At 58.8% G+C, this 137,447-nt stretch overlaps 4 protein-coding genes across 21 annotated transcripts; 3 read left to right on the top strand and 1 right to left on the bottom strand.

The window, feature by feature from the left end:
• Window positions 1–376: 376 nt before the first annotated feature.
• On the bottom strand, window positions 377–1,735 carry LOC135362316 (uncharacterized). The gene is made up of 2 exons (XM_064576423.1): window positions 893–1,735; window positions 377–679 (listed from the first exon to the last, which is right to left on the bottom strand). Exons 1-2 carry the CDS (start codon window positions 1,733–1,735, stop codon window positions 377–379), a joined length of 1,146 nt encoding a protein of 381 aa, XP_064432493.1.
• A 12,077-nt stretch (window positions 1,736–13,812) lies between these two features.
• Window positions 13,813–31,711, top strand: DUSP8 (dual specificity phosphatase 8). 6 transcript variants are annotated; one of them, XM_064575997.1, is made up of 8 exons: window positions 13,813–13,972; window positions 15,419–15,644; window positions 19,914–20,340; window positions 21,893–22,031; window positions 26,716–26,882; window positions 27,403–27,562; window positions 27,757–27,880; window positions 28,157–31,711. In XM_064575997.1, exons 3-8 carry the CDS (start codon window positions 20,023–20,025, stop codon window positions 29,220–29,222), a joined length of 1,974 nt encoding a protein of 657 aa, XP_064432067.1. In that variant the 5' UTR covers window positions 13,813–13,972; window positions 15,419–15,644; window positions 19,914–20,022; the 3' UTR covers window positions 29,223–31,711. The 6 variants fall into 6 exon arrangements, with proteins under 6 accessions (XP_064432067.1, XP_064432066.1, XP_064432069.1 ...); XM_064575996.1 differs by lacking the exon at window positions 15,419–15,644 and having other exon boundaries at window positions 13,814–13,972; XM_064575999.1 differs by lacking the exon at window positions 15,419–15,644 and having other exon boundaries at window positions 13,816–13,972; window positions 19,914–20,211.
• Window positions 31,712–52,159: 20,448 nt separating this feature from the next.
• Window positions 52,160–129,673, top strand: MOB2 (MOB kinase activator 2). 10 transcript variants are annotated; one of them, XM_054511769.2, is made up of 7 exons: window positions 52,178–52,267; window positions 83,250–83,454; window positions 86,512–86,690; window positions 119,269–119,429; window positions 119,982–120,075; window positions 127,841–127,965; window positions 128,632–129,673. In XM_054511769.2, exons 2-7 carry the CDS (start codon window positions 83,449–83,451, stop codon window positions 128,940–128,942), a joined length of 876 nt encoding a protein of 291 aa, XP_054367744.1. In that variant the 5' UTR covers window positions 52,178–52,267; window positions 83,250–83,448; the 3' UTR covers window positions 128,943–129,673. The 10 variants fall into 10 exon arrangements, with proteins under 10 accessions (XP_045748947.1, XP_054367744.1, XP_064432060.1 ...); XM_064575990.1 differs by lacking the exons at window positions 83,250–83,454; window positions 86,512–86,690 and adding an exon at window positions 59,334–59,507; XM_064575988.1 differs by lacking the exons at window positions 83,250–83,454; window positions 86,512–86,690 and adding an exon at window positions 53,205–53,442 and having other exon boundaries at window positions 52,181–52,267.
• On the top strand, window positions 94,437–105,498 carry LOC135362272 (uncharacterized). 4 transcript variants are annotated; one of them, XM_064575994.1, is made up of 3 exons: window positions 94,437–100,852; window positions 101,621–103,776; window positions 104,829–105,498. In XM_064575994.1, the coding sequence occupies exon 1, from the start codon at window positions 97,552–97,554 to the stop codon at window positions 98,617–98,619; it is 1,068 nt and encodes a 355-aa protein (XP_064432064.1). In that variant the 5' UTR covers window positions 94,437–97,551; the 3' UTR covers window positions 98,620–100,852; window positions 101,621–103,776; window positions 104,829–105,498. The 4 variants fall into 4 exon arrangements, with proteins under 4 accessions (XP_064432064.1, XP_064432063.1, XP_064432065.1 ...); XM_064575993.1 differs by having other exon boundaries at window positions 94,437–101,885; window positions 102,234–103,776; XM_064575995.1 differs by having other exon boundaries at window positions 94,437–102,502; window positions 103,496–103,776.
• Window positions 129,674–137,447: the final 7,774 nt, after the last annotated feature.

Below are 137,447 nucleotides of genomic sequence, written 5' to 3'. Positions count from 1 at the left end.
AGGTCAGCACAGTACAGGTAAGGGCACCCGGGCAGGAGCATCAATGGGTCACTTGAGGCCAGCAGAGAGGGCAGGTGACCAATGCCTGGGGCTCCTGGGGAAACACAGATATCCTGGAGCTGAGGTTCTAATTATAGGGCCCAAAACAAAGGTAGAAAAGACAAATTTAGGAAACAGAAAGTGGATGCTCACCTGAGCCAGGAGGAAGGCACTGGCGAAGAGGGAAAATAGGGCTTGGAAAAACAGTATAAACAGTCACAAGGAAGTCACCTTGTGCCCTGTGAGGCCACTAGACACATATAAAAAGGGCCCAGCCCAGGAGGCTCCACACCTGAACACCTGTCCTTTGCACCTGCTCCTCTGACCTGCTCCACCCTCAACCCACCAGAACCATGAGCTGCTGTGGCTGTTCCGGAGGCTGCGGCTCCGGCTGTGGGGGCTGTGGCTCCGGCTGCTGTGTGCCCGTCTGCTGCTGTGTGCCAGCCTGCACCTGCTCCAGCTGTGGCTCCTGTGGGGTCTCCAAGGGGGGCTGTGGCTCCTGTGGAGGCTCCAAGGGGGGCTGCGGCTCCGGCTGTGGGGGCCGTGGCTCCGGCTGCTGTGTGCCCGTCTGCTGCTGTGTGCCAGCCTGCACCTGCTCCAGCTGTGGCTCCTGTGGGGTCTCCAAGGGGGGCTGTGGCTCCTGTGGGGTCTCCAAGGGGGGCTGTGGCTCCTGTGGGGTCTCCAAGGGGGGCTGTGGCTCCTTTGGGGTCTCCAAGGGGGGCTGTGGCTCCTGTGGGGTCTCCAAGGGGGGCTGTGGCTCCTGTGGGGTCTCCAAGGGGGGCTGCGGCTCTGGCTGTGGGGGCCATGGCTCTGGCTGCTGTGTGCCCGTCTGCTGCTGTGTGCCAGCCTGCACCTGCTCCAGCTGTGGCTCCTGTGGGGTCTCCAAGGGGGGCTGTGGCTCCTGTGGGGTCTCCAAGGGGGGCTGTGGCTCCTGTGGGGGCTCCAAGGGGGGCTGTGGCTCCTGTGGAGGCTCCAAGGGGGGCTGCGGCTCCGGCTGTGGGGGCCGTGGCTCCGGCTGCTGTGTGCCCGTCTGCTGCTGTGTGCCAGCCTGCACCTGCTCCAGCTGTGGCTCCTGTGGGGTCTCCAAGGGGGGCTGTGGCTCCTGTGGGGTCTCCAAGGGGGGCTGTGGCTCCTGTGGGGGCTCCAAGGGGGGCTGTGGCTCCTGTGGAGGCTCCAAGGGGGGCTGCGGCTCCGGCTGTGGGGGCCGTGGCTCCGGCTGCTGTGTGCCCGTCTGCTGCTGTGTGCCAGCCTGCACCTGCTCCAGCTGTGGCTCCTGTGGGGTCTCCAAGGGGGGCTGTGGCTCCTGTGGGGTCTCCAAGGGGGGCTGTGGCTCCTGTGGGGGCTCCAAGGGGGGCTGTGGCTCCTGTGGAGGCTCCAAGGGGGGCTGCGGCTCCGGCTGTGGGGGCCGTGGCTCCGGCTGCTGTGTGCCCGTCTGCTGCTGTGTGCCCGCCTGCACCTGCTCCAGCTGTGGCTCCTGTGGGGTCTCCAAGGGGGGCTGCGGCTCTTGTGGGGTCTCCAAGGGGGGCTGTGGCTCCTGTGGGGGCTCCAAGGGGGGCTGTGGCTCATGTGGCTCCTGTGGCTGCTCCCAGTCCAGCTGCTGCAAACCCTGCTGCTGTTCTTCAGGCTGTGGGTCATCCTGCTCCCAGTCCAGCTGCTGCGTCCCAGTTTGCTGCCAGCACAAGATCTGATTTTCCATTGTCACAGGGACTCTTACCAAAGCCAGGGCCATCCCTGATCAGGAGTCATGGGTTCCAGCACAGCCATCATCTGCCTTTTCCCTGAACCCCTGATCCAGACTCTCCTCCAGCCCAGCACCCTGTGGTGCACCCTCCTCCCTTTCCCACCATGACCATTGCTCTTTGATCTCCTGCCAAGGAATATAGTGGGCACTTGTATCCAAGAATGACTTCCAAGATCCCCACCCCCCAGCACCTGGAGACTGTCCCCAGCCACCTGCAAAAATGGCCCATCCCAAGCCCTGCCTGCCTGGTACCTTCTGCGGTGAGAACATCTGAGCAGGGCAACACAGGGCTTCCTCAGCTCTGCTCACTCTGCAGTCACTAATTTCTCAGATATCTGTCCTTGAAGCATCTAATAAAGCCATTGCCCCAGAACCCCATTGCTGTGTTGATGTATTTATCTGTTTCCATCTCTCCGGTGGGAGGGAGGGGATGTGAACTGGAATAACACCTGCATCCATGCTCAGTTCCTGGACCTGCTCACAGGCCACCTGTCCTAGGCTCCCAGAGTGCCTTTGGCAAACGCTGATCTGCTTCCCATCTGCAAATACTCGGTGTGTTTCCTACAGCCAGCTAACTGAGGAACCTTGAGCAAATCATTATTCCTCCCAGAACCTATGTCCACACCTGTAAAATGGGTTGCTGATATAGCACCTTCCTCATAGGAAATGCATGCTAAAGCAGCCATATGAGATGGACTCATTATGATGGCCCTCTGGGTAAGTTCTGGCACATACCTCCCCACAGCTCCGTGCTCAGCCAAGGTGGGCATGGCTCTATTGTCTTTCCTGAAGCAATCTGACCAAAATGAAATCGCCTCTAATTGTTTCCTGTGTGGATCTGGTGCTGTGCTAAGTACTTTGCATGTGCCACTGCAGCAAATGCTCACAGAGCCCTGGCCTATGGATGTAAAATGAAGCACAGAGAGAGTACATGGAATAAAGAGCCCAACACCGTCTTTGACGTTGGACCACTGACAGTTTTCAGGGGTTCCCCACCTTCTTTTTACCCCAGCCAGGCAGCCAAGGAGAAAGCCCATTACCATCGGCAGGGAAGTTCAAAGCATTTAAACTCCAGCGTATGCAGGAACCCTAGGCCTAGCCCCACCCCTAAACATGATAAAAACCAAAGCACATTCCCTCTCCTCACTCAAGTCATTCCAAACCAGCTTGGGTGCCTGCCCTGCTCACCCAGAGTCTCATTACGTGAGTGATAAACCCTTTCCTACGCTCTTGGTGTATGTGTGGTGTCATCAGTCTGATATCTGCACCAGTTCGGGGCAGAGAACTGATCCTTCCCCCCATGGGGAAACCACAAGATAGTAACACCTTGTCCACAGTCCCAACGTAGAGAGCTACAGAGCCAGGATTGAAAACCATGCAGTCTGGTTCCAAGCCCACCCTCCTAACCCCTCAACTATGAAGGTTGCTGATGATGTGTAAAAGCCAAGAGAGCAAAGTTTCTACTTCCAAAGGGGATGTAATATTCATGGAAGGTCGATGATCCTGCTACAGCAACTAGAAAAGGCCAAATTAGTTTCAAAACCCATAGAGTAAAAGACGCTAATAAATTGTATGTTGTGTGTATTTTACCACAATTTGTAAAAAGTGGAATACATATATAATATGAGGGCACTGTAGAATCAATGAGGACCAGAGAAAAACAAGTCTCAAGAGGGAAAGCTCTCTAAGATGAACTGAGTATCAACCACCATGTTTTCTTCCTTTGGGGAATTAGCTACTTCTGGGTGTGGGCTGATCATCAGGTGTGACCCAGAAGGAGGGACTCTACTGGGAGAAAGAAAACCCACAAAACTGTTGCCATTGCCACCAAGGCTGGTGTAGAAAATTGGGACATTTGCTAACTTCCAAGGCTATGAAAGGCATGAAACTAGACCTGAGGCTTCTACAGGCGAAGTGAAATCTCCAGTAACCTCATGGTACTTAGCACACGAAGTCCTTCTAGACAAAAAGGTTTCTGCCTCAGGCACAAGACAAATGTCCTGTAAGACATTTTCCAAGTTTTGAAGCTGACTGAGCAGAAAACTAAAGAGCTAAGCTTAAAATATTTGAGGAAAAGAACAGAGTTCCACACAACCTTGAAGCACTGAGGCGATAGAGAGGAGCCAGGCTCTTAACCAAATACCAGAAGAGCCACACTTAGAAGACTCACAAAAGCGCAATGAGCCCAAACCCAGCCCAGTCTCTACTGGATTGGAGTGTTCAGCTTCTTGCCTTACTGCGATAAGAGAGGAAAGGCCAAGTGCCCCATTAAAACATATCAACTAGACCCTCCATAGCCCTTTTATACAAATATCTGGCATACTCTCAAAAAGTCCTAGATGCAGGAAGTGGCAGGAAAATGTGATCAGTAATCAAGAGGAAAACTAACAACAGAAGCATCTCCACAGATAAACCATATATTGGAATAAGCAAACATAGATTTAAAGTAACTATGATAAATGTGTTAAATGAAATAAAGAAAAAGATAAGCAAAATGGATGAAAAGATAAGCTTTTTCAGCAAAGAATCAGAATACATTTTAAAACGTTAAATGGAAGAACATTCTTATATTGAAAAATGCAGTATCTGAAATACCTAAAATTAATGACTCATTGGATGGGTTTAACAACAGAAAACACGTTTAGAGAACGAACACAAAGATATATAAATGGAAAATATCCTAATTGAAGCACAGAAAGAATAAACACAGAAAATAAAAAGAGTACAGAACATGAGACTTAGGAAACATGGTTTAAAACCTATTTCTGGACTCTCAGAAAGAGAAGCAAGAAATAATGGAGTGAAGGCTATATGAAGAGAAAATGCTATAATATTTTTCCAGAATTGTTGAAAACCATGAATCTACAGATTCAAGAAGCTCGGCAAACTCACAGCAGAATGAATAAATAGAAAACCATGCAGAGGCGTACCATAGGGAAATTTCCAAACACCAAAGATCAAGAGAAAAATTTAAAAGCAACAGGAGAAAAATAACACATTATCTTTAAAGGACAACCATAAGAGTGACAGCTGATTTTTAAATAGAAGTGACAGAAGCCCGAAGACATGGAATGGCATCTTACAGTGCAGAAAGAAAGAAAAAAAAAAAAAAAACAAAAACTGCCAACCTAGAATTTTACATCTAACGAAGATAACCTTCAAAATGCAACTGAAATAGAGTTGTTTTCAGATGAGAGACATTATCTCCAAAAGACCTATACCACAAGAAATAGGAAAGAAAGTTCTTCAGGCTGAAGGAAAAGAACCCCATACAGAAGCATGGGACTTCAGGAATGAGTAAAGAGCATTGGAAATTGTAAATATGTGAGAAAGTATTAAAGAAAATAAACTGCTTAAAACACTATATTAATGTCCTGTAAGATTTTTAACATTTTTGGAAGTAAAATACAGGGGGACAAATGGAATTAAACAGCTATAAGTTTCTTGCCTTGTTCAGGAAGTCATGAGACTACTAATTGATATTACTAATTGATTATATTATAATAGTCAAGGATATAAAATGTAATCTCTAGGATAACCACTAAAGAATAATACATGAATACAGAACTCAACAGCTAATAGAAAAGAGAAATTGAATAAAAATTAATTGAATCCAAAAGAAAACAAGAAAGAAGGAAAAAAGGAACAAAGAAGAGGTGGAAGAAATAGAAACTAAAACATCTGTTAATAAACATGAGTGGAGTCCATGGTTAGAGGCTGAGTGACATCTAAGTGGTGCCATGATGATCACTGGCTTCCCTATGGGCTAGGGGTCCAGGAGAGCTCCAGGTCCACACAGAGAGAGCATAACTGCACCCTTTCCTGACAGCCGCAACCAGGACCATCCCTGAGGGCAATGACCCCCCACAAAGTCCTGAGACACAGACCAACAGAGAGAGAGAGAGGAGAGGAATCAGCCCTTTGGGTCAACAGACTGGGCAACAGTGGTGGTCTGGGTGCCCAGGACTGACAAAGGTCATGCTCTCCCAGGTGTTGGCCACAGCAGGCATCTCCCACAATCCACTCCACAGACTTGCTATTTGGATTTCTGTTTAATGACCACGGTATGGCAAACCCAGAGAGACATCCCCAAGGCTGATAAAATCCCACAGACACCACAGGAAGAGCTGTCCCAAGCCTAGGGCTAAGGCTGCTCTTGACTGGCCATATCAGGGACAGATGGGCAGCCCGAGGGCAAGCGCCTCACCTGACAACAACCAGTGAGCCATTAAGGAGCATTCCACATTTTCAGCACCCAGAGGTCTTATGCTCCTGGGAGGCTGTGAAGCGTTAGGGCCTAAAATGTCCTGGATGAAGATAGATGCCCCCCCAAACCAGGCAGTTTTCTTAGTGTTACATAAACCATGGACAGGATTACAAATGTTCCCCAAAGTGACCTAGCCACATTACATGGTAGAGGTGATGATTAAAAACAGCAGGTCCACAAATATAAAATAAATGAGGCAAGCACCCAGAAATTTGGGCCACATATGGAACTATGGGAGGCCCCAAAGGGTCATCAGTCACCTTTCACACCAAAAAGGCTGCCACAAAGCAAGATCCTCACAGAGGTCAAGTGCCCTCTGCCAGAGAAACTTAGAGCCAGTGTTTGCCTGAGAACAAACACCTCTTTGGGCACCCCTACTACCTGACCCATACCCCTGTATCTTGACTTGATGGTCTTCAGGGGAAGGGGAATTAGCATGGGGCTGAGGTTTCTCTGTCACAGGGAGGAGCAAGGTGTCATGGCCCAGCAAGTGTACAGTGGGGCCAGGGGCTGCAAATCTTTATGGCTGTTTCGAATATGATGCTCAGATGAGCCACCCAATGGTGGTGCAGGGAGATCCCAGGCTTTGTGAACAGCTGATTCAGATTGGAAAACTATAGAATATTCTCCTTAAAGTTGGTTAACAGAATGGATGTCCACTGTACAGGACCCAGCTTGTTACCCTCCCGTTATCCATTGGCCCTTCTCCAGCCCTGGTCCCTGGCCTTGCTTCCAGAGCTCCTTGCTCCTTGACCTTCATTATGCCTGCAGCAACAAGAGCCCCAGGAGGTTCTGCACACGGGTCCAACTTTACTGGACCCACAGAAGCTTTGGCTCCTCCAGTGGTTTCCTAAAAGAGCTGATTAAACACACAACACAAAAGTTCAGGGAAGTAAGTAAGTTCCTCATGAAGTGAACTTTGATCTATGGAAAACAGGAGGATAAAGTGTTCTCCTTTCTTCCTCCGTGAAGACTGTCCTGAGATGCAGTGTCTCCATGAGGCCTCCCTGGAGATGGCCTGTATAGACAAGCAACCAGCTGCAACTTCTTTCCCCCCTCAGTCTGGCTTCCTTTGGATCAACCCTTCAGCAGCACACTTGCATTAAGCTTTGCCTCTGGCTACTTTGTAGGCAACTCAGGCTGAGACTCTTACCATCACCATGTACATTTGACATTATGATGGAGGATCCTAGCCAATGCAATATGACAAGGAAAAGAAATGGGTGATGTCAGGTTTGGAAAGAAACAAATGTGGGGATCCACAGATATATGACGGTCTACCTGGAAAGTCCATGTGAGTTGATAGGTAATCTGGTGGAACTAATGAAGGAATTCAGAAAGGCTAAATCAAAGCATGCCTACAGACAAGTGACAACAAATCAGAAACTATGATTTCTACAAAGACCCCTTCCCAACAGCAATAGAAATTATGAGGTAAGTATGAATACATCTAACAGGCATGGCTAAGACCTCTGGAGAAAATTATAAAGCATTATGGAAGAACACTTAAAAGCTAAACATGTGCATGGATGAGAAGAGCTGATAGTGCTCCCCAAATTAACCCAGCAATTCAGTGCAGCTGCAATCAAAACACCAAATGTTGACAAAGATCATAAAAAATGGAGCTTTTACAACCCGCTGGTGGGTGACTATTATATCCCCACTTTGAGAGCAATTTAGCAACATCCAGAAAGCTAAAGGTAGGCATATCCTGTAACCTGATGTCCACACTTCTGGGCACACACCTCAGAGAAATCTGGCCCAAGAGCACTGGGATGGTATCTCTCAAAGGTTGATATACAAATGGCAGTTTCTTGTAAGTCAAACCTACACCTACCATGTGATCCAGTGGCCACACTCCTGGGTATTTACTCTGGAAACATGAAAACTTATATTAACACAAAAACCTGCATGGGAATGTTTATAACAGCTTTATTCATAATCCCCCAAAACTGAAAACAACCCCAATGTCCTTCAGCAAGTGACTGGGTACACGGTGTTTTAAATTCGCCATCAAATACTTTCCAGCAATAAAAAGGAATGAGCTATTGATACACCCAACAACCTGGATGAACCTCAAAGGCAATAGGAGTCTCAGAAGTTTATATACTGTGTGATTCTATTCCTCTGATGTTTCTCAAAAAGACGAAACTATACTGATGGGGACAGACCAGTGGCTGCCAAGGGGTAGGAGTGGGAGGAGGATGTCCCCATAAAGGAATAGCACAAGGGATATTCTTGGGGTGACAGAGCCATTCTGTATCCTGATTATGATGATGGTGCTTGAATCTACATAGGTGTCAAAACCCAAAAGAGTCAATTTTGTTGAGATGTTGAGAAATTGGAACCCTTGCGCATTTTTGGAGGAAATATAAAACAGTACAGCTGCTGTGGGAAACAGTTTGATGGTTTCTCAGAAGCTACACATGTATGTCATAGGATCTGGTCATTCCACGTCTGGGTATATCCCCAAAAGAGTGGAAAGCAGGGCCTGATACAGATACTTGTACACTGGGGCACCTGGGTGGCTCCGTCGGTTAATCGTCTGCCTTCAGCTCAGGTCATGATTCCAGGGCCCTGGGATTGAGTCCCACGAGCAGGGAGATTGCTTCTCACTCTCCCTCTGCCCCTCCCCCACACACTCGGCCTCTTGCTCACGTGCTCTCGATCTATCTCAAATAAATAAATAAAATCTTTAACAAAAATACTCGTACACAAATGTTCATGGCAGCATTATTCACAGTAGACAAAGGATGGAAACAACCCAAGTGTCATCGACAGATGAATGGATACGCAAAATGTGATCTGGCCACACAATGGAATATTATTCAGCCTTAAATAGCAGGGAGATTCTGACACCTGCTACAATACGGATGAACCTCGAGGACATGATGCTCAGTGAAAGAAGCCAGACATGAAGGACAAATACTGCAAGATTCCACTCATGAATCCCGGGGGAGTCAAGTTCACAGAGACAAAAAGTAAAATGCCAGGTCTAGGGAAAGGACAAAGAGGTTTAGCGTTTAATGGGGACAGAGTTTCAGTTTGGAAAGATGAATGAGTTCTGGAAATGGATGCTGGTGATGGTTGCACAATGTGTAAGTACATCATGTCACTGAACTGTACATTTAAAAATGGTTAAAATAGCAACTTGTATATTATGCATATCTTACCACAATAAAAAAGTCAATGAGTCAATGTTACTACATGATAATTTGAAAAATTAAATAAAATGATGCAAAAAAGAAAAACCAAAAACTGAATGTGCATACAAATCTCCTGAACTTGTTAAAACACAGATTCTGGCTTAGCAGGCTTGGGTGGGGGCTGGGAGTCTGCATTTCTAACACAGTCCCAGGTGGTGCTGACACAGCGGGTGGGGATGACCATGAGTTACACGGTGCAAGGAGACATTTACCAGAATGTTCCTCGCAGCATTACTGCATGTAGAAAAACTTGCAAGCAAGCTAAATGTCCATCAGTAGAGGAATGGCTAAGTAACGGGTCTGTTCATTCAATACTAACCCATCCAGCAGCCACAATGGATGGGGTAGGCTCACCCGCATCAACAAGGATAAACAGGCTGGAATGTGGAAAAAAGCAAACTGAAGAACTAATGTTGTGCTTATACTTATACACGAATATTTAAAGGCACACAAGATAAGAACATGTGCTGTATGCAAGACCTATACACACCGTTAAATGATAAAGACAGAGCCGGCAAGACGTCCGCCACTCTGAACATCAGCTGCCTCCAGACAGGGCAGGAGAGACCTAGGGAGCCACCAGGATCTGGACTGCTGTTTTTCCAGTCTGAAACAAAACTAGAAAACTGCTGACATGTTGGGTCTAGGAGCTAGATGTTTGTTATATCATTCTCTGTGTTTGCCAGTTTTTTTTTTTAATATCATGATTAAAAACCGGGAAAGAAAATAATCTTTAATGTGTTATGAAAAACATATAGAAGGATGCTGCCCACTGTATTGGTTGTAAGAGCCAAAATATGGAGATAATCTGCCATATAACTAAGAAAATTCGTTCAAATATCACCGTACATGCATAAAATGCAACACCACACAGACATTTATCACCTGGTTGTGGGAAAGCAGGTCCCTGGATGAATCTCAAAAGCACTTCCTGGAGCTGAAGAACGCGGACCCAAAAGAATACACACGGCAGGCTTCCCTTTCCGTGAAGTTTAGGGACAGACAGCACCCGCTGAGGGCTAGGTCAGAAGGTGAGGGGACAACTGGCTGGAAGGGGATGAGGGAGCTTCCTGGGGTGAAGGGGATGCTCTAGGCCTTATGTGGGTGGTGATAACCCTGGTGCATACAGTTGTCCAAGCCCACCTCCTTGGACAACGGAGATGGGCATTTTATTGTTAACAATGACGACTTAAAAAAAAAAAAAAGTCAGGTTGTGGGAAAAGTAATGCCATGGATACACGTTTACTATGAGTCATCGGTTGAAACCCTGAGTTGCAAATCAGCACGACAAAGCGGACCCCGCTTTTCTTTTTGCGCGGAGAGGATGCTTTAAGGAAAGTCCACCCTGGGCGTCCTCCCCGCGGCTAGTCGGGTGCAGGCGGGCGGCAGAGGGCGCGCACGGACCGTCCGGCTGCGCCCGCACCTGCCGGACCCCTGCGCCGTCCCCGGGGGCGGACCGGACCCCGACGCTGCCCTGGCGCCTCACCCGCCCTGCGCGGGGTCCTGCTCCACAGCTGGGGGCACGGGCCCACGGGGCTGCGATCACCGGCGGGCAGTCAGGGCCCAGCGGGCTGCCGGGCTCGGACCTGGCTCCGCCTGACACGGGCGGCCACTGGCTGGGGAGCTGGAAACCCCGCGAGGTGTTCCGTTCTACGCACGGCCCAGGGCTCCAACCGCAGGCCCTCCCCAAGCCGCCCCCGCCCTTCCACGTCCGGTTCCTTAGAGCCGGGGTCTCCGCGCCGGGGTGGTGAGCTAGAGGATAGAATTTAGTCCCCGGGCTGCAAAGAACCTAGGGCAGAGCTAGTGGCCTTGGGAAAATCACAGTACCTCCCTAACCCTCTGCCCCACTGTTGCAGAACTCCAGGTTTTAAGTGCTCATTTGCAGGAGAAATGACAGGATTATAAAATAATCATGGCCCAAGCATACTTCCCTAGCCAGGCAGAGCCACCGAAAGCTGCATGCCACCCCCACCCACTCATCTCCTGTAGCTTCCAGAAGAAAGAGAGGACACCATCGCCTGCCCCTCAATTTACTGCCATCTGCTCAGGCCTCGAGAGGAGGTGCCCAGGGCACAGCCAGAGTTCTTTGGGGCCATGGGCACTCCCAGGCCACATGTGGGTCCTGACCACATCTGGGCTGGGCAGAAGAGGAGCCCACCTACACACCTTCCACCTTCCTCCCCTCCTGGGCTCATCCTGGGCCTGGACAGGGAGCAAGCCCAGCTCCTCAATCTAAAGACTGACAACCTCCCAACTCCCGCCAGTCCCAGGCCCTTCTGGATCTGTCTCTGCTCCCCCAGGGGCCTCCTGCAGCTCAGCCTGTATCCTCCTGTCCCCTCCCAGGGCCCAGCACTTTTCGGACTTGGAGTGAGCCCAAACATAGCGAGGCCCCACTGCATCCCCCACCCAGCACTGACCTGGCCATGCATCTGGGTTGGGCATTCCCTGGAGCTCAGGGGCTGCCCCTGGGCAGGACCTCTCTTCTCAGCAGGGCCCTCTTCCTTTGGGTTCCAGCTACAGGCAGAGAAAGAGGAAGGACCTGAACCCAGCTCCAGCCCCAAATCGCCCCTGGGTCACCAGCGCTTCCTTCCAGGACAGCCCCAGAGGATTGTGTGTCTGCAGTGTTGGCTCTGTGCCAGGAACACACTCTCCACCCCCACCCCACGCACCCCATATACACAGCTACCCTGACATTCCTCAGGCCAGCAAGGAAGGAGGCCCCAGGCACTTCCTAAACACCTCCTCTGCAAAACTCTGAGGCTGCAGGTGACACTGCCTGCTCTCTGGAACTGAGGATCAGAAAAGGGGCCCCCAGAGCCCCGGCCCCGGGCCCACCTGCGGCCCAGTGCCCTCCTGCACTCACTCCCACACAGCCCTGGGGTCCGGAGTGCTCATTTCCCCTTACCCTTCATTCAACCGGGGATGGCTAAGAGTTGCGTCCCAGCTCCCTCCCTCCATGGGAAGGGGCTGCACTCCCCTGGGGGCTAAAGCCCCTCACAGAGCCCCAAGGAGGCCCTGGGAGACCTGCCAATGCCAGGGGGCTCCAGGCTGGAGGAAAGATGGCCCTCACTCTCCACCAGGCAGCCTTGGAGGAGGGGTTTTAGAAACATCGGAGCTGTCTAGTCACACACACCCCCAGATAATTACCTTCAAAGGCTCCCATCCACCCATGGACAAGGGTCTTTGTCCTCTTTCTCAGAGCTAACTCCCCGTGCCCAGCGCAGGGCCTGGCTCAAGAAGGTGCTCAGTAGGTACCTGATGAATCGGTAATGCATGAGTGCATCTCCGGGCTCTCCTGGCTCCAGCCCCGTGACCTCCTCCAGGTCGTTCCTGCCTGGGGTGGGGGGTGGGGGGTGGGGGGTCCCTCCTGCACCACGGGTGCCTCCACAGCCTCCAGTCACTGCTTGCATGTCACCCCCTGGGGTGGCCTCCAGACCGCCCACCGCCTTGTGTCTGGCCCCTGTTTGTTTCCGGCCCAACCCTGCTCAAGGTGTAATTACCTATGTTTGTTCCTCCTCTGGACTCCCCGCGCGCCGGCCCCCAGGGCTTGCCTCCCCACCGAGGTCGCCTGGCGCAGACCCTCAACAGCCTTCACCAGAGGTGGGGGAGAACACACACTGTCAGGGTGGACCCCGATGGGCGCTGTGTAGGGGCGGCTTTTCACTGCAAGCGTCAGGGGCTGGAGGTGATCCGGTGGGGTTCGGGGGACAGCGCTGCACTGGGGACCCCCTCACCGGAGGACAGATGTGTGACCCGACACAAACCATCTCACTTCTGAGCTTCCAATTTCCTGCCGAGGAATGTGGAAACCCAGCTTCCCACCCCGGGGGTCGTGGAAAGGGTCAGCGTAGGTGCTGCAGGTGAAGTGCTCGCCGGGCCTAGCTCACGGCGGGGTACCGAGGCTGGCGAGGGCTCCCCGGCCTGCAGGCCCCGCGCGAACAAAGGCTACGGGGCGGGGGAGGCGGCGCCATCTCCCGCCCGGCCGCGGCGGGGGGAAGACCCTCGCGCCAGGACCCGTTCAGCCGGCCCCTCTCGGGCGTGAGAGCCGCGAGGCCGGGCGTCCCGGGTGGTGGGGCCGGGCGCCAGAGCTGGGAGGGCTTCCCGGAGGTGGGGGTCCCTGGCGGCACGGGACGGACGCCGTACGGTCCCTTTAAGAGCCGGTGCCCGGGCGAGGGGCGGAGGGCAGAGGGCGGAGGGCGGCGGCCTGCCCGGCCCCCCGCCCCCCGCGGCCGCGCCTCCGATCTGCACTCGCGGCCCAGCTCCGACTGACGTCACCTGCCCTCGAGCCGCGCGCGCTGATTGGCTGCGGGTGACGTCAGGGCCTTTTTCGCTCGGCATGACCTCATCCCCGCCGGCGGCCCCGCCCTCCGCCCCGGGCCTGTCACTCGCGGCCGAGCGCGGCGGCCAAGCCGGCTCCGCGCCCCCCGCCCGGACGCCGGAGCCCGAGCCGCGCCGGAGCCGTACCGGCCGCGCCCGCCGAGCCCGGGGTGGGATGCGCGCCGCGAGCGCGCGTGCCCGCCCGCAGTGCGCGCGCCCCGGCCCGAGCGAGCGCTCCCCGCGGCGGCGGCGGCGACGGCGGCGACGGCGACGCGGCCCGCGCGCTCCCCCGGCCCCTGCCCCGGCTGCGCGGGCCCCCGCCGGGCCCATGGGCGGCGCGGCCGAGAGGGCGCGCTGAGCGGGCGCGGGTCCCCGTGCGCCCCGGACGCGAGCGACGGCGAGGTGAGCGGGGCCGCCGAGCGGGGACGCGGGGACGCGCGGGGCGCGGGCAGGGGGCTCGGCCCGGTGGGCGCCGCGACTGGAGCGCTGGGGCGGCTGCACCGGGCGGACGCCCGGGAGGAGGAGGCAGCGCCGAGGTGAGCGGCCCGGCTCAGGGGGACGCCGCGGACCGGCCCGGGAAGCCCTTCCCCCGCCTCCCACAGAGCCCAGTGGACCCCGGCCCGGTCCACGCTGGTTCCCCCCGCTTCGCCGCCTTTCTCCTCGAAATTCCTTCCTATTTTGGGGGGGGAGGGGCATGCAGTAAGGACCCAGCACCTTGGCCCCTTGCGATCCAGCGTGGACCTGTACGGACCTCTGCGAGAGCCCCAGACTCCCAAGGATGCCCCCCACCCCGCCATGGAGGCCCCAAATTGGAGAAGGTCGTCCCTGCCCCCGCGGGTTGGGGATGCAGGCCTTGACCAAAGAAGCGGAGGGTTTTAGCCTGTGGGAGGCTCAGGAAAGGGCCCATTCCGCATTCGGTGGAGAGGGGCTGCAGATCCATGGCCCCTGTCTGGCCAGGGCGCCACGGGTACCCCCACCTCAGGGTGCTCAGCTGGCCTCTGCAGAATAAAGACCATCCGCCAGCCTGCTGCAGAGGCAGCAGCGGGTGCTGGGGGAGGGGCTGGCACTGCCAGGCTGAGTGCAACCAGCCTCCCTCAGCCTATCTGCCCACCTTCGTGGGGAGGGGTACCTAATAGTCTGGATGGGAGGGGAGGGGGCAACAGTGGGCCCAGCCCCCATCAGGTCACCCCTACTGGGAGAATTTGCCTCCTGACTTCCTGCTGTAAAAATGTACTGGCTTCTGCAGGAGGCCAGTTGGGGGCCTGGGTGCCGCAGTGATTGCAGGGTGCAGGGGGACTCCATGGGGTGGGGGAGAGAGGTGGCAGGGTCTAATGTGGCACCCACAGTGTTGTGGTGCAGCCTGGGGCGGATGTGGGGGTGCTGCCGGGTAGGGAAGCAGTGATCTGCTGTGTCCCCTGCCCCCGGGGGTCTGAGTGGAGGTCTGAGGGTCTGTGTGCACTCCCTACTGCCTCCCTCAGACCTTGCTCCAAGGGCAGCTCAGGGAAGGAGCGTAGCATCCAATGCCCCCGCCCTGCTCAGGGAGGACAGATGTCCCAGGAATTCACTCCTCAGATGCTTAATAAGCACCTGCCCAGTAGGGCAGATCATGTGACCAGGAGCTGGGAGTTCATCCTGAAGTCTGACTGAATGCCTCCCCCTGCAGTCAGCCAAGGGCTCCAGGAGAGTTGCTGGGCAGGTTCTAGTCCCCTGCTGCCCTCAGCCCTCCGGAAGGCTCCTGTGCCCCAGAGGCTGCCCCCGGGAACAGTGGCTTCCATGCATGCAGATGCAGAAAGATGCTTGAAGTCATCCTCTGCTCCAGAACCCGACCCAGCATCCTCTCCTCTCCAGCTGAGGCTGACCTCGGGGCCCAGATGTTTCACCTGGACAGAGGGCCCAAGGAGGCGCGGAAGCCAGAGGGTATCCTGGCTGCATCTCCGGAGGCTGCAGCTCAGAGGGAAAGGAGAGGAAGGAGCCAAACCCACAGCAAGAGGGACATGAGTCAGATTCTGACCACCAGGACTGCATGGGCTGAGTCCACCAGGCAGTGACTGGTAGATGTCCCGGGATGGCCCAGGTATGTAGCATGGGGGGACGGTGACCAGAAGTCCTGCAGATCAGTAGGACTAGAACAAGCCAGGCAGGAACAGAAGAAACCTAGATGTGTAGGGTCCTGAGCGTGCCCTTCTAAGGACCCACATGCTGAGACCTCCTACTGCAGGCTTTGCCCAGACCCCTGTGAACAGAGGGGGCAGGGCCCCCACCCCACTGTCTCCCAGGCCCGTGGCCTCCCCAGACCAAGTTGGCTCTGCTTGGCCTTGCCATTGGCCCCTCCGGGACAGAGTAAAGGCCAGCTTGGGCCCTGTTCCATTCAGCCTAGGGAGATGAGGGGGGCAGGGGTGAGAGCATTTTGGGGTCCCTGATGAGAGCAGATGAGGGGAAAATGAGCTGCCAGTGTCTGTCCTGGCCTCGCTGCAGTAATTTCTGCCTCCTGAGGTGCCCCTGGGTCACAGCGAGCTGGACATCTCAGCATCGTGGGGGCCCCCACTGCCAGATCCTCCCGAGGGCCTGCCTGTGTGTGCCAGGCACCACTCGGGCTGGGGACACTGCTCTGAGTGAGAGCCACAGTCCACCCATGGCTGACAGTCCTGACAGTCGTCTCTGGAGGTAGTGAATTCCCCGTCACTAGGTGCTGAGCAGAAGGCCTTGGTGAAGACGCCGTCGGTTGGGAGTTGGGAATTTTCTGGCCATGCCCTGTCCCATGCTCAGGGACAAGAATGTGCCCCATGGAGGCCCGGAGAGACAACAGTGTAGAGATCTGGGAGCTGGCACCTGGGGCTTGGGGGCATTTGGTTTGCAGAGGGTGAGGATGGCTGCACCCAGTGACCACATGTATGTGCACACACGTGTGTGTGTGAGTAGTTGCATGAGGGGCTGGCGTGGATCGTGGGGAAGAGGTGAGCCGACGGTGTGCGGACAGTGTGCGAAGGGGCACATCCTGGCACGCGCAGCACGCGCTGCACAGAAGCCAGGCTGCACCGTGAACGTGGCCTTGCAGGGAAAGGGGGGCTGCCTGCCACCTCCTAGGCGGTGCCCAGCCAGGTGCGGAGGGGCCTCCGGCCTTTCAACTGGGAACTGCCCAGTCTCCTCAGCAACGAGCCCTTTGGGGGTGTACAGGGTTGTGTCTTTGTCCCACCGGTACCCAGGCTCTGGAATAGCAGGTGATAGGTACCGTTTCCCCTCAGTTCCCAAGAATCGGGTCTGGGCTGAGCCTGGAGTGGGTCCTTGAAATCAGACAGGCCCAAGACCCTACAATGTCTGTTTCCTCTGTGCCGCCTGGCCTGCTCTAGCCCCACTCGTCGGCCCAAGACTGTCCTAAGCTTCCCCCACCCCTGCCTGAGCTCTGGGCCCCGATCCCCGCCCCCCGCAGGTGAGGGTCTGTGCCTGGGAGCTTTAGATCAAGGAGGCCCTGGGGGTGAGGCTGCGCTCCCGGGAGGCCAGCTCAGTGCAAGAGGTCTCCTGCGGGAGGCGCGCTTGGGCCAGACCTTGGCCACTTGGAGAAGGCGTCCCGGAAGGTGGGAGCAGGGGAGCCTGTGCGCGTGGGTGCTCATGGCAAGCAAGGAGGGTTGGGGCCAGGTGGGGCAGGGGGGCAGGGGGGGTGCTGGAGGAATGTCACACCTGGGCTTTGGGTCATCCCAGGCCCCAGCTACTGGGCACCTGCAAGAAGCAAGGATTGGGCCCTGCCGTTCTGCAGAGCCAGCCTGCTGGCGGCGGCGGCCCTGCCGCAGGAGCTGCGGTTGCCTGGCACCTCTGTGGTTGCCATGGCAACGATGGAGGTGCTAACTTGCTAATGAGTCCCCCTCGGCTACAAATAACAATACTACAGCGGGTAATAGGGCCAAGCTGGAGAGTTCCTTGGGGGAGTGGGGCTGAGACCAGGTACTGGGCAGGGGAGTGTGGCGGCCCACCCTTCCAGCACCCCGCCCCCCGCGCCCCTGTCCTGCAGCCCTGCAGCCCAGCTGACCTCTTCCCCACCCTCATCCTGAGTCTGCCTCCCTGCCTGTCTTGCAGATGGAGCGGGCGCCCCTCCACACCCCAGCTCCTCTCACGGCCAGTTAAGGACCTGAGGGCAGTGTTTGTGCCCAGCGGCTGCAGGGAGGGCAAAGGACCTCTCCCCCAGCCCCTTCCCTTGTCCCTGCCCTGAAGTGCTGTTTGGCTTCTGTTGCTTTAGGTGGGAAAGTCTGCCCTCACCTGATAGGGACCATGAGCGCCCCTCTGCCCACCACTGCATCTGTCTCAGGGACTGGGCCTCTGAGCGGGGCTCCTGGCCACACATCCAGGGCAGGAGGCTTGTGGGAGGGGGCCGGTAGCTGCGGCCTGTCTGCCACAGTCTTGACAAGGTGCAGCTTAGAACTTGGAAGCTTCTCAAATACCTCATACAGGAGTCGAATTGGGGACCCCTCACCACACAGGCTGGGACCCCCCTCAGCAGGTGAGGACCCCCAGGCAGGTGGGGAAACCCCCTCCACAGACAGGACCCTCCCAGCAGGTTAAGACCCCCCCGCAGCATGTGGGGTACCCCTTTTGGCAGACGGGCCCTTCTGCTGTTGACCTTGTTTGGTATGGCCCTCAGGAAGGACAGCATCCCCAGCTGCGCCCCAGGCCTCACCCCCACTGTGGAGGAGCCTGGGTACCTGCGTGGGGAGCAGGGAGTCTGTGAATGGGATCCCAAGGCCCTGCCCACTGGCCAGGGCCATCCTGGGCACTTCTCCGTGGGTCAGCTCCAGTGGCTCAGCCTAAGGCTGCCCATAGCCAGCAGACACGGTCTACACCCTGCCTGACACCTAGTTCTCTGTGAATTCCGCCATCCCCACCCAGGGAGCTCGCCTCAAGTGTGACGAGCTCTGCAGCTGCAGGTTGGGGGCTTGATGAAGGGGCCCCTCCTCTGACATCTGTCCCCCAGCCTCTCCCGTGCCTGAGCTGGGTGGGGGTGTGGTGGAGGGAAGACCCCGATTGAATGGCAGTGGTAGAGGCCTTGGGTCCTGACTGTGATGTGACCTGAGGCTGGTCCCACCCCTTCCCCAAGCCTCCGTCTCCCCATCTTCAAAGTAAACTCATAATCCTCACGCTGTGCGCCTCCCTGTGGGCTGGGAGGCTAGTTGAGCCTAAGAAAGGCCAGTCCTGGCAGGCGGCAGGGCAGGTGGGGCCTGGCAGGTGGGGTGGGGTGGGGGTGGGAGGTGTGTGGCAGAGGCTTAGCACCAAACCCACAAGAGGGGTCTCCACCCCAGGATCTGGGGTCCCCCTGTCCCCATCTACTCCTACTTCCTCCGCCAAGATCCCTTACAGCCAGGCCAAGAGTCCCCGCACCCCCAAGAGTCCTACATCTGGGTCACCTACTTTGCCTTTCATCCTTGGGTGCCACCCATCCCACCCCATCCTGGGCCCTACCAGCCCTTAGAAAGGTCCCCCCGGACCTCAGGCCTGCACCGTGCCTGGCACACCCTGCCATGCTGCCCCCTCCACTCTGAGCGTGTGACGCGCTCCGCAGGGAGACAGACACCGGCCCCAGACCGTTTGTGCAGCCGGCACGTGGCAGGCACTGAAGCTCGGGCTGCAGGACTGGGACAATGGCAGCAACAGAGGACCCCCACCTCCACGCCCAAGACCCTGCAGCACCTTGGCCGGCGCCTGCCCCAGGACCCCAGCAACATGGGGAGGCAGCCCCACCCCCCTTCCTCTGGGTCCAGATGGTCGGCAGGGAGGGATTGTGCTGGGTGGGGCTGGAGAGGGCCATGTGCTGGGGCAGGGAGCAGGTTCTGGACCTTGCCTCGCCCAGAGTTCTGGAGAATAAGACGTGCAGGCCAGAGAGGGGGAACATCTGCATCCCAGCAATGGGATGACAGAAGCCTTGGGGGCCGAATGAAGGGTTCCGGATCCGAATGAGTGTCCATGAACCCAAGGGCCCAGGGGAGGGGTCCTCAGGCCTGTCCTGCCTGTCCAGTCCAGTGCTTCCCTCTGTAGTTCCCCCAGTTGTCTGACTTGTCCCACTGAGAGGATGTCGCCGTGGCCTGTGCAGTGCTGGATGGGACCATTCGTGACCGCTCTCCCAGTCCAGTGGTCCACCTCACTAACCTTAGATGTCTGGGGACTTGGCTTTCATAGAGCCAGAGGGGCTGCCGATTTGCCCCAAGGGAGGAAGGGCCCCCGTGGGTGCCTGCCAGGCTCAACCATTCGGGTGCTCTTGGGTCCCACCATGGGCCCTTTGGAGGCTGGCCCTGCCTGGGAAGCTGGCCGGGTGCCCCCCTGGGGGCCTGCAGCCCTGCTGACCCTCTGCCTCTCCCTGCAGGTCTGGCACCATGCCCAGTCCCTCCGAACTCTAGGCCACATCCCTGGCCTGCAGAGCAGCCCCTGTTCGCTTCGGGGCTCACCCCCTCCCCACTGCCCACTGCCCCACCATGGCCGGGGACCGGCTCCCTCGGAAGGTGGTGGATGCCAGGAAGCTGGCCAGCCTGCTGCGGGGTGGACCTGGGGGACCGCTGGTCATCGACAGCCGCTCTTTCGTGGAGTACAGCAGTGGGCACGTGCTCAGCTCCGTCAACATCTGCTGTTCCAAGCTGGTGAAGCGGCGGCTGCAGCAGGGCAAGGTGACCATCGCCGAGCTCGTCCAGCCAGCCGCGCGCGGCCAGGTACCTGGCCCTGCCACCCACGCCCTGTCCCCCGCCCCACCCAGGCACCCATCCCTTCCAGGGGCAAGGGCAGAGCTCCCCAGCCAGGTACACAGGGGCCCTCTGCTCGGGCGCCCCCCCGCAGCCTCAAACCCAAACTGAGCTCTTGGGGTCACAATGTTCTGAGCCGTTCCATACCTTGGGCCTTGTAGGCAGCTCCCACCCCCCCTCCCTGAGCTTCCTCTTAGGGTGCACAAATGTGTCTCCCCCGGAGGCCCTCTGCTGACCCTATCTCCCCAGATACAATTCATCACCCCTCCCGCCCAGAGCCTGCTGACCCTGTCTGGGTCCTCACTCAGCCCCCGAGGAGAGGTCTCCCCACGTAAGACTGGGCGGTGTCCCTGGGGCCCAGCCCAGGGCTCAGAGAGGGGCACAGGGGTGGGGTGGGGGCACAGAGGGGCAGTGGACCAGGATGGCAGCTGGTCAGGCGCACACCGAGTGCTGTGAGAACACAGAGGAAGACAGGAAGGGGGGCCAAGAGGCTTATGCTGAGCCGTCATGTGCCCAGCCTCCCAGTTCTTTCCCCTAGAGTTCTGAGTGACCCAGAATTCTTTCTGTGCCCCTCCCCCCCAAACGTCCCAGGTCACCTGCAGTGGACAATCCTGTCTCTGTTAGCCAGGAGCATCAAGTGCAGCACTGGGAAGGACCACTGGCCCTGTGGCCTGGGAAGGTGGGGGCACCCCCAGTGGGGGGAGTGACATGGCCAGCAGCCCGGAGCTGGGAGGGGTCTCGGTCACAGGCCCTGTGCCAGCAGCACTGGATGTGAGAGGACCCAGGTGGCACAGCCCCCGCCAAGGCCAGAACCAGCTCCCTGCAGCCTCAGTGAGGGGAATCCGGTGATTAATCACCCCCAGCGAGGACTCCCTGCCAGAGCGCAATCCCATTGGCTGCTGGTGACATCATGCAGCCCAGGGTTGGCGGCTCAGCTGGCTGAGGGGCTGAGTGTGCTTGGGGGGCAGGGCATTAGCCACTGGGAGCAAAAGCTGCTCAGCATCTGGTCCCAAGCCTGGGCATTCAGGATGGGAGGAGGGCAGTGGAACCCCAACTTCTGGCTGCCTCCTGAATTAAGGAGGGCTCTTGCAGCACTTTTCCCATCACTGGCTGGGGAATTGCCCAGACGCAAAGGCACCCCACCCTCAGAAGCCCCAAAATGTGCCTCCCAGTGGCCCAGGGGACAGGTTTCCCTTTGCCTCAGCCACCCTGACAGCACATCCCTGGGACCGTGGCCACCCGTGCGTGCGCCCAAGGACCCTGTTACATTCACCTGCGTCTCCTCCACGGGGGCCCGGCCCCTGGTGCGTGCCCATCACATCTGTTCCCTTAGCACAGGTCTGGGCGTGAGGCCGTGGCGTTAGGAGGAGCGTGCCCCTGTTTCTGCCCGCTCTGAGGGCTTGCCTGTGGGGCTGTGGCATCCAAACCCGTCCAGGTGTGGGCTCTGAGGCGGGTGGGCGGGTGAGAGCCCGCCCCTCCCCTCCATGCAGCCAGGGGGCCGAAGCCCCTCCCCTGCCGCAGCCTGACCAGTAGTAGTGGGTGGCAGCAGGGGATGGGGGATCTGGCAGGTGCCCAGCGGTGCCCTGACCTCTGCCCTCACGGCCTCCAGGTGGAGGCCACAGAGCCGCAGGACGTGGTGGTCTATGACCAGAGCACACGGGACGCCAGCGTGCTGGCTGCGGACAGCTTCCTCTCCATCCTGCTCAGCAAGCTGGACGGCTGCTTCGACAGCGTGGCCATCCTCACGGGTGAGCTCCAGATAGACCCGGGCCAGGGGGCTCTGGGGCGCCCTCTCCTTCCTTCCTCTCTCTCCTCACTGTGAGCTTAGCTATGGGGGGGTGGGGGCATCTGGGGAGTCAGCTTCTGGGTCCAACTCTGCTCTCTTCTCTGAGCCCAGAGACCAGCAGCTACTGGGGTGGTGTTGGGGGATGGGGTGCTCTCTCAGTAACTGGAGTTCCCCAAGGCTCCATTGTTCCCTCCCCCGGGCCCCCACACTCCAGAACCCCCTCCACCATGGGCCTACCCCACCACTAGCAGGTGAAGCAGTAGGCAGGAAGAAACCCCTAAATGCATTCGTGGCAGGGGAGGAGGGAAGGGATCTAGGCAAAGATGTGTCTCTGCCCCTCTAGCTGTCTGAGAGAGGAGACATAGCCCCCATCCTCTGCAAACTCCAATCCGAGCAGAACTGGTCGGACAGGGAGTCCCTCTGAATGCTGCAGTCAGCACAGGATGCCCGACCCCTGCCTGGGGGCCAGCAGAGATCCCTGTAGGGCTTCCTGTTCCCCAAAAGCAGCCCAGGCAGCCTGGAGGCTGGGAAGCCCCCCATACACACACCTGCACACACGCACACACACACACAGGCCCCACCCTGGTTCTTGATGATTCCTTCCTCCTGCTGGCAGGGGCTGAGGCACTTCTGTAGAACCCACCTCCCAGAGGTGGCCCAGGTCCCAGGGCTGGGTTGAGCTGGCCTGTCCCAGGGCTGTACACCCTCCCTGCCCAGGTCTGAGGCCTCTGTGGGTGCTCCTGCCAGGGGCCATGGCAGGTGGGCAGAGGATGGAGAGGGCTGAAGAGGGTGTCAGCCCCCCCACCCCACCGCCGATAGGACACTTCTGTACACTCACCATGTCTGCCCTGAGCAGCCCCTTATGTGCAGACACCCCATGCGGTGGTCCGTGGGCACCGGGATCCCACCATTGGGAGGATGGACCTTCCCCACCGCCCCTGGGATGCCTCCTGGTGGGTCCACATCGTGTGCAGGTGTGCGTGCTGCCATCTACACGCGTGCCTGGGTCTAGGCGGTCAGAGGGCATCTGTGCATCTATGCACAGCTCTGGGAAGCTGGTGATCCGTGCTTGCTTGTGTGGTGGGATGTGGGGTTTGTGTGCATGTGTGTGAACTCTGAGAACCCGAGGCCACAGAATTGCAGACTCTCTGATTCAGCCACTGCCCCCTGGGCTCAATTTGGGGGCTGAGCGGATAGGGAGAAGAGGGAGAGAGGACAGAGGCTCTGGGCTTCTTAACGGGTGTCCTGGGCAGAACAGGAGCCCAGCTGGGAACCCCAGTATGCGTGTGTTCACGCGTGCACGTGTCAGTGTGGGTGGTGTGTGTGTGCGTGCGCATAGTCTCTACTCAGGAGTGGGGGCCACCAGGCCTTCTGAGAGTCTGAGAAACAGGTCCCAGAGCAGCACCCTTCCTTACCCCAAGGCTGCCAGGAAAGCCCAGGACCTCTAATGTGTGTCTCCTCTGGAGGCTGGGGCTCCTCACCCAGCATGCAGTGGGGCAGGCCTAGGCTCGGATGTGCCAGGAGGGCTCACCTGGGACCTGGCCGTGCCCACTTGGTTCGCTAAACTCTTGGGGCTGCCGCGTGCCCTTTCTCCCCTGCCTGCCCCTCCCTGAGAGGTTAGAGTATTTGCCCCCGTTTCCCTGAGGGCCAAGCCAGGCAGAAGTCATGACCCACCACGGTATGAGAAGAGCTCCAAATCAGGACCAAATCAGGACCAAATCAGGACCCAGACTCGCGGCCTCCTGGGAGCCTGGCCCACAGCACCCACCCTGAGGCGAGCACGGCCCCTGAACCAGTGAGCATGGGAAGGCGAGGCTGAGTGGGACAGAGGGATGCTGCCCCGCCAGAAACGGGAGGTGACTTTCCAGGATCCCTAGCACAGGGGGAGGGGGCCCAGCGGAGGCCAGAAAGGGAGGACCCCACCCCTCGGTGGGTGGGGCTGAGGAGCGCCAGGACGATGTCGCGGCTGGAGGACAGGGAGATCTCTCTCGGTGACAGGGGAGGCTCGCGGAAGCAGGAGAGGGCAGAGTGGGGCAGGCGCGCTGGGGTCCGGAACCGGCTGCCGTGACCGCTGCTCCCCCCCTGCCCCCCCCCCCAGCTGCTTGGCGGTGACGTCCAGCGGGGCGGGGACGGAAAGGGAGCCTGGCCCTTTAAGCGGCGGGCGGCCCTAGCCCGGGTGCGCGTTGCTGCGGAATGCGGGCTGGTGATGTCGCGGCGCCGGGTCGGTGCGCCCCCGCGGCCCGACCCCGCACGCGCCGCCCTCGGACCCTGGCCAGAGACCGCGGCGGGAGCGGCCCCTACGCGGAGGGTGCGCGAAGGGTACGCGGAGGGAGGGTGGGCAGGTGCGGACCCTGCCCGGGGCGCGGGGACCGCGGCGGCGCAGGGGGGTTGCGGGGCGCGCCGCGCGCATGGGGGCCGGAGAGCGCCTGGTGGGAGCTGCGGGCGGGGGCAGTGGCCGGGCCCGGTGCCCGTGGAGTCGGTGCAGTCGGTGCGTCCTGGGCATGAGCTTTTGTGCGAATCCGGGATTCCATTGTGCGGCGCAGCGAGCTGGGAAACCGTGAGGCAGGGGGAGGTTGGTATCCCGCCTGAAGGAAGGTGCCCTTGGGGATGCCTGGGGGATGGGGGCGCCTCCCCTCTGCGAAGAGTGCCACTACCTGCAGAGGGTCCAGGCCTGCTGCCACTGATTCAACCCAGGGTGGTCCTCTCCTGTAACCCAGAGCCTGGTGGGGGGGGGGGGGGGTCCTGAAATCGCTGGAGGGGCGGGGCCTCCGGCTCTGCTGCACTTGGCATCCATAGGGGGCTTGTGGGGGTCCCCACAAGCTGCTTGGCTCTGCGGGGAGTGGGGGGGCAGCCCTGTGGGGCTTTACCTGAGGGATTGCAGTCAAAACTGGCAGGACCACTCCTGTCCAGAGACCCCCCTTTGTGGGGGAAGTTCCTGGTGGAATACAGCCCCCCACCCCTCAGCTTAGGCGACGCCCCCAGAGAGCATGGGAGGTATATGGTAAAGATGAGTCTTTGCAGAGATCCTGCAGATCTTATGTCTCCTGGGGTGGGGGGTGTTGTCCTCCATCAGGAACATCCAGGGGACCCCTGGCTCTGGCCAGTAAACAGGAGCCCAGCCCCAGCACCCAGGTCGCTTTCATCTGTGAGCTGTGTTGTCAGCGATGCTGATAGTCAGCCACTTCTCCCTGTCCAGCCGCAGGTTGCCAGGGTAGGGACAGCTTCTCCTCCAAGGCTGGTGCCTCCACTCCCTGAGCCTGGAGGTCCCCCATCACCATGCCCCCCGCCAAAGGCAAGCTGTCATTGGGGGCACAAGGAATGCACATGGCAGGCACTCTGGTTGGGGGTTTGTACAAACTGGCCATTGAGCTGGGCCAGGGGTGAAGGCTGAGGGTACCAGGCATCTGTGTCCTGGGAAATCAGCCAGGTCTCTGGCCCCAGCTGTTTCTGCAGACCAGGAAAGAGCACTGGGGGTCTCGTGGCCTGGGACCCCGCCTCACTCCCCTGCCTCCTCCGGTGCGCTAGGGTAGGCCTCCATCTAGTTGAACTCTGTAATAGATCAGTCCACTGAGGGCAGGGATTGTCCACAGGCCTCGTGCCCCCAAAAGTGTGGTTAGGCCCAGGGTGGCCACCAGGGAGTGTCACCTCACCCTAGCAGGGACTGGCTGTCACCCAGCCGCCTGGCTGTGGGCAGGTTAGCGCTCAGTGTGTCTTCATGGCCCCTGTCTCCTTTGAGACCACGCTGTGCTGTGTGGCAGGCAGGATGCTGAAACAGGCTAGGGGTGTAATGAGCTCTGCCCGTGGTCACTCACTGAGTCAGAGCTGGGCTAGGGATTCCCACTGGGGTCTTTGAGGCCAGCGGAGGGGCTCCTTCCACCGACCTGTGGCCCAGGACTTGGGTGTACAGGGAAGGCAGTGGGCACACACCACCACGTGTAGAACGTGTGCCCGCTGCATGCCCTGCTTGCTCACCATCCCCGGCGTTCCCAGCTCTTAGCCCATCCTCTGGTGCTGTCCTCTGGGCAGAAGGGAGCCCTAAGTAGAGCACAGGTGCCCCTGCAGGGCTGTGCCAATTCCAGTAGGTGATGTCATGCCCAGGGGCAGGAGGGCCCCTCAGAAGCCCTTGCCTCCTGGTCCTGGCACCCACGCTTGGCCAGGGGCTCCCAGCCAACTAGAGTCAGGGAGGGATTGCATCAGCCCAGGGGGAGAGGCAGGAAGGCCCAGGCTGGCCCCTGGCCACCGGCACAGAAGATCCACACCCTCAACAGGAGCCTTCCGTGGCGTCGGAACCCACCCCTGCCTGGGTCCTGCACGTGCAAGGCCGGCCCGCAGCCTCGACCCCACATTTATGGGCATCACAGCGGCGTCCTCAGCAGGACCAGCTCCTAATTAGCCTGGGGAGGAATGTGGGTGTAGGGGCAGGCCTTATATGAGCACAGCACGCGCCTCGACTTGGTGAGAGCAGCCCTCCGGCACCCAGCGCTGACTGCAGGTGCTCAGGCCAGAGGCTCACCCCCTGGCATCACGCTGGGCTGGGGGTCCAGGCTGTGGCCAGAGTGTAGGGGTGGTCGGGTGCCCTGGACTCTTTCTTGTGCCCCAGCCAGCCAACCGCCTGACTCACGTCTCCTCTGCTCCTCCTCCTGCAGGGGGCTTTGCCACCTTCTCCTCCTGCTTCCCTGGCCTCTGTGAGGGTAAGCCTGCTGCCCTGCTGCCCATGAGCCTCTCCCAGCCCTGCCTGCCTGTGCCCAGTGTGGGCCTGACCCGCATCCTGCCTCACCTCTACCTGGGCTCTCAGAAAGATGTCCTGAACAAGGTGTGTGCACAGCTGGGGCTTTGGCCGCTGGCAGGGGGAGGGGGGCGGAGGCAGGAGCTCAGATGCCGCTCCTGGGCTGGTTTGGGGGGGTGGGGAGAAGGGAGCTGGAAGCCAATGAGGGGATGGATAAACGTGTGGGAGAAGCCTGGGTTGGGGGCCCGAGGACGTGAGGGGACAGGGGCAGGACCGGAGCAGGGCTGGGTGGAGAAGCAGCTCCCAGCCCCTTAGGCGGCGGAGCCCACATGCCACACTGCTGATGTCACTGGGCCCCTGGCCAGCACTGAAAGAATCCCGTGTTTTAAAATTGTGATGAGGGAAGAGGGTAAAGCCACCGCCCAGGCAGCCATAACATTCCTGGGAGCCTACCTCAGGCTGTGGGTGGCGCTTGCCCGATACCAGCATCCCCATCCCCCACCCTCCCCCCCACCCCCCCGCTAGAGGCTCTGAGCTCCAGGGTGGAAGTGGGAGGGGCTTCCACCTCCAGGGCACCCCTGTGCAGCCTGTCCTCCCGTCCCTCCAGGACCTGATGACCCAGAACGGAATAAGCTATGTCCTCAACGCCAGCAACTCTTGCCCCAAGCCGGACTTCATCTGTGAGAGCCGCTTCATGCGCATTCCCATCAACGACAACTACTGCGAGAAGCTGCTGCCCTGGCTGGACAAGTCCATCGAGTTCATCGGTGAGGGGCGGGGCAGGGGTGGGGGTCTCCTGTAGGAGGGCGGGCAGGACGCTGGGGAGAAGCACTGCGACCCCGGTGCTTGGGCCTGAGATGGGACTGGGATCGTTGGCGGTAGGGCCGGTGAGGTCCCCTGCCTGGGTTAGGGAAGCGCCGGCACCCTGAGCCCTCACCGGCCCCGGTGGCCCTGCCTCCAGATAAAGCTAAGCTGTCCAGCTGCCAAGTCATCGTCCACTGTCTGGCTGGCATCTCCCGCTCGGCCACCATCGCCATCGCTTACATCATGAAGACCATGGGCATGTCCTCCGATGACGCCTACAGGTAGCCTCTCCTTTCTTCCTGGGCCCTGAAGTTTAAGGCTGGAACCGGCCCTTCCCCGCCCCCTGTCCACCCACGAGCAGCGGAATGGCCCTGGCCCGGGAGGGAGACGCCTGAGCCGGGCTCCAGCACTCCGGGGTGGGTCTGCACATCAGCTGTGTGCCCAAGCATGGGCAGGGGGGAGCAGGGGGAGCAGGGGGAGCAGGAGGAGCAGGGGGGGCCAGGCGGGCAGCCCCGCCTGGCAGGAAGCCCCGTCTCGAAGCAGCCCCCCGCCCCCAGGTTCGTGAAGGACCGGCGCCCATCCATTTCGCCCAACTTCAACTTCCTGGGCCAGCTGCTGGAGTATGAGCGCAGCCTGAAGCTGCTGGCTGCCCTGCAGGGTGACGGGGCGCCCCACCCGGGGACGCCCGAGCCCCTCCCGGGCCCTGCCGCCCCACTGCCGCCGCCGCCACCACCTACCTCAGAGAGCGCTGCCACCGGGAGCGCGGCGGCCAGTGCAGCCAGGGAGGGCGCGCCCGCCGCCGGCGGGGAGCTGCCCGCGCCCTCCGCGGCGCCCGCCACCAGCGCGCTGCAGCAGGGCCTGCGTGGCCTGCACCTCTCCTCCGACCGCCTCCAGGACACCAACCGCCTGAAGCGCTCCTTCTCACTGGACATCAAGTCGGCCTACGCCCCCAGCCGGCGGCCCGACGACCCGGGGCCCCCCGACCCCGGGGAGGCCCCCAAGCTCTGCAAACTGGACAGCCCGTCCGGGGGCGCGCTGGGCCTGCCCTCGCCGGGCGCCGACAGCCCGGACGCGGCGCCGGAGACGCGCCCGCGCCTCCGCCGGCGGCCCCGGCCTCCCGCCGGCTCCCCGGCACGCTCCCCGGCGCCCGGCCTCGGCCTCGGCCTGAACTTCGGCGATGCCTCCCGGCAGACTCCGCGGCTCGGCCTTTCGGCCCTGTCGGCACCTGGGCTGCCTGGCCCCGGCCAGCCGGTCGGCCCCGGGAGCTGGGCGCCGCCGCTCGACTCTCCGGGCACGCCGTCGCCCGACGGGCCCTGGTGCTTCAGCCCGGAGGGCGCGCAGGGCGCGGGCGGCGCGCGGTTTGCACCCTTCGGCCGGGCAGGCGCGCAGGGCGCAGGGGGCGGCGACCTGCGGCGGCGGGAGGCGGCCAGGGCCGAGGCCCGGGACGCGCGGACCGGCTGGCCGGACGAAACGGCGGCCCCGGAGACACAGTTCAAGCGCCGAAGCTGCCAGATGGAGTTCGAGGAGGGCATGGTGGAGGGGCGCGCGCGCGGCGAGGAGCTGGCTGCCCTGGGAAAGCAGGCCAGCTTCTCGGGCAGCGTGGAGGTCATCGAGGTGTCCTGACGGCGGCCGGGGACCCAGGGCCCGGCGCTCCGCCGCCCTCGGCTCCCTGGTCTGGGCCGCCAGCAGCCGGGCCCACTATAAATATATATTATATATAATGCAAAGAAAGGTAAATGGTTTTACTGCGATTTTTATCGAGAAGTAAATATTTCGATTTTTTATTTATTTAAGCTGTTCATTCTGGCAATGATTTGGCAACAGTGCGGGCGGTCCTCGGAGCTCTATTTTTACTGTCTGGTATTTAAACTGAAACACTCGTTTCTAAGCAATATGAGGCCACCTTCAGTCCCAAGCTGGGGTGCCAGGCCTGGGGTCCCCTCCCCGCCCCCCCCTCCCAGGAAACACTGCTGACCGTTGCAAAGAGGCTGCCGAGCTTTCGTGCACTTTTTACATAAGAAAAAGGGGAAAAAAGGAGAAAAAAAACTTTGCCACAAACTGAGCCGCAGAACCTCCCTGTCCCTCCCTGCCCCCTCTTCTGCACTCCTCCTCCTCTGCTCTTTTCTCGGGCTCTGCACCAAAGTCTAGGTGGGGGAAGTGTCCCAGGAGCTGGGGCGTGACTGAGGCAGCTCTGCCAGCCGGAGGCACCCCCACTACCTGCCCCCCTGCCGCCCCCCCAACCCCTCCCCGTTGCCTGGTCGGTGTTGACTGGCATTGGGCCTAGAGAGGCTAGGGTTTTTGGACAGGCTGGGGGTAGAACAGGATAGGGGCTTGGTGAACGGCGCTCTTGAGTGTCAGATGATGTGGGTCCCCAGGGCAGGGACAGAGGTAGGATGCCCCCCACTCCTGCCTGAGCCCATGTCCAGTTTCACGGGTTCAGCAAGGCTGTTCCATGGATGCTGCCCCCCTCAACTCCACTTTGCGGGTGCTGCCTAGCACCACCTGCCAGGTGGGGGGGGAACAACAGGAGAGGGGCTCAGCCCCTGGGGGTATCAGACGGGAGGAGCTGGCCTAGCCAGTTTTGGCTCCACTGGCCAGAGGGCAGATGGATTTAGAGTCTTGTTCTGGGCTCTTCCCCCAGCCAGCCCCCAGGCCCCAGGCCAGACTTGGAATTCAGGTATGTTCCTGCAGGTGGAGGGCCTCCATGAGGAGTTGGCTGCCTTGCATTGGGAGGGGGTGATTAGCACTTGTCAGACCCTTACGCTTCCAGGGGATGGGGGTCCTTAGCTTCGGGAGAGCCGTCTCCAGACAGATAAAGACCCCTGATGTGGGCAGATGCAGGTGTCCCCCATGCCTGCCCCCAGCCCCACGGGGTCCTTGGAGAAGAGCACTCCCACACTGCCCTTTTCTGGGGAGCTCTCGCTTCTGCAGCCTCCCTGGGATCTTCACGGTGATATGCCAGGTGGCTTTTGGGCCCAGGTGGGCCAGCCTGGCAGTAAAGGCAGGGAAAAAGCCCCAGCTGCCCCCCGTCCCACACCTTCTTGGGTCATTGGGACCCATGGCTTTTGGAGGCAGGCGTAGATGTCCCCCAACCTTCAGATGTCCTAGAGTCTAGTGTGTGGGGGGGTTGCTGGCCGCCTTGGGAAGAGGCCAGGGGCTTGGCAGGAGGGCGGCTGGGCGGGGCCGAGTCCTCGGGGCAGCTGCCCCTCTGGTTGTTTCTTCCGTTTGTTCTGTTGACCTGCCGCCCTGTGCACCTGTCATCCCTCCTTTAAGCAAAAGTCCTCTTCCTGTTCCCTCTGTCCCCACCCCGTTCCCCAAGAAAATAAGCTATCATCGTTGTGTTTGCAATCTATGGATTAGAGGTTTAAGTATTTATTATTGGTTAATTATTATTATGATTGATTATGTAAACTTGCCTTCTGTCTGTCTATCGCGTTGGGTTTCTGAGATGACCCTGGGTGTGGAGGATGCACTGGTCCCCACCTCCGCGCCCCACCCCTGTGCTGTCCAGGAGACAGTGGTCTGGGGCCACTGGTTGGGCCCCGAACTCTGGAGGCAGGTCCCGCAGCCCCCGGTCCTTTCTTCTCTCTGCCCTCTGCCCTTTCTCTAGGGCCGCCAGCATCTCTTGTGACTTCGGTCTTGGAGTGTGGGGGGCTCTTGCTCTTGAGGCCCTGGTCACCCCAAAGTGAGCAGCTGCAATGTGGGGGGAGGTCCTGTCCCTGCCACCCCCTCTCCTGTCCCGGGGGGACCAGGCCCTGGCACAAGCCCCTCCCCGGTCAATTCCACACACTGCCTGAGGTGGGGCCAGGGCCAGGCCCCAGCCCTCTCCAAGTCTCTCAGCCCTCCTCCCCTTCCCCCACCCCCCTCCCCCCCCCGTCCTGGCATTGGGGGTGGCCCCAGAATGGACCCTGCCCCCTCCTAATATTTGCTGGGAAGTCCAGCGGAGGGGAGGTGGCAGGTCCCCCGCATGGCTCCCAGTCTCTCTGGACTGGGTGTCCCGCTCCTGCCTCAGAACCCCTCCCCCAGCGCGGCCACACTCTGCTCCCTGTCCTGTCCCCTTCTTTTGTATTTGGAGACAATGTGTTGTAATAAATCCCAAGATGGACGTTTTCTCCATGTCTCTGGCTGTCTCTTTCTTCGGGCTGGTGGGAGGCTGGAATGGAGAGTGTGGGGCAGCGGCCCCGGAGGCTTCCTGAGGCCAGGAGGCCGGGGCATTGGGCCCACAAGACCAACTTCCCCAGGACTCAGCCCCTGGGACCCCGAGGGCAGGTTGGGCAGGGCGGGGGACTGTGCAGGGGGAGGGCCCGGCGTGAGGAAGGCCCCACTGCATCCTAGAATGTAGAACACCCTTGTTTGTTGTTACCTGCTAGTGAAATTTTTAAAAAGTTACCACTATGTCCAATAAAAATGCCGTTTTGCCCCTCACCCACTTCCCCGGGCATAAGCACGGGAACACTTGGCTGCATCTCGGCAGGGCTCCGTGTGCATGTGTGGGCACAAGCCCGAGCACACCACACCATTGCCTTCCCTTTCACCGGAAACGGGGGTCTGGCTACAGAATGTCTGCAACTAGCTTTTTAATTATTTAAATGATCCGTTGAAAGAATCCATGCATGTGCTACAAGGACCAAAGGCACACGAGGGTATCTGGTGGAAGGTACTGGGGTGACCCACCCCCTTTTGTCCCCAGCCCCGGGGTTCCTCTCCCTGGAGTCAGCCAGCCCGACTGCGGCTGCGCATCTGCACCGACCGCCGCGAGCGTGCAGCCCCCCGATGGCAGGGTTGCGCTCCGTCCGCCCAGTGCGGTGACGGCCGCGGCTCGCAGCGTTCAGGCAATGCTCTCCTGGGACAGATCTTCAGACGTGACTCCTCTGGGTCACTCCAACGCCTCCCTGGCCGTTACTATAACGACGGCTCCTGTGTACTGAGCTCACTGCGTGCTGAGCTCACCGTGTGCCTGCACGACTCCACACATCCGGGCGTTTCCTGGGAACGGGTCTCCCAGGCTCCAGGGGGGCTGCCGGGCAGATCTGTGCCCTCAGCCCCACGGCCCTCTGGCTAATGCGGTGCAAGGCCTCCAAGGGGGTCTGAGCCTTCTTGGAGCTTTGGCCTGCTTCTTCCTAGGGACACTTCCCTAGTTCCAAGTGGCAGGGAGCTCAAACCAGGGACGCAGGCCAGATCTGCGTGTGTGTATGTGCGCGCGCGTGCACATGAGTGCCCACACACGTGTGCAGGATGTGCGTGTTGCAGGAGGCTGGGAGAGAAGAGGAAGCAGGAGACAGGGAAAGGGCTCAGCTGGCCCCTCTCAGGGACTGCGGGAGGAGGAGGGTCCTTGAATCCAGCATCCCTAGGAGCCCTCAAGAGGCCGGAAACTAGAAGCATGGGGCTGTCGCTAAAGCAAGGCTATTTTTAGCTTAAGAACATCTATTTATAACTCTGGCAGCCCCTTGGGGTCCATAAAACCCAGGACTGGAAGAAAGCTGATGGCTGTCTCAAGCAGCACCGTGGTGCCTCCCACTCCGAGGCATGTGAGCCCCTGCAGCGTAGGACGCAGGCTGATGGTGCCTCTCCCAGGAAGACCAGCTGGGGCACAGAAGGCCAAAGGACCCGGGGGGCAGTGTAAGAATGCACGTGGGGTGGGGGGAGGCCATCTACTAAGTTGCTCAGGCTCCTGGAGGTCAACTGGCCCGAGGGCTGAAGGAAGCAGGTGGTGAGGCCAGACCTGCACACTGGTGCGCAGACCTCCACCTGCTCTCGGCCACACGGTCTGGTGCTGTCCCAAGGTGTCTTCGGTAAACACCGGGCATCCTGCCTGCTTCTGTCTCTCCCTCCCCGCCCCGCCTTGGTCAAGAGCTTTAAGCTCTTGATGGGTCTTGGATGGGTGAGTACATGGTCAATAAAGGGTTGTTCTGTGTGGGTCTCGGCCTGTGGTTAGTGATGCTGGGATGCCCAGGCCCTCCCCTGGGTCCGTACTACTGGTGGTGGGCCGCCAGACGCATTTCCCCACAGGGGCCTACATTGTGGCTGGACGGGCCCTGGTGGTCCTTCCTGTGATGACAGGACACACTTCAGTAAGAACCATCAGGGGGCTCTGAGGAAGCTTTATTACTCACAGGTCCTGGGGGGGCATATGCACAGCTGGGGCCGCACAGCAAGGTTGCAGGGAGAGAGGGAGGCAGCGTGGACCCCAGTCTCTAACTTTTGGGGGTTGGAGTGGGGGCTGGGGTTTCTAGAGTGGTCGATTATCAGGTCACCCAGGACCTTCTAGAGCAGAACTGCATGGGTGGGGCAGCCTGGCTCGCCATCTAGTTGGGTAGCTGGCAACGTGTTTGAGATGGATGTCTTCGAAGTGACTGTCTCAGCAATCAAAAGATTAATGCCAGGCACTTATATTAACAATCAGAAAAACTAATTGTCAGGCACTTACCATCCAGGGCTGGCTGGGTTAGTGGTTGGGCCGATGGGTGATGAGGGAGTGGACAGGTGAATAACGGTGTATGGATGGGGGGATGAGATGGCTGTATGGGTGGGTAGATAGTTGAGTGTGTAGATGTGTGGATAGATGAGTAAATGGGAGGCTGGCTGCGTGGGTTAGTGGTTGGGTGGGTAGGTGACTGGGTGGACAGGAGGTTGACGGATGGGTAAATGGGAGGAAGGTGAGGAGGAAGGGAAAGAAGGTGGGTAAGTAGTAACATATAGGGCACTTCTGCTGGTCTACCTTATATTACAGCCGTGTGCTTACCTTCATCCTATCACCGGACTGTGTAGGTCACCCAGTCCTGCGTACAGAAGATGACCAGTAACTGTTCAATGTATAAACCTCAGGCTCAGAGCTGGACACCACTGCAGAGACCCAGTTCAGCCCTCTCCAAGGCCCAAGGAGGTGCTGAAAGAGAGACAATAGGCCCAGAATGGAGTCATCTTTGCTAAGCCCCCCACCAGCAAACCAAGACTTAACACCTAACCTAACTGCAGTTTCAGCCTCTCCCAGGATTGGACTCAGTCTGGAATTTCCTGGTCAGCACCAGTGAGGTCATCTGCTGGATAAGATCCCTGCCTTCCCTGAGGGAAGGTGACCTTCCTGAAACAGTCCACTTTCAGCTTCTTTGTCCCCCGCAACCCTTTTGCCTATAAAAACCTTCCATTCTGTACAACTCCCCAGAGCTTCTTTCTACCTGCTAGGTGGGATGCTGCCCAATTCATGAGTCTTTGAATAAAGCCAATTAGATCTTCAAATTTATCCAGCTGAATTTTATTTTTTAACAAGGGGAAATGACTTTCCAACGTCCCTCAGAGTCGGGGCAGAGTTGGGGTGGGCTCAGTTCCTGACCCCTGGGCTCTGCTCATCCCAGCTGAGCAGTCCCTGGAGGTGTCCTGGAAGGGGCCAGCCTCAGTGGCCCCTCAGGCCCCTTCCAGCTCAGACAGTGCTTCTGAGGCTCAGACATAAAGGGGCTTAGATTTGGGGAAGCATGAAGCCACTGGTTCTCGGGAAGGCTTGCGGCGAGGGGGTTGGCCTCTGAAGGCCAGGTTGGATTTGGAGGGCTGGGGCATGTGTAGTGAAGGGGATACTGCAGCCAGGGCCACAGAGAAACCTTGGAGGTGGGACTGCGTGCCGTGGGGTTCAGGCAGAAGCTGACTACCTCTGGCCAAGGTGAGGTCTAATGGGAGGGGGAGTGTCTGGCTCTGGACTGAAGGGGGGTGGAGGGGGTCATCTGTTCACAGAAAAGTGGTCCTTCCTGAGAAGCCACGGAGTCCCCAAGGGTCTGAAAAAAAAAATGCAAACTGGCAGTTGGGTGTCCCATTCTCCAGAAAGGGGCACAGAGGCTGGTGGGTCCTGGACAAACAGGCTGACTGCTAGTGGAGCTTATAGGGGGTGCCTTATGTAGCTAGCATGAGCACGCGGGAAGCAAAGTTCTCCCTCCCAGTGGACAGGGCTCCTCCAGCCGACCCCCCAGAGTGACCTTTATCCTTTTGTCAGGGGATGAGGGTCTAGGCTGGCGAGGCAGTCCCAGGATCTGTTCCTGGCCCTGGGGTTGGGGGGGGGGGGTCTCCAGACACAGGGTCCTCTCTGAAGGAGTGGCCAGGCCCTGACGATGGTGGGGGTAGCTTAATGGAGGTGAGGGGAAGGACAGAAAGCACTGGCCCGAGGACAGAACCAGAGCTAGTCTTGGTCAGGCAGGAGGGCCCCAGGCTGAGATGTGGGAGCCAATGCCCAGGGCCCCAAGGAGGTCTTAGTGGGCTGGAGGAAAGACAAACATGCTCCCTTGCCCAAACACACACAGGCCGCAGGGCAGGGTGATGCCAGGGGTGGGGCTTTGCCAACTAAGCAGGTGCCTGGGGAGCCCCTCCAGCCTTTCAAAGCTGAGCAAATCTTCCAATGACCCCGTTCCTGGGGAACACCAGGAGAGGGGCTGGGAGTGGGGTGGTCTCAGGAAGGAAAGGGGTGGGTGGAGAGGGGCTCCCTGAAGTCGGATAGGACCAGAGCAGATAGGGTTCGGTTCATTCCAGAGGGAAGAGGCTGAGGCCACCGTGGGCAGCCCTGTGCAGCCCTGTGGAAGCCTTCTCCCTGGCTCTTTGCAAATTCCCAAGATGAAACCAGAGCCGAAAAGCTCCTCAGGGCAGCCCAGCAGGTACTTCCAGGAACAGAAGGGAAAGCTCCTCCCCCCCACCTCGGTCTTGAATTAGGGGGCTACCACCCCTAACCCAGCTCCTGTGCTCCTTCGGCTCCTAGCCCACATCTGAGCTCCAGCCAGGGGGCCATCCGCCCAACCTGGTGCGTGCGCGCGCGCGCGTGCGCGCACACACACACGCACGCACACCTGGCCGCCTGGGACCCAGCAGGCCAGGTAGCTGCCCGCACAGGTGTGGTGGCACCCTCGGCATGGGGCCGGCCTAAGCCAGACTCAGCCTGACGCAATTGGCGGACGTAGCTATAAATAGCCAAGGAGAGCTTGAAATAGAAGTGGGGGAAGAGGAGGGGGAGGAGGCTGGACTCCTGGAGCCGGTGGAGAGGAGAAAAGGCCAGAGCGCCTGACGCCAGAGGAGGAAAACAAAGCCAAGTCGTTCTAGAGCGCCCCACCCCCACCCCCACCCCCACCCAGCCCGTCTAATGGGGTGTTTGCACACAGAAACAGCTGGGGGAAGAAGGGTGAAGTCAAGAACCCTGCCGGCCCAGTGCAGGGGTAGTGACCAAGGGCCAGGGGGCTGGCCCTTGACTGACTTGAGCTGTACCTGTGCCGGTCACAGCTCCCCACCTTCTGTCCCAGGTGGCAGTGGCCCCTCCTCTTGATGCCTAGCAGGGGCGAGATTCTGTGCGTCTCCCTCCTCCCTTCCCAGTTCAACCCCTGGCACCGGAGCCCCTTCCAACACCCCTCACACAGCTCCCAGGGACTGAAACTAGCCTGCCCAGGCTGGTCAGGAAGGGGGCTCCACTAGGCACGCCAGCACCTGCAAGGTCCAGCAGGAACGTCCTATCGGCTCAGAGGCACAGGACACGCTGTAGCTGATGGGGAGGCCCTGGAGGGAGGGGGATTTTTCTCTCTTCCACCTATTTCTCTGGGGGTCTGGGGACTTAGTGTGGCCCAGAGGTGGAAGGTTGAAACCCAGGGACTCCTCCCTGCACCCCCACCCTCCCCATGATTTCTGCCCAGGTTCCTACCCCGGGGACGCTCCTCCCAGACGCCCGCCCCTCTCTGCTCCTGATCTCTGTTGAGGTCAGTCTTGCAGACAGAGTGGGCAGGCTGGTGGCTAAAGAACGAGGGGGTGTCTCGGGCGCCACTGATAAGGCCTGTCCCTGCGAGTCAGCCCTAACGGGAAACTGCAGGAGAGGCAGGATTGGGGGCATTAGGGCGGGGTGGGGGAGGGGACGTTGGGGCCCTCCCCTCTCCCTGCAGGTGGTTGGCTGCCCCGCCCTCCCCGAAGCCAAGGACCCAGCTGCAGAAGGAGGCCGCTCTTCCGCCACTGGGAGAATGGGCGCGGCCCCCCTGGCGCGGGCGGGGCCGCGGGACGGGCGGTGACGTCAGCCCAGGTACAGAGCCGCTCGGAGCCCCGCAGCTGGAGCGTGAACAGCCGGCCTCTGGGCTCCCTGAGAAGTGCCCCCACCGCACTCTGACCCCCGGGGCGTCCTCCCCGGAGGCCCGATCCCGCCCGCCGCGCCCGCAGTGCCGGGCCAGCCCCGGGCTCCGAGGGTCGGGAGGTTGGGCGCGGTGGGTGCGCCGCACCGCTCGCGATGAGCTCACGCCGGGAAGGGCCGCGCCCACTCCCCGACGCCCGCCCGCCCGGCCCGCCGCGGCGCCCTTCATCCTCAAAGCGCCGCTCCAGCGCTCCCCCCGGCTCCCTCCCCTCCGCGCGCCCTCGCCGGCCCCGGCCTGGAGCCCAGGCAGGGCGGGCGCGGTGAGCACCTGCGCGGCGTCGGAGCCCGAGGCCATCGGGCCCCCACCCCACGCCCCGGTCCTGGCCCCAGGTGGCCAAACATCTGCTGGGCAGCGGGGGCCGAGCATCACCCCCCCCCCCGACTGCCTTCTAGACCCCGGGGTCGCAGTGTGCGTCCTCGGGCCTCGGGATCGGATTTGGCCTGGCTGGCCGCTCAACCCGACGCTCCCGGAGCCACGAGGACAGAAAGCAGCCCGGCAGCGCCATCTGCTGCCCGCGCCCGCGAAGGGGGGGCAGCCAGTTCGCCGGCGGAGTAGCCCCAGCCCCTGCGCGTCCCACCTGTCCGGGGTTTGGGGGTTTGGGTCTCCGGCGGTCTTGAGCCGCGTGGCTCCCACCTGCCCCTCTAGAGGCCCTCCCCTTGGCCCATCGGCAGCCGCAACTGCCCGAGACCTACTCTGGGTCTCCAGGCCCCGCAGGAGGGTGGGCCACACCCAGGGCTTCAGGGACACCCTTGTGCAGTCAACCGCCCCAGCTGTATCTGCAGTCAGATTGCATCCTTGACCTTCAGACCCGGAAATGCCAAGCTGCTGGGTGTCATCTACAGTCTAGCTGGATCTCAACCCTTCCAACTGTCTTCTCTGCCCCACATCTTCCCTCCCTTCCCCTCCCCCCTGCACCCCCATAAACAGACTAGCTATTGTTCTTGACTCCTACCTGCCCCCCACCCCACCTCTGCACCTCTCACCTGGATGGTTCCATCTACCCCTACCCCCACCCACCCATCCCCCGAGGAGCTGTCTACAAGCACTTTCTTTTTCTCTTCCTGGAAGGTGCCCCTTCCCTGGACTGCCCAGGAGCTCCACGCCCTCACTGGCCTCCCCCAGCCCTAGATGCAGGGCCTTGCCTGAGTCCCCTCGCTGCTGAGGGGGTATACACTCTTGTCCCCCTCTGCTGGGGGTCTGCCTCTGCCCCTTGCTGTCTAGCAGGGCCTAAAACTGAGAGTCCCCTTCTCTGACTCCATCCTCACATGGGGTTCTCCCTGTGTGTGTCTATGTCCAGATGTCCCCTCTTTATAAGGACACCACTTATATGAGATTAGGACCCACCATCTTAACTAATTTCATCTGTAAAGACCCTATTTACAAGTGAGTTCACATGCTGAGGTTCTAGGGGTCAGACTCACATATATCTTTTGTGGGAGGGACACCATTCAGCTTATAACAAGTATCAGTGGATGGAGGGAGGGAGGTACCCACACATACTTTAGGACTATCTGGGGAGGCCCCTCAGCCACTTTCACAGACCTGTTCAGCCACCTGCCTGGGCACAAGGCTTTGTGGCTGTGGGTCTGCAGAGCGAGCTTCCAGGGCTGACTGGAGACTTTGCAGAACAGAGGTTGGTCAGGAAAAGCCAGTAGGGGCCATCTGGCCCAGGGCTTCTCACCTGACCACCTTTCAGGGTCACCTGGGAGCATCTTTATATGCTGATCCTGTGGCCCCACCCAGACCTAAAAAGTCTGACTCTAAGGGAGGAAAAGGGCTCAGGAATCCCTCCAGGGAGTCTGCTGTGCCAGTGGATGGGGAGATCTAGCATTTGGGACCCCCAGTCTTATGGCTCCCACCCATGGAATGGAGGGGACAAGGGGTGAGCCCGAGCTGGCTAGTGGCAGGCCCAAGAGGAAGGCTGTCTCTTGTCTTCCTCCCAGGCCTGCTCCTTCCACTCCCACTTGCCCAGGGCCCTGCCCCAGGCAACCCTTGGACTGGAGCTGGGGAGGGCTGTATGGAATAGGGGGTGGGGGGAAGGAGACTTGGCGATGCAGTGGCTGCTAGCCCTGACCCCAGGCCACCTGCAGGCTGTGCTGGCTGCTTGGAGCCCAAAGCCACCCAGTAAGGGAGGGTTTGGGGAGGGGTCCCATGAGAGCCCCTGGAAGGAGTAGGTGGAAGGATGTGAGACCTCTGTGGTCCCTAGCACCTTGCCCACCCTCTTCTCCCTCAGATATTTCTGGGGACCCCACCCCACCCAGGGGAGAGGGGCCGAGGGTGGCCTTTTAAGGCCCCACTGAGGTCTCTGCACGGGAGGCCCAGCCATCCCTGCCATGGCCAAACCGCAGCCAAAATTGGGGATGGAGCCGGGCCCTGCTGTTCCAAGGCCCTCCAAGCCCCCCACAGCCCCAGGCCACCCCCAGCCCATCTCCACAGCACCCCTCCCGGGGCGGGGCCCAAGGCTCCCACCAGGACAGCCTCTGCCCCACCTGATCTGGCTGATCTGGCTCCTAGCTCTGGGCTGCTGCTGGGGGTGGGGTGGGCGTCAGCTACCCCAGGCCTCCTGCAGAGCACAGCAGGCCTGCCAGTACCCAGCCCGTCCCGTGGGCCTCGGGGTCCCCGATGGGAAAGGCAGTGGGAGCAGAGCTGGTGGCCCCCTCCTGACCGTGAGTCTTGAGTCAGAGCCCACGTCCTGCCTGGCTCCACCAGCTCCCCACAGCACCACGCTGGGCAAGTGCTTCCCTCCCAGGGCCTCGGTAAGGGTCTGTGAGGTGGGGGTGGGGCAGGGAGAGAATATCATTCCCATGACAGGGTATGTGCAAGGAACGCCACTACTTGATGGGAGTAGTGCTTGGAGGAAGGGGCATTTGACAGAGGCTTTGAGGGATGAGCAGGAGTTCTCTAGAAGGAAGGGCATTGCAGGTAGAAGGAACAGCATGTGCAAAGTCCTGTAATGTGAGAGAGCCTACTAGTTCAGGCAACACAAGTCATTTATTGACCAGGCATCTACCCTGGGCCAGACGCTCTCCAGGGTACAGAATGAGGTTAGTGTGGGGAGAAGGATGGGGCTGCATCAGCCCCTAAGGATTGGATTCTGTCCTGAGGGTGAAGAGAGCAGACGGGGTCAACACCGCAGAAAGGGGTGCTAGGGGGCTGGCAGCACAGAGTCAGGGAGGAGTGGTGGTTCCCCTATGGGGTAGAGGTGGCAGGACCGGTGGTGGGCACAGACTGAAGGGCAATTCCTAACCCAGCAGGTCAGCGACTTCCCTGCCCCAGGTGTGGCCTGCAGGTGACCCTGTGGGGTTGAGTAAGTGACCTTCACCTGCTGCCTTCCAGGTACTCTCTTCACTGGAGGTGGGGGCGGGAGGTGGCAGGGGGCCTCATCTGCATCTGGAAGGACAGAGAGGTAAGAGAGGCTAGACATAGTGGGGAGGGGTGGGCTAGACATGGTGGGGAGGGATGCTGGCACTTCCTACCAGGCTTGGGACAGTGGGTCATGGGTTGGCCTGGGAAATCCCGTCACTCTTGCTTTCTCCTCTTGCCAGGGCTCCCCTGGGCCCTGTCCCCGAGCCCCACCCCCTCCTAACCCAGCTCTGGCTGTTGGCGGAGGATCCTGCTGGGGTCAGGGCACCCCCATCCCCTGAACGCCTCCTCCCCTCGCCTGGAAGTGGAGGAATATGAGGCTTCCTTCCAGAACTCTCCGGCATCCCGGCCTCTGGGGGGGGACGGGGCCCCAGGAGGCGGGGCGGGGCGGGGGCGGCACCCCCGGGGAGGCGGAATTCCCCCCTCCCCCCGGAGGCGAGGCGGGGTGGAACTCCCAGGGAGGGCGGGGAGGAGCCGCGACGCCCCGGAAGCGGGGTGGGGGCGAGACCCCCTCCCCGGGAGAGGCGGGGTGGGACATCCCCCCAAGGCGGGGGCGGAACCCCCGGGGCGGGGCGGAGGCGAGAGACCCCTCCCCCCCCCCCCCCCCCCCCCCGGGAGGCGGAATTCCCCAGAAGGCGAGGCGGGGTGGGACGCCCGGGGGGCGGGATCCCTGGGGAGAAGGCGGGGTGGGTTCCACCGGGAAGCAGAGCGGAGGCGGGATCCCAGGGAGGCGGGAGGCTGGCCTGGTAGCGCACCGTCTGCAGGCCGGCACCTTCCCACCTTCCTGTTCCTGAACTTTCCGTTTCTGAGCTCGGGTCTAGGAGGGGGTCCCGGGGCCAGGGCCAAGGCTAGGGTGAGGCAAGAGGGGCACCTAGGCGGCCAGCACGACGCTGAGGGCGAGCGCCTCCCCGCTCTTTGTGGCCTTGCCTGAGACTCCTCTGTGGATCCCCCCGGGTTCCAGCCCGTGCTGGGGGCCAGGGTGTCCTTTGACGCACACGTGGTCATTGACACCGCTCCGGGGGGCAGCTCCTGCTGGGATCGCTGGCGGAAGGCCGAAGACCAGCGCTGCGGCAAGCTGGACACGTCCGGCAAACGCTCGCGTGTTCATCTTCTTCTTCTTCTTTTTTAAGATTTTATTATTCATTTGACAGAGAGAGAGAGAGAGCACAAACAGGTAGCGGCACTCAGAGGGAGAGGGAGAGCCGAGCAGGGAACCGGATAGGGGGCTGGATCCCAGGACCCGGGGATCATCACTGGAGCTGAAGGCAGGCGCTTAACGGACTGAGACACCCAGGCGCCTCCCACGTTCATCTTCTTTTGAAAAATTGGGAGACCTGACAGCGCTGGGCCTGGGGTCCTAGGGGGCAATAATCAGAGGGAGAGCGTCTTGGTCGGGGGCCCTTTGCTAATGGGACGTGTGAAAACTTATATGGAGACACTTACCTTCCTGAAGTCATTCCTTGCTGACCTGGGCTGGACGGCAGAGCAAACAATAAAATGGAACACATCCCCTCCATGGGAGAGAAGCTCAGGGCCCTGCAGGTAGGACAGGTTTCCCGTGCTTTCTCTTCTGCTGCGGAGGGTCCAGGAAGAGGGTGCTGCTCTCCTGCAGTGAAGACCCAGAGAGAACCAGGGTTAGCAATGCTGTTGAAAATCCCAACTGGAGATTCAAGTGAGGGGAAAGTCAAGAGGCTGGGAACATGTGGAAAACTCCAAGTTCTGCCTTAGCGATTCATTCCTAAGAAAGAAGCTTGCCGACCACCTTGGAACCCGGTGTTTGGTTCACGACAAGTCACACGTAGATCCATGACACTTGGCAAAGCGGTAAGTCTTTGGGACTTACCGAGTCCCCCCTAAATCCCAGTGAAAGCGTGTCATATGTGCTGAGGGTCATGTGACTAAGGAACCACCCCTGTTATGGGTTGAATTGTGTGCCCCAAAAAGATACGTGGAAGTCCTAATCCCACTGTGAATGTGACCTTATTTGGAAATGGGGTCTTTGCAGAGGTCATCAAGGTAAGGTGAGGTCATGAGGGTGGGCCCTAATCCAGTGACTGGTATCCATATAAAAAGGAGGAGTTTGGAGGCAGACACAGACCCACACAGGAAGAAGGTGGTGTGAAGAGGGAGGCAGAGACTGGAGTGAGTGAGGTGCCTACAAGCCAACAAATACTGGCAGATGCAAGTAAGATGCTCCCCTGAGATCTGCTGACACCTCGATTGGGACTTCCGGCCTCCGGGACTGTGGAAGAATGTACTTCTGTTGTTTTAAGCCACACGGTTTGTGGTCATTTGTTACAGCGGCCCTAGGAACTAAGACAGTCTCCCACCCAAATCCCAATCTGGTTTTCGTAAAGGTTAAGTCTGCACACACACAAGTCCCCGGAGTGACAGCCAGTATGGGGGTGGGGGTGGGCACGGGCACAGCCTCTGAACTTAAGCATAAGGATGAGGCTGCAGACAGCGAAGGAAACCCAAGATGTCATTAATGTAAAAGGTCCTACTCTTTAGGCACTGGCCGCCCTTGGGTAAGTAAGCAAGGTGGATTTCTGGAGCAGAGGCTCCGCTTGTCACTGGTTCTCAGGGGGTCTCGGCTGGCCAGAGTTCTGACCTTGGCCGTTGCAGTCATCTGCGTGCTCTGGGGAGGGAGGCTTGGAGGAGGCTCCAGGGGAGGAGGACGGAGCACCTGGAATCCAGGTGTGAAGCGGGAGGGTGAGAAACCTAGGAGCAGGAACTGCTGGCCTTCTTGCCTCCCAGAATGTAACGTGGACCAGCCCGCCAAGCCATACCTGTAAGACAGGGAGCTGAGGGCCCCCACCTGGAGGGGCCTGGTGCCTGGCAGCTGGTTAGCACTCCAGATGTGATCCCAGGTGATATGGATTACGAGCATCCCTATTGATGTCTTGGCCATGAGCCCTAGTTGCCCCGTGGGCACGGGTCCTCCCCCTCCGCACCTAAGCCAAATGCACCATCAGAGGGGCTTGCTGCTCTCTGCAGGGGGAAGGAGCTGAAGCCTGGAGGTCTCTGGAGGCAGCTGTGCTGTGGTTTCTCTGTAGGGCCACTGGGCAGGTTGTGCCCCTGAGGGACCACTGCCACTGTTTCTTAAGACTCAGGGAGGAGAGCCCCACTGGGCTGCAGGACATAGCGACAAGATGGTGGGCTTGGGAGCAGGTGGTCCTGGAATCCAACCCCCCCCCCCAAGCCGGCTGCTTGCTGAGGGACTTTGGACAGTCCCTGCTCCTCTAAGAGCCTCAGTCTCCCTCCTGACAATCACTGCCCAAACGGTGTACAGTGTAAGTTAAGTAGCGCGGGCACAGCAGCCTGGCCACTGTGGGTCTGCAGGAGGGCGCTTTGGGGTCTGCGGGAGGGCGCTGCGGGTCTGCAGGAGGACTGTGCAGGGTCTGCGGGAGGACACTGCAGATCTGCGGGAGGGCGCCTTGGGGTCTGCGGGAGGACTGTGCAGGTCTGCGGGAGGGCGCTGCGGGTCTGCCAGAGGACAGCAGGGTCTGCGGGAGGACACTGAAGGTCTGCGAGAGGGTGCCTTGGGGTCTGCGGGAGGACTGTGCAGGGTCTGCGGGAGGGCGCTGTGGGTCTGCGGGAGGACTTTGCAGGGTCTGTGGGAGGACACTGCAGGTCTGCAGGAGGACTGTACAGGGCCTGCGGGAGGGCTGTGCAGGGTCTGCGGGAGGACACTGCAGGTCTGCGGGAGGGCGCCTTGGGGTCTGCGGGAGGACTGTGCAGGTCTGCGGGAGGGCGCTGCGGGTCTGCGGGAGGACTGTGCAGGGTCTGTGGGAGGACACTGCAGGTCTGCGGGAGGGCCCCTTGGGGTCTGCGGGAGGACTGTGCAGGGTCTGCGGGAGGGCTGTGCAGGTCTGCGGGAGGGCGTTGCAGGTCTGCGGGAGGGCGCTGCGGGGTCTGCGGGAGGACACTGCGGGTCTGCAGGGTTTGCTGGTGCCTCAGGAGAGACAAGGGGGCCACCAACCACGGGAGCTCTCCTGGGACTGGCGTCCCACAGTACCCGTCCCAAGGCAGACCCCCAGGCTTCTCAGACAATCAAACGCTGACCCTCGGCTGGCCCTCCCTGCCCCCCGGCACTGCTGTCGCTCACCCTCAGCCTTACTTGGGATTGTACCAAGGGGTCAGCGCGGGAGGCAAGAGGGAGCCATTGTTCCCCGGCTCCAGACTAGGGGAGTGTGTGTCACGAGGCCCACCCGGTGCCAAGGCCTCCTGGCAGGGCAGCTGAGCCCAGGGAAGGGATGCTCTGGACCGACCCACACTGTGGGGAGGGGCCCGCTGGAGGGTGGGGAGTAAGCCCCTGGGACAGACAGGATCAGTGCAGACAGAGGCAGTGAAGGAGGCGGAAGGAGGACCCAGCAGGGCGGTCAGCCCTGGAGCAGGGATTCATCTTTCCCCTGAGTCCTGGCCATGCATTCACCCTTATGCCAAAGCGTCATCCTCCACCCCACAACAGAGGACAATTTCCTTTGGAGGCATTCCTGCAGGTCCCCGTCTAGAGCAAAGCATAGTTGGGAAAACCAAGCCCCGTTTCCCAGTGTAGGAACTCCCGGCTGGCACAGGCCCTTGGATTCCAGGCAGGAGGCAGGTGCCTGGTGGATGAGGTGAGGTTGAGGACTGGAGCCTATATTAGTAACAAAGTAACACAAACTTGGTGACTTAAAACAACAGAAATTTGTTGTCTCACAGTTCTGGAAATCAGAAACCCCAAATCTTTGGTGTGGGCAGGGCCAGTTCCTCCTGAAGCTATGGATGAGGATGGGGCCCAGGCCTCTCCCAGCTGGGAGATGGCTGTCTTCTCTGCGTCTCCTCCCATGGCCTTCCCTCTGTGCTCTCGATTCCTCCCTTTTTATAAGGACACCTGTCATACTGGATTAGGTGCCCACCCTAATCTCTGGGTCCTCATCCTGACTAATTTAATCCGCAATTACTCTCTTTACAAGTCAGGTCCCATTCTGAGGTCGTGAGGGGGCAGCCAGCATTCCTTGTCTCTGTCATTGGTGTTACTGTGCCTGACGTGTTTTGTGTCTTTCTTCCTGTTTTTTCATCACCTGTCTGCTCCATGGGGGTAGAATTTTGTCTGTTCTGTCTACCCACTCTATTGCACGCACTTTACGAGTGTCTGGCACATAATCGGAGCTCGGTACTTATTTGCCAAATGAATGAAGGAATGGCAAGAAGGAAGGGCTAATTGAAAATCCTACATTTCCACCTCCCTGCTCAAGTAGACTGCAAGCAGCCCTTCATCTCCAGAGAAGTCACAGAGGTGAGCACCACCGTCCGAGACCTGAGAGACGCAGAGGACAAGGCTTCTGTCACTCTCGGACGTTGCCTGTGCAGGGGATGGAGACACGTCGGTGATGGACCGAGTGTTCCTGCAAGTTTGAAGACATGATGACCCCAACTGCCACTGTCCCTCCAGATGTGATGCCCTTCCTGGAGCGAGTCAGCACACTTATTACTCAGCCGTGGGTCATGCAGAGAGGCCCCGCCCCATCCCATAAACCGAGAAGCCGGGAGCAGTGCGCTGTCCTTGGTGAGACCAGTGGTGTGCCTCTGCCTTCATGACACAGGGTCAGATCGTCGCTGATGTTTTCCACCACGCTTCAGCCCACACAGATTTTGACTGTCCCAGCATGCCTCAGGACTTCGCACCACTCCGTCGTATGGATGACGTCCTGCCAACAGGCCATGGAGCCCAGGACTTAGTGATGCTCTAGACACTGATAAAATACACCTGCTTGCCGGAGGGATATATCCCAACAATTTAGGAACTTGGACACACCCACGTGAAATTTTGGGAGTTCAGTGGTCTGGGAATGTCATGACATCCCCTGCAAAGTGCAGGACAAGTTTTTATGCCTTGATCATCTTTTTTTTTTTTTTTAAAGATTTTATTTATTTATTTGACAGAGAAAGACACAGTGAGAGAGGGAACACAAGCAGGGGGAGTGGGAGAGGGAGAAGCAGGCTGCCTGCCGAGCAGGAAGCCCGATGCGGGACTCGATCCCGGGACTCGATCCCGGGACTCCAGGATCATGACCTGAGCCGAAGGCAGTCGCTTAACCAACTGAGCCACCCAGGCGCCCTATGCCTTGATCATCTTAACACCAGGAAAAAGACATACATTTTCATGAGCATATCAATTAGGCAATTGCTTTTAGCTTCAGGTAACAAAAACGGGAAAGAACAGTGACTTAATCGAGACTTTTTTCTTTTTTTCTTTTTTTTTTAAGATTTTATTTATTTATTTGTCAGAGAAAGAGAGAGCACAAGCAGGGGGAGTGGCAGGCAGAGGAAGAAGCAGGATCCCCACTGAATAAGGAGCCCCATGTGGGACTTGATCCCAGGATGCTGGGATCACGACCTGAGCCGAAGGCAGATGCTCAACTGATTGAGCCACCCAGATGTCCTGAGATTTTTTTCAATTAAAAGAAGTCCGGAAGCAAGAAGTTCAGGACTGCTGTGAGTGTTCCTGAGTGGTGGCAGGAACCTCAGTTCTCTCTGCTCTGCTGTCATCAGCATGCCTCACGGCCCGAGATGGCTGCAAGATCTTTGGCCATCACTTGCCTATTCCCAGCAGGAACCAGCAGATTGGACCAGGGCTCAGGGTAGAGAGGAAGGACTTCCTGGAAGCCACCCGACAACTTCCAGTTCCACCTCGATGGCCACCCCATCCACATGGGAAGCTGGGAGAAAGAGGAAGTGGGGAGGGTAAGGAAGAGGGAGAGAAGAAAATGGAGGAGGAGAGAAGAAAATGGAGGAGGAGAAAGGGTCTGGACACGGGGGCAGTTCCTTTACCATCTCTGACTGGTGCTCACTGATCGTGCTGTTCTCATCCGATTAGCAAGGGGCCCCAGAGCAGACCAGCTCTGACTATGCCCCAGCCTGGGAAGGGTTAGCCGCAGCTGCCGGACAAGTGGTCTCACCACACACCGCGGATGAGCCCACTGGTCCAGCCGTGCTCAATGAGGTGCTGCATGCAGACAGCGGTGAGCTCTCATACAAGAGAAAGAAAGATAGGAGGGCCCCAGGGCTTTGAAGCAAAGCCATATCCTCCTAAAACATAAATCACGATTCTTTGAGATGTGGTTTCGGCTTGCCACTGGGCACCAGTGCAGACTATACGTTAGATCTCACAGGCCCATGTGATCTGAACTCCCCATTATGGACTGGGCGACATGGAGCCAGAAAGCGGGGTGTGCCCAGCAACACACCATCATCAAGGGAAAGGGGACCGACCTTGAGCCCAGGTAAATTGCCATGAGCAGGTAGGTCATACTCCTGATACGCTTAGTTATACTCTCTGCCTCCTCACCTTCAGCCTACACCTGTGACCTCACCAAGTTTCTTATGACACATTTGGCAACATTATTATTCCCATTACAGGAAGACACTGAGTCACAGAGACATTAAACAACTTGTCCCAAGTCATCCAGCCGGTAAGTGGAAGAGCGGGGATCTGACCCCCAGACTCTGGAGGGGACGTAGGATTGCTGGTACACGGTGGGGGCAGGAAGAGAGATGGGTGGAGCCTGCGGCACTTCCTAGGACCTCGAGGCTCAAGGGTACTAGTTAATGGATGGTTACAGCAGCTGGATGCAGGCGGGGCCACCCAGAGCTCATATTCCTCAGAGTCACTGTACTAGGTGGAGATGCAACCCGAGGAGGGGTTGGCTGAAGGCAGACATGAATATCAACCACAGCCCCTTGTCCGGTTGTAGAGATGAGGTCCCTAGAATGTATCTGCATGTTCTTCCTCTCAGAGATACTACATATTAAACGAATTCTTCTCTTCTTTCCATAGTCTTTCCTCACTCCTTGATCTCAGATGGTTGTTGGTGGTAAAGTTTGCAATATCCCCCCGTAAGCTTCACAATCATGGAGGCAATAAAGGGAGAAAAGTGATCTCTGCAGATCCTGGCCGTCGCCAATGAGACTCAGTCGGGCCCGTCAGGGAGGGGTGAGCCGAGTTTCAAGGGTATTAGGGGCAGGGGCATTATGGTGCACAGAACTTTTCTTTTCCCCCCCTTTTCGGAAGTATAGGTGTGGGGAGAGTGGTGTTGGTGTAAAATGGCAAAATGGGGTGGACTGTGGTGGTGGGCTCTGCTCCTCACCTCCTCCACTGGAATTTCCTTCCCAGGGATCCTCTCCTTGGCAGGTGGGGTCTGCCTCGTCCTCTAGAAGCTGCCAGCCTCCCGTTGAGCCCAGGCAGAGGTGAGTGCCCCAGGCTTCCGTGGCTGGCAGCACCTGCTGGCCGTGAACCAGAGGCAGTGACCGCAGTCCAGGCCCCCGCGCGTCAGCATTCCCAGGGTCAGCATCTGAGGGTGCCGGGGGTATCGCAGGTGGAGTGGGTGGGAAGGACCCGGCCATGCCAGCAGGAACTCCAGCGGAGTCCCCATCTCTCTGGCCTGGAGGACTCTGGAGGAAGGCAGCCCCCACTGGTACAGCAGCTCCGTCTTCTTGTTCCTTCTTCTTAGCCAGGATGGCTCTTGGGCTTCCAGGCATCCTGTTCCTGCATCAGCCCCCGGAACCCCGGTTCCTCTCTGCCCGAGGCTTGGCCCTTCCGTCAGGAAGGGAAGCCCATGGACGTCTGGTTTGCCTCCCACTGCTACCAGGGAGGTCAGGGGCGACAGGTTTCCCGTGCTGCTCTCTGCTCTGGGGACGGCAGGAGGGCAGGGGCTCAGAAACATCCAAGAGGCCCCTGGTCAGATGCATGGCCTCAGAAGTCCTCCAGCCCTCCAGCTGTCCCGGCTGCGCTGTGAGCTGCCCTACGTCTGTCCATAAATCCCTTTCCACCTTAAACCATCCTGTTGATGGCACCTGAGAGCCCTCCTGGGTCTGGAAAGAAGGCCAGGTGGCAGCAGGAGACGTGAAGGGGAAAGAAGTTCTGGAGGGGTCCCTCTGAGAGTGAGGAGGGGGCATACTGGGCACAGGGGTGCAGTGTAGATGCAGGGCTGAGAACAGCCCAGATGTAGGGGGACAGTCCCAGTGCAGGGGGACAGTCCAGGGTGCAGGGAGCCAGCCCAGGGGTGTGAAGGGTCAGCCGGGGTGTGAGGGGTCAGCCCGGGGTGTGAGGGGTCAGCCCGGGTGTGACGGGTCAGCCGGGGTGTGAGGGGTCAGCCCGGGGTGTGACGGGTCAGCCCGGGTGTGACGGGTCAGCCGGGGTGTGAGGGGTCAGCCCGGGTGTGACGGGTCAGCCGGGGAGTGAGGGGACATCCGGGGCGTGGGGGGACATCCGGGGCGTGGGGGGTCAGCCCGGGTGTGACGGGTCAGCCCGGGTGTGACGGGTCAGCCCGGAGCGTGACGGGTCAGCCCGGGGTGTGAGGGGTCAGCCCTGGTGTGAGGGGTCACCTGGGGCGTGAGGTGTCAGCCGGGGCGTGAGGGGTCAGCCGGGGCGTGACGGGTCAGCCGGGGAGTGAGGGGACATCCGGGGCGTGGGGGGACATCCGGGGTGTGGGGGGCTGTCCGGGGCGTGGGGGGCTGTCCGGGGCGTGAGGGGTCAGCCCGGGGCGTGAGGGGTCAGCCGGGGTGTGACGGGTCAGCCCGGGGTGTGACGGGTCAGCTGGGGTGTGAGGGGTCAGCCGGGGTGTGAGGGGACATCCGGGGCGTGACGGGTCAGCCGGGTGTGAGGGGTCAGCCGGGTGTGAGGGGTCAGCCGGGGCGTGAGGGGTCAGCCGGGGAGTGAGGGGACATCCGGGGAGTGAGGGGACATCCGGGGAGTGAGGGGACATCCGGGGCGTGGGGGGCTGTCCGGGGTGTGAGGGGTCAGCCGGGGCGTGAGGGGTCAGCCCGGGGCGTGAGGGGTCAGCCGGGGTGTGAGGGGACATCCGGACGTGAGGGGACATCCGGGGAGTGAGGGGACATCCGGGGCGTGGGGGGCTGTCCGGGGCGTGAGGGGTCAGCCCGGGGCGTGAGGGGTCAGCCGGGTGTGAGGGGTCAGCCGGGTGTGAGGGGTCAGCCCTGGTGTGAGGGGTCAGCCCTGGTGTGAGGGGTCACCCGGGGCGTGAGGGGTCAGCCCGGGGCGTGAGGGGTCAGCCGGGGTGTGAGGGGTCAGCCCGGGGTGTGAGGGGTCAGCCGGGGTGTGAGGGGTCAGCCGGGGTGTGACGGGTCAGCCTGGGGTGTGACGGGTCAGCCGGGGTGTGAGGGGTCAGCCCGGGGTGTGAGGGGTCAGCCCGGGGTGTGACGGGTCAGCCGGGGTGTGACGGGTCAGCCCTGGTGTGACGGGTCAGCCCGGGGCGTGAGGGGTCAGCCGGGGTGTGACGGGTCAGCCCTGGTGTGACGGGTCAGCCCGGGGCGTGAGGGGTCACCCGGGGTGTGAGCGGTCAGCCGGGGTGTGACGGGTCAGCCGGGGGCGTGAGGGGTCAGCCCGGGGCGTGAGGGGTCACCGGGGTGTGAGGGGTCAGCCGGGGTGTGACGGGTCAGCCCTGGTGTGACGGGTCAGCCCGGGGCGTGAGGGGTCACCCGGGGTGTGAGCGGTCAGCCGGGGTGTGACGGGTCAGCCCTGGTGTGACGGGTCAGCCCGGGGCGTGAGGGGTCACCCGGGGTGTGAGCGGTCAGCCGGGGTGTGACGGGTCAGCCGGGGGCGTGAGGGGTCAGCCCGGGGCGTGAGGGGTCACCGGGGTGTGAGGGGTCAGCCGGGGTGTGACGGGTCAGCCCTGGTGTGACGGGTCAGCCCGGGGCGTGAGGGGTCACCCGGGGTGTGAGCGGTCAGCCGGGGTGTGACGGGTCAGCCCGGGGAGTGAGGGGTCAGCCCGGGGTGTGACGGGTCAGCCGGGGTGTGAGGGGACATCCGGACGTGAGGGGACATCTGGGGAGTGAGGGGACATCCGGGGAGTGAGGGGACATCCGGGGCGTGGGGGGCTGTCCGGGAGCGGGGCGCCACGGGAGCGCTGGGGTGCACGTGCACGAGGGCAAAGCAAGAAAGGGGAGGAGGGCTCGGCTCAAGCTCCAGGCTGGGCCGGTGGCGGCCGCGGAGGCCGCCGGGACTACGTTTCCCGGCAGGCGGCGCGCGGGCGCGTCACTTCCTGCGGCGCCCGCGGCGCGCGTGTGGGCGTGAGCGAGCGAGTGTTTACTTCCGGCCGCCGCCGCCGCCGCGGGCTGAGGGCCGAGCGTGTCGGGCGGCGGGCCCCGAGCAGCCATGGACTGGCTCATGGGGTGAGTGGGGCGGGCGGCCGGGCGGGCGGGCGGGCCGGGGCCGCGCGGGCGTCGCAGGGCGCGCTGCGGGCGGCGCCGCTCGGGGGCGTCGGGCCGGGCGGGCGGGGGGCGTCTGCTCGGGGACGGGGTCGCGGACGCGAGCCGCTCGGCGCGGGGCCGGGCCGGCCGGGGACGTCGGGCGGCAGCCGCTGTCGCCGGGCGCCGCGGGGAACTGGCTCCGGAAGAAAGAACTTCGGCGCCGGCCGCGCAGCGCTCCTCGGAGGCGAGGAGGAGAAGCCGAACGGCCGCCGGGCTCGGGCGAGGCGTCCGCCGCGGGCGGCGGGCCGGAGGCGGGAGCGGGCGGGGCGCATCGGGCCGGCAGCCGCGGCGGCCCTCCCTGCGGTGCGCTGTCGCTGCGGCTTGCGGAGGTGCGACGGCGCGTCGTCTTCAGGAAGTTGCTCCGACTCCGGGGCCCCTCTCAGGACTTCTCTGTTTGAGGGGCGAGCAGGCGCTCCTCGCCCCGGCGGGGCTCTCGTTGTCGTCGGCCCGGGGGCCTGGGGCTGGTGGCGCGCTTGTCTGACGCCGAAGGCCTGGGAGGGAGGCGCGAGGTCGGTGGACGTTTGGTCCCTGGGTGCGGCGCAGGGCGGGGGGGGGGCGCCGTCGGGATAACCGGGGGGATGGGTCAGAGCCGTTCTGGCCTGCCGCTCGGCTGGAGGCCCGCGAAGGGGCAGCCGGGGGCGGCGAGCGCACGAGGGCCGGGTGGACCAAGAGGCCGGAGGGACGTGCCCCGCGTGGCCGGGGGCCGCCGCTCAGCGGGCTTCTGGGGGCGGCAGAGCGCCGTCCCAGCCCTGCGGCTTGTTGGCCCTGTGACTTGCGGTGATCGCTGCACCTCCTCCAGACCTGCTCTTTTATTTTTATTTATTTTATTTATTTATTTATTTTTATTCATGAGAGACAGAGCGAGAGAGAGAGGCAGAGGGAGAAGCAGGCTCCCAAGGAGCGGGGAGCCCGATGCGGGGCTCGATCCCAGGACCCCGGGATCATGACCTGAGCCGAAGGCAGACGCTCAACCATCTGAGCCACCCAGGCGCCCCAGACCTGCTCTTTTAAAGTCTTCTGTGAAGTGGAAAGTGGAGGGCTCTGGAAGGGTAAACCAAGGTAGTCGAGGAAAGCGCTTCGCACACTGCCTGGCACTGGTGAGTGTTGGCCGCTGTGAGTATGGAGATCGGGTTTGCCCGAGGCCTTTGTAACCCACAGGCGCTGAGCGTTGAGGCCACGCAGCTGTGTTTGCCTTTTTTGAATCACAGATGCTTTCTGACTTCATTGGGAGGAACTGTGTTGGAGGCCACCTGGCCTCCCGGGGAGTCTGTTTCAGGGAAGTAGACTGTTGATTGGGTGGGTTGAATTCACCGTGCTTTGTGTCGGAAGTCTGGGGCTGTTGAGGAGGCAGCTGATGGTTATTTTGTCTGTGTGTGTGTTCCTGTCCATGAGAAGCAGGTATTCTGTGCTGACCAGCAGACAGTCTTCTAAACTGACTGGGTTCTGTGCTTTGTCCACTTTACTGTCATCATTGTGAATATCCAGAAATTAACCCCACAGTTAGGCTTGCCAAGGACGGGTTCTTGAGGCCCTCGTCAAGACTTTGGGAAGCAGGCGGTCATCTGGGTGAGGTCCGTGGAGCCCTCCCCTCCTGGGTCTCGTGCTGAGGAGGCTGGTCCAGGTGCTGGAGGAAGACAGCTCTGAAAGGGACGTGGCCTGGAGCTGCTGCTTCCATGGGCCCTGGAAAGGGAAGGAGCCTTTACTGCTGTCTGGCTATAAAATAGGCAGCTGCAAAGGACACCAGAGATCTCAAAAGAGGGATTAGGATGGAGTTTGCTTATCTTTGTTTCTAATTTTAGTGGATTGCACAGTGGACATTGTGAATTATGAATTCTTCAACAGTTCCTTAATTGTGAATCCCCCTGCCCTTTTTAAACAAAAGTGATAGGATTTCAGTTGTCAAGTAGTGATGTTCCTCCAGAGCTTGTTTTCAAGGTGTTATCATCCAGGACGCGAGAGCTGGGAGGGCCCCGTGCCCTCTGCCCCTCCCACATGTTTACTGAGCATCTGCTGTAGAAAAGGGGGAGGCTGAGGCCTCTGCTTTCCAGCTGTAGATCGAGGTGGCAGCAGAGGCCACCCCCCCCACTCCGTCCCTCCCTGTGGTCCGACCCTCCTTGAGGAGAGCCAGCCAGTGGCAGGTGAAGGAGCGCGCCCCTGCCAGGCACCTTTGTGTGATCAGTGCTGGGGCTTTAGTTGGCCATTAACCCTTTAACTGGTTTTCAGCCTGCAAGAATTGAGGAAGTGTGTTAAACACTATTTCTTGATTATTTTGATTAACTCACACCATTATTATCAACCAGGTAATTTGGGATGTGGTTCTCTTCTTATGTTTTGAACAGTTTTTGTTCTTTTCTTAAGAAAGAGTTTCCCCGCGTTGGTTCATCTCAGGGGACTGTGTGGACTCTGCTGTAGTAACACACACCGCTCCTGCCTTCTCTGCTGACAGCTGTCGCCAGCAGAGCAGTGAAGGGACCCACTTCCCTGTCACAGGAAGTGCTTTGCTGAGTGACATGGGCGGCCACATCTGACGAAAGGGAGGTCTTGCAGGAGACCTGCCAGGGGAAGCCAAGAATAACGCCAGCATGTTACGACTTGCTGTTGGGGTTTGCTGGGACTTACTTGGAGAAGAACTGGTGATGCGTAGCTTGCATCCATGTGTTTTACTGTACGTTTCCTGTGCTGGACTTGGAACTGGCTGGTGAAGTAGGTGTACAGTAATGTTTCTTTCTTTTTATAAAGAGTAATTTCTAGCTTGAAAAAGGGTCACCACCTGTGGTGTGGTCGTGTCTCTTGTCCTTGGCTATCTCCCTTCTGGACAGCTGACGACAGGATGGCGCCCCTGCCAGTGGGAAGGAAGTGAGCCCCAGAAGAGACACTGCATTAGCTGCATCAGATTCCACATGGCCTGAGACAGTGAGGGGCCCCACGGCACAGGGTGTGGTGGTGTGGGGAAAACTTCTGTCTTGTTCTTAACTGACAGTGACAGGCATTTGTGAGCAGATGATAGAAGTGCAGTTTAATTTTTACCCATCAGAAAGCACAGTCCAGAAGCTTCCAAGCATCTGGGAATGTAGAAGAGGAAATGCACGTCCTCCCACTTCCGAGTCAGGGGAGCAGATCAGCCCTCCCACGGGTCCTGGGTGGGGCCGACGGGGTGGAGTTTGCAGGGACATGCCCGCCCTGCGCCCTCCAGCCTGGGCCCACAGCCAGGGCAGGGGCAGGCACGCACAGCCCCCTTCCTGGGGCTGCCGCTGCCCTGCTGCTCCTGGAGCAGTGATGAGGTGGGTGAGCTCTGTAGCTGAGAGCTCTCTGGCTCTGGATGGAGACCCACCTCCGGGGTTGGCAGTTGTACGCGGAGTGCGATCGAAGTTGGTGCTCTTGGTCAGCGGGCAGGTATTTCTAAGTGGCCGCAGGGCTTTCTGGCCTGTCTGGCTTTGCCTTCAGGAATCTTGCGCTAAGTTGAAGGAGATAGAATCCTGTGCGCATGTACTTGTGTGGGGACTTCATGGGGTGCTGATGACTTTTTCTTTGCACTTTGCCTCAGGGGAGGACGTTGCCTGGAATGACAGACCCCACCTGAGGTGAGGACACCCCGACTGAACTTGCTTGGGTCTCTAGCCTTTTTTTAACAGCCTCATCGAGGGATAATTTACATACCATAAAGGTTGCATGTTTTAAGTATAACAATTAGGTGACTTTTAGTAAAATCACAGGGTTGTGTAGCTGTCAACACTGTTTAACTTGCAAATGTTGCCGTCAGCCCAAAGGAGCCTTGTGTCGTCAGCATTTCATACGGATACAGTCACAACATGAGGTCTTCTGTGACCTGTTCACTTAGCATGTATAATGTTTTAAAAGTTTGTTCGTGTTGTGCACATATCAACGATCAGTCCTTTTCACTGCCAAATGATATTCCGGGGTACGGAGATCTGCGTACTTTGCTCCTCTGTTGATATCTGGATTGTTCCCACTTTTTGCCCATCATGAGTGATGCTGCTGTGACCCAGCCTTTTCCCACGGTGAGCTGGACCACTTCCTAAGCTGAGGAGACCGCCGGGTCTTGACTGCATTCACTGTCTGTCGTGGGCCCGGCCCTGGGCCTCCAAGATCAGGGAGACACAGTTCCTGCTTTCCCAGGCTGGCACAGGAGGGCCACGGACATGGGAGACGGAGCGTGGAGGAGTGAATGAGGTGGAGCTGGAGGTGGGGAGGCCAGGCTGTCAGGGTGGCTCAGAGCAGGGGTGCTCCGTTGGCTCCTGTGGGAAGACGCACAGGAATTTTCCAGGTAGGAAGGAGGGAAGGTCCTGGCCCAGGCCTGTGCAGAGGTGTGGAGGCTTCAGTGGCAAAAGTGTCCTCCCACCGTTGACCCCGTGGAGCTGTGATTGCGGGACACTTCCAGGGACAGCCGCTGGTCCGATGGCTCCACCCAGGCAGTCCGTAGGGGCCTGGGTCTGCTGAGGTGCTTGCCTGGGGCTGATCTGCATTCAGCTTCCCTTTGAAGAGAGCAGCGGTCACATGGACCCCTTCGTGGGACGAGCCCTGTGCACTCGGGAGCTCTCAGCATCACCTCATTTCTCATTTGTCCCTGTGCTTGGAGTGTCCCCGGGAGCCTTGTGCAGAGTGTCCTCGAAGTTGTGCCTCTGGTGGGAGATAGGATGGGAACTCAGCGGAGGTGCTGCAGAAACGCCTTGCCGGGGAGCAGGTGGTTGGGCGGGAAGCGTTGCCAGCCTTGGGCAGGGCAGCCTGTCTTCATTGCAAGGGCTTCCGAAACATCTGCAGCCTGGGAGGGCCTGGGTCCACCCTTGTCCGTGTCCTGCCTCTGGCCTTTGTCCTGCTGTTCTTAGCACCGCGTGCCACCACCCAGAGTCCTGGAAAAGCCAGATGGCACTGGGACGCAGGCTGCCAGACCTTGTCAACAGCTAGCCGCAGCTTGGGAGGGGTTCCCTGGGTACAGCGGGGCCATCGTCAGCTCTAAGGTCCCTTGTGGGAGGGAGCGTGGCCTCCACTGTGGCCCTGTGGTTTAGGAAGGTGGGTGTTGGAGGCCTCGGGGCGGGGGGGGATGCCTGTGCTGGCGTTCCGTTGTCCCGGCACTTCCTGCATCGCCCTGTGGTGGTCCCAGAAACTCAGACACAGCCAAACCCCATGCTCTTGACTTTGTTGTGAACGTGCTTGTGTGGCAAGTGAGGTACTCGGTGAGGTGCGCTCTGCACTCTTTTCGGGTACCTGGACACGGGGAGCTGGTCTTGGTCCCCTCTGGTGACTCGTGTGTGCCTTTCCTCCTGCCGGTGTCGGCCTGTCCGGAAGAGGAGGAGGTGCGTGCTGTTCCTGTGTGACTTGGTGGGAGTGCCTCCCGCTCTTTGTCTCCCCATGTTTGTTTTTCTTTCTGTACAGGATTTCTCCTGGCTGGGGCACACCCATCCGTGTTGAGTGCTGCTCGGTAGAACCCTGCCTGGGAACGTGGAAGTAGGAACAATTGAAACTGGGGAGCGAACTGTGGAAGCTTAGAGAAGGAGGTGGTGGTGGGTGGGGTGTCCCGGCCACGTGGGAGCTGTGGTGCTGTTCCTGCATGGAACTGTGGCTTTGGGCTGTGGCCACATTCACGTTGTCATCTTCAGGTTCCTTTCTCTTTGAAGGCGGCTTCCTTTGCTAGCTTGAAAGAGCTGAAAATGCCCGGTTGCTGGGGTGGGACATTCATTCTTTTCCTTCCTGTAGCTGTTCCTGGGTACATCCCAGGATAGCATGGTGTGTGGTCACGACCTACGACTGAACGCATCTTTTTGTTTGTTTGGAATGTTGCTAGTATGTTGGGTAATGGTGGCAATTTTTGGTGTTAATTGAGCATTTCTGGTGGCAATTTTTGGTGTTAATTGAGCATTTCTGTGTAGGGTGAGGGCACAGAGCTCCCACAGAGGCATGCAGCTTCTCCCCCAAAAGGCAGGTTGACGTTGGAAGGCAGGGACGTATGCCGTCTTTCCCCTTAGGGTCAAGAAACCTTTCTCCACCAGCCTTTGCACCAGGCTGGCCCTGGGCTAGCGGAATGTTCTCTCCAACAGCATGGCACCTCTGGAGTTCCACTGTGTTGGGGCTCGGCCTGCATTGCCCACACCCAGCGGAGTGGTCAGCCCCCACTTCATTGGCTGTGTCCTCCAAGGGCAGCAGGGAGAGCCCCCCTGAATGGCTTGCTGGTTCGACTCCCAGCAATAGTATGGGAGGCTTAGCCAGGTTGTAGGTGTGCGCCCCACATCCAGTCCTGGGCTCCACTGTACTTGGCCCCACTGTGCCAGATATACGTGTCTCTCTTCTAGGGCCTGTCTTAGCAGTTTCTCAGCTTGGGCTTTGGGTGTTGTCTGTTGCTCTCAAATGAACCCAGGACTTAGTGTCTCCAAACGAGGACCACCACCTCTCCCAACTCTGTGGGTTGATGGGTAGGGGCCTCAGTTTTCCCATATGGCCTTTCTGCACATGGACTCTGGAGCAGGGTTCTCAGACTTTTTGGTCTCAAGCCCCCCCTTACATTCTTAAAAATTATTGAGCTTGTACGGGTTATAGCTATCAACATTTACCATATTAGAAGTTAGAGTCAAGGGGCGCCTGGGTGGCTCAGTCGGTTCAGTGTCTGCCTTCGGCTCAGGTCGTGGTCCCAGGGTCCTGGGATCGAGCCCCACATCGGGCTCCCTGCTCGGCGGGAAGCCTGCTTCTCCCTCTCCCACTCCCCCTGCTTGTGTTCCCTCTCTCACTGCCTCTCTCTGTCAAATAAATAAATAAAATCTTAAAAAAAAAAAGTTGAAGTCAAGAAATTTGTAAAAATATTCTTTAATTCATTTAAAAAGAATAACAAACCCAGTGTATGTTAGCATAAAATTTTTTTTGATGAAAAAATAACTATTTTGTAGAATAAAAAACATGACACGAATGGTCTGACTTTTTTGCAACTCTCATGAGCCAGATCCTTATCTGCTTCTGGGTTATTCTGTTATAATCTTACAAGTCTCGTCGCTTCTGGAAAGCTGTGCATGGGTGCGAGCATGGGAGAGGCGAGTTCCGTCTTCATGTGGTTAGGAGAAGCGCTCTAACCTTGGCCCCCAGGCTACACTTCAGGCGCGTGGCAGGGCTCTCCACGTGGCCTCACTCCAGAGCAGAGCCGCGGTGGAAGCTGTTGGAGGTGAGTTCGCCTGTGCTGTGCTGTGTTGGCCACAGACGGGTAAGTCACGGAGCCACCTCTCGAAGAAGGGGTCTCCCGTGTGGGGAGGGGCCGTGGCTGGCAGCCCCCTCTGCAGACCAGGGTGCACGGGTGGGAATGCTGGGTCTGTCATCCCTGGGAGTCCGGGTGTTTGTAGCAGCTCTGAGCCTTTCGTTCGGGTGGCAGGTGAGGTCTGTCAAGAGAAGGTGCCCAGGTGGACTTTTCTGCCCAGAGGTGTTTAGGACAATGTGGCTCAGGGACCAGATGCTTCAGGGCTGAATCCTGACTCTGCAGCTTCATTAGGGCTCCCTGAGCCTCAGTTTGCTCCTCTGCAGCACGGCCCCGGGAGTGCCCTTCCTAGCCGTGGTTGGGGGATTTTGTGAGGTGTCCACCGTAGCATGAGTGCGCCCCAGGGGGATGTTGTGGAGAACCCCGCCTCCCCCAGCTGACGTGGGGCTCAGCACCAGCCTGGCCTGTAACTCCTTCTTGGAACCCTGGGGCGGGGTTGGGGTGGCAGTCGTCCCTGGGCTGCCCGCCCCCGGCCCGGGGCTTGCTGTGGGTGCGGCTTTGGCTTGCGGGCAGAGCACCCACAGCAGCACGGTACCCGCGGCCCCCTCTGGGCAGGGCCTGGTGTGCGCAAGGTACATCCCTCTCACCGTCCCACCGCCTTCCCTCTCAGCGTGTCCTCACTGAGCGCCTCGCGGTGCTGCAGCCCCTAGAGCCGGGCTGCCGCCCAGCATGTCACTTGGTCACTGTCACATCTGCTTGCTCTTGGAGAGCTGCTGTTGTGTGCAGGTAGCCCTGGTGTCCTGGTCCCTAAGGAGAGCCCAGTCTGACGGCCACACTGTCCCGTGGGCCCAGCTGCTCTCAGGACTGCAAGGTTGGCACCCGGAGCATAGCCCGGGGCTTTTGTGGCAGGTCTGGCTTTCCAGGGTGCCCGTGGGCAGAGGGCAGGAGTCCAGGGGCTTGGCACTCTCAGAGGCTGCCTGACGCCATCCCCAAGTGGACAGCACCTTCCATCGGTGGCCTGCCCATTCCCAGAGCTGTGGGGCCCGAGCTGGGAAAATGTCGTCATGCCAGGCTTGTCCCCCCGCCAGATGCCAGCACCTCTGCTGAGACAGCCCCAGTGTGGTCGGAAGGGCGCTGGCGAGCCCCGTTTGCTCTCCCACCTCCACCTTTGTGCTTGGGGCTTGCCAGGCCGTCCCTCGGGTTCCGCTCCCAGCCTGTCCTGATGCCTTTGCAGGACGACTCGCACGCGTGCTGCGGCCCCGGGTAGTGACGGCTCGGCCGCCTTTGTCACCAAGGGCGTGGGGCCGTGGCTGCTTATCCCTGGGGTCTGCCCCCTTCTGCGCAGGCTGAGAGGGTGCCGGCCTGGGAGGTGCGGTTGGCCCTGGCTTGGCCTCACCGAGACCGGCTCTTGGTCAGTACCCGTTAGTTTTTCCCAGAGCGTTTGAGAGGTGTGTCCTTGCTCCTGCCCGCACCCACCTTGTTCATCTTTCCGCTCCGTCCTGGCCCTTCGCACAGCCATCTGGCCGGAGTATTCTTCCCACGGCAGAGCTCCGTATTGCCCTCTCCCTCGCCTCCCTGCTGGGGGCCGCCGCACACAGACCCACTCTCTTACCACCCTTCCCCTCGTGGGCTCAGGTGCCTGGCCTGTGCCAGTGCCTGCTCCCCACCCCCCACCTCCTCCTGTGCCGTCCCAGCGCCGAGACCCCACTGCCTTTCGTCCTCCCCGCTCTGTCCTCCCATCCCTTTCGTCCCCCCCCCCCACATCCGGGCCTGCTGGGGGGTGGTCACGCCTATGCTGGCAGTGAAGTTCAGGAGCAGAGACCATGCCCAGTGCCCCCGCCTGCGCGCGAGTGGCCTCGAAAAGGAGGCCTCTGCTTTAGCATGAGCCACGTGCCCCCACGGAGATGTCTGATCCTGAGTGGGCAGTGCCCCGGTGTCCGTTCTCCATCATCTCGGCCCTCTGGTCGGGGGAGCCGTTGCCCTGAGCCTGCTTCAGGATGCACAACATTGCTTTTCACCTTGGCCTTATTTCTCTCAACAGCTTGTTGAGGCAGCAACGAGGGGTCTGTCCGAGCTGCGGTTAGGCTTGCCTCTGCACCTGGGTGACCGTTTCTCCCGACTGCTTCTCCACCTGCGGAGTGAAGAAGCAGGCCCAGCAGCACAGGAGGAGCCACGTGTCCCGGGCAGTTTGTGGCTTTCACCACGCTTGTTCCAGGGAGGGCTGCCACCTTTTCTCCCTGTCTGCCCCTCCCTGGGCAGGCCTTTGAGGAGGCCGTGGGGACCTGGACTCAACTTGGTGCTTTAGTTGCTGTCAAGCAGGTGATTTGGTGAGAACCAAGGCCATGCCCGTGACACTCCATGGGGCGGACACTGTGCTCCCTCGTCAAACGCACGTGGTCCGTCAGCACAGGACATTGAGCCAACGGCAGGTTCCAATCTTGTAGGCCCCCAGATCCCACGCCCAGGGCCCGTCGGCTCAGTCCAGCCTCCCGGGTAGGCTCTGGGTTCTGCACACAACTGTGGCCCCTCTGGCCCATCCTGTGGGTTCCTTGGGAACTGTGGGGCCACAGAGAGGAGCATAGAGGATCGCCCCTCCAGGAGGGAGAAGAGAAGGTGGGCATTTGCACCCAGCCCCAGCTGCTCATTAAGTAGGTGCTTCCAAAACAAATACGCTTCCAGGCTGTGGCTGTTTTCATTTCAAGGCTGCTCCCTACCTGCTAGGGCTGTCTCCCCCTTACTGTCAGCCTGAGGTGCGGGGACGGAGGAGGGGGGCTGACTGGGAGTCGCTTCCTGTGGTGCAGATGGCTGCCCGTGGCCACGTGTCCTTGAGGGCACGCGGCCGGTGTCCCTCTGGAGGCAGAGCTGGACTCTGGAATGTGAGTAGCACCTGCCTGGCAGAGCATTGGCCTGTTGTGCTCCCGCCTGTAGGCCGCTTTGGCCCAGGGATGCCTTTGGGGAGGGGTCGCTCCCAGCCCGTGGAGCAGCAGTGGATGCCCCGGACCCTAACCCTGCAGCCAGGCCTCCCTGCCTGCAGCCAGGACTCTGAGTGAAAGGAAGGGAAGACTGAAGTCCACAGGGAAGGTACTGCCGGAGGTGGGGAGGGAGCCGGGGATGGGGATTAGGGAGTGCACGTGTGATGAGCACCTGGCGATGTATGGGAGTGTGCAGTGGCTGGATCGTACCCCAAAAACTAGCCTTACACTGTGGGCTAACTATCTGGGATTTCAATACAAACTAAAAATAACCCATCCGGCAGCAGGCGTCACAGCACAAGCCTTCCCCTCTGACACTCACGCAGTGGTTTAGAAGCCCCAGCCACCAGCCCCTGGGGCGGGCCTCTCCTTCAGGGCAGTTTATCCCTTCAGCCGCCTGTCTCTGCTTAACCCTGGCTCCCCGAAGCAGACCCCTTTGATAGGGTCACGAGGACTGTCTCCAATTCAAAGAACGGGGCCAGCAGGGGCAGTGGGAGGGGGCGCCTGGGAGGTGATATTTACCGAGTGGGCCCCCAGGTCCGGCCGTGGGTCCCAGCAGCAGGTCCAGCAGCGTAGAGGGCACTGCAGGCCAACGGGAGACAGCTGTGTGCTCCTGTCACTGCAACTTTATCTTGGTAGTGACTTCCTGGCCGCTGCTGGGGGCTGGAAGTGAAGGTGTGGGCCGCAGGGCTGGTCCTGTGTGGCCTTCTCGGTCCTTATCCTCCTTGGCCTGTTTCACTTCCACAGAAGTGGGAGTGAGCCAGTTTTCTTTACTGCGTGGCGGCCATGGTTATATGGGATTGAGGTTGCCCACGTGGAGGTGCCTGGCACCGGGGTGGCCAGTGGGGGCGGGTGAGCATGGGTCATTAGTTGATTGGGAGGAGAGGGTGGGAGGCTCTGCACTGGGAGCTCCTGGGGCATCCTCAGTCCCTTCTGGCTGCTCAGAAGGACGGGCATGTGGTGTCGGTCTCCTTGGGGTTGTAGTTTGTCTTCTCAGACCAGCCGTGTGCGGTGGCCCTGCGTCGACACTGCAGACGCGAGCTAGCAGCACCAGCTTGGTTTCTGTGCCCACCAGGCTGTACCTCTGAAGAGCGGGGACTGACTCGCACCCGCGTTTGGTTCCCCAGAGCCTGGTGCGTTGGCACGCTCAGGACCTAGTCCCTGCGTGAAGTGAGGGACGCTCCGTTGCCCTCAGCAGCACTGCACAGAGGAGGCTGCCGGTGGGTCTCAACCTGGAGTGATCTCACCTGCTGAGGAGGTTTTGGTTGGGGACGTTGCAGGGGTTGGATGGGGGCTTCTGGCTCCTGGTGGGTGGAGGCCAGGGATGCTGCTTAGCATCCCGTACTGCCAAGATGACCCCACAGTGGGAACGATCCAGCTCCAGGTGTCAGCCTTGCGCGGGGGAGCCAGCCTGGGCCAGGCCAAGACCGCACGACTGTAGGCCATGAGTCACGGGGGGTGCCCTGAGCAGCTGCGGCCCGGTGTAGGGCTGCCCCAGGCCTTGACTGCAGTCTGCAGGTGCTGGTGATCGTCAGTGCCATGTGTGTGGCTTGGCAGGCAGAGACCTGCAGAACCAGGCCAGAGGGGGGCCTGTCACAGCAGCGTGGGTGCATTTCCCCAGCTGGTTGGGTTGGGATATACAGGGAAACGTGGGATGGGTAAAAGGCTTCCCACGTGCTGTAGGGGCGGTCTTGGGGGCTGTGCCCGGAGCCACCAGAGTGGACATGTGTGCATTTGTTGTCTCTGGTGGCTGCACCCTTTTGAGCCAACACCGTGACCTCTATGGAGAGTGCTCTTTGAGGCCCAGGGAGGAGAGAGAATAGCGGGGGCAGGTGCAGGGGGCACTGGGGCGCCTGGGCCACCAAAGTGCATAAGAAGGTGGAGGTCCACTTGGATGTGCGGGGAGTCTAAGGAATCCCAAGATCTTAATTAAACACTCTGAATATAGATATGCTGACACTCAGGTACTTCTGCATTGCCTTTTGAGCGCCTCCAGGTGTTCCTTTTTTTTTTAATTATTTTTTTATTGTTATGTTAATCCCCATACATTACATCATTAGTTTTAGATGAAGTGTTCCATGATTCATTGTTTGTGCATAACACCCAGTGCTCCATGCAGAACGTGCCCTCCTCAATACCCGCCACCAGGCTAACCCATCCTCCCACACCCCTCCCCTCTAGAACCCTCAGTTTGTTTTTCAGAGTCCATCGTCTCTCATGGTTCGTCTGCCTCCAGGTGTTCCTTTGTGGCCCCTGCTGGCATGGCGTGAGGGAGCAGACAGAGTCCCTGCTCCCATGGAACTTGGTTTCACAAGTCCGTTGTAGAAACATGAAAACACAGGGAATGCAGAAATCAAAAAGTGAGTGATCCCACCACCTCGAGACCGTGACTCGACGCTGAAAACTGGTGTCACACGGGGTGCGGACTCCCCCCAGCAGTCAGTGTCTGTGGCAGGAGATTAGGGTGGCCCTTGTGGGTGTGCCGTAACTCCCGTAGTCCTCCGTGGCGGGGTGTTTAGGGTGTCTTCTCCCAGCGGATGGCGGTTCCGAGCATCCGTGCACGAGTCGCTGCCCAACGTTGGCATTTCCTCGGGTAGAATTCTGGAAGGGGACTGGCGGGCTCCGAAAGAGGGCCTGTGAGCGTCTTCCTGGAGAGGCTCTGCCCACTCACGTTCCTGAAAGCACTGGCATGCACTCATCTCTGCTTTGTGACCAGCTGCCTGTGTTACTCTTTTATGAAAAAAATCGTTGCCGCTTTGGTAAGTAAGGAGGGGTGTTTGGTTAGTGCTCGTTTCCTTGAAGGGGCTGAGGCTGATGTTCTCATACCTGGAGCCCCTGTGTTCTTGGTGAATCATCTGTCTGCTCTTTGTGTGCAGAGTGGTCTAGCTTTCTTATGACTGGCCTGAGGTCTGTACACTTTAGGGGTATTAATCCCAAGTATTAAGGTTTTAGAGTTTGTTCTTAAAGGAACAAGAGCAGAGACAGAGTGGGGGAGATGCTCAAACTGGCCCAAGTGGGACTACCCCCACGACCCTGCTTCTTGCTATGTTTCCCGAGGGCATCCGTTCACGAGTTGAGCAGAGTGTGCGTTCAGCCATACTGGGACCTGGCCAGAGAACCCGAAGCGGTCCAGTGTGTGCTGGGAGACCAGAGCACTGGCTGGGGAACAGCGATGCCGCAGGGTGTGAGCGTGTTTGGGCCGAGAGAGTGAGCCCCAAGCCTTTGGCTTGGCAGCTCCGGGGCATAGCCTGGGGAGGACTGTAGGCACAGACCAGAGCTTGGCCCTGTGCCCTGCCCTTTTCCTCCTGGCTTGTGTGTGGGGGTGATCTCAGCATTCCATATTTGCTTGTACAGTCTTTATCATCACCGCCCCCCCACTCGCACACACAAGCACACATGCATGCGTTATTGGAAGTGTGTGTACCATTTGGTTTGTTCTCTTGGGAAGAAATTCAGTTCACATTGGTGTCATGAACTGTTCAGGAGCCCCGTGTTTGCCCAGTGCCCGTTGGGGCTGCATGTGGTCGCTGAGGCTGCAGAGAGTATCGAGAAGGCAACGTGGAGAACCTGGAACAGGGTTTCTCAAAGTGCTCCTCAAGGAGTACTCATCGTCTGAGGTGCTGGATGAGTTTGGGGTCCTCTTGGAAGCTCAGTGGACAGTAGGAGTCCTGGCTCTGAGCAGTCCCCAGGAGGATCATCATGTGAACGGTTCACACAGTGGGCGAGTCACACTCCCTCCCTTCCCCTCCCCCCCAGCCCTCTTCCCAGTCCCTCTGCCCCGTGTCCTCTTGGCTGTGGGGTGAATGAACAAAGAAGGGCTGCGAAGGAATGTAGGCCGCCGATGGTGTTCTCACCCCCCAGCCCTGGCCTCCAGCTGATGATGGGCTGCAGAGAGGAGTCCTCCCAGGAGGCCTGGTGTCCTCTCGGCAGTGCCGGACAAAGTGTGTTTACTTCTTGCTGTGGATGGTGTGCCATTCCTTCCCGTGCTGGGTGAGCTGGGTAGTGGCCCAGGGCAGAAAGTGCGCCCGGCCTGAGGCTGCCCGAGCTTTCCTGAGGGTCCCTGATACGGGCTGTGCAGCTGAGGACCGTGGCTTCAGCAGGAGAACGGAGCTGGCACCTTTGTGCTCCCTCCCTTCCATAAGAGGGGCGTTTTGTGCTGCACTGGGTTTCCCGCACCCAGAATAAAATACGTTATGAGTGCTGCCCCTTCAGGGCCTGGGCTTCATCTTCTCTCCCCAGACCCCCAGGTAGCATCTGCCATACATGGTGTGGTCAGGGTGAAGGCCATGCTGGGGCACCCCGCACCTGCCAGTGGGCAGCTGGCCAGGTGAGTTGGCAGCAGGCATGTGTCCTGTAGGCACCGCTCTTGGGAGGGGGTGCAGGCAAGGAGGCCTGGGTGCTCCTTCGGTGTGGCATCTGCGGGCCACGTGGTCTCGGGCATCACGGCTGCCCCCTGCGCCTCAGCACCTGGGTCACAGCTCCTGCCCTGCAGGACAGGATGGTTTTGGCTGGGACAGAGTTTGTAGCAGGCGCCTGGTGTGCGGTCGGCATGCACCTTGTTGTCATCAAGTTTCCTGGTTTCAGAGAGACAGACGTGCTTAAGCCCCGAGAGCTCAAAGGCACCAAGAGCACATGGGCGTGTGTCTTATGGGTCACTCTGTCACCACACAGGCTGTCCCTGCTGCCTCCTGGGAGCAGGGCATCCGGGCTGAGCTCTGTATGGGGATGGGCAGAGGGGGCTTGTTTCTGCTTTGGGCTTTGGTCTTGGGATGTACGTTTGCTCCTGGCTGACAGGGTGGAGACCTGTGCCTCTTCTCTGTCCGCCAGGGTTTTGAAACGCTTTGTAATTAAAATCCTTGTTTTCAAGTACATTCTATTGTTCCTGCTGGGAAGGCCTCCTACCTTTTTGGCTGAAGAAGTGCTGGGCTCAGCTGAGTTCTGTTGAGAGTTCCTGGCATTTATAATTCATGTGAGTGAAAATAAATGTGTTGTCTCGTTGTGACCTTGTTGGCTTTAGTGTACTTCCTCCAAGGCCGACTGGGAGCAGCTGTTGTTCGGTGATGCGGATGGTCCCCCCGAGGTGTTTCACTGTCTTCAGGGCGGTCTGTGAGGAGCAGGGCTGCGGTTGCGAGCAGTGCTTCTTCCTGGGTGGGTGGGGGGCTTGCACTCCGTATTGGCCTCCTCACTGGACTCACGGTTTTAAGGAGTAGTATTTGTGGTTTGCTGGCCCCTGCGGTCTGAGCTGTCACCAGGTGGTGGCGGTGGTCCTTGGTTTGCTTGAAGAGCATCCTCTCTCCTGAAGCTCCATGTGAGGGCACAGCCCACTGCCCTGCTGGTGGCCCTTGTGGATGGAGCTCGCATCCCTCTCGACCGGGTTCCGAGGCCCTGCCCAGCCCTGACTCGGACTTCCACCCTGGACCACTGGGGCCTGAGATGGATGAGGGGGCCCAGGAGGCCTCAGAAGGTGGGTCTGTGCCAGCCAGCGCTGGGGCCCAGACTGCCTCCTGCCCAGCAGGCCCTTCCCTGCTCTGTGCCAGGGCTCTGGGCACTTCCAGGGGAACTCCCAGATGGAGACCTCAGGGGAGCTGCCGTGCTTTTTCGGGATGGAGCACCTCAGCCGTGTGCTGGTGGTCCTTGTACCTGACGTCTGGCCAAGCCCTGGGGGCGTTGCTGGAGCAACACACAGGCCAGGGGCCTGAGGGGTCCTGCTGTCCATGTCCTCTGCTGCCCCGAGTCTGCTTCCCGTTGCGTGCAGCGTGCTTCCTGCTCCTGTCAGCACAGCAGGGACACGTGGGTCAGGGCCGAGCAGGGGCTCGGGCCAGCGCCGGTGGCAGGCTCAGTATGGCCAGAGGCACTGTCCTTTGCTGTGCCGCAGACTAGCTGCAGCCCCCTCCTGCCGCCAGCGGTGTGCCTGCGGGCTGCCCTGTCGGGTCCGGAGTTACAGCCACACCCACGTGTGAGGACCGGGGCACCTTGGCGGCTGGGGTGACCGGCTGGCCTCTGGCTCCGGTGGCCCCTGTTTCTGTTCACGTGCAGTGGCAACCACGTCGTAGGAGCAGGCGCTGCTGTGCGGGACTCGGTGGCTGGGGTCTCCACAGTGTCCTGGCCCCGTGCTGACCTGGCAAGGTACTTTCTTGATCTCCAGCAGCTGGTACCTGCAGTGCCATAGGTGACGGAGGTGCCGGGCCCGGGCTGGCTTGTCCCCTGGGGGAGCAAGGATGGGACCAGGCAGTGGGAGTGGGCTGTAGCTTAGGGGCCAGAGCCAGGGCCCACGGGACTCAGGCCTTTGAGTTTATTCTGATGGTTTGTTTTTAGACCAGTGGTTCAGATATAGGATCAAGATGTGGTACCTGTAGATGTCCCCAGTTGTCCTGGTAGTGCTTTATGCTAATTCTGCTGTAATTGGGGTCACAGAGTGCTCCTGGTAACACAGCAGCTGGGAGAACAGTAATTATGGGGCCAATCTGCCCCCCAGAGCCACGTGTCCCTGCCAGGAGCAGTCCATAGGAGCACTACTGTTTTCCATGTGTCCTTTCTTTCCCAGAAGTCTGGTCCTTTCATTTCTAATACAAATAATAAAACGTCCCCTGAAATGACATTTGCAGGGGTCTAGGGTGAACACTATACTCTTGGCCTATGTGCCAGGGCAGGCCATGTCCTTGCTGCTCACACACCTCGTGGTTCTGGGTGGGGGCCTGGTCCAGGGGCCAGTCTAGACTGCAGGACCTCGTCAGGGCCATGGATTTGCTGGGCTCCCTCCAGGCAGGCCCTGGGGCCCTGGGCTCTCCCAGATGCAGGCACCCACATGTGGGCTTGGGGGCTGTATGTCCTTATCTTTGACTCCAATCTTCCACAAACCACCAGAGAGCTTTCATGTCATATTCCTGCTTAAAAGACCCTTTGTCCAAATTTCCCATCTCCCTCCAGCCCACCTCCATTCCGGCCCCAGGGGTGCCTGCAGCCTGGTCAGCTCTCGGATGTGCCCTTTCCAACTGAGGCCCCTGGCCTATGCTCATGCGGTGTTTGTGGCCTGGAGAGTCTCCCATCTGCCTGTCTTCCAAAGAAGACCTACAGATGGCCAACAGGTACCTACAAAGATGCTCATCCTCACTCGTCATCAGGGAAATGCACATCAAAACCACACTGTGCTATCACCTCACACCTGTCAGAGTGGGGATCATAAAAAAGCCAGGAGATACCAAATGTTGGTTAGGATGGGGGAAAAGTGCCCTGCTGATGGAAATGTCAGTTGGTGCAGTGGGGGGTGCACTGAGAAAAACAGTATGGAGATTCCTCAAGAAATTAAAACCAGAGTTACCATATGATCCAGCAGTTTCTCTTCTGGGTATTTATCCAAACAAAATCATGATCTTGAAGACATGTCTGTATTCCCATCATCGTTCTAACATTATTCCCAACAGTCGAGGTATGGAACCAACGTGTGTGGGTCGACAGAGAAATGTGGCGTCTATACACAATGGAATGCCATTCAGCCCTAACAAAGAAGGAAATCCTGTCATTTGCGACAACATGCGTGACCCTGGAGGGCATTGTGCTAAGTGAAATAAGCCAGATGGAGAAAGACAAATACCGCATGGTATCACTTATATGTGGAATCTAAAAAAAGAAAAAGTCAAACTCAGGAACAGAGTGATAGAGTAGTACCAGGGGCTGGGGGAAATAGGGAGAGGTTGGTAAAGGGACAAAATTTTAGGGGGAAAAAAAAGGCTTGTCCTGGCTTTGCCCCTCCTCTTGTTCCTACCTTCCCGAGTCCCTGGACAGCCGCTGGGGAGGATGTGGAGTGGCCCTGCTGGCCTGGGGCCTTAGGAAGGTGTCGGGAGGCCGAGTCCACCCACCTGCCCTGCACTAATGCAGGGGAAGGGAGGGTCCTTGTCACAGCAGCTCAGCTTAGCTGTATCCTAACCATACATGCTAGCCAGTGTAAATATTTGAAAACCATGATTCACACATTTGAACCAATAGAGAGAACAGGGAGCCCAACAACGCAGGCTACACACTCCTTTAAGCGCTCAGAGAACATTCACAGACTGACCGAAACCTCAACAGGTTTCAGCCAAGTGCAGCCACCCAGAGTGTGTTCTTGGCCAAAGTGGAATCCAACCAGAAACAACAACGAAGAGAGGCCATCTCCCTATATTTAGACATTAGGATACATACTTTTAAGTAACCAGGGGGACAAAGAATGATTCGTAATGGAAAGTGGAAAATATTTTTAGCTGAAAGATAACAAAAATACTACCGATTGAGATTTGTGGACTGCAAGTAGACCAGAGAGCAGTACAGAGCCTTGGATGCACAGATCAGAAAGGGAGGGGTCACCTGCAGAGTGATCTAAGCCAGAGGAGGTGGAGGGCCGGGCGGCAGGGTGGGAGCTGGGAGCGGCAGCTGATGCGACAGAAACTGGATCTTCAGCAGAGTCATCAAGGCCAGAGTTTGATGTTTTAAACATAGGGATAAAGTGAAAATCTCTGGCAAGACTGTTCAAGAGAGAAAAAAAGAAGGTCCAGAGAGTCTCTGTAATAAAGCATGCTGGGTCGACTGCGTATCCATATAGTAAAAAACAAAACAAAACAAAAAACTTTGTCCATACTTCACACCATACAAAGAATAATTGAGCCAGGAAGAGTGTAGATATAAAAGTTCTAGAGCCATGCGTGCTCACCAAGCACTTCAGATGTGTGGAAGTGTACGACACCTAGACGTTGGGAAAAAATAACGTAAAATGTTTTTATGTCATCTATGACACGTTGACGATAACTTGGGCAGAATTAGTAAAAAATTAATTTCACCTGTTTCCTTTTACTCTCTAATGTGACTTCTAGAAAATCTGAAATTATAGATGTGGCTGGTGTTTGTGACTTGTGGTGTATTTCTCTCGGACGGCACTGTTCTGGAAGATAACACAGAAGATGCTATTCTTGGCCTTTGGGTTAAGAACGGTTTTCCTGAATAGGGCCAGGAAGTGCTGATCATAAAGGGAAAGAGAATTTGGTTTACATTAAGACTAAGAAGCTCTGTTCATCAAAAGATAGCCCCGGAAGAATGAAAAGGCCAACGCCCCGGGGAAACGTGTGGCCCGCGGCACAGGCGAAAGGGGTGCAGCCAGACCTCAAGGAAGAGCAGGAAACAGGCGGGAGAGTCCTGGAGGGGGGCTGCCCCAAGGCTCTGCACTGCACATGGCAGACCTCCTAGGTCTGGTAATGGTCACGTAAGTGGGTGACACACGGATCGGCTTTTCCTTTTAGCCCATTTCCCCTTAATGTGTATGGTGGTGGCCGGATGTGTGGGCAGACCATCCACCTCGCCAGGCCTGCCCGCAGTGCTGCTCGTCTGCCTTTCATTTGAATATGCTTATTATTATTCTTTAATTTTTTATTTTTTGCGGGGGAGGGGCAGAGGGAGAGAGGATCCCAAGCAGGCTCCATGCCCAGCATGGGGTCCGACGTGGGGCTCGGGCACACGACCCTGAGATGGTGAGCTGAGCTGAAATCAGGAGTTAGACACTTAACCGACTGTGCCACCGGGGCACCTCTTATTCTTTTAAATCCTACCTCCTCCTAACCCCCTCTGCTTTGGGAGCTATGCGCTCACGTTCCTTTCTCCTAGAGGTTACGTACAACGCAGACCCTAAACTTAATGCCTGATGCTAATGAGCCGCTTTGTCCCCCTCCCTGCAGCACCCAGACCTCAGACCCTTGTGCGGTCGTGGGACTCGTGTGCACTCACGGACACGCTCATTCACTTAATACGTTGTAACCCCGAAAGTGTTATCTCTGGTTCATATGCTTGGTAATTATTTAGATGTGTGTATTTTCTTTTTTTTTTTTTTTTTTTTAAAGATTTTATTTATTTTTTAGAGAGCAAGCGAGAGAGAAACAGCATGAGAGGGGAGAGGGTCAGAGGGAGAAGCAGGCTCCCCGCCGAGCCGGGAGCCCGATGCGGGACTCGATCCCAGGACCCTGGGATCATGACCTGGGCCGAAGGCAGACGCTTAACCATCTGAGCCACCCAGGCGCCCCGTGTATTTTCTTGATAGCAGATTTCTGTGGATCTGCTGCTTTTGTTGCTCCCTTCCATTGCTGGTTTTCTCCCTCCTGAAGGATTCCCTTCCATTTTCTTTCTTCAGTGTTGGGCCACTGGTGAGGGGCTCCCCATCTTTGTCGGCCTGAAACTGCCTCTGTTCTTGACACATGTTTTCACTGCATGGGGCAGTTTTGCTTGGCTTTCTTCCTGCCCATTTTAGTTGTTCGTCCACTGGCTTCCAGTCCCTGGTGTTGCTTTGAGAACCCGACTGTCCGGGGAGCTCCTGCTCCTCTGGACGTGAGCCGCTCTCCCACCCCCAGCTGCCGCTGTTTAGATTTTATTTGCAGTAATTTTACAGTTAGAGAGGTTGCAAAAATACTTTCAGTACTTTCTAACACTCCACTCAGACTCCCAAACATCACACTCAGGTGTGCGCTCTCGTTCCCTCCCTCTACCCTGCACCCCTCCCCTCCCCCCCCACATATTTTTTTTCTTAATAGTTTGAGAGTGACTTGCTTCTTCAACCCAAAATAAGACAGAACATATTTTCACGTGAAGGCGCTTAGCCCCACTGCACTAAAGGGCGCAGTAAAGGAGGCCACTGGCTCTGCCCCACTCAGTGTAGCTGAGAAACAGGATCTGAAGTCACTGGATAAGAGCCACAGGGAAGGGGGAGGCAGAGGTGAGGGCGATGTGGTATCGGGGTGAGAAACAGTCCAAGGGTGGGGCACCTGGGTGGCTCAGTCGGTGAAGGACCCCAGGGTCCTGGGATCAGGCCCCACGTCGGGCACCCTGCTCTGCGGGGAGCCTGCTTCTCCCTCTGCCGCTCCCCCTGCTTCTGCTCTCTCGCTCTCACTCTCTCTCCCAAAAAATAAATATAATCTTTTTTTTTTTTTAAAGATTTTATTTATTTATTTGAGAGAGAGAGAATGAGAGACAGCATGAGAGGGAGGAGGGTCAGAGGGAGAAGCAGACCCCCCGCTGAGCAGGGAGCCCGATGCGGGACTCGATCCCGGGACTCCAGGATCATGACCTGAGCTGAAGGCAGTCGCTTAACCAACTGAGCCACCCAGGCGCCCCGCAAAAAATAAATATAATCTTTAAAAAAACACAAAACAGTTCAGGGCTTGCTAGCTTCTGAAGCCCGTGGAGCAGAGTCCAGGCGGGGGTGGAGGGCCTGGAGGGCCAGGTCTCTGGGGGTCAGCAAGCCGGTCTGCCCTCCAGAAGCCTCACTGACGTGGAGGTGTGTGTCCACCCTCTAGCTCTTGAGGCCACAGAGACCAGACCCTTCCTGGGAGGCAGGGAAAGGGAATGGATGGGACCTGTGGGAGAAGTTTGGTGGCCGACTCTGGGGTCAAAGGCACAGTAACACACAAAGTAGTAGGTGTTCCCAGATAAGTGTATTCGTTGCGTGTTTGTCACAGCCTGGGTCTCCTCCGGGAGATTTTTAAAGCCACCTTTATTAATGAAAATCAGTAGGATCCTTGCTTTTCATGTCTCTGCTGCTCAGTAGTATTTTGTTTCAAGCTGTTGAGAAAGAACATCAGATCTCCTTTGCTGCTCATCTGCAGTCATCCCTCTGGCTTTTGTGTTGCTCACCTCAGCTGTGAGGTTGGAGATGCTTGAGTCTGGGCAGTGCAAAGAGTGGAAGGAGTCAGTTGGGACTTTCTAGAGCTCGTCTTTGCTCCAGTGAGCTTCCTTTTCACCATGACCTTAGGTGAACCTGGGCTCTGGCGTCCCTTCCTAAAACAAATCTGTTCTTTTGTCGTGAGGCCCACGTGAAGCCCTGTGGTGTTCCCCCTACAGATTTCCGGAACTCTCGCCGGGCCCCACCAGTAGCCTCCCCCTCTCCTGGGGCAGCGTCCGCATCAGTGCCACAGCCTGTCTTCCGTTTCCCCAGGAAGGTGGCCGAGGCTGCCCAGGACAAAAAGGTTCCAGGTCCCAGCCCCAGTGTCTTGCTCAGGTCCCGTGGTGTGCTGGGTTCTCTCCAGCCTCTGTTCCTTTCTGTCGGCTCCACTTGCTGGCCATCCCCTTGGAGGCAGGGCAGTGAATTCTTGGGTACCGTGTCCCAGGATCTCTAGGGCTGGCCCAGGGTAGGTGCCCGGCGGTGCATGTCCCGTGGGTACACAGAGCCCCATGCACTGGGCCGCCTCAGCCTCCTCTGCTGCCTTCACCCAACCTCTCGCCAGGGACCCCAGGCCCCGGGGAGCACAGACCTGCCTGACCACATCTGTCTTGGAGGGGCCCCCGCAAGGGCATGGGGCTCCTGGGTCGGGCTTTAGTGAGAAGAGCCCTGAGGCTGCCTTCTTTGTGCACCCTGTGTGGAGGTGAGTCACCCAGGCCCCTGCAGAGCTGTCTGAGAGGCTGGGGCCTGGGGCATCAAAGCAGCCACTTGGTGAAGGGAGCTGTGGTTTGTAGTGGGCTACTGTGGCAGCTCAGGATACCGTGGCCGTGCCTTCTCCGGCTTGCTGACCCACCCCGGGTGACTGGGGATGCCGCCCTGAAGCCCTGATGCCCGGGAGATGGAAACAGACCCTGAGCCCTGTTAGAGCAAGTGGACAGATGAAGGGACGGGGCCCTGCCTGGCCACTGAGCGCCTCCTCCTCCCGCACTCCAGGAGCAGGAGGGTGCTGGGCCCAGCAGAGAGGATGTCCTTCCAGGCCATCCTTGCATGGGGTCTGGCCTCACCTCACAAGAGGTGATAGGTTCTGGCAGTGGCCATGGGCAGGGAGGGAGTGCGATTCAGAACACATCTGGTGTCAGGAGTCTCTCTTTGTGCTGGCCAGAAAACCTCCCTTTGCAGAGCCCAGCCTATGGTGGTCCCCACGTGCCACTGAGGTCGGGGTTGGGCACAGGCTGTTGTTTACTTGGTGTCTTGTTTCTCCTCATTAGGTGAGAGGGAGAGAGCAGGTGGTGTAGACACATTGCTGAAGGTCGCGTGCCTGTGTCCAGGCAGCCTGGAGCGCAGTGCTCTGACCACAGACCTCCTGTCGATGACTTGGTTACCCTAAGATAATCCCAAATCAACATAGGAAATTCAGGATAAATGCTTGATTTTTCCCTCTGTTTACCAGCTCTCAGAATTAAGGAGTTGATTCCCTAGCATCTGCTCTGGGTGGCCGGCAGGGTTTACAGTCCTACGTGTTTGAAGAAGAGTTTATGGATTAAAGCAGTCTTGGTCTTTGAGTTCAGGCGCACCAGCCGCTCGTGCGCCTTTCTGGAGGGAACAGCGAGGCCTGGTTCTACGGTTAAGCTCCTCTGCCTCAGGCGCTGAGTCTCTCTAGTTCTGATGTGTCAGCACAGTTCTCTCATGGCTGCTTGTATTTTCCTAATTGTTAGAAGGGCTTTGAAATTGTGAGTTACGGTTTTTATCTTGAGGGGCAGGCGTCTCATGGTGCAGAGCATCCTTCCAGTCCTGGTCGCTCCTTCCGTCCTTCAGTGACCAAGTACAGTTCACCCACCACTCTTTCCTGTTGACCTCTTTCTAATTAAGTAAAACAAGTTTTCTTGTTTGGTTGGGCTTTTTAAATTTTGTTTTGGTGGTGTGGGGGGAGCACCTAAAATGTCTTTTTTTTTTAGTTTCGTGCGCTAGAAGTCCCCCTCTTCTGTTGTCTGGATTAGCCTCCTCGCTGCTTCTGTCTGAGCCGAGTCTTCTGTCCTCTGTCCAGGCTCCGACTTGGAAAGGAGCTGTGGTTAGTGTTTGTGAGACGGCTCTGCACCGTCAGACCTTGCTGCACTGGGGCCTGGGGGCTGCAGACTGCCTCCCGCCTTGGACTCCTTTCCCAGACTGGCCTGCCTTGCTTTCCAGGGGCACCTGCTGTCGACAGTGGGCTGACTCCCTGTTACTCAGAGAGCCTGGTGCCTCCCCCTTTTTCCCCCTGTGGCACGGTGCTGGCCCATTTTGTGACTGTAGTCCAGACGCTGGCCCCGAGACGGAACCCGGCGGCAGCCTGCTCACAGCAGGTCGGCAGTGCCCACCCCACCTCCTCAGCAAGGTTGAGTGGACTGCTCTGCCCTCCACTGCAGTCCGGGGGGCTGTGTGGCCTCACCAGCAACCCCTGGGCCCAGGCTGGCCTCTGGGAAGGAGAATCCTGGTGCTGTTGCACCTGGGAGTGCGGAGTGGACTCTGAGTGGCTCTCTCCTGGGTGTGGCAGGGTAACATTGGTCGTGACATCCTTGGCCAGTTATTTATTAAATCATACAATAAAATGTGAAGAACAAACCAACTGTGCGTTCGCCCTGTGATACTCCTCGTATGTTTCCGTATGAGCTCTCTGAGGACAGCAGCACAAGGCAGTGTCCTCCTCTGTCCTGTGGAGGCTTTGCGGGACAGAGGAGGAGCCCTGGGTGGCTGTCCCCTTGCTGCCCTGCTGTTGGTTTTGGCTCGCCCCTCCTGTCTCAGCTTCCTTCTTTCTCTGCCTGTGAACAGTGGTCTAGCTTCCCTCCCTCTCGCTCTGCTTGGGGCAGCTGTTGGGAACACAGCTTCCTAACCTGATAGAGGACGGGCCCTGGGTTTGCGACACCAGGATTTCTGATCATCTGTGTTGGGGAAAGACTCCAGCAGGATCACCTGGGTTAGGGGCCAGATTTGGTTATCAGAAAGGACCTGATCCAAGGAGGCCAGGAGCTGGGTGCTGGGCTCAGAGCAGAGAGAGCAGCTGCCCCAGGTGCCCACGTCCCAGTGCCAAAGCACAGAGTGGCAGATCCCAGACTTTTACTGAGCTGAGGCCGCCTGAATGAAAGGCAGAGTGTTGTGCTTCCTGATAACCACTTAGGAGGGAATGAGGACACGGGAGGAAGGGGCCTGGGCCCTGGGTAGCATCCCCCGCCGAGCATGTGGTGTTGGAGCCTCAAGGCTCCGCACCGATGCAGCTTCTCTCTTAACTGCCACAGCCTGTTGGATAGGCAGAGTTCCAGGGATGGGGAATGCAGTCATGGGATGATGCTTGAGGGCCCCCGCAGAAGCAGGAAGGAAACCCACGGGTACCTTGACTGCAGAGCTGGCTAGGAGTCTGGGTGGTGGTGGGGTATCTGTTCTGTAAGACATGTTTTGGAATAACTTCTGTTAAGTGAAGTTTTGAACAACTGTCTGGAGCAGAATTTGAAAAGCAGCTCTAAAAATAGCAGACCTCATTTAAAGTTTATGGCCAGCTTGTAAAAACACCGGTTCAGTGAACACACTTAACTGCGTCGCGTTTGAAAAGCATTTTCCATCGGTTTTATTTGTAAGCGTGGTTTTGTTTTTGTCTGCCCAGCAATCCCTTTTCCTCAGGACTGCTGCCAACCCATGCGTGCTTGCTGCTCTTGCCGCCCGGAATGGCCTCTTCAGCAGAAGGATGTTTTGTTGTTCCCAAAATATGTACACCTTCCAGTAGATGGGTCTCAACAGGTGGGCTTGCCGAGGCCCTGTGTCCCACACAGATCATCCCGGATGATAGGCCAGACGCAGCAACCATTTGTCCCAGAACACGCTTTTGAAACCTTGTGATCATGAAATTCATTTTATAATGTGACTTAGAATACACTGTGTGTGGTCTGTGTGTGTAACTGAAACAGACTAGTCTGGTGCACACGCCAGTGGTCATTTCTGTTCTGTGTTCTTTAAAGATCTGACCCAGCAAGGCAATTTTACAACCCACATTAGTGGGTCCAGCTTACAGTTTGAGAAACATAGTTCTAGAGTCCTTTCCACTTTGAGATAAAAAGGAAGTGGAAGAAAAATCACACACACAAGGAGATCTGTTTAAAATGTGAGAAAATGCAGGCTTACTAACTCAGAACTGTTTCCTAACGAAAAAGGACCTTGTACTTTAAAGGAGGAGACAGATGGGGACGATCCTGTGAATGGAGTGTGCTGAGCACTCGCAGGAGTCCGTGCGTGGACCCTCGTGTCGCACCATGGAGGGTGTGCACCGCGTGCGCGTGCGTGGTGGGGGGACCGTACGCCTGCCGTGCACGGTGGGCGGCGCCTCTTGGAAGGGCTGCCAAGTTAGCGATCTGTGCCCTGTGGCTGGTTGGGGTGGGCCAAGACTCCCCACCGCCACTGTGGGGTGGGGTCCTAAAGCCAGTGCTGTAGGGAAGAGCGTGCACCCAGCACAGCCTCACTCTGGGTCGGGGTCCCTGGCTCTTGAAGTACCAGGACCTGGGCTTTTCACCGCAGTCCCTGGTTGTTGCTGGGCTGCAGAGGGCAGGATGTGGGTTCCCATGTCCCCTGCTCTCTCTGTGCCCCTTCCCAGGCAGCTCCCTCCACTCCCTGTCCCCAGCTCACCCTGGAGCCTCAGCAGGCCCAGCAGCTTCTGCCTTTCATTTCCTCTGCTTGTGGGGACCGAGTGATGAGGCCGTGGTCAGCAACCAGAGTCAGGACTCGTTGGAGAAGATGAGGCCCTCACATTGTTAGTGCAGGTATGATTCTCTGTCGTGAACATCCAGCTTTCACTGAATGCGCAAAGGCTTTTCTCAAGCAGGACAGTCTTGCCTGGCATCCCTCCGTGGGCCAGGCTTTTCCCCCAGGTGTGTGTGGTGCCTGCCTGGAAGCGGGGGGCTCCTCCATGCCTGGGTGTCTGGCCCTGAGGGCAGAGAAGTCCCTGCCGTCAGCAGCGGGTAGCCGCCAGCCGTGTAGGTGGCCCCAGTGCCAGAGCCATGTCTTGTTCTGCAGTGGGGGCGGCTCTTCCTCCTTTTGGGGGTGCTCAAGGTGCAGAGCCTTGCTGGGAAGACATCAGCAGAGCAGCGAGCTGCCTCAGGCCTCTGCTCGGGTGCAGTGTGAAGGGGGATGAGAGCAGCAGGAAGGGTTGGGTGGGAACGATTCCCATCTCCGCTTCGGTGGAGGGCCTTCCCAGGGAGGGGTTGCTGTTATTCTAAGAGCTGTCCGAGAATGGAGGAGCCCGCGCTCCCCCCGCTTTTGCTAGGCGTTCATAGCGAGTCGCTAGGGGTTATTTCTAGACGTGTCGTTTTGGGCTCTTGAGAGTTCTTTGGAGGACTTCCGTAGGCCCCTTGTCTTCCCACGACTGTGAGCCTTGGACTCTTCTCTGGCTGTGCCTGTGCCCTGGCTGGACCAGGCTCGCTGCCTCCTACGTGTCCCGAGTTCCCGTCCTGTGCCTGCTGCCCCCCGTGTCTCCACCCGTGTGGCCAGTCTTCAGCTCAGACTCAGTCTTCAGCTCAGCTCAGACAAGCGAGCTCCTGTTTCCCCGGCCAGGTGCCCCTGTGGGCCTTCTTTCAGCGAGTACTGCTCATTGGCCCGCTCAGCTGCAGCCGTGCGTCTCTGGTTTCTCTCCTCCAAACCTTGGGAGGTCAGCTCTACCGCCAAGGCACAGCCCAGGTCTGCTGGGTTCTGGCCATGCACATGAGCCCTGTGGGCACCTGGCGTCTTGCTCCTGGGCCACCTCCATGGCATGGCATCGTGGCTGGTGCCCTGCTGCTTCTCCCCCTCTGCACTGGAGGGCCTTCTGTGGCAGCACATCGGCCGTGGCATGGCCTCCAGGGCCTCCTGGGATTCTGCTGCACCAGACTCCGTGGCAGCTTGTGATTCTGGACTCTCAGGCCTTCGCCCCCTGCTCCGCTCTGCCCCACCGCTCTGCTGGCTTCCTGCCTACTGCATGGCCGGCTCCTCTGTGCCCTGGGGTCTTGGCACTTGCTGTTTCCTCCATACCTTTGCCTGGCTTGTCCCTTTACATCACTCAGGTCTCGGTGCGGATGTACCCTCACCAGGACGTTGTCCCTGACTTCCTGCTTCCAGTAAACTCTCCCTCCCTGCCCCAGTCATCGCCCCCTTTCTTCACCCTTCTCTTCTCCGTGGCACGTATGAACCGGAGAGCACCAGAGTTCTCCAAGTGTGTCTCCATCCCTGGAAACATCAGCTTCCGGAGGCGGGATGTAGGCTGCAGAGTGTAGCGGGGGTCACACAACATGACTGGCTTGGCCGCGTTCCTGACACCACAGCAGCCCCAGCACAGTGTCTGTAGTGCTTAGTGCGGTGCAGGCAGAGTGAGCATCAGCCGGCCTGTTGGTCCCCTGCAGCCCTGCCCGGGCCTCCCTGCTGCTGTGCATCAGCCTGTGGGTGGCCGGGCCTGCAAAGGCCTCCCTTCACTGCCAAGGCCGCCAGTCTGTGTGCCGGGGCCAGGCCCCCATGGCGAGTCTTGCCGGCTGAGCCGCCCTTGGCACTCCCCCAGGCAGGGAGTGGATGGTAAGAGGGGCCTCGTCGGGGCCCCTGGGGCCAGGGCTCCATCCCAGCTGTGGCTGGTATCCGTCGAGACCCCGCCGTGGATGGGAGTGGTGACGGCATCCATCTCGAGGCAGAGCTGCAAGCAGCAGAGAGGCTGTGTGGACCGTGCTGTGGACGGGGCCTCCCCACGGCGGAGCTCCTCTGAGGCACGGGCTGCCAGAGGGTCCTCTGGGCTGGGGGTGATCCCGAGGAAGTATGCTTAAACCAGTGAAGTTTAGGCACTGGGGGGTGATGAGTTCTGAAGGACACAGGAGGCGTGGGGCGTGGTGGGCAAGAAGGGCGTGAGTGGGTGCTTCCCGTGAGGCCGGAGGGACAGGTCTCAAGGTGGCCTCTCAGAGGTGAGGCCTGTTTTAAGCACATCAGAAAGCCTTCAGAGGGGCTTAGCATGGCCCCGTTGTGTTTTCCCACGACCCCTCCAGGTGTCGCAGGGAGAGGATTGTGTTGCCAGGACCTCATGAAGGAGGCCAGTTAGGACACCTCTCAGGGTCCCAGAAGGTGTCAGGATCCGCTTGGGGGGACTGAGGCCCTTGTTCCTACCCTCCTCAGTGCATGCCTTCAGGGGTTCTCATAGTGGCCCCATTTTATGGGTGACAAACAGGCACAGAGTGGGTAGGAAGCTGCCTGAGTTACTAGGAGGCTGGGTACTGGAGTTCAGCCCGGCGCAGCCATGCTGCAGCCTGTTCCAAGGTCCTCTCGCTGGGTTTGAGAATTAATTGAGGGAAGTGACAGTGGGCTTCAGATTGGGGGGGAAGATGGGGGCCAGGCACCGCATGGACATGAGCGGGCAGGGCACGGCCTTGTTACTGAGACGCAGGCGTGCACGTCTGGTTGTCCTTCGGGGCATGGTGAGTTGGAGGTGCCCTGGTATGTCCGTGTGGTGGAGCTGAGGTGTGAGGTGGGCCTGGGGAAGCCTGGGCAGGCGGAGAGGAAGGGAGGATGGAGGGAGAAGGGCAGGTGCAGGGCTGGGCTCCAAGGAGCTGGGTGCTCGGTTGGGAGGAGCTGTGGGGAGCACTTGGTGCGTGGGGGCCTGCACTCACTGGACCGGACCGAAGAGTGTGGGGCTGAGGGTGACCTTAGCAAGAGCCGCTTTGGTGTGTGTTGGGGGGCAGGGATGGGCGAGCGAGTGTTTGAACCTCAGGGAAGGTCAGGAGGTGGAGCCAGGGAGTGAAGACGTGATTTTTCAGAAGCTTGGCGATGAAGGGCTGAAGACAGTGGGGCTTGTTGGGCTGGCTTCCCTACCGGGCACTTCTCCCTGTCTCCTTTGTCTTCCTTGCGTTTCTTGGCATTTTTTCTTGCGTCGTTGAGAACCGCACGAGAGAATGAGCTGTATTAGAGGTGTTCGCACCTTGCCTGCCTCACGAAGGTTTGTCTGGATGCTCTGCTGTGCGCTGTTGCATGTAATGCTTTTCTTCTTCGTAGAAAGAGACTCAAAGTCAAGTCACATATGTGTCACCTTCCAGCAGCAGAGGGGGAAGATCACCACATCCCATCTCCCCCCGCCCACTTCCCTCTCAGGGGCACACCCACCCCTAGATCTGGACACGTGGAATGTTCTCTCCTGGTTTTGTTTGTTTGAAACAAAAACGGGGTGACTGTATTCTGGACGTTGCTTCTGGTGCCATGGGCCTCCCGCCCCGCCCCCCAGCCTGTGTGACTGTTGATCTCAGGTCGGCTGTCGTTCCTGTTGTGGGTGGTGGTTAGGTGGTGGTCATGAGCAGTGTCACAGGGCCATCTTGGCCCATTGTCTTGGCTGCTGATTTTTTACCAGGGGAGTCACCGCTGTCCCCTCCCTTGGTGACACATTCTGTTACCTCCTGCCTGCTCGGTGGCCAGAGGCCTGTTCTGGCGGGGGGTCGCCAGTGTGCTGGGACATAATTCCGCTGTCGTCTGTGTTTCTTTGGTAGTGGGGCTGAGCCTATTTTTATGTCTTCCTCTGACATGAGTTTTTGTGATCTTTCCTCTGACTTGCTCATTGCGGTCTCAGAGTGCTGTGTTGATTGGTGATTCTTATTCACTCCTTTAGCTGTGGTCACCGTGCACGGTGGAGGACTTCCCTCCGGGCGGCTGGACGCAGTGTTACAGAGGTGGCGAGACCGTGGACGCAGCTAGTGCTTGGTGCCCTCTGTTTGCCTTGCTCTGGCCACTGCATGGCGGGAACACTCCAGTTTCCTGCTCACGGCCATGCTCGCCGGAGGCTTTCCCTTGTCACCTCAGTTCTGTTAGTTTCAGAGACCGTCCCTCGCAGGGTGTGTTCAGAGGCCCAGGCACCCTCCTCTCCTGCAGCCAGCCTTCTTGTGCCCCGGGGATATTCGGGAGCTGTGGTCAGAGGCTCCCTCGGGACACACTGGAAGAGGAGGCCCAGAGAGGTCGAGTAGCTGCTGGGGATTGATGTGCCCACTCTGCTCTGGAGCCCACCCGCCCACTTGCCAAGGCCTCTGGCAGGCTGACCCCACTCCTGCCCCCCCCCCACCTGCCTTCCAGACCTCCTGACACGGGCTTGAGCTGCACACCTGCTGTGTTTCTGAGCTGAGGGGGCGTTTGCGGTGGAGAAAGCAGGTCCAGACCATGCGGCCCGCAGTGGGACTTGGTGGCAGCTTGCTGGGACTTGGAGCAGGACGAGGGTTTGAAGGAGCGGCTGTGAGCAGAAGGGGCCGGTGTCCACCAGAGGGCGCAGGTGATCATGCAGGTGGGTCTGGGGCCAGATGGTCCCCATGAAAACGAGTGGGGTCACAGTGCTGGAGAGAGCCACTGTGTGTTGTGTGTCTGTTACGCTATGTTACTGGTCCTTGCCCTGCTGCCCCACACGCCTGCTGTGGGCTCCTGGGCGCCAGAGGGGTCCTGCTGGGTGCACACTGGTGCAGTGTCCTCCCCGGGAGCCTGGAACCGACCGAACGAACGCCTGGTGGAAATCGCACTGCAGAATAGCCAGCCTGCCTCCAGAGGGCAGCACCTGCCCCAAGGACGCGAGGCCTCAGGGCGTGCTGCCCCCAGCAGGACCGCCTGCTCGGTGGCTCACCTGCTGTCCCTGCCCCTCCCCCACAGCCCCAGGAATGTCATGTACTCCTGCGTCTGCCAGCGCTGGGGGGCACTGGCAGTTCGGTCTTGGACTCTCTGCCAGATGAAAAAGGTCTTTTATTGTCCTCCCTGGTCCACCTTTGATCTCGCTTATTTTAGCCCCCTCCCTCCCCCCCAGTTTTGTTTGGGAGATTCTAGGCAGCCTGTGACTACCCCCTGCCTCGTAGCGCCTGTCAGTGTGGTGGTCTTCAGGGGAACATGTCCATTTTGTGCTTGTGCTGGGTTCCCCGCTGGGCTCTGAGCTCTGCAGAGCAGGTGCGTGTTCGTCCCTGGCTGCATGCATGTGACTAGCCGTGTCTGGCTCATAATAGGTGCCAGTGTTTGAGTACCTTTCTAAGGGGGCACCAAGAGGAGGGGTCTGCATTTTGCCACATGGTTGACCTTGAGTTAAGTATTTGCTTTTCAGGGTTCTTTTTTTTTTTTTTAAACAGAGATAGCGTAAGTAGGCAGGCGGCAGACAGAGGGAGAGGGAGAAGCAGGCTTCCCGCCGAGCAGGGAGCCCGATGTGGGGCTCGACTCCAGGACCCTGGGATCATGACCTGAGCCGAAGGCAGACGGTCAACCGACTGAGCCACCCAGGCGCCCCCAGCTTTTCAGGGTTCTTCATGAAGATAGTAACCCTGTTCAAAGCTTACTGTCCACTTGTGCCCACTCTCCCATGAGGGCCTGGGGCCAGGGGCCAGGTCACTGCCAAGATAGGAACTCTGCCTGTGGCTGCAGTGGGAGGTGGGGTAGGGACCTCCCTGGGCCACCCAAGCATTCTCCACGTGGTTTCGGAACTCTGTGCAGGTGGACTGTGGGTAGCGGCAGTTGAGGCTAGTCAGAGGGGACCCCCTTCCCGAGCAGGCATGTTGAGCCTTCCCTGCCTGCCACACTCCTGCTGTGCAGATGTGAGACCCAGTTAGCAACCTCAGCCAGGCTCTGGGTTGAGGGTCCCGACAGGTTTGACAGGTCTGTGCTTTGCCCTTGGCCTCTGAGCGCACCTCCCTGGAGACAGCGGTGTCTGTTTGGAAGCCTTGGGCCAGGACTGGGGTATATAATATAGCCCATGTCCTTGGACAGGGAACAACTCGCTGACCCTCAAGGTAGGGTCAAGCCCATGGTGTTCTGACTGTCTGTGCATATGGGACAGAGGGAGGGGTTATCCCGAGGTGGGACTGGGCTGCCTGGGGGAGGCCAGCAGGGTGTGTTTCCCCTGAGGCTGGCCGGCCCTACCGCTGAGTACAGGTGCGTCCAGGTGGGGCAGGGGCTGCCTCTGTGAATCCACTGAGCTGGGTGGAAAGTCCTGCTGACACATGAGTAGGACTGACAATGCCAGCAAGCTCCTTTGTGTGCCGGAGGCCCTGGGCCCCACACGGGACCCAGGGAAGGGCATGGACCAGCACTAGCCAGGCTGCTCAGACGCCTCAGCACTCCCCTCTCAGACACATGGAGAAGTGGGTGTGGCCTCAGTTGGTAGGTGCTCCTGAGGGTCTTTAGGAAGGGGAGAGCATAGTGGGTTCTCGAGGGAAGGGGAGCCAGGAGCCATCTGCCTGCATTCCGGTTGCACTTGGCCCTGATGCCTAAATAGGACACACTGGATTTCTGCATGGACCCTGTTCCCTCCCCAGCCCTGCTGAAGTGAGAGCCAAGGGAACTGTGGAAAGGCAGAAGCCCTCAGAGACAAAGATGGGGGATGGGATGATAGTAGATGGTTTTGGAAGCATCTGGTTTTGGAAGCTGGGACGGCTGCTGGTAGACTGGGTGCAGACTCAGCAGAGCTGAGACCTGGCCGGCGGGAGACCAGCTGTCCTGAGGAAGCTCAGAATGGCTTCTGACTGGTGGAGTCTAGGAACTTCCCAAGGGGTAATTGGAGGTCTGGAGGAGTATTTCAGAAGCGGCTGGACCACCCCCACCCCTCCTGAGGGCATGAGTCACAGGACTGTGCACCAGGGGGCACTGTCAGGCAAGGAAAGCCTTGAGAACATCCTACAGCCATGGTGTTGAGATCCCCCTCCCCACTCTCGGTCTGTCTCCAGGACCCCACCCTCCAGGCAGAAGAAGGAGAGTCTGAGCAGCCTCAGAGAGAAGACCTGCAGAGCCTGACATGGGGGCATCCCCCATGCTCCCACCAGGGAGTCAGATGGCCCCCAGTGAAGCACATGGGACCGTCAATGCTTTCTTCGGTGCCTCCTTTGAAATGGGACTGGACAGCCAGGGACCCGCAGACACGTTGAGGAATGCCTGAGCTAGAGAGGGAAGGAAGGAAAAGGGCACACACTCTGAGCAAGCACGTAAAGCAGGGCATCACTCATCTCCTCAGAGGCTAAAGACTCTGTGCCCCGAAAAGAGTAGATGCCACAAAAAAGGAACATCCAAAGAATTAAAAAGAATGCTTGGAAATTAGAAATGCAAGAGCAAATTAAAAGGCCAAGGGATAAGAGGTAAGATTGGGTGCATTTCCCAGCGAGTAGAACAGAAAGTCAGGGATGTACCCCGGGAGTGCAAGAGTGTCAGCGCCCGAGCAGCGAGCATATAGCCACAGAGGAGTTCCAGAAAGAGCAGGAAGCAGAAGGAGGGTGTTATCAAAGCAGCTCAGCCTGTTTCCAGAACTGCAGGCTGTGAGTTCGCATTGAATAGGCTCATCCGGTGCCCCACACAGGGAATGTCGCTTGTTCCCACATTTCAGAACACCAGGGATAAAGAAAGGATTCTGAAAACTTCCAGAGAGAACAAGACAGAACAAAACACCAGGAATCCAAACGCAAATTCCAACCCAGAAATGAGAAAATACAGTCTTCAAGATACTGTCAGAAAAGGATTTCCAACATGGGCTTCACATCAGACAAACCATCAGTCATCTGCGAGGTTAGGATAAAAGTCTTCTCACTTGCATGTTCTGAAACAAAGGATTACTTCCATGCACCCCCTTTTAGGAAGTTTCTGAGAAGACATGCTGAGGGGGAGGAGGGGCAGCCCTGTGGACAGCTGGGGAGCGGGTGTGGTCCGAGTTTGGCACCACCGGGGTGGGACATCCGCCCACCGCTGAAGGACAGGGCGGAGGCTTTGCTGCCGGGGTGGCTGGCAGGAAACCACGGGGAACATAATGAGGGGCACTTCGGGCTCGTTCAGGGGGGCTTGATCCAGTCCCCCGTCTTGGTTGGGCCCCGTCCTCCTATTCCTAACTTTCCTCATTAATAATTCCTGGCTTCAGGTTTTCAGAAAGCCGCATTAAACCTAGATCTGGGTGAGTGGTGTCAACACGCCTGTCGCTCCTTCCGTCCTGTCCCCCCTTCCTCACTGTGCGTGCTGCTTAGTTTCTGAAGACGTGTTTTTGGGAAGAGGCAGGAACAGCAGAGGGAGGCTCACCCACAACCCCAGAGGTCACCGCGAGGTGGTTGTAACGGAAGTCCCCGGACGCTGGTGGCTGCCCTGTCTTCTCGCCCTCGGCTCAGTGGGTCCAGTCGGCCCAGAAGGCCCGGCTGTGTGTGCAAGCAAGGGGCGGGGGGGGGGGGGGGGGGGGCGGGCAGCATCCATACCTGCCCACTTCTCAGGTTCCCCAGGGCAGTTGGATGAGTGTTGACAAGGGCATGGGTTCTTGTCGGCATTTCTCTCCCTTTGGATGCTACCTCCTTGTGCCCTCCATGGCCACCCCCTGTGATGTTGTGCCTACAGAGCCTGTCCTGGGTGCTGCCCCTCCGGTCTCTCCTTGGGCCTCGAGCTCACCTGTGTAGCAGTGAGTTAGTGGTTAGGGTTAGGGCTCCTCCTGAGTGCCGAGCAGTCCGAGGTGTGGCGGCCTCGACAGGGGGCCTGTGTTCTGCAGCTGGTGGCCAGTGGAGGGTCATCTTCCCATTGTGGCCAGAGCTCCTTCCAGCGCTTCCAGGTCCTCCTGCCCCGGGGGCTAGTTAGGAGGGGCATTGTCCTGGGGTGCCCGGTGCGTGTTTCACTTGTTGGGAAACTGCCAAAGGTTTAGCTGCGTCTCATTTTTAAAAATCTTTATTAGGATGTACATAGTGACTTTTTCTTCAATTATAAGAGTAAGATAACTGAATATTTGGAGAAATGGGAAAAAATCACCTTTTATCAGCATCTTTTTTGTTGGCATTTTCATGTATGACTTTATCTAAAATTACAGTAACTTTTCTTTCCCCTTCTGATTATATGGGAAATTTCAATAATGCATGAATTTATAAAGAAAGTGAAATCTACATCAAATCTTGCCCCCAAGGAGCTGCTCTGGGCAACACCTTCTGGCACCTTCCAGTTTCCCTGTGCCGTGGCCCATCCGTGCTGGCGCGCACCCCGTGCAGACACACTGCGGCCACACCGCGCCTTACCAGCCAGGCCCCCGTGGACACAGGCTGAGGCAGGTTCCAGCATCTTTGTTTCAAGCAGTCCTTCTTTCTGTTTCCTTACTTGTAAGTTGTTCTGAGTTTGAGTATTGGTGATAAATTCCTAGAAGTAGACTTTCCAGTCACAGGGTCTTCTCACTGTGCATTCCAGAACATTTTGTGAGGCAGCCTGTGTCTGGGGGGTTCAGGTGAGCCTCCCCAGCACTGGCTGTCCTTGTCCTTGATCAGAAACAAAAAAAATCATCTTGTCTTCTGTGGGGTTGCTTCTGAGTTAGGAAAATTGATCTCTTCTTCTTAGTTTATTGACTATTCATAGTTTTTTTTTCCTCTTATGGATGGTTTTTTCTTTGCCATTTATTGCTTTTTTGGGGGGGGGTCATGCTTTTCTTGCTGATTTGCAATTGTTCTAATTTGCATATTAGAAATTAATTCATTCAGGAGCATGTGTTAACACCGCTGCTGATGCTGGACCAAGTGCTGTCCACCAAGGTGGTCGCAGAAAATGACAGGCCCATTTCCCGCTCTCATTGAGCTCATATAGACGCAGCGGAGTCAGAGGAAGACTGTAGGGAACTGTGTGAGTTTTGGAGGGTTGAGGGTCTCAGGTGACATTTGGGCTGGGAGGGAGGAGTCTGTTCCGAGGCTTTTTGGGGCTAAGGACACAGCATGACAAGGGTTGTGAGGTGACCGTCTGTGTGTGTCCCTGGGGCCAGGCTGGCATGGCGGCATTGGGCAGGGACACACATCATGTGGGGCCTCGAAGACCCTTGAGAGTCCGTGAGCCTTCACAGCAGTTGGGGTCCTGGGGGACTTCGAGCTAAGAAGGGAGATGAACAGGCAAGCCTTCTGAAGACTGGGGTGGGGGGCCACAAGCAACTCCCATGCTGAGGAGGCACCAGGGCAGGAGGCCAGGCTCCTGTCTGGACCCTCTGTCCCCAGGTCGGCACGCTGTGCTGAGTGTCTCCTCCCCATGGCTTCTCTGAGCCTCCCCCTGAGGAATCTGAAGTATGGGCCTCGGCATGTCAGACTCTGGCTTTCCTCTCGCTTTCTGGAACTCCCATACCTGATGCCTTCCTCCTCATCTCAGAGAAGAAAACAGCACTTCCAATTAGAGGGGAACGTGCTGTGGGGGAGCAGGCAGAGGGGGAGGGGACCAGGGTCCCTTTTCCCAGCACGGCCTCGGCCTTCCCTTCTGCACCTGTCAGGGCCGGGCCTGTCCCAGGCCCCACATCCACAACAGGATGTGGACGGTGCTCGGCCACAGGGTGGCTGCCGGCAGTGCTCTCGTGTGGATGGAGTTCTGGGGGTTTCTGACCCTCATGCTCCTATTAACGGGGTAACCCAGGTGCCACTGGCTTTGCCTTGTGAGGCTATTGGGCCAACTCGGTACCTCCTGGCGCCCTGTGTCCTCCCTAGACCTGCGCTGTGCAGTGCTCTTGGGCTGTATCGTGCAGGGCTGTGAGGGGCAGGCTGACCCTTCAGTTGACTGACTGGGGCGACCTATGGGCCTGGGGGTGCTGTGGGGGAGAGCTCGTCCCCACCCCCCTTTGGCTCCTTGGCCTGTGCCTGTCTCACAGTAACCCCATCTCTGGAAGCTTCCCTCTGTGCTTCCACGATGTAGAGGTGGCCTTCTGTTTCTCTCCGGTATTTTTCTAATGAAAGGCTGTTCCTTCTATTTCAGTGTTTCAGGGTGGGGGGCAAGCTTGCCAGTGTTTGTGCTGAAGTCCCTGCAGGGAGTAAGGGCACTGGGAGGGGCCGGGCACAGGCGGCATCTCACTGGGCTCTGCTCCCCTCTCGTGTGGCCTCTGAGCTTCCTTCCTGGACTGAGCCTGGGCTAAATCTTGCAGCCCAGGCTTTTATACCAGTGGGGAGGGCGGGGCGACGTGGCAGGACCCACAGTGCCCTATTCTTAGGCAGGCTGGGCTGCATGCCTGCTGGGCTTGTAAAGGCTAGGGGGTGAAGAGGGGCGGTCACCTGTCCCCTGCCTTGAGCATACTGGCCTTCCTGAGCCCATGTACTCTCCCGGGGGAGTCAGCGCTGGTGCGCCTGCCCCTTGTCTGTAAACACCACGTCTGGCACTTGCCTGGGCTCTGAGGTGGGCAGGGGAGGGCTGGGGCACATGGGCTTTGCTGCTCTAAACAGAGTGGTGCTGTTGAGTCAGTGGGTCTCAGCCAGCCTGCCACGAGCAGGCCGCCTTGCTTATGCCCTGGCCAGCGGGCGCTTGTCTTGGCAGATGCCAGTGTGGGGGTCAGGAGGGAAGACTTGCCAGAGGTGCCTGCCACGTGGCCTGGACGCCCCTGCCCTCTGTGGTCAGCGGTGGCCAGGGGCCAGGCAGGATGACTAGGCAGGCTTCAACAGCCACTTTCATTGTTTGGAGCTTGGCTTGACTTGAACTTGGAACAGAACGATTTTGGTGGTGTGGTGGTGCATTTCTCTGCTTTCTGGATATGTGCTAAAATCCTGGCGCCCAGCCCTGTGTGGGCCACAGCCTACCTCCTCTTGCCATCCAGGCAGCTCTTTCAGCCGGACCCCACGCCTGCTCCCTGGTGACCTGGTAATCCATGGCTGCCCTGGTGCTGGGCTCCAGGAGAGCACTTGACCTCCAGCCTGACCCCTGCATGTCTTCCTCGCCTGCCGCCCAGAGGTTCTTCCCTGACCACCTCAGCCTGGTCTACAGGGGTGTTGGGCAAGTGTGTGAGTAATGCAGGGTGAGCCCCGCTTGGCCATGGGCCCGGGCCTGGCCCCAGCTCTCCTCCAACCCCCGTGTCTACATTTTTGCCTTGCCCGAGCAGCTTTGGCCCACACTCAGACGCCAGTACCAGGGTGAGCCTTGGAAGGGGCTCCTGTTTTCCGTGGCCAGTGTGCAGAGGAAACGGGTATCCTGTGTTGGGCATTTCCTCTCTTTGGTGTGAGATGCGGCAGTGGTGGGTTTGGGGCTTTCTCCCTCCTTCCTCTCTCTGCTGCTGGGGCTGGAGGGGAGCAGCGCAGCTGTGACAAGGCCACCCGGGGCCAGCTCTCTGCTCGGACAGCTGCTTTCCTTTCCAGATGTGCGCGTCCCCTCTTGCGGGGTGGGGGTGGTTCAGAGCAAGGGCTCTGGAGCAGACTCCCTGTGTCAGATCTCTGTCCCAGGGGATGTTCCAGACACCTGGAGGGCGAGCGCACCGTGCTGGGGGGGCTGCTGTTGCTGCGGACTTGTACGCAGGCATCACCCCCAGACACGGCGTCACCCCTCGTGGCAGAGGCAGTGGGAATGGGCTGGGGACGCTGAGTCCCAGGGCTCCAGTGGCTTGTTCTTCGCCGTCCTTCCCCTCTTGTGTGCACGGGGCTCCTGGCCCAGCAGGGTCTCGGGGAAGCCTGTGAAGGCTCTTTCTACCCAGCTCAGGGTGCGCCAAGTTAGGGCCTAGTGGCCTGGCGCGTGCTGAGCCACGTCATGGGTCCTGGCCACTTGTGTGCAGGGGCACCTGCCTAAGTGGACCTGGCCCGCTGTGGGCGGGATTGTGCCTCTGTCCTCTGTCCTGGACAGTGTGGAGTGGGGACCTCGGGCCGCAGGGCACCGGGTCAGCCCCTGCTCCAGTGGCCCTGACCACAGGAAACCTGCCCCGAAGCCAGCCACCACCTCCCAGCCCTGTCTCAGTCCTCCTACTCCCACTGCTGATGAGGGTTCCCCAAGCGCTCTCTGCTTGGTTCCAGCCTGGTTTTAGTTGTGTGACGACTCAAGCTTTCCCTCTTTCTGAACCCACGTGGGTGGTGACCGCCACGACATCGGCTGTCCGAAAGGACAGAAGTAGCATTCTTCGGGTCCCTCCCTGGCCGGTTCCATTAATGGGGGCAGCAAGCTCCCTGCCACAGAAGGTTTGCTTACATTCCAGGGGAGGAGCCTGGTGCGGTGGATGGACCCTGCCTGGCCATGCGTGCTGTTGGGGGGCTGCTGGGCCCCTGGGTGCGGCCCTGGGAAGGGGGTCGCCGGGGGCTGGCCGGCTGGCAGCTTCTCTCCAGGCCTCACCGGCTGCTGGGCGGGTGGGACCTTCCCTGGCGTGGGCAGAGCCGCTGGTGCTTGTGCAGAAAGGGGCTGGGAAGACGGGGCCGCTGCCCAGTGTACAGACAGGGCGTCACAAACGCTCCGTGAGAATAGTTCGTCACCACGTAGCGCGTGGGGAGAGCAAAGTTGCAAGTGTGTCTGCTTGTGGCTTTCAGATGAATAGACCACATTGCTGCCCACGACGTCCCGGAACCGGAAAGGCGCAGCATGCAGAGGCCCTCGCGGCCCTTCCCGTCGCACCCCCTGACTCTAGATTGTGCGCCGCGTGTCTGAGACCCCCCAGCGCCACTCCCCCCCTTGGTCTGTGGCTTCATGCAGTCTCCACTGCGTGGGACTCGAGGTTGGTGCCCCAGGCAGGAGCTCCTCCTTCCCTGTTGGCACGTGGTGTTCTTTGTGTGTGCGTGCCTCCGATCAGTGAAGAGCACGTATTTCCATTCGCCAGGACTCGCCAGTCTGAAGTGTGCCCTGTGATGTGCTCTGACAGACGTGTGTCGCTGTCGGACCCCCTCCCCCCACAGTGACGACGTGGAACATTCGATGCCCCTCTGCCGCACCCTTGGCCACCACTGCCCTTCTCCCCAGCACGGTTGTTCTGTGCTTGCTACGATTCGTGTCCACGGGATCGCAGAGTGTCGAGCGTTTGGGCTCTGCCTCGCTCATGGCACTGATGCTTTGAGGCCCGTCGGGTGGTTGTGTGTGTCTGTGCTGCGGTCCTTGTCGTGGCTGAGCTGTAGCCCCTTCTGCAGCTAAGACACAGTTTGCTTAGCCGCCTGCCGTTGTTGGCGTCTGGGTCGCTTTCAGCAGTTGGCGATCGCCAGCAGCGCTGCCGTGAACCGTCCCGATCCCGTCTTCGTCTCTCCCGCAGAGGCCGTAGACCTTCTGGGTCGCATGGGAGGTGCACGCGTGAGCGGGGAGGACTGCATTGCTCCTGAAGCTCCCGCCCCTTCCGCTCCCGCCAGCAGCGCTCGCCTCTCAGTGGCCTCCTCAGCCCTCGTAAGCACACGGACCCCCCAGCCTGTGGGAGTGGGGTGCTGTCTTGTGGTTTCCCTGCTGACTGATGCTGAGCGGCTGCTCACGTGCTTCTCAGCCCTCCTTTCCTTCTTTGGGGAAAGTGTCTTCTCAAATCCCTTGCCCACTTCTTAATGGGGTAGTTTGTCTTTCTATTTTAGAGTTTTGAGAGTGCTTTATCTGCTGTGGACGAAAGTCCTGTGTCGCTTTGCAGTTTGCTCATCCTCTCTTCCAGTCTGTGGCTCATCCGTCATTGTCTTCTAGGGACTGCGCTGGCTGTTCTGCGTGTGACACTGAGGTCTTGCTCCTGCTGTTTCCCAGAAGACTTTCCAAGCTGGCCCGTGCTCCTTTCTGTGTGTCATGCAAGCTCCAGGGGGGCCAGGGTCAGGCAGGCAGGGTGCCAGGCTGGGTGCGAGCACCTGTCTGTCTCTGTGTCCTTCTCAAGGTAGCAGGTGTGCACACAGCGAAGCTGGGAGGCAAGGGGAGAGGAGTTCTGACACCAGCCGTTTCACTGCGTATGCTTTTGGGCTTTATGGATCCATTCTCTGAAACTGTTTTTTGCACCCTCTTTGGATGTGGATATACCGGCAATGGAAACACTTGAGCCAGCCAGGAGCCTGGTTGCCAGGTCCCTTGTCTTTACAGGGACATCAGGGCTCATCCAGTGTTTTGAAATTTTTATTTATTTATTTATTTATTTATTTTCAAGGTTTTATTTATTTACTTGACAGAGTGAGAGAGGGAACACAAGCAGGGGGAGTGGGAGAGGGAGAAGCAGGCTTCCCGCGGAGCAGGGAGCCCAATGTGGGGCTCGATCCCAGGACCCCGGGGTCATGATCTGAGCTGAAGGCAGATGCTCAACTGACTGAGCCACCCAGGCGCCCCTGAAAATTTTATTGCTTCTTGTGCCAGTTGGACAGAAATGCCAGGAAAGCAGACAAAGGGTCGGGTGAAGTTAGCATGGTAGTGACCCTTCATCTCAGCTGGAAGGCTGTCAGGAGCATGTCCTCATGCCAGAGGCATCAGTCATCGAACTCTGTCTGCAGGTTGTGTTAAGAGCTCCCTGGGAAGATGACAAGATGAAGTCCTAGCCAATGAAACAGTTCACGGGAGAAGTGAGAAAGTGCTCGCGTCCTCACCGTGTTCCTGGTGCTGGGACACGGCCATCCACAAACCTGGTGGTGCCCGGCTTTCCTGATGTGAGTCCTGGTGTGGCCATGGGGGGAGGGGCATGACCAGTAAGCTGTGTGCTTGCAGAGAGCGAGGAGAACGGTGGGGGTTGACCGTGGTGGTGAGGGCGGCGCCTCTGGGGGCTGACGAGTGAGAACCCGGAAGGTCCGGAGACAGAGTCGAGGAGGGCCAGAGTGCCTCAGCCGTGAGGTGCCTGTGAGCTCCTGCTCTTAATGGCGTGGTCGGGGGCTGGCGTGGCCCAGCAGCGCAGGGGTCACGGCTGGGGAGGTGAGGGCAGGAGCCTTAGGGAGAAAGGAGCACAGTTGCCTAGTGGTCCCATGCGTGCACGCACAACTTACATAGAGCCGTACGTACAGCTGCCCACATACACACTCGCACAACTCGCATGGAATGCACACCCACCTACATACACTCACATTTGTACGTGTGTACGCACACGACTCATGCAGTCACACACACACACACAAGTACACACTCACACGCATACAGAACTCACATGTAATCATATACACGCATACACACACACAGTCACAGATACACACTTGGGCACTCATATGCAAATACATATACACTGCTTTGCAATACGTGGCCTCTGGAGGAGTCCTCGTGTGGGCTGGACAGTCCAGACTCTTGTCTTACATAGAGAAAAGCAGTAGACACAGGATTAATGGCTGGAAAACTTTCTTGGTCCACTTGATTGGGGGTTTGCGGAGACATTTTTGTGTTCATGCACCCGGCATCTACCCTATATAATGTCTTTAAGGGGTTTGTATGGATCTTCTTCATCGTGGGTTTTCTGGGCGTAAAAGGGGTATGAAGGTATCCACTCTGGTCGCCTCGGTGGGTTAGGAGGACCTGTTGAGATCATGCACGTGGGGCAGTGCCCGGAGAGTTCTGATGTGCAGATGTTCTGTTGTTTTGCCTGGGCTCCTTCTGGGAGCCAGCATTATGCCAGCTATTCTGGATCTAAAAATAGTGATAATCCTGTCTCTGGCCTTCCAGGCCTCTGAGGGGGTTCGGGGCTCTCCACCGTTGCTGTTCAGTGCCGTACAGGTTCTCTCACCCAGGATGCCAGCGTGCCCTGAACTATATATCGTGACTCGCCTTGTTTCCGAGAGGGCAGGCAGGGTCACAGGTCTGGAGCAGCGGGAGAGGGCGTCAGAACCCTTCTCTGAACCCTGCTCCCTCCTTCCAGCAGGCCTAGGCTGGCCTGTGCCCCCGGAGACACTGGGGAGAAGCCCCCACTCTTTCCCTGCTCGAGGGCCCCTTTCTGTGCCATGGTGTCTATGCCTCCAGCTGCTGACGGTGGGATCTGCCTGCTTCGAAGGCCGCTGCGGTCCGTAGAACCAAGGTCCAAGGCAGAATGCGTGTTTTCTGAAATACCCAGCTCCTCTCTCTCCCTGAGAGGTGCCTCCTTTCCTACAGGCCCTTTGATAACCAGGAAGGAGGGAGAGCCACCTGTCCGAAAGGTCTGGTGAGCAGGCGCTTCTTTCTTGTGGGGCTGAAGTCGGTGGCCGCCCGTTCTGGATTTCTTCCTGAGAGTGCTCCCTCCAAGCGCGAGGCTTGTGAGGAATGGTCCTCGCCAGCCAGGCTCGTCAGGTGGGGCCTCTTCTCCTGCCGGGTGCAGCCCTCACTTGGGAACAAAGCAGTGGGACAGCAAGGAGGCAGCTCTGGTGGCTCGGTGCCCCTGGCCTGGGTGGCCTGAGACGTCTGAGTGTGAGAAGGTTCTCCACCCGTGGAGGGGCTCACCCGCCTTTGGAACTGCACGGGGCTGGCCTCGTCTAGGCGGTGCTGGCTGAGCGCGCCCTCGTGCTCTGGGGGCCTTGCTCCGCTGACCAGTGCCTGGACAGGTTGCTGCATCCCTGTCTTCGGGGCTGGACGGGGCTCTTGTCAGGGCCGCTGGACCGAGCCGAGGGTTCCGTGCCTCCACACAACGGCAGACAGATGTCACCTGAGGTGACAGTTCCAGCACCATGGTCACCCAGGGCCTCTGGGCGGCTCTGTGGCAGCCTGGGGGCAGCCCTGTCACCTGAGCCCTGCACTTGCATCCGCTCCTGTCCTCTGCCCCTCTCGTCCTGTTGCCATGCCCCGGGCCGCCTGCCAGCCCATCCCAGACTGGCCGTCCCGCCTTCTCCACACAGGTCAGGCCTCTGCTCATGGCTCTCCCACTCGCACCCTTCAGGGGTTCCCACATGCCTCAGGCACAGTTCAGACCTCAGCCCCACTGCCCCCTGTCTCTTTAGCCCTCTCCACATGGCTCTCCTCTGCACACCGTCCTTTCCAGGGGTCTGCATGGGCTATTCCCTGCACAGATTCTTCTTTTCCTTGCCCTCCTGACTCCTCTTCCCTCAGCCCTCACCCATCTGGACCCTTGCCCACAGCATGTTGGGGTCGGGTGCTCATGTGTGCTCGGGGCTAGGTGAGCTCACTCACTGCCCCACTCAGAGCTCCGCTAGGCGCTGGTGCACCTTTATGGACTGAGTGAAGGGCATGGATGTGCAGAGCCTGTGGGCGTGGACAGTGCGCCTCTCTCTCTCTCTCTCTCTCTCTCTCTCTCTCACGTACCACACCTAAGCCGTGCGCACTCCTTGGACAGGCTCCCTGAGGAGGTGGTCCCGTTTGCTGGGGAGCAGTATTCTGGCCTGAGGCTGCATTGTGGGTGTGGAGGAGCCGGGGGGGCCTCAGCAAGCCCGCTGCCAGCATGCAGTAACGCTCTGCTCGGTGCTTAGGGCACCCTCAGCCTGGCCACGTGTCTGCTGCCTTTAGTAGGTGTTGGCTCCTGGAGAGCGCGCCAGGGGTCAGAATGCCAGTGTTCACAAAGGTGAGCCCCCCACCCCCAGGAGCTCGCAGGGCATGTGGGGGTGAAGCCACCTTCCCCACATTGGCAAGCAACACACATGCTGTCCTGTCCAAGTCACTGTGCAGTTAAAGGGGTGTGCGGACACCGAGGAGGCCGCCGCTTACGCCTGGATTCTTCCGGGGCTGAACGTCAGGTCTTCCTCCCTGTGGCAGTCCTGTGGAGGACAGGCTTTCACGGTGGCCTGCAAGGCCTCAGGTTGGTGGCGGGCAGAATGCACACGCGTGGGTCTGTGTGCAGTTGGGGGGATTGGGGTTTTCGGTGGCAGGCAGCAGAGCCCTGATGGGGTGCGGGTCTTCTCCAGAAGGACCACATCAGAAAGACCTTTTTCTGTCCTCGCTTCCGTATTTAACAGCGGGCTGGCCGGCGCGCCCCTCTCCACACATGTTCTTTTTGTGCCCCCCGTGTGCCAGGCACGCTCTCCGGGTATGGAACGTAGCGCTGAGGAAGCAGCACGCACCCCAGCCCCCCGATCTGGCATTTCCTGGGAGCGGGCAGAGCCAGCCACGCATTTCTGTGCGGCTCAGCCCAGCCCGGCACAGACTGGCCCTCTGTCCACACTTGTGGGAGGGGCGGGGGGGAGGGTGGCGCCCACCCAGCGCCCTCGCTCCCTCCTGGCGCCCAGCACGTTTGCAGACAGAATCACTGTCCTGTTGTGGCCGCCCCGTGTCCCCCATCGTGGAGGGAGCAGCGAGCACGCACAGGCCCCTGGCCAGGCCTGGATGCTGCACCAGGGGACATCTGCGTGGTGCTGGCACGGTGTGGTGGTGCCCTTGGGGCGCCTGGGCCCTGCTGCTCCAGGCCTGGGGAGGCACTGGGGGCGGAGGCAACCTGCAGGAGCCAGGAGAGGGGCCAGGCTCCTGGCCGAGCACCGGGAGGAGGCAGGGGCAGCACGCAGCTGTGCTGGAGGACGCAGGGGTGGGGTGGGGGGGCTGGCTGCGTGTCGCAGTGCCTGACCCAGAGCGGGAATCACGGGCACTTAACGCCTCCGGCCTTGGGCCTTCTGCTGCCTTCAGCTGGAGTCCGCTTACTTCAGATGGACAGTACACCTTTCCCCTGAGGACCCTGGCCCCAGGCAGGCACTCTAATGCGGGTGTCCTTCTGCATCAGCCCTCTTGTGGGGCGACATGGTGTTTTAGGGGATGTGGCTCCCTTCCAGGCAGGTGCGTGTGTTTAGAGTTGCCATCCAGCCTCGTGTGGGTGACTGAGCACCCGGGCAGCATCCTGGGACAGAGAGAACAGACCGGAGGGGCACGGGAGGGAGGAGGGAGACCCGTCGGCCGCTGCCGTCCTGCAGTGAGAGCAAGGGGGGCTTCCGCCAGGGCGGCTGGGCCGATGCGCTCTAGATAGCCCGGAGGCCCTGCTGGCGGACGGGTGTGGCGGGAGCCGGGAGAGTGGAGCACGGGTCTCCTGAGGAGCCAGGAGGGGCCACGCTGGAAGGGCAGGCTGAGTGTACGTACGGTGCCCGTCAGCATGGACGGGAGCTGCCAAGGTCTGCCGGCCGTACCTGACACACACTGGCCTGTACGTGTTCCCGTGCGTGTGCACAGCCAACAGCCACAGGGCCCTCTCCACAGTCAAGGACGGGGACCCACCCATCAGCCCCTTCCAGGCAACCCCGGCATGCTTCTCTCGTTACGGATTAGTGACATTTTGCGGCCGCTTAGTGAGCGAAATCCCCTCAGCGTGAGTTTGCCATTGCCCACATTGTTGTGTGTGTCGGGAGGTCGTCGTCCGTGTCCTCGGGTGGGACTCTGGCACAGGCAGGCCTAGCCGGTCCATCTGTCCACCTGCCGGGGGCCGTGGGGGCTGTTTCCCCACGTGCGCACAGGTCTGTGTACAGACACATGCCTTCTCTTCCCTGGAGGGTCTGGGTCGAACGACACGTACGTTGAACATTTTAAGGAACTGCTGAGCCGTGTTGTGCGGCGATCACGCCCCCGACCCCGGTGCCAGCCGCGAATGGGAGTCCCGGAGTTCGCCCCTGGTCAGCCCCGGGCGCGTGCCCGCAGGCTCCACAGTCGTGGCCCTTCGAGGGGAGCGAGGCCGTGGCTCGTGTGGTTTTACGCCGCCTTTCCTCAGGACCTAATGACCTCCAGCGCTTCATCTGTGCCGACTCTGCTCCTGTGGTGAGGGGGGTCTGCTGAGACCGCTTGCCTGTTTCCTACTGGGTTTGGTCTTCTTGTTGAGTCATGGGGGGCATTAAACCTTCTAGATGCAAGTCCTCTGTCAGACATGTGCTTTAAGAGGGTGTCCCTCGGCCTGCAGCTTGTCCCCAAGCGGCTTGCTGGGCGGTGTGGGCTCACGGGGGGTGGGGGGGCTGCTCCTTGCTTCAGAGCCTTTTCCCAGTTTCCATTTTGGGAAGCCTCTCTTGCTGCGTCTTCAGGTTCATTCGTCCTTGCTCTTGCTGCGTTCGGTTGGCTGTTAATCCTATCCAGAAATTCAGTTTGGATCTTTTTTTTTTTTTTTTTTTTTGAAGATTTTATTTATTTATTTGAGAGAGAGAGAATGAGAGACAGAGAGCATGAGAGGGGGGAGGGTCAGAGGGAGAAGCAGGCTCCTCGCCGAGCAGGGAGCCCGATGCGGGACTCGATCCCGGGACTCCAGGATCGTGACCTGAGCCGAAGGCAGTCGCTTAACCAACTGAGCCGCCCAGGTGCCCTCAATTTGGATCTTAAAGCAAGTTTTCCCTGTCTCTCCCTAACATGCTCAGTGTTTCCTGCAGCTTCTGGAGCAGGTGGGGACACAGCTGTGCTGAGCTTCGCATGTTGTCTTCATCTTCTGTCATCTGGCCATTTTGGGGTCCTTTTCCATCGATTGCTTGACTCTTAACAATGGGTTGCATTTTCCTCCTTCCTTGAAGGCTTGGCATTCCCGACTAGATGAAAGACCATGTGAGCTCTGCCTTTTTTGGTCTGCATGTTTTTGTACGTTTATAGCTATTCCTGAGCTGTGTTGCTTGGACTCCTTTTGGAAACGGTTGCTCATCTTCAGTTCTTGCCTGTGTTCTCCATTTGCTGGGGTTATGGTGCTGTTCCACGGAGAGCTAATGCTTCTCACTGCTGATCCACACCTTCTCGAGTATTACATCTGACACCATGGGCCAAGTTTTTCCACTCTGACCAGCGGCGAAGGGACTCCTTCCAGCCCCCACGTGAGCCTCGAGGACTGTCCCTCCACCCCTCCCAGGGGGCTCATACCACCCCTCGGTAGTTCCCTTACAAACAGCCCAGCCAGTGCTCGGCCAAGGACCCCCTGGGGCCCTGAGCACATCCGTGCAGCTCTCTCCTCTTGGGTGCCCTGCCCCTCAACCTCTGGCTGCTCTGGCCTCCCCGGCCTCCCAGTGGAGACTGGTCAACTCAGGGCCCCCCTGGGCTTCTGCCTGTGGTGCAGGCTTCCCTTGTCAGCTCCCGTCCCCAGGGTCACTATGCTCTGTTGTCTGGGGTCTTGAAAGCCGTCACACATTGTATCCAGTGTCCTGTTGTTTCAGGCAGGAGGTAAAGTCCGGTCCCTGTTACTGCACCTTGACCAGGGTGGATGCCCTGATTGGAAGTTGTGTTTTGAGGACCTTCTGGTTTGAAAGGTGCGCACACTTAGCAAAACCGAGTTCCCCAGACTTGCTTTCTTCAGCGTGTGAAAGCAGTGGGCCCTTTGGTGGCAGAGAAGGGCAGCCCTTGGCATGGGAAAGCCCTGTTTCCGTTCGCTCCTTTGGTGGGACGTGTGCGTTTGGGGGTGGGGTGCACACTGGCTGCCCTGTGGTCCCACTGAGCTTCCAGTCACGTCCCCCGGCCACGCGGTGATCACAGTGCCAGGCCTGGTGGGACCGCCGGCTTCCCCCCCCCCCCCCGCCACAGCACAGGGCCACCATGGAGCACCTGCCCAAGTCAGGACTGCTGGGTTTCCAGAAGCTCCTGGAACACACGTGCAGAGCAAGACTTGACTTGCAACCCACGCAGGTTAGAGGGACAACTCCAGAGGGTACTCGTCTCCCTCGTGCCTCCTCTGGAGGAATGGAAGTCCCCACCCAGGCCAAGCAGAGGTGGGCCTGGGTGTGAGGAGACAGGACAGGGTCTCGGCAGCAGAGACATGCCTCCCTCCCTCCTGCTGGGCAGTTCTGGGGAAGTCAGGATAGTCACCACTGGTTGTTCTTAGACTTTGCTTTAAAAGTATGAGTTTGCCCCACAAAGTGCCCCCTTCCATTTGCTGTGAAAGCCAGTGGTGCCACTGGCCAAGTGCAGACCATGCCTGGAGGGATCCAGGGAGCACCCTCACCCCTGCCACGTGCCTGTGTGCCCCACGTCCCCCTAGAAGGCCCCACGTGCAGAGCCAGAAGCCCTTGCTGTCCGTGCAGATGCGAGGAGGAAGACATGCTTTCCGTCACCGTGGACAAGAGTGTGGCATTCCTGACCTGGCCGAGCGGTGCCTCTGTTGGTTCTCCAGGGATGTCGCTGTGGACCTGACTCCTCGCACGCCAGTTCACACTCACATGGGCTCTGCTGTACCGTGTGTGACATCATCATGCACTGCGGCCCGGGGCTTGACTGTCCCAAGGCAGCCCCCGCACACTGAGGGAGGGTGCTGCCAAGGACGCCATGAGCCCGGGTGTTCACGAGCAGGTCTGTCTCTTGGCTGGAGGCTGGGTTCATGTCCAGATTTAAATGAGGAGTGTGTAGTTAAGGGTGTGGTTTCAGTGGGCATGTGGGCTCTAAGCTCTGTTCCGCATTCACACCCAGTAAGACCCTAATCTTCCTGTTCTCTTCCCTTCACCCCATCGCCCGAGCTACTCTGAAGCAAATTCTGGAGCCGTGACAGGACAGGAATGCTTTTCCTTAAACAGAGAGCATTTTGTTATCGTATCAGAGCAGCAGTCCTTGTAATAACATTACATATCCAATCAGTGTTCATGGATTCAAGGAAATTCCGTATGTTGCAGTTCGATGACAGGTTTTATAATTCTTTTTTAGCTTTGTATTTTGAAATGATTATAAACCCACAAGAAATTGCAAAAGCAGCCCGGAGAATCCAGTGTCCCATTCAGCCAGCCCCTGCGTGGTGACACCGCACACAACTGCGGTGTAAGAGGGTGATGTTGGCACAGCACTGTTGACTAGGTTGCAGACTTGGCGAGTCTCAGTCCGCAGGCCCTCCGCCGTCTCTGTTCTCCCTGTGGGCCCGTGGAGGAGACCCAGCAGCCACCCCGCGGGAGAGTTCAGCACATTCCTCCGTGTGTCCTGTAAGTTGTCAGCTATCCCGAGACACTAGTTGGATGGAGTTCTTCTTTGGGGGTAAGACTCCTCGGCGGGGGTGGTGTCCCTCCAGTCGGAGGCTTGTGCTCTCGGGCTGTCTGTGACTTGCTTGCGGACTCTCGACCGCTGCCCAGAATCACTCCTTTGTTGGCATTACAAAGGCCCCATCGTAGCCTCCCTTCCCCGCTGGTCCGATGGAATACTTGCGTAAGGAAAACCTTGCCCTCCTCAACTAAGCAGGCTCCTTGAGGAGCGGGACAAGTGCTCACTCTGTCCTTTCATTGACTGTCCTTCAGAATAGGCGTTGGTTCTTTGCCATCCTCCAAAGGTAAACAGCGAAGTGTTTTTGTGAAGAAAAGTACCGTTAGACAAAGGTTTGAACACCTCTGTTTCAAGGGTTGGGTTGTTGTCCTTCCCTGTATCCTTAAATTGCCCCACCCTTGGCCATGGAATGTCTTCAGGCTAGCCCTGAGTCATGGTGACGGTGATCCTCCTGGCGTCAGACACCGTTGCAGTCCTTTCCCCTGACAGCAGGGTACACACCTGGAATCCGTGCTCGGGAACCCGCCTGGCTGCCGCAGGGGCAGCGACGTGTAGAGGCCACAGTCTGGACATCAGGTGTGCCCTCCGTTTCTGAGCTGGTTATGTTTTCTTGGCCTTCTCAGTGGACAGAGGTAGAAAAGGTGTGAGTGTAGAGGACCCGTGAGTTCTTCTGGGTCCTTCAAATCCAGGTTCAGGACCTCCCCTTCATCTGCATCTCCACACCTCAAAGCCTGTTCTCAGCCATACCAACCCCCTGTGCCCATTCCACGCCAACCATACCCACAAGAGGAGCACAGAAAGCAGAAACCCCGCGAGTGGGAGCACGTGCAGGGTGGACCCTCCCGCACACTCGGCGGGAAAGGAAGCCGGTGCAGCAGCCGTGGAAAACGGCGTGGCGGTTCTCAAACAGCTGAAAATGGAGTGACCATGTGTTCCAGCGATTCCTCTTCTAGGTATTGACCCAGAGAACCGAAAGCAGGGACGCGAGTGGATGCTTGCACACCCACGTTCACAGCCGCCGACACAGGGAAGCAGCCCAAGCGTCGTCGACGGACGAGCGGATAAACGTGGTCCATCCACACACCGGACCGTCACTCAGCCTGAACATGGAGGGACACGCTGACACCTGCCAGAGCGTGGATGGACCTGGGGGACGTGATGCTGAGTGAGATAGGCCAGACACAGAGGGACAAGTACTGCAGGATTCCCCCCACATGAGGTCCTTAGAGTCTCCAGATTCACAGGGAACAGAGTGGACGGTGGGCGCCGGGGGAGGGGCGGGGGTCGGTGACTCAGGGGGACAGAGAGTGGACGGTGGGCGCCAGGGGAGGGGTGGGGGTCAGTGACTCAGGGGGACAGAGAGTGGACGGTGGCACCGGGGGAGGGATGGGGGTTGGTGACTTGGGGACAGAGAGTGGACGGTGGGCACCGGGGGAGGGGCGGGGGTCGGTGACTCAGGGGGACAGAGAGTGGACGGTGGGCACTGGGGGAGGGATGGGGGTTGGTGACTCGGGGACAGAGAGTGGACGGTGGGCGCTGGGGCCGGGGGAGGGATGGGGGTCAGTGACTCGGGGACAGAGAGTGGACGGTGGGCACCAGGGGAGGGATGGGGGTCGGTGACTCGGGGACAGAGAGTGGACGGTGGGCACCAGGGGAGGGATGGGGGTCGGTGACTCGGGGACAGAGAGTGGACGGTGGGCACCAGGGGAGGGATGGGGGTCGGTGACTCGGGGACAGAGAGTGGACGGTGGGGGCCGGGGGAGGGATGGGGGTCGGTGACTCAGGGGGACAGAGAGTGGACGGTGGGCACCGGGGGAGGGGCGGGGGTCGGTGACTCAGGGGGACAGAGAGTGGACGGTGGGCGCCGGGGCCGGGGGAGGGATGGGAGTCGGTATTTCATGAGGATAGTTTCCATTTGGGAAGATGGGAAGTTGTCACCATTGGTGAGGACAGCTGTACAACATTGTGAATGTGCTTAACGCCCCTGAGCTGTGCTCTTAGAGATGGTGAAGACAGGTACATTTATGTGTATTTTGCCACAATAAAAAAAGATTGTTTAGAAATGTTGATCTTTTAAATAAATTCAAAATGGATGAAAGATCTAAATGTGAGACAGGAACCATCAAAATCCTAGAGGAGAACATAGGCAGCAGCCTCTGTGACCTCATCTCTAGCAATTTCTTACTAGACATGTCACTGGAGGCAAGGAAAATAAAAGCAAAAATGAACTATTTTTTTTTTTAAGGATTTTTTTATTTATTTATCTGACAGAGAGAGAGACAGCGAGAGCAGGAACACAAGCAGGGAGAGTGGGAGAGGGAGAAGCAGGCTTCCCGCCGAGCAGGGAGCCCGATGTGGGACTCGATCCCAGGACCCCAGGATCATGACCTGAGCCAAAGGCAGACGCTTAACGACTGAGTCACCCAGGCGCCCCGCAAAAATGAACTATTGAGTTTTCAAGATAAAAGCTTCTGCACAGCGAAGGAAACAATCAGCAGAACTAAAAGGCAGCCTACGGATGAGAGAAGATATTTGCAAATGACATACGGGATAAAGGATTAATATCTAAAATCTATAAAGAACTTACCAAACTCAACACCCAAAAAACAAATAATCCAGTTAAGAAACGGGCAGAAGACATGAATAGACACTTTTCCAGAGAAGACATCCAGATGGCCAATAGACACAGGAAAGGATGCTCAACTTCACTCATCATCAGGGAAATACAAATCAAAACCACACTGAGATACCACCTCACACCAGTCAGAATGGCTAAAATGAACAACACAAACAACATGTGTTGGAGAGGATGTGGAGAAAGGGGAACCCTCTTAACACTGTTGGTGGGAATGCAAACTGGTGCAGCCACTCCGGAAAACAGTATGGAGGTTCCTCAAGATGTTAAGAATAGAGCTGCCCTATGACCCAGCAATTGCACCACTAGGTATTCACCCAGAGGTTCCAAAAATAAAGCTTTGAAGGGGCTCATGCACCCCAGTGTTCATAGCAGCATTATCAACAATAACCGAACTATGGAAACAGTCCAAGTCTCTATCCACTGATGAATGGATAAGGAAGATGTAGTGTGTGTGTGTGTGTGTGTGTGTGTATTTACATGGAATAATACTCAGCCATCAAAAAGAATGAAATCTTGCCATTTGCAATGACTTGGATGGAACTAGAGAGGTTTTTTTTATTTTTATTTTTTAAGATTTTATTTATTTATTTGACAGAGAGCACAAGTAGGCAGAGAGGCAGGCAGAGGAAGAGGGAGAAGCAGGCTCTCCGCTGAGCAGGGAGCCGGACGTGGGGCTCGATCCCAGGACCCCAGGATCATGACCCGAGCCGAAGGCAGCCGCTCAACCGACTGAGCCACCCAGGCACCCCGAGGTTTTATTTTTTTAGATTGTATTTATTTATTTATTTGAGAGAGAAAGCATGCACCCCTGGGCGGGAGGAGGATCAGAGGGAGAGGGACAAGCAGAGTCAGAGTTGAACACAGAGCCTGAATCAGAGCTCTGAGGGTATTATGTTAAGTGAAATACATCAGTCAGAGAAAGACAGTGATCATATGATCTCATTCATATGTGGAGTGTAAGAAACAAAACAGATGAGCATAGGGGAAGGAAAAAAAAGAGGAAGAGAGGGAAGTCGACCATAGGAGAGCTTGTTCACCCACGTGCCAGCTTCACTGCAGTGTCCGGCTGGTGGGGCTGGGAGGACCTGAGAACTGGCATTTCGGGCAGGCTCCCAGATGCTACTGCTGCTAGTCTGGGAGCAGCTTGAGAAGCTGTGATGGAAGTGCAGAGAGGCCTGGTGGGCACCATGGGGCCTGAGCTCCTGTCTGCACCTGCACGCAGGCTTGTTCACCTCTGCAGGATCAACGTGTGCGGCCGGGTGATTCTTGGGGCGGGGGGGGGGGGGGGGGCGCTGCCCTGGCCTTGGCCCACGTCTCCAGATATTACCCAGTGTTCCCTGGGGTAGTATCACCCCAGCTGAGAACTTAGACTTGAAAGACACTTTGGATAGATGAGAAGTCTTCGGCTCCCCTTTCCTTTCCTTGTGCCTCTTTGACCACACTTAGCTGTCTTAGCTCAGGCCACCAGAACGGAACAGTACAGACGGGTAACATAGACAACACCCCTTTCTTTAGTCTCACGGTTCTGGAGTCGGACATCAGGGTCCTGGCTGATTTGGGTGTGTTGGGGGGCTGGGGGGGTGGAGATCCCTTTCTCTCCTTTTAAGGTCACCAATCCCATCGTGGGGCCCACCTTCATGATGTCATTCACCCCTCATCACCCCCCAGAGGCCACACGCCCAGACACTACCCCACTGGCAGGACCTAAGTGTAGGAATTGGGGGGTGGGGGACACACACGCATTCTCTCTGTAACAACAGCCTTCTGATGGAAAGCATCACTGGGAGTCTGATGAAAATACAGCTTCCCTGGCAGGCTCTAGTGGTTTTCTGGAAGGGTTTTTCAGTGTCCCAAGTGCACTGATCGATGGTGAGTCCTCCGTGGGCAGCTGTGCTTTGATGGGGGCCCGTTCACTGTGCAGTGTCGAGTCTTTCAGTTCATCTACTGCTTTCACTAAAATGCTTTACCTTCCTTTATAAAAACTTTCAGTCTTTTAAAATTGGTGTGTAATTTACAGACAGTATAATGCACAGATCTCAAGTGTACAGTTAGCTGAGTCTTGACGATGTGAACACCCTGTGCTTTACACCCCCAAGCCCAGAAAATTCTGTCCTCACCGTTTCCCTGCTGCTCCCCTCCTGAGAGGCAGCCACCATTCTGATTTCTTTTCGTCGAAGATCAACCTCACCTTTTCTAGAACTTCACATAAATGGAACCGTATGGACCTACGATTTTCTTTCTGGCATTTTTTTTCTCAGCATGATGTCTGTGAGGTTGAGCACATGATGCGTCTTATCAGTGATGTTCGGCGTTTGATTGCTGAGTAGTATTCGTTGTATGAATAGACCGTAGTCAGTCTGTTCTTCTGTTGGTGGACTTTGGGGTTGTTTGCAGTGTTTGCTGTTGGAGTTGTGCTGCTGGGAACATTCTTGTGTACCTTCGTGAGAACGTCGGCTTCGTTTCTCTTGGGTAAATACGTAGGCTCTGACTTGCTGGTTCATAGCGTAGATGACACGTTGATGACAAACTTCCGACTCTTTTCTCAAGTAGTTGTACTGTTGTCTGCTCTCACCAGCAGTGTGTCAGAGTGTTGGTTGTTTTGCCTTCTTACCCACACTTGGGTTCTTAGTGTGTTTAATTTTAGCCAGCCTAGTGGCATCTCTTCGGAGATGGATCTAATCTGCATTTCCGTACCGACCAGTGATGCTGAGCAGTTTCCCTTGTGTTTATCTGCTATTCCAATAGCTTCCTTGGTAAAGTGTGCTGGTCTTTTGCCCCATGGGGCTTGAAGTCACGACCCCGAGATCAAGACCCTGAGCTGAGATCAAGACCCAGACACTTAACCGACTGAGCCACCCAGGTGCCCCTTAACTTTAGATTTTTCTTGTGGCTGCCCTTTTCCAGTTGAGAATGTCCCCTTCTATTACTTTTTTGCTGGGAGTGTATATGAACATTTTGCCATGTACTGTTTCTACATCTAATTGAGATGATCATCTTTTCCCCTTTAGTCTGTTAATACAGTGAATTATATTGACTGTTTTTCAAGTGTTAGCTAAGCTTAGATTCCGAGGACGAACCTCTCTTGGTTATGATCTGCTACTCCTTTTATATATTGCTGGATTTCTTTTGCTAATATTTTCTTAGGGAGTTTTACATCTGTGTTCATGGATGATATTCTGTAATTTATCTTATTCTGTGGTGTTCTTATTTGGCCTCATTAAATTAGCTGGGTGGTGTTTCCTCATCTGTTTTCTGGGAAAGTTTTTGTAAGAATGGTATTCTTTCTTTTTTTCTTTTCTTTCTTTCTTTCTTTTTTTTTTTTTTGAGAGAGAGAAGAAGAGAGAGTGCCCAAGTGGTGGGAGGAGAGGGAGAAGGAGAGCAAACCCTCAAGCACACTCCCAGCTGAGTGAAGAGCCTGATGCAGGGCTTGATCCCATGACTCTGAGATCATGACATGAGCTGAAACAAGAGTCAGACGCTTAACCGACTGAGCCACCCAGGCGCCCCTGGTATTATTTCGTCTATGTATTTGGTAGAATTCACTCATAAAGCCACCTGCTGTTGGCATTTCCTTGTAGAAAGGTTCTTAATTATAAATTCAGATTTTCTATTTGTTCTTGTGTCCGTTTTGGTAACTTACGTTTGTAAAAGAACTTGTCTGTCTCATTATTGTCAGCATTCAGTGGTCTACTGCCTGTCAATCCTTGAATCATCCAATGTATTTATTCTTGTGGTTTTAAAGTCTTTGTTGCTTATAGCATCTTTGTTGTGTCTGGGTCTGTTTCTTTTGTCTCTTATTTTCCTGGCTGTGGGTAGCGTTTTTTGCTCCTTCACATACGTGTGTGCATGCGTGTGCGCTCGTTAGACATTGTGGTGGCAAGTGTATTAAAGCTCTGGTTTTCATTGTCCTTCCTTCAAGAGTCTGTGGTTATTGCAGTGAGCAGTTCATTTGCTGTTGGTTCAGCAGGAACTCTTTGAGGCTTGGTGAAGCCTGATGAGGGCAGGTCTAGAGAAACCTTCCGCTGGGGCTGCTGTAGCCCTGTTCTGGCGAGGCTTTCAGTGGAGGTCCTGTGGAGCCTCAGTGGAGTGCCCTCTCTCTCTCTACTCTGGGAGGGGCGGTGCCTGTCTTCTGCCCTGACAGCCTCCACAGCTCCCCATCGCTGCTCTTTGCCAGGCCTTCGGAGGGGCCCTGCATGCCCCCATCCGAGTGGTTGGCCAGAGGCTTAACTGGCTCTGTCCTTCTTTCTGGCGTCCCTTCTCTGGGCAGCCCAGCTCGTCTGGTTCACTGCCCTGCACATTACAGCAGCCCCAGCTTTGATCCTTGCCTCCATCTGAGACTGCAGGGCCTGCGCAGGCTTCGCCTTCCCACACCCCAGCCTCCAGCAGGCAGTGGATTGCTGCTCACCCTTGGGTTCCCTGCTCTTGGGCACTGTCCTGAACCACCAGTGTGTTGTCCAGCATCTGAAACCCATTGCTTTGTGTATTTCACCCAGTTAGTAGCTGCTGGTAGTGGAGGTCAGCCCGGGACCTGTCACCCTGTCATCATGCAAGTGAATGTCTCTTCGTTCCTTTTTTATCCAAAAATCTCCTCCTTTCCATCCTGTGTTTCCTGCCATGTTGGCTTTGTGTTCCTTCTGATTTAGTCTGCATTCCAGGGGCTCTCATTTCTGGTTCCTCTTTTGAGTTATTTTGCCTCCCTCTTCAAATCTTTAAGTCACTTAATTTCTGAGATTGCCTAATTTGTTGGGCTATAGTTTTCATCTGTCTTGTGCATGTGTCTTTCTGGGGTTTTTTGGTTGTCAATGGAGGGCGTATTGTGTCTTGTTCTCTTCTATTTCATTGGACTCAGCCACGAAGCTTTTCCCGTGTGCTTTTTTTTTTTTTTTAATATTTTATTTATTTGACAGAGAGACAGCGAGAGAGGGAACACAAGCAGGGGGAGTGGGAGAGGGAGAAGCAGGCCTCCTGCCAAGCAGGGAGCCCAATGCAGGGCTCGATCCCAGGACCCTGGGATCACGACCTGAGCCGAAGGCAGACGCTTCACGACTGAGCCACCCAGGCGCCCCTTCCCATTTGCTTTTAAGCTGTCCTTGCACTTGCCTGCACCATTAATAAAGGTGCTGGGCCCGTTTGCTTTGCTGCCTTCACAGCGTGGAGCTCCCCTGCCGTGGTTTTGACTAAGTGATTCAGACCCTGGTGGCTCCTCAGAGGTGTCTCCCTGTTGGAGGGGGGGAGGTTATAGACAAGCCAGGGGAGGAGGCTGGAGTGATCCACGGGTGACGGATCTGTCGGGGGCATCGTGCACAGGGTTATGCAGATACAGATGGGCCCCGAGATGGGGATTCAGGTGTATCCTGACGCGCGCGCGTCTCCCTGCCTGCTCTGTCAGCAGAGAGGACCAAGGAGAGTACCACCCAGCAGCCGAGTGTCAGGTTTTCATCTCCAATAGAAGGGACCAGGGCTTCCTGGAGAAACAGCTGGTTCTGATGCCAGGGCAGGCAGTGGAACAAGGTGAGCCTGGAGCGACCTTCTAGTGCTGTGCGGCGGGCCCCGCAGGCTGGTCCTCCCCTCCCGGGGACTCTGCATCTCACCTGCCAGGGGCTGTGTGGTCATCCCGCTAGCGCCTCTCCCCTGGGCAGCAGCACGTGAGTCCTGCTGACTCCCAGGGTGGCCCCGGAGACACTGTCCTGCCAGGACAGAAGGGGCCTTTTTTGTCCTGCCTCCCCGGTGGCCGGAGCGCTGTTGCAGGCAGAGGCTGCCTTGTGCTGTTGCACGTTGATCTGTCCTTCCGGTGGCTCTGGGGTGGTCCCTGCAGAGTAGGGTAGAGCTTGGACAGATGAGAAGGTCAGTAGGGCCCTTTGTGGGATGTGGCCTTCGGGGGTGGGGGGCAGAGCTGATCCTGGGCATATGGGTGCAGGGGCCTGGCAGACCTCTGGCTGTGCTCTGTGCTGGGCGGGGCTTCGCAAGGAGCCTGGGGACGGGCTGACTCGGTCCCTGTGGTCAGAACTGAAACCAGGGCTGAGCAGAGCACCATCCTCTTGGAGACGTTTCGTTTTTCAGTCCCTCATGGCCTCCTGTGTCTACAACGGCCGCAAAGAGGGCCTTGGGCGCTCAGCTTCCTGTACCCCCACAGGAAGGCGTTGTGGGCTGCCCTCCAAGAGCGGTCTTTGCCCAGTTCCAGCTCAGTGCCTGCTCGGGGCGCCCTGGGAGCCAGCCAGCCTTACCTGTCCACGGCTGCCCCAGTGTGGGTGTGCGGCCAGCCCGTGTCCGTGCTCTGCAGGTGCGTGGCTAGCCTGTCTGCGCCCGGCTAGCCTCCAGCCCCCCCCTGCCGGTTTCTCGTCTCAGCTGGGCTGGGCTCGGGCAAGGGCTGTGTGCTGGCCGCCCCGAGCTCCTGGGGCAGCGCTGCTTCCTGCTCTGTGGTACCACCCCGGGGCCTTGCTGATGGGTCCTTCCCAAGGCTGGTGTCCGTCTCCTCGGCAGTGGCCTTAACCCCATACAGTGCCCGCAAGGCGCCACTTTGAAAAGGCGACTGCGTCGCTCCCTCTTGTACCCAGACTTGGCCAGCCTTTGCCTGTAAAGGAGCAGTTGTTTGTCTCTGCCAGGCCGGAGTCCTTCTTTCTTCCCCTGCTGTCCTCATTGGCTGGTCTCCTGGAGGGAAGGAGCGAGGGAGGGGAGGAAGGAGGGAGCGGCTATCTGGTGCCCTGGCTCCCACTTTCCTGCCCCATCTCTGCACTGCCCCACCATGCTTGGAGATCACAGCAGTCTCCCCACAGACCGAGCTCTGCTCAGCCAGCCCCCCAAAACTGGACTCAGCTGCAAAATGGTGCTCCAGGCAGTCGGCCAAGTGCTCAGGTGAACCGGGCAGGGGACGGTGGGGGCGGCCTGACTGTCCCTGGTTCCTGCCCCAGGTCAGCCTGGGGAGGAATGGCTGTGATTGCCGTGCCTCCCAGCTAAGGTCCTGGCGGTGCACAGCTGCTGGGGGTGGGGGGCTGGATTTGGCAGGAACTTCGTCTGGAGCCGGGTTTTCCCTGAATGCCTGCACTTCTGTTGCTTGTGGGAGGGAGCTCGTGCTCCTTGAGGGAGTGCGGCCCTGGAGGATCTGGATGAGGACAGGGGGCCCACCGGGGACCCATCTCCCTCTTCGTGGTTAACCACTTCTGTGGCCACGGCAGTCCTGCCTTGCCCTCTCCCAAGCCTGCCAGGGCGGCAGGGTGTGTGTCCCGTTGTCCCCAGGTGGGATGACCGGAGCCTATCCAGGAGTGGCCTTGTCCAGAGACCTGACGTGGGCCATAGCTGTGGGGCTGGGGGCTGCCAGAAAAGCCACTTCTGACAGCTTTTTTAACTTCTTTCTTGACCTGCAGAGGGGTCTAGAGAAACTCACTCCAGTGCCGGTTCTGTGAGTAGAAGCCTGCTTCAGGCTCTGGGTAGAGCGAGTGCGGCCTGCTGGTGGGAGGGTGTGGGGGCGGCGGGCTGCAGCAGCAGGCCGGCTGACCCCAAAGATGGGCTCCGAGGGGCGCCGGACAGCCGTGCTCGCAGGAGTCAGGAGCACAGGCAGAGCCTGCGTCACACTGTAGACTCAGATCTGGCTTCCTTCAGTATGAACATCTTGCACTTGCCTGAGACTTCAGTGGGTCATTTTTAAAATTGAAAGTGAATGTCTCTTGCTTTTCCAATTGTAGCCAAAGTAAGCAGGCCTCTTGGTGTGATGGTCTGAGGGGAAGCCGGGCCCAGCTGGTGGTCGGCGTGGAGTGGCGGAGGCCGTTCTGGAGCCTGTCTGTGGGCACCTCTGGTTTCTGCCTGTCTCTTCCATGGGGTCCTTCCCCACAGCCGGTCACCTGCGTGCCGCACGGGAGGACTCACAGTGAATTCTAAGTGGAAACCAGAGATCCCACCTGTTAGCTGGCCAAAGCTGTCCTTTCGTAATGTTAGGGTGTGAGATTTAGAACGGCCGGCAAGGTGTGGGTGCTCTGCTCCAGGTCTTGGGTTCAAACCAGGAACGATGACCGTCACTGGGAGTGTGTAGGGAACCGTGGGTGCGTGCACGGTGGGTGAGGGCACGTCTGTGCGTGCGTGTGTGGTGGGAGAGAGCCGAATGCTGACGCGGGTTCTGCAGAAGGCAGAGGCAAGACCGACCCGGCCGAGCACCGGCGTGCCGCTGTGGGAGACTGGAGGCCCAGGCCCTCCTTACTGGGGGAATCTGAGAGGACTTCACGACGGAGGTGACTTCTCCGCCCAGCGTCAGAGGAAGAGCGCTCACTTCACCGATGGAGAAGTGAAAGTAAAATTCGAACTCTGAGCATCGTGGCCACATTGTGGCTCCAGTTGTGGGTCAGACAGCTCGCAACAGCGCCTGACACGCGTGGACGTTGGGTCTGCGTACTTTTCTCAGTCTGCCTTGGCTTCTTCCGTCTTGGTGGGTCTCATTTTATAGGGGACACAAAGGCTTATGAAAGCATGCATTGTTTGGGGGTGCTGACCGCAGGGCAGTTAAACCAGGAGGAGAAATGACCTGCTCGTCCTTCTCCACAGCATCCAGCTGGCCGTAGCCCGTGGGGAGTTGCTGGGGGTCCCATGGGGGGTCCTCCTAGCTTTTGGTTTCCGAGGCTCTGCGACAGGAGGGAGTACAGTGACACCGGGGTGCTAGGAGTGGCAAGAACGCGATGCAGGCGGGGCGCCTCCACATGTCAGGTGGTCGTCAGGCCCCGCTCCAGGCCCGCTGCATCAGAAACTTGGGGGTTGGGAGTGCTGCCAAGCCCTGGTGTTTTCACTCGGCCCAGGCTTGAGGGAGATGTCTGGCCCTGGTGGTGGGCCCAAGTGTGCCCTGACCGCCCCGGTGACAGGGCTGTCACTGAAATCCCTGCGGAGCCTGTGCTCTCCTCAGTGTCCTAGGAAGGAGGTCAGGAGGAGCCTGGACTTCGGGCCCTGCTGCCCCCTGGGAGCAGGTGGGTCCTGTGCACACGGGACCCACGGGCCGCTCTTGCTGCACCCAGCACGCCACCCCAGATAGTTGCGCTGGTCAGGCCTGGGCCCGGGAGCTCCCTCCTGCGTTAGCCTGCTGTGGGGAGCGGTGGGCTGCACCCGGGAGGGTGGGCACCCTCAGACGCCCTCTCCATGGGCCCTTCCTTTCCCAGACCACCACCAGCACAGGCTCTGTTTCCGTGGGAGCCCTTCCTGTGGGGCCTCTGCGTGCCGTGGGCCCACTGTTCACGCATCCATGGTTCCTCACAACCCTGCTCCCCCACCCCCGGATCTTTGGTCTCCATCCCATGAGGCTGCCTCCGGACGGGGCCGCCCCTGTCACTGCCCACCTCCTCCACGGTCAGCTTGACTCCCCTTGACTTCCTGCATCTGCCCTGCCTCACTCCTGGCCAGAACCGCAGCTGTCCTGGGATGCTAGCATCCGGTGAGCACCGCAGGGGCCAGACGGGGGGTGGACAGAAGGCTGAGCAGGACTCTGAGGAAGCAGGGGGTGGTGGGCAGCGGGGGTCTCCGTCTATCCTGCCCGTTTCTTCTCCTGGTTCGGTGCGTCCCCCGCTGGGCGCAGCTGGCCCTGCTCTGTGCCTGGGGACCACCAGCCCCTTGCCTCAGCAAGGCGAGGCCTTGAGGAGGCGTCTGTGTTCTGAACCCGACAGTTACTGACTGCTCCCTGACAGCCACACGTCTGCCCGTGGGGGCCAGCTCTTGGCGGGGAGCATCAGCGTGGGGCACTCAAGTGTTTCCAGGCGTTCCTGGGCAGGTGCATCCCTCAGAGTGTCTGCGTCCCTAGGGGAGACTCCTCTGCTGGGGCTGACTGTCGGGCAGGCATCCCTCCCCACCCTTGTGTCCCCTTGCTCGGCGTGGGTGGGTTGCATGTCGGTGCCGGCTCACACTGAGCAACTGAGGGGCCTTCTGGGTGGGACTGGTGGTGTGACATTGGACAGAAAGTGCGTCAGGCCAAGCATGTGTGGGGTCTGGGGACTCCTGCGGAGGTGGTACGGGCGTCAGGAGCAGGGGAGGGTGAGGAGACAGTAGGAAGATGTTCTTGGTGGGGCCTGGGCCCCTCCCAAACGGGCGTCCCGGCCTCGGAGCCCACCCGTCAGACCAGGGAGCATGTCGGGTTCTGTTGGAGGTTCTCTGCGTGTGCCTGTAGCCATACCGCCCCCCCCCCCCCCCCCCGCCCTGCAAGGTGCCAGCAGGCCCTGTGGCAGGCCTCAGCCTTGTGTCCACCCTCTGGCCCCTTCAGTGCAGCTCCATGCCAGGGACTCCACTTTTGCTGCCGCTGTGGGGGTCCCAGCAAGCAGTGTGGGGGGAGAGCCAGAGAGGAGGAGCTCAGGCGTGTGGCCCCCGGGCAGCCCTCTGGGCCTTGGCTGGACAGAACCTGCTCCAGAGCTCGCTGCCTGTGGGGCGGGGGCGCAGGGTCTTGTGTCCTCCATCCGTGTGGCCACAGGGACGGTGTTACGTAGCCTCTTCCACCTGGAAGCCACAGGGCGTTTTCTGAAAGCTCAGCTTTGTTGCTGCTGGTGGCAGAGGAGCGGGACTGGGCCAGGGCCACGTCTGCCACCCAGAGGGGCCAAGTGGCTTGGCAGTGGCCAGGACAGAACTGGGGTGGGAGGGACCCGTGTGGCTGGGCTTGCGGGACCACTTCCACACAGGGGCCCTGGCTTGCACCTTGTCCTGCCGCCTTTGGGTCAGTGCCCATCATTGCTGCCTGCCTATGGGACTGAAGGAAAGAGGACCCCATGACCAGGCTCCACAGACTTCTGCTCTGCCGGGCCTGGCACAGGGGTCATCCCAAATTGCACGGCGGTCCAGGGGTCCCAGGCCTGCCCTGGATGATGGGGACAGGGGAGCTCAGCTTGGAGAAGTGGAACTTGGCGGGCCTGGTGTGCACCTGCCTGTTTGGCCAGTTTGTTGCAGGACAACAGGTGCGGACAGCAGCAGGGGAGAAGGGGGAGGAGGCTGAGGCCTTCTGACCACACACACGTCGCAGCCCACATCCTCCCGCGGCTGCCTGCCTGGCCCTTGGAGAGTCGGCCCAAAGGGGCTCCCAGTCTCCCCTGGAAATGGACTTGCCAGCACGAGGGCGCCACACCCTTCCTCAGGCAGCATCCCCAAGGGGGCCTGTGAGTCACCCCGGGCACGTCTTGCACCAAGCCAGTTCGTGCTGCTGCTCCGCTAACAGCTGCCCCTGGGCTGGTTCTGATGTGTGGTCCTCATCACTTGGTGACATGGCTCCTGGACAGCAGGCCCCCACGGGCCCCATCCCTACACGTGTGGTCATAGGACCCTCTAGACCCCGAAGCTGAGGCCCAGCGTGTGTGGCCAGCTCAGGGGTGGTCCTAGCCAGGTGTGAGTCAAGGTGAGGCAGGGGCGGGTGTCAGACTGGGCCTGGATGCAGTGGAGAACCTGCCCAGCAGACGGACACTTGGGGGGGGTGAGCAGAGCAGAACCAGGGCAGGCTGAACGTGTGTCCCGTGGGCTGGTCCCTCATGCCTGGGGCTGTAGGCACAGGACATCTTCCAGGCAACGTCAGGCTTTCTGACAGGTCGGCGTGTGACTCAGTAGCAGAGACCAGGGTCAGGAGAAGGGCAGGGGGCAGGGAGCGAAATGGCCTGCCCACCCATTTCCTGGTGGAGCATCTGAGGGCATCAGCAGAGCCCCTGGGCTCCCTGAGCCCTCCCATGCTCTGGGGAAGGGTGGGAGCCTCGCTGTCTTGGGCCAAGGGACCACAGGTCCCTGAGAAGCGTGTGTCCACACTTGTCCCCAGGGAACAGCCTCCCCCCCCACACCAGCCAAGGGGACCCCTGAAGTGCTCACTGCAGTTGTGTATGTAACAGAGATCAAGAGAGACAGAGACATCCGTGCCTTTGCTCCAGGTCACGGGGGTCTGTCCCGCCCTGTCCCCAGGACACTGTGGCCCTGCGTGGCACTGGCCACTCCTGGTGGTGCACCAGGAGGCTGAGAACACGTCGCCTTTTAAGGAGAAGATTTGCTGAGAAGCTGAGGGAAAACATTTCCCTGGCATTCGGGGAGCATTTTTCCTTCCTGTTTCTCTTAAATAAACTGCTAGCAACTTTTCAAAACAGAAGAAGAGAAGGACAGGGTCAGGGAGCTGCAGAGACCTTTCGCCCTTACTGGAGCAGGGCTGGCAGGGGAGGGGCGACAGGGAGCTGGGTGCCCTGAGTGCTTAGGATGGCCGTGTCCAGCTCAGCCACCCATTAGGCTGTGCCCCAGCCAAGACCCGCGGAGCATTCCCATTTGGGCAGCTGGGCCAGAGACAGAGGCCAGGAGTGAGCTGGTTTGCTTCTCCTTCCGTAGACGCTGTGGAGCTTGAGGGTGTAAACGGGTGGGGCCTCGCCACGTATGGTGGCCCCCGAGTCCAGGTCCTCAGCCTGCCTGCCCCCAGCCCTCCAGCCCAGCCAGCACCCCGACCACGACCCTCCCAGGTGTGCAGGGGGCCCGTGGCCATCCCGACGGGTGCCTGTGGGTTTGCCGTGGCGGGAGCGTGCTCACTCCTGCCCTCACACTGCAGAGCAGGACTGGGGGCTCTGAAGGATGTGTCTCCTGGAACTCCGAGACCTCTGGCTGTGTTATCCTGTCCCCAGGGCAGGTGTACACACTTCCCCTGAGTTTCTGCTCTTGGGGCGGGGGTGACCCCTCCTTGAGAGTTCATAGCCAAAGGTGGCCTTTTCTGGTCAGTAAGACGTCCTGGTAGTATTGATTTGCAGTTTGATTCTACAAGTCACGGTGTGTACCATTGAAGAATTTAGTCGTCCAACTAAGAACCAAGAGACTCATTCATGTTATTAGGCGTTTTCCTTCAGTTTCTCAAACTCACTGCCAGGAACCCAGTGCTAAACCTTGAAGGGTTGGAGAGTCCCTGCATGTGCAGGAGGACTGCAGCATTGCTCTGAGCTGCTCCCCAGATGGCGGGGAGCCTACACCCTCCTACACCTCCACGTTGGGTGGGTGCTGCTGGGAGGGGCCATATCTGCACACGGCCCTCCACTGGGTCCTCTGCTCCGAGGCCCGTGTGACACTCAGTGACTTATGACAGACCCAGCCTGGGCTGTGTTCCCAGCTGGGGGCTCTGGGCCACTGTGTTGGTCACTTTGCCCTCTTAGGGGGCGTTCCATCTTGTTTGTGGACCTAGGTTGCCCACACCATGGCCCTGGCTCCAGCCTTTGGGCGGCTGGCGGGAGGCTGGTTTGGGGCCCACAGCTCCCCCACCAAGGAGGGGGCCTCTTCAGCACTGAGAACTTTGGTTTATGGGGCTTATTAGGTATTCATTGAATGAAAACAGACATTTCAAATATATGTATTTAGTCCTATAAAAGTAGCTATAACAAGCCCATTCTGTTTTTGTATGACAGTATATTTTCATGGAAAGTAACCATTTCTGTAAGCAAAAAAAAAAAAAACAAAAAACCTTTTGGTGCAGAGTGGTCTTTTGAGCAGATCTCTGTAATGCCTGGCCTGGTTCATGCCCACCTGTCTGTCTGTCCCTGCCCGGATCCTGCACTGTGTGCTTGGCACAGAACCCAGGTGAGCAGGACAGGGCTGTGCAGGGGAGCTCCAGCTGTGTCAGCACGCAGCAAGGGCTCTGGAAGGCCGGGTGGCCGGGTCGGCTGCACAGAAGGGTGGGGGGCCTGGGCCAGGGAAACTCACCCCTGTGTCCCACCCGGCAAGCCTGCGGGCCAGGGTGGCTGCAGTGTCATCCATGGGCCTGGAACCTGGCTAGTGTGGTCACCACCCCAGCCCTTCGGCGGCCCAGAGCTGCCTGCCTGTCATGCGTTCCAGATTTGGCCCTGCGGCATCGGGCCTCCGGCCATGTGTCTCTGCCTCCTTGCCCCTTGTGGTGGCAGGGAGCTCAGCTGGTCAGGCCATGGGCCCGACAGTGGCAGGGGAGGACAAAGGCAGCTTCCTTCCGTTCCTGGCGCCACCTGGGAGCAGAATCTCCTGGGGTGTCTCAGGAAGAGCCCCCCCGGTTGTCCCACTGGCAGGGACAGCCCCGCTCATGTCCTGGGACCTAGCTCGTGGCCTCCATGCCTGCGTTTGTCATGCAGTGACCCTCTGCTCCCTTCTGTCCGGCAGGAAGTCTAAAGCAAAGCCCAACGGAAAGAAGCCTGCTGCCGAGGAGAAGAAGATGTACCTGGAGCCAGAGTACACCAAGTCCAGAATCACCGACGTCGGCTTCAAGGAGCTGGTGGTGCTGCCCCGGGAGATCGACCTCAACGAGTGGCTGGCCAGCAACAGTGCGTGTGGCGTGGGGTGGGGAAGGGCACCACAGGGGCTGCAGGTGGCCACCTCCTCGGGGACTCCCTGGAGCTGGTGGCCGGCCCGGCAGTGCACTTAGGGTCCCACCGGGGAGGGTTCCAGGGATGGGCCGCCGTGCCGGGGACTGTCTGTGCAGCTGCAAGGCCGGCAGGGCCAGGGTCATGGGAAGGCCATGACCCACGCAGGGGAGGGTGGCTGTCACCTCCACCCGCTGGGCAGGCCTGGGGCTCAGGGCTCACAGCATGTCTGCCTGCCCCACCCCTCGTGGCGGGGACGCCGTCTGGATGGCCGCTGGCGCTCTGCCCAGCTTGGCACTGTGCGAACACGTGCCAGCCCACGAGACAGAGGCTGGTGGCCGTCTTCCAGGGCCAGTGCTCTGCGCCGGGACGTGTGTCTCTGGTCTATGGCGCGTGCTGGCTGCCCCAGGGCCCGCGGGAAGAAGTGCCGGGCCTCCTGGGCCTGCAGGGCACTGGGACGTCCAGCATGCTGCAGTGGTGGTTTTCACACCTGGTCCTTCTCGTCCCTCGCAGCCACCACATTTTTCCACCACGTCAACCTGCAGTACAGCACCATCTCAGAGTTCTGCACGGGAGAGGCCTGCCAGACGATGGCCGTGTGCAACACGTGAGTCGCTGCTGGGCTGTGGCCCAGCCCCTGCACCCTCTCATGGCGCCCCTGCGGGGTCTCCTCAGCCGTGTCCTGGCTGGGGCTGCACCTCCTATCCCCGTGGGGCAGGGACACAGGAGGCAGAGCCCAGCAAGGGGAGGCACTCGGTGGCGTGGGTCCTGCTGGGGCACGGGGTGCCAGGAGCCGGCCAGAGGCTGGTGGCCGAGCTCCTTGGGGCTAGGGGTGAACATGCCTCGGTTGGTTTCCTAAGATAGCAGAGCATCGTGAAGCTGCAGATGCTTCTCTGCTTCACTTAGTTGAAGGATGGCTTTTCCCGAGAGCTCCCGCCCTGTGGGAGGGAGTGAAGAAGGAGACAGCGAGGGACGGGGTGGAGGAGGGCACTCACTGCCTTCCTCGTTGGCTGGTTTTGTGGGACCGGGATGCCTTCTCAGTGAGTTTTCAGTGGGCCTTGGGTGCTGTTCATTCTCTTTCGGAAGCTTGTGCACATTCGTGTCTTCAGTAGGCAGGTACCCCAGGGGGGCTTCGAGGCACCTCACTGGATTCGCAGCAGCTCCTGATTGGGGTGTGGGGAGGAGAGCACTGCACGGCACAGACTTGCCTTTGGCCTCTAATAGCGGAAGGGATGGAAGGTGGCTTCAGACAGGAGGCCAGGTGTGCTGGGGCTCAGCCTGGGGCTGTTGTGACTAAGGAGGTGGCACGGAAGCTCCTTTCTCGTACCTCCTTTTTATTGTCGGGGCTGCAGGTCAGGGGCCGAGGCAAGTACGCATGAGCCGCTAGCCCCTGCTGGCGAACACACATTTTGTGTGCTGTCCTGAGTTCATCCTGCCCACAGATGCTGCTGGCCATGCTCCTGGGCACAGACCCAGCTCAAACGCAGGCAAGTGGAGCTCTCCGGTCGCTGAGAGCCCATGAGCCTTGGCACAGGCCTGGCTCTCAGCCCTGCCAGGCCCTGCTGTTGTGGCTCCAGCAGGTCACAGCTCAGGGCTAGGTCCCGTGCGAGCAAATGTAGACAGTAGTTGGCTCTCCACTCTGTCACCCAGAAAAGGCCACTGATGGGAGCCCAGGCATTACATGTGTCCCCACTGGCCACAGGCAGGGATGCCCCAGGGGAGGTTGGGACTGGTGAGCTTGGAGGACAGTGATATGGGAGGGAAGGGCCCTCAGTAGAGTAGACTGCCCAGCGGCAGATGCTGGAGGCGGGTGAGGACGGTGTTTTAGAGCTGCCGTGTGTGTGGCACGCTCAGGAGGACGCTTGCTGGCTGGGCCCGACCCAGCGGTACCCGAGGTGGCCCGTAGGGCAGGCAGGTGGGGAAGCTGGGCTCCTCTGCTCCCATGTTTCCTTCGGTATCCCCATGTTTGAGAAGAGACTCCTGGAAAGCACGTAGAGCTTGGTGTGAGCCTGGGGTGCCCACTTCTTGTTCTTCTCGACTGCAGCGGCCTTCACAGGGTCTTTCAGGCTTACGGGCCCTGGCATACTTACTGCCTTCCTAGCAGTTGTTTGATGTCAAATTAGTTGAAGAGAAGAAAGCGGGTTTGCCAGAGGTCCCAGAGCTGCGTGCTGCCCCAGGACCAACGTGTCTGCTTGGGGCCTGGAGTGGGGCCTAGACATGGAAACCAGAGGGTCGTGCTGGAGTCCCCGAGGTGACGTGAAAGGGCCACGCGGAGAATGTATTTGAAGAAATAATGGCTGAAGCTTTCCAAGCTTGGCAGACACAAACCTACAAATTCAAGGAGCCGAATGAACTCCAAGTAGGACAAACTGAGGAGTCCATGCACAGAAACGTCATCACAAAACTGGGCAAAGAGAAGGCCTTCCCGGAGCAGAGCCAACCCTCGAGGACACAGGCGAGTGACTGCAGCGCTCGTCAGAAGCCTTGGGCCACAAGGAAGCTCTGCCACGTTTTTAAAGCGCCGAAAGGAAAGAGCAGTCCACCCCACAGTCCTCCTTCCAGCACACGTATCCTTCAAGGGTTTAGGTGAAATACGGACCTTTCTCAGATGGGAGGAAAACTAAGAGCATCCACAGTCGGCAGACCTCCTGCAGGGAATCCCAGAGCGAGGGGACTGGGACCGTCTGTGCAGGACGAGCGACAGGGATGGACCTGGGGACTGGCCATGTGGAGCGCTTTGAGCCACACCCATCTGATGGGTCACAGCAGAGGAGACGGCGGTGGGCTGGGCTCTCGGTGCTCCCACTGGAGTGGCGGGAAGGTGGTGTAACAGACAGTGTGGAAAGCAGGTGGAGTATGTATTTTATACTCCTGTGAGCAACCTCTGAAAAGTTGTGTAAATGATGTAGTCGAAGTCATAATGGGTAAACTGAAAGGAAGGACTAAATCATAACCCAAAAGAAGGCAGGAAAGAGGAGATACAAGGGACGAGAAGCAAAAGGAACAAGCGGTAAACAAAGGTGGTAAAAAATTCAAACACACCAGAAATCCCATAAATGTCAGAGGGCCAAACAGAGCTCCCAGAGTCGGCCGCCAGCCGTGGGAGCTGTGCTTCCAGCCCCGCTGGGCACCTGAAACTCTGGACTGCATCGAACCCTGTGGCCTGTGGTAAAATTTCATTGATAAATTAGGTACAGAGATAACTAGTAACAAAACGGAACAGTTACGGGGCACCTGGGTGGCTCAGTCATTGAGCGTTTGCCTTCGGCTTGGATCATGATCCCCGGGGTCCTGGGATCGAGCCCCGCATCAGCTCCCTGCTCGGCGGGGAGACTGCTTCTCCCTCTCCTACTCCCCCTGCTTGTGTTCCCTCTCTCGCTGTGTCTCTCTCTGTCATATAAATAAAATCTTAAAAAAAAAAACAAAAACAAAAAAACAGAACAGTTACAACAGTGCGCCGTAATAAAAGTTATGTGAATGTGGTCTGTCTCTCAAGATCTCTTCTTGCGCTGTACCCACTTTCTTCTTGTGATAGCGTGCGACCATGAAATACCCACGTGGTGCAGTGAAGGGGGGGCACTGAGGCAGGCGGGCATGGTACGCCATTATATCGTCCTCAGCCTCGGACGCTGCGTCCGAAGGAGGAGCAGTGTCTGCTTCTGGACGGCGCTGCCACGAGGAACTGAGACCAGGGAAAGTGAAACCACAGGTGAAGGGGCTCCACTGTGCAGGAGTGGATTTCTGAGCTGAGCCAACTGTAAGCATTCACAAAATACTTCACGTGCATTGACGTCTGTAGGTTAAAACTAAATGGATAGAGAAGCTGTATCCACAGAAGAGCCATCAGAAGAGAGCTGCAGTGGCTCTGTGAATCCCAGACTCCGAAGACCTCAGAGCAAAGTAAACCACGGGCGATAAAGAAGACTGCATATTTACAAGAATCAGTTAATCAAGAAGTATTGATCTTGAATGCGTGTGCACCAAGTAGCCGCTTTTACACAAAATAAATGGACAGAACTGAGAGGAACGGACAGAAATCACCTCAGAGTGGGAGCCTTCAGCTCTTCTCTTTTGGAGGTAGACGGAGCTGGTGGACAGCAAGTCAGCAAGGATACAGGACAGAATAGCACCATCGGCCAGCTGGGCTGGATGCATTTCACCGTCGACAGCAAAGGACACGTTCTGCTCAAGTGCGCACGGAATGAATAGTCACCAAAGGAGATGGCATCCCAGCTCACAAAACAGCCCTTCGCACATTCTAAAGAATCAGAATCATAGTACATTCCTTATCTCACTGTCACGGGATTAAACTAGAATCAGTAACAGAAAGATAACAGGAAAATCTCCAAACACTTGGGAATGAGCACGTTTCTAAATAATCCACGGGTCAGAGAGGAAGGCTCAGAGGGAATTTGAAATGTTTTAAGCTGAGCACAGATGAAGACGCAGCATACCTGAATTTGTGGGACACAGCAAAGCTTTGAGGGGAATTTATAGGGTTATGTGTTTGTTGTAGGAGGAGGATCTCAAATCGGGAACTAAGCTTCCATATTAAGAAACTAGAAAAAGAAGAACAAAATAAACCCAAATTGAGCAGAAAAAAGAAATAATGGAGTAGAAATCACTGAAATTGATTTCTGAAAACAGGAAAATCCATGAAACCAGAAGCTGATTTCTTGAAAAGATCAATAAAATTGATAGGCCTTTTACAAGATTGACAAAGAGAAAAGGTGTAGAGTATCAGTATAAGGAATAAAAGTGGTGTCACTATAAACTCAGCAGATACTGAGAGGATATGAAGGAAACATACCAAAAATCCCTGCATACGTAAATTGGACAGTTTGAACGGACCAGTTCCTTGGTAGGAACAAAATACCAAAATTCACTCAAATGGACAGTGCTGTACAGCAAGAAACCAGGGATGAAAGGCATCCCGGTGCAGAAGAACTAGAAGTGCCCCAAGTAGTGTGTGCAGCATGGTTGTGTGGAAAACATCGAGCAGGGTACAGCTGGAGCCCCAGACTAAGAGAACCGCACCATTTACAACAGCCCCACAGACACGTGTCTGCGCACTGCGAAGGGCGAGGTGCTGGGGAGCAGCTGTGGAGAAGCCAGCATGGCGCCGAGTGGGAGTTCTGCCGGGTCCGTCTGCTCACTTCCTTCCCTCTCGGTACGAGGCCCAGCACGGTTTTTGCAGAATGAGACAAACTGGCTGACTGCGCATGGACGAGCACAGTCCTGGTCCCACTGTCAGGACAGCGTCGGGGACAGACCCACAGATCGGGGGGGGCGGTGGAGGGTCCAAAAATAGACCCACACAAAGGCGGCCCTCTGATTGTTGACAAAGATGAAGAAGAAAGTGCAGAAAGGATAGTCCCTTCAACTGATGCTGGTGGAAAAATCAGTCACCTGTGTGCAAAAAAAGAAAAAAAAAAAGTGAATCTTGACCAAAACCTTTATGCCCAAATTAACTCCAAATGGATTCTAAATTGTGAAACTATAAGACTTTTGGAAGAAAACGAGGAAATCTTCATGACCTAGCTCTAGGCGAGGAGCTCTTGACCGTGACACAAGGCTCATTGATGAGAAAGAATCAGTAATACTGTCGGGCATAAGCCACAGTTAGAACTTCTGCTCTGAGAATCAGGACGCTGTTAGGAGAAAACATAGACAGATCATGGGCTAATCGTATACCCAAGAGGGGACCGGCGCCCAGTGTGTGAGTAACCCTTGCAACTCAGGCGTACGAACAGCAGCTGGTCCCCAGTGGGTCCGGGCCTGGACACACAGGTCAGCGGAGAGGACCCAGGAGAGCGGACAAGCCCCTAGAGCAGCAGGTGGGGACAGCAGGCCCCGTGCTGGCAGGGACGTGGCAGCGGAGCGATGCACAAGCCAGTCCGACGGTGGTTTGGTGGCCTCTTACGGGCCCAGCAAGTGCAGATCCTGAATGTTCGTCTTAGACAAGCGAGAGCTTGTGCTCACACAGAAACCTGCCCGGGAGCATTTATAATAGGTGGAGCCATAATTGCCCCAAACTGGAAACGAGCCAGGTGTCTTCCAGCGGGGGGAACGGCTGGGCGCGCTGGCCCTTCCACGCTGGCGGGGGCGGGGGCCGCGGGGCGCACACTGAGACATGGCTGGAGCCCGCAGCCCGGCTCAGGACGTCCTGTGGCGTTCCCCTGGGGCCATCCCTGGTGTGCTGGGGACTGACCGGGGGAGGGGGTGGGAGCTGCCTGGCTGTCTGGACAGGTGAAGCTGTAGGCCTGCCTGCCAGAACGCGTTCTCTGTACTGCCCGGTAACTTAAAAATGGAAACAAGTGGAACATTGAAAGCACAGGGTCTCGTCTTTCAAACAGATGGGGCAGTCCTCGTCCCTCAGGAGCCAGTCTCTCTGGGCCGCACGTTGGGGAGACATGTGTCCCAGTTTCTAGTTGCAGCTGTGTTTTGTGACCCTCTGGCCCCTGTGGCCAGGTGCATCAGCGTCCGCGGGCGGTGCCGGGTGGATTGGTGGAGCAGATGTCTGTGATGCCCGCCCAGCCTTTGGGCCTTGGCCTCTGGACCTCACTGCAGACATGGGCCTCAGCCTGGCCCCCGGAGGCCGGGCTCCTCCACTTCCCCGCACAGGGACCCCCTCAGGCTGTCCAGAGTGACACAGAAAGGGGCTTTGTCTTCTCGCCCTCAGGTGATCTGACCCGCCCTGTGCCCACGTCTGGGCAGGCGGGAGGAGGGTCAGCAGAGCCACCTTGTGGCGGGGAGGGTGCTCGGGCAGGTGTTCTAACGGACGGGAGCGCCCTGCTGGATTTCTACTTCCTGGGGGCAAGCAGGAATTTGGCAAGCTTCTTAGGGCTTTGTCTGAACTAGCTCCCTTGCCCGCTCATGTTCCTGGGCCTTGTGGGGCACCTGGCACCAGGCTCTTGTGGAGCCCGGCCTCCCTGTGGGTGCGTGGCAGTGCCCAGGAGTAGCCCCGGAGTAGCCGAGTAGCCTCCTGCAAAGCCCCGACACCCCCGTCACACCCCACACCTGCCACCCCCAAGTGGGCAGGTGTGGTGCTGAGTGGCAGTCGGGCCATGTCCCCTTATCCACGAAGGCTGGCCTCCTCCCGGGGCCTGTCCATTAGTGTGGAGGCCATGCTTTCCCGGTCTTGCTGGCCAGCCCCACACCCTGCCTGGGGCGGAGCGGAGCCCCGGTTCCTGTTCGATGGAGGTGGGCTTGCCGGTGCAGGGGCGGTGGCCGTGGAGCTGTCTTGAGGTCACTTGTCCAGGGTCAGGCTGGCCACGGGAAATGGGGACCCCACTGTCCTGAGGACAGGCCTGACAGGGTGGTTGGTAGCAGTGGGTTAGCCCTCATGGCTGTCATCCAGGGGTACTTGGTACACGCAACCAATCGGGGCAGGGTACTCTGAGCCAGTCTGGGGTCCCCGAGCAAGGTGGGATGTTGAGGTTTGGGGAAACCTAGTCTAAGCTGATTCTGAGGCCAAGTAAAGCCAGCTGTGTGCCGGACAGAGGGAAACGTCTGTGTGAAGCCTGGTGCCTGAAGGCTGCCCGTCATCTGGCTGGGGCAGGGGGCTGAGAGCGTCGGGGTCTAGGCCACTCAGTCCCTCACGGGTACAGCCCCACACCCACATGCACCACGCCCCTGAGCGGACTAGAGGCGCCCCCCCCTCCGCCCTCCTGTGGCTCTGGGTCCAGCCCTTGGTGAGCCAGCCTGCAGGAGCACAGCAGTCCTCTGGGGAGACGGGAGCAGGGGTGGGGAGAGCAGGGTGGCTGCCAGAGGAGTACCCACCGGGCGCTTGTGTGTGTTCTGGGGAGAGAAGCGCTGGGGCGGGGGGCAGTCCACGCTCACACGAACTGGGAGACTCGCACGGTGAGAGATCCTGGTGTCTCTGCCCGCAGGTGTTCAGCTGTTCTCTCTGGGCCAGTGGAGGGCATGCGGCTCCTAGTAGGGGGAGCAGGGGTGTTCCCAAGGGTCGAGGCCCAGCTGACAAGTCACAGCAGTGTCCCTGGAAGAGGCGGGGCAGCAGCAGACAGCGTGCCCTCCATGCCTCTTCAAATCATACAAAACACGCGTCCCTCTAAAGGAATGAAACTTGCACCCACGTGGTGGAGAAAATGAGCACGCCTTCTGCTGACGTTGTACACGTGTGTTCACACGGCGTGCTCTGTCCTGGACGTTCGGAGTCGGTGCGGCAGACCCTTGTGGGATGCAGCTGAGGGTCTCCAGGTGGTGGGAAGCAGTGTGTCTCCCCTGGGGGCTTTGGGAGGGGAAGCCCGGACACCTGCCACACCTCCACCCCTGGGGCCAGGGCGGAGGGGGGCGGGCAAGAGTCGCTGGGGGTCTGGGGGCACCGTAACCGGCCCCCTCTGTCCCCACAGCCAGTACTATTGGTACGACGAGCGGGGCAAGAAGGTCAAGTGCACTGCTCCCCAGTACGTCGATTTTGTCATGAGCTCCGTGCAGAAGCTGGTGACCGACGAGGATGTGTTCCCCACGAAATACGGTACGTCTCTGCCCTGCTGCGCTCCTCCTTGCTGGGCGGCCGTGGCTGCCGACGCGAAGGGGCCAGACCCACGGGATGGGGGCGGCTGTAAGGCCAGGCAGGTGCGCCCTGGCAGGGGTCAGCGCAGCCCGGGTCCAGACCGCACCCACCCCAGGCCCTGGGCCCTCTGCCGCCCGCTCTGCCCTCTGTACGGTGGGGCTGCTGCAGGCCACCTCACTGGGGACCTGACAGCCAGCAAGCGGTAACGGCCGCCCTGTGTCCCGGCCTGGGCAGGTCCTGGTGGGGGGCTCCAGGCCAATACGGAGCCAGCAGGAGGACTCCGTGCACCTCGGTTCCCGTCCTCCTCTGTGGCCCAGGCCGTATAGAGGCCCAAGAGCATCCGTCAGGGAAGCACACGTGACCCCGGGCCGAGTCCAGGCTTCGGGTGGCCTATGGCAGGGTCACGGGCCCCTGGACGCAGATCAGCTCTCGGGGCCAGGCCCAGGGTGACCGGTCACTCGGGCGCCTGCCAGTGGGCTGCTCAGCGGGGAGGGTGTGGCGGGCAGGAGCCCTCCAGGCTAGTCCTGCAGATGATCTCCTTCCTGACGGTGGGCGCCCAGGCCCCTGAGAGGTACTGCGTGGTGGACGGAGCGCAGTGCGGGCTGACGCCGTGGACTCTCTCCCCAGGCAGAGAATTCCCCAGCTCCTTCGAGTCTCTGGTGAAGAAGATCTGCAAGTACCTGTTCCACGTGTTGGCGCACATCTACTGGTCCCACTTCAAGGAGACCCTGGCCCTTGAGCTACATGGACACTTGAACACGCTCTACGTCCACTTCATCCTCTTCGCCAGGGAGTTCAACTTGCTCGACTCCAAAGACACCGCCGTCATGGACGACCTCACGGAGGTGCTGTGCAGCGGCGGGGGCCGCGGCGGGGGTGGCGGGGAAGGGGCCAGCGGCGGGGGCGCGGGGGCACAGAACCACGGGAAGGAGAGGTGAGCCCCCGGCCGACAGGCGCGCACATGTGCAGAGAGACGGTGGTGCACGTGCTTGCGTGTGCGCACACGCCCCGGGCACGCTCGGCGGGAGGCCTGAGAGGTTGCCGCTGCCCCCCACCCGGCCCGGGCGCGCCGAGTGTGGGCTCCCCAGACGCTGGCGGGCCACGCATCGGACTGGCCCCCCGCCGGGGTTTTCCTGTTGGATGGATGAGTGCCGCTTGTCAAGAAGGACCTTTGGATTTCATCCATTCGCTCAACAAACGTTTATGGGACTGCCGGTCTGAGTTTCCTTCTCCTGTGGGGCTTTCCTTTCCTTGGTCTTCCGTGTGGCCCCCGCCCCTGCCTCCCCCTGCCCTGGGGGCTCTGCTGTTTGAGAGAAATACACCCGTGGGAGCTGGGGCTCCTTCCCAGGAGGGACTTGGGCTCACTTTGGTTTGTTTCCAGGGTGGGGCTGTTTTAGAGATTCCTCCCTCTCCTGGCCTTGCTAGGATCTTGGCTGCCAGTGGTTCAGAGCAGGTGGGGTAGGCGTGGCCAGGGGTGCCCCATAGGGGCCCTGACCCTGTGGCTTCGTTCCCCCCTCTCCTGCCCCGCTGCCCACGAGGGCCCCTGGACTAGCTGGGCCTAGGACCGAGGTGCCTGGGCGGGCAGCCTGTGTGGAGACGCGGCTGCTGGCGGAAGGCTGGGTGTCCCGCTCCGCTCACCTGTTCGGTCGTAATAAAAAGAATTCGCTCAGGTCAGTGCCTGTGTGTATCCTCGGCGCCTCGGTGACCGTGCTGAGGGTGCAAGGGCTGGTGTGATACTGAGGGTGGCCTGGCCCAGCAGCTGGGACCGTCGCCTGCCTCCTGCCCCCTCAGGTGGCCCCTGCCCACCCCAGCCTGGACCCTTCCTGCCAGGGTCAGCCACAGACTCCCCTGCTGCCCTGTGTCCTCAGCTGACCTGCAGGACTTGGGGTGCTGGCAGTGGGGTGGGTTTTGCGGGGGGACGACACGTGCCTTGTTTCCTGCATCTCCAGGGGGCCTTGACCACTCTGCTTGTACTTTGCCCTCCTGTGCAGGTGACAGGCACCCTAGAGAGTGTGCTGGGACGGGCCGGGGGGGGTCCTGGCCAGCCTGGCCCCGGGGGCTCTGCTGTGAAGGCCGGCCAGCCCTCGCCTGGGCACTGTGGTCTGAGGGATGAGCAGAGAGGAGAGCTCGGGAGCGGGCTGAGTGCAGGGGCGGGGCGGGACCTAAACTGAGCCCTGGAGCTTGTCTAGGCCCTGTGTGGGCAGAGAAGAGAGAAGAGGGGGCTCCGGCAGGGGGCCCTGCCCTCCTACCCTGACGTATCACCTGGGGACAGCCTTCTCTGGCTGTCCATGGCTGTCATGCTCACCACCCCCCACACCCACACAGCCCTAAGTGGTGGGGGCCCTGGTCTCTGTCTCCTGACTCGCTACAGCTCCTCCACCCTTCCCACCCCCAGCTTTCTCCCCACCAGGTAGGTCCTCGGTTTCTGCCCTCCTGCCGCTCACCTGGCCCTTAAGTTCGGCTACTGCAAAACGTGCTTGTGGCCTTCCTCTGCTTTCCTGGCCCATCACCAGCCCCAGGGCCTAGCTGGAGAGCGGAGCCCACCCCCACCTCTGCCTCCCATGACCGGTGGGACCTCTGCAGCTCGTGGTGGCCACCAGGCCCGCCTGCCTTCTCCTGGTGATGGTTCCTCCTCTTGCCCCTGAGAACTGCCCCCCATCTGACAGTCCCGGAGCCGACCACAAAATGCAGGTGTACCCTGTCTTCACGTTCTGGCCCCCACCTCCCCTCCAGGGTCCCGCACCGTCTCCCTGACCCCTCCCTGCACCAGAGTACCTCCCCCGGTGGCTGCACAATGGTCAGCTGGGGGGGACTTTAAAACTCCCTGGTGCTTGAACCAGTCTCCACCCCACTGACTCAGTCCCTGGACACGGAGAGCAGGCATTAGAATTGTTTCAACATGACTTTAATGTGCTGAACTCATTCATGTTCTGAACCCCTGGGCAATCTTGCTTGCCCTGCAAGAAGGCTCCTGGGCCCTGCTGTACCCCTCGGGGCCTGCTGCCATCTCACTGGAGCTCATGTTTCCGTCCCTGTCTGGTCAGGAGCTCCAGGTCGTGGGAAGCCTCCTCCCCTCTGTCCCCTAATCACTGGACACATCTGCAGCGTCCAGGCTGCACCTGTCACCAGGTAGGAGACCTCACCATCCCGTTAGCCCTGGCCTCTCCCACAGAGGCCTGCAGATGTTCACTCCCAGAGGGCTGGGCTTCTCTGACCCGTGCGTAGCCCCACTACCCCGCTGCTTCCCAAAACCCTGCAGCTGAGCAAGGCCTGGCCCCGGCACCACCTTCAGGTCACCCCGTCCCTGTCATGCTGTCTTCCCCTCTGCTGTCTGGGCCTCACTGTGACCTCAGTCTGCTGGGCTGTGTGGGCCCCAGTCCCTCCCCGCCTCCCCTGCTGGTCATTTCGCTTCTCTAGGCATGCACGCCCTGAGTAGAGGCCTCAGGAACTTGACCACAGGGCCGGGTGTGGGAGCCAGAGGTAGGGGTCTTGCTTGGCCTGAGGTGCCGAGGACCACCTCCTGGGGCAAGGCAGCAGGCCAGGGCCTGGCTCCACTGGCCTTTCTGGGCAGTGTCGCGGGCTGGGGCGGGGGCAGGCCGGGCAACAGCTGTGTCCAGTGTGTCTCCAGGAGTGGGGTCTGGCTGCTGAGCGCAGGCCTGAGGTGGCAAGACTGGGGCTCTGTGGCTGGCCAGGGTGGACGCCGCTGGTGCGGGGAGGACACGGGGATTTCTAGCTCAAGCTGCTTGATGGAGTCTGAGATCGGTGTGTGCACACGCGTGTGTGTGTGCATGAGCTCTGTATCTGCAGAACGGGGTCTGGGACACACACGGTCATGTTTCTCTGACTCAGGAAGGACTTGTGGAACCCCTGGGCACATGGGGGTCGTGGGTACAGCACTGGTCACCGGGCCTCAGAAAGTCTCCCGGGAAGGGACAGGCAGCCAGGGTGAGGAGCAGCCTGCACTCCTCCGAGGGTGAGGGCGATGCCCTGTGCTGTCCACCAGCTAGCGGGCTCTTTGCTGCAAGAGCCAGAGCGTCCTGGCCCACTTGGGCTGCGGGGAGGCCTTCTGGGCCCGCATGGTGAGGTGTCTGCGTGGGGCCCTCCTGGGTCCCGCCGGCAGCTGGGCTCCGTGCCGGGAGCACTCCCGGTGGCGTCTCAGCTCTGCCCGGACAGCCCGTCTCCCCCCACCCTGCCCAGTTGTTAGCTCTGTGCTGGCTGCCGAGACACGGCACAAGGGTCCTTGTCAGCAGAGGAGGGTGGCATGAGAAAGGCCTGGCCACCACAGGTGGGAGGGAGAAGGGGCCGTGAGCCGGGGGTGCCGCACCTTGAGAAGCTGGAAGGAGGAGGAGGTGTTTTCCCCCACTTGAGCCTCAAGAAGAACCCGCCCTGCTGACACCTGGGTGGGAGCCCAGTGAGATCCAGTTCAGACTCCGACTTCCAGAGCGGAGATAAGGCACTGCCATGGCAGTGACGGGAACTGAGCGCAGACTGTGGTCCCCGGGGTGCGGTGCCACCGTGGCAAACGTGCCGTAGACGCGGCCTCGGGCTGAGGCTGGAAGACTTTTGAGGGGCATGGTAGAGGAAGCCCAGGTTTTCTGAAGCAGACGATCGGTAGGAGGAGGTATGGATGTTCGTGACGCCACTACCAAAGGCTCACACGTAAACGAGGGGCCGCACGGGGGGGACCTGGCGGAGTCGCCTTGAGGAACGCCTAAAACCGTCATGAGCACCTGTCCGGGGAAACCGGCATGTGACAGGCACTGCTGGGGTGGACCCTGGACGCATAGTGTCGCGTTGCAGAAAGCCCCGCTGAGTTCCCCACCACCCTCGGAGGGCAGGACTCAGGGGCCGTTCGCCTGATGTTTAGCCAAGAAGATTGCCAAGCACGGCGTGGAAGGGGCAGCCTCCTTTCTTGCTGCTCATACGACGTGGGGGAGGGAAGCCCGTCAGAAGGCAGAGCTCTTGAACAAAAGGGCTCTGCCCCTTGACAACATGGGAGCTTTGTAGCCAAGCCAAGTGACAGAAGACACTAAAATCAGGAGGTTCGTGGCCAGAAAAAATGTGCTCTAGAGAACAAGCCGAGGCCGTAGCTGGACAGCCTTTTGCTAACACCTCAGAGAGCCGAGCAAGCTCCGAGCGTCAGTCACGTGGCGGGAACTTTGAAGAGCTCGTGCGTGTGACTAGTAGACCCCTCACACATCTCCGCAAAAGCCGGAACAGAAAAGACGATTTCCCTGTAAGGATCTGGAGGCGCGTCTGGGCTTATGGAGCAAATCCCCATGACACACACAGGAGAGCCACACCGTCGGAAACCCTGGCAGCTGGGACCGCAGGGCACGGAGGGAGGATGAAGGCCAAGGCTGTTGGACGCCCAGGCCCCGTGGGCAGGAACACTGGTGAACTGTCAGCTGCAAACCGACGCCGTGTGTCTTTAGAAGAAAGCATGGCCCGGAGCGGAGAGCCTGAGCCACACGGTTCTTCCCAGGCCTTGACGGCACCTCGTGGAGTTTGCCTGGCTGGATTTTGAAGTTGCTTGGGACCTGTGATGCCCACCTCCTTCCCTTGTCTCCCTTTTGGGATGGGAATGTCTGTAACCTTTGCATTCTGGAAGCAGGTAGCACTTCTAGTTTCGAAGGAGAGGATTTTGCACCAGTATGGATCATACTCAGAGTCTCACCCATACCTGATTTAGGTGACTTAGATGACATTTGGGGCTTGACTTGATGCTGCTGAGAGTTTGGGGACCCGGGTTGGGGTGAGTGTGTTTTCCATGTGAGATAGATGTGGAACTTGCTAGAGGGCAGTTCCACACCCAGAATAATGCCCCCTCCAAATATCCACACCCTAGTCCCCAGAATCTGTGAGCATAGCACCTTCCACAGCAGAGGGGAGTTAAAGTTGCAGATGAGTTAAGTTGCTAATCAGTTTAACTTGAAATGCAGAGATTATCTGGGCCGGTATAATCACAAGATTCCTTAAAACTGGAGGAGGGGGCAGAAGAAGGAACCAGAGGACCGGCAGGCAGCAAGAGGACTCAGCCTGATGTCCCTGGCGGTGAGGATGGAGGAGGGCCCCATGCCAAGGAACGCAGGTGCCCCCGGAAGCTGGGAAGGGCCGGGAAATGGATCCTCCCATAGAACCTCCAGAAGGAACCAGCCTTGCCAACACGCTGATTTTGGCCCAGTGAGACCCAGTGCTCGACCTCCAGAACTTAAGATAGCAAATTGTGTTTTAGGTCTGTGCTATTTGTTGGGGCCGCAATAGGGAACTAATACATGTTGAAGATGAGCCACAGAGCTCTCGTGCGGTCATTCTGGGGCCACAAGGACATGACTTCTAAGACACTTAGTCCAGGGCCTAACACGGAGGAGGAGTTCGACAGACAGCAGCACGTGGGCTTGTGACCAGCAGTGTAGACTCTGCTGTCCCACGCGGGCCCCAAGGCTGGCACGCCCCCCGGGTCGAAGGCGCTCCCTCCCTTGCCTCCATCCGCCCCAGCTGCCTTTCTCCTCCAGCCCACGTCACTGCCCTGATGCCCTTCCTGTCCCTGGCCATCTCCTCTGCTCCCTGCTAACCTGCACCCTTTGATGAATCACACCAGAAGAAATTTGGGTTGATGGTGGGGAGTGGGCTAGATGAAGGGGGGGGGCGGGCACTGGACTTGGTGATGGCACCCCTGGTGGCCTGGGGCGAGGGCAGAGGGAGAGGGGGAGGGCAGAACCACCAGCAAGGGCCTGGCCACTTGTGGTGCTGAGCTCCCTGGCGTGGGAGATGCGTGAGCCGGGGTGCCGAGGCACCCCTCCCCGAAGCTGGCCTCACGCACCAGCAGTCGCTCCACCTCAGCTCAGGAGCCTGTGGGGCCCTCTGCCTCCACTGTCAGCGAGAGCGGGGACAGGGTCCGGGCCGGCTCTCCGCAGCGCCGAGCACGTGCCCCTCGCGTGCGTCTGCGCCCTGCCCCTGCCACCTGCCGACACCCAGAGCCCCTGAGGACGGGCACGCGTCAGGTTCCCTTCCTCCGCCTCCCTTCCGCCGTGACTCTGGTGGATGCACAACCGCTGATTTGTTCACCAGTACCCCAGGCCAGCAGCGGCTGGCACCCAAAGCGTGCCAGTGCCCGGGAACGCGTCAGGCCCGAGAGGCCAGCCCCTCACCGGGTGCTAGACCCACCAGCATACCGTTCTGGGTTTAAGTACCCCTTTCCGTTTCTACTTTACAGGACTAGCATGAGGACCATTTGGCTCAATGCTCAGTGCAAAGTGCTCAGGACACTGTTCTAGTTTTTAGGGATTGGTTTTTATTTTATACATACTTTGTATTAGTGGATGTTAATACCAACAGTTTTTGGCTTCACTTGCTTGGTTTCTGTTTCTCACAACCGAGAGAGAGCCTAGTGTCTGGAGCAGGACTGCAGGGCGCGGCCTTCCTGCTGAAGGGGTGTGGCGGCGGGCAGGCGGAAGGCGGGCCGGTCTGTTGGGTGTGCCGTGATGCTCGGGGGGCTTCCCGCCATGTGGCCCCTGAAGGCCGACACGTCGCCAGTGTTAGAGGAAGATGAGGTCTGTGTCGGGTGCAGGTGCAGAACCACTGGTCAGGGAGACTTTTCCCGTGGCCAGCAACCCGGGAGCCCAGCGGCTGGATGACCAGGCCTGGCTGAACTGTAGCAGCCAGACCCCCTCCTCCAGCCTGTCCTTCAGCTGAAGCTAATGGGACGCATGCGGCTCAGTGACTGCGCTGGAGCCTGGCCCCTCCGCACCTCCGAAGTACCTTCTGGGCGCCCACCTCCCAAAAGGCAGGGTGCCGCTCTACAGCTGACCCAGGAAGAACCCCCAGTCCCAGGCCCCCTGATTCTTGCTCACGTGCTGGGCCTTGAGCAGAGCTGGAGGCAGCTGCCGTCCCCGCAGAGCCGCCTCACTGAGCGTCAGGCCAGCACTCTCCTCCAGCAAGACGGCACAGGAGGTAAGAGCGTGGACTCTGGGGTGGATTCTGCCCACCAGGGGACCCACGGCAACATCGGGACTAGTTTTGTCACGCAGGGTTGGGGGGCAGCTATGGGCATCCAGTGCCGGTGGGGGGGCGGAGACCAGAGACGATGCAGGTCGCCCCCCCCCCCCCACAGAGAGCCATCCAGCTCCACTTGTCAGTGCTATGGCGGTGGGACCCTGCTCTGATGAGACCCTTGGGTGCAGTCGGGCCCTGCTGCCAAGCCCCGCGGCCACGCTGTGCCTGATCCCCTTCACATACGGGGACAGGGTGCCTGCGCGGGAGGCGTGGTTTGCTCCTCACCCATCGTCAAGGCTGTGTGGTGGCTGGACTCCCAGCTGCTCCCCTGTGACCTGGGGCTTGTCGGGGTCTGGACTTGGCCTTCATGCTGCAGCAGCAGAGGGGTGGCTGGCGGGCGTGGTGGGAGAGGCCAGCCCAAATCCTCCAGGGGCTGCCCACCTGCCTCAGCCCATCACTTCCAGGGCTGGGTCACGGTGCCCCATCCGCCCCTTACCAAGCAAAGAGCAGAAAGGAGGTCCGTTCTCCAGATGCCAGAGTGACCCCATGAGGTCTGCGGGGGGCAGCAGAGCCGTAGTGGCCAGGCAGGGTGGTGGTCCGTGTCAGCCTCAGGTGGCACCTCCCTGGCCGCCCCCCCCCCCCCCGGGGGCCTCTCCTGCCCCCAGCCCAGCATGTGATCCCTGCTCAGCCTGGGGGCAGACCCCTGACCCTGCACAGGGGTCTATCATCTTCATCCGGGGCAGAAGGGGGCGCCAAGCGCCATCCACACCCGGCAGAGCCCAGAGGAGCGTGTGTTGGGGACAAGAGCTGGTCCCGCTTGTCCCACATCCCAGCCCCACCCGCCTGGACGGAGACTGGCGTCGGGTATTTTTACTGAAGGAATTTATTGTTCGAGAACTAAGGTTGCTCACAGTTATTTGACAAGGGATACACTGGGTGGGGCTTGTTCATTTCCGTGACGTCTGCGTGTGTCCCAAGTACAAAAGAGGAAGGCTGACAAGAGGTATTGCTTTCGGTGTCTTCTGTCTCTGGAGAAGCCCCTCCCGCTTGTACCGCGTGGCTTATGCGGTTATAGGTGTTTGTTTATGTATTGAAATCCCAGCCTGTGGTGGGGGGGTCAATGTAACAGAGCATTAAAAGCTATCCACGACGGGAGGGAGGCAGGGTGGGGAGGGCGGCGTAAGAGACACCAAAGCAAAGTGGGCTCGTTACAGCGAAGGCATGCAATCAAAACCTGCCATCCTGGCCCGTCGCTGGCCCGGTGCCTCCTGAGGGCAGCCAGGCCCTCCGGGCACTCGCAGCACCGCGGGGCCTGTGCCAACCTGGAGGGACCGGGCCCACCAACACAAACAAGCAGAAGCTGGGGACAGGGACGAAGTGAGGCGGCTGCACCCCACCACCTCGCTGTGTACAGAGAACACACTGCGGAGGATGCCGCCTCTTTTTTT

This window comes from Mirounga angustirostris, unplaced genomic scaffold, assembly GCF_029215605.1.
Source record: "Mirounga angustirostris isolate CCGP_5_RB_7025 unplaced genomic scaffold, mMirAng1.0.hap1 SCAF_13, whole genome shotgun sequence".
Classification (NCBI taxonomy): Eukaryota; Metazoa; Chordata; class Mammalia; order Carnivora; family Phocidae; genus Mirounga; species Mirounga angustirostris.
Note: the sequence above shows the minus strand (reverse complement) of the source record. Positions and strands in the feature narration are given on the sequence as shown.

Coding starts and splice junctions, on each gene's coding strand:
- MOB2 (XM_045892987.3), top strand. CDS start 55,517: ATGCCCGCCCTGCGCCCTCCAGCCTGGGCCCACAGCCAGGGCAGGGGC. Junction 55,927..119,268: donor AATGACAGACCCCACCTGAG/GTGAGGACACCC, acceptor TCTGTCCGGCAG/GAAGTCTAAAGCAAAGCCCA. Junction 120,076..127,840: donor ACGATGGCCGTGTGCAACAC/GTGAGTCGCTGC, acceptor CTGTCCCCACAG/CCAGTACTATTGGTACGACG.
- LOC135362272 (XM_064575994.1), top strand. CDS start 97,552: ATGGGGTGCGGGTCTTCTCCAGAAGGACCACATCAGAAAGACCTTTTT.
- LOC135362316 (XM_064576423.1), bottom strand. CDS start 1,735: ATGGAAAATCAGATCTTGTGCTGGCAGCAAACTGGGACGCAGCAGCTG. Junction 680..892: donor AGGAGCCACAGCTGGAGCAG/GTGCAGGCTGGC, acceptor GAGACCCCACAG/GAGCCACAGCCCCCCTTGGA.
- DUSP8 (XM_064575997.1), top strand. CDS start 20,023: ATGGCCGGGGACCGGCTCCCTCGGAAGGTGGTGGATGCCAGGAAGCTG. Junction 20,341..21,892: donor GGGCAGAGCTCCCCAGCCAG/GTACACAGGGGC, acceptor CACGGCCTCCAG/GTGGAGGCCACAGAGCCGCA. Junction 27,563..27,756: donor CAAGTCCATCGAGTTCATCG/GTGAGGGGCGGG, acceptor CCCTGCCTCCAG/ATAAAGCTAAGCTGTCCAGC.